We start from the raw sequence: 144,179 nt of genomic DNA, 5'->3' as shown, positions 1-144,179 counted from the left end.
TAAGAATAGTGATCCTCGTTTAGGTTAACCAACATTTGCTCTATCATTCCTAAATTGTCGAGGACGTTTTGCAATTTTTCCATTTTGTCCATTTGGTTAGAAGCCATCTTCTTTTTTTATTCTTTGCAGAATGGTTTGAATGACGAATACTGTGGGTTCTTATACGAAAAGCGCGGACGTGAAGGAAAACATCCCCCTACTTTTTCATTTCATATAATAAAACCCAAACTATACTTTCTCATTTCATATAATAAAAACCCAAACTATACTCTCCACATACGCTAAGAAACAATAAACAAAATCCATAATCTACTATCCACACAATCTTACGTGAGCGCTTACAAAACCCAAACTATACTCTTCACATACGCTAAGAACAATAAACAAATCCATAATCTACTATTCACACAATCGTACGTGAGCGGGTACAAACACAAACACAAACACACAAACACAAACACACAAACACATACGCTAAGAAACAATAAACGAATCCATAATCTACTATCCACACAATCGTACGTGAGCGGTTACAAAACCCAAACTATACTCTCCACATACGCTAAGAACAATAAACTAATCCATAATCTACTATCCACACAATCGTACGTGAGCGCTTACAGAACCCTAACTATACTCTTCACCTACGCTAAGAAACAATAAAGAAACCCATAATCTACTATTCCCACAAACATACCTTAGCTCTTACAAGCACCAACACACAAACACATACCCTCACACTATCTTAAAAAAGAGTTAGTGTTTATAATCACACTACTCTACCTACACACATTGGCAAATCGATCGTTATTTCTTTTCTAGAGTATTGGGTAGCCCTGAAAAGGGCTGTTTTTTTGTTTGGAACTTCATGGACACCTGGTTAATGGTGGCACCTTCCAGGCCTGGCGCCGCATACACATCTTGTCCCCCAGTTACTTTTTACCTTTTTGGGGGAGAGAGCAGAGGCAGGATATGTCGCTTCAGAATCCCAATTTTCGCTCTCTGGGATTCTGAAATTTCTTCTTCTTCTCTCCTTTTCCTCCTCCTCCTCTTCTTTGTATCTTCTCTCTTCCTCTTTGTATCTTCTTTCCTCTTCTTCTTTATATCTTCTCTCCTCCTCTTCTTTGTTTCTTCTTTCCTCCTCCTCTCTTATCCTTCCCTCCTCCACAATGGCTTCCGCGGCCAGTTCATTTAATATGCGCCTGGCATATTCCAGATGCACATGAAGTTCCAACAGTTTCTCCAGTCTCGTGTTCATTTTTGGTGTTGATCAATCAACAAGGGTAGCTGGACTGCCGAACGAGTTTCAATTTATAGTGAAAGCGCGGACGTGAAGGAAAACATCCCCAAAAAACATAAAATTGATCTTACCTACATCATGACCAAAAAACAACAACGCGTGGACCTAAAAGAAACACTCACTCACTTTTTATGCTACCCATCACTATTTTAAAATTTTTTATAAATCACTTCAATAGACTATCCACATACGCAAAGCAATCCAATCTAACCCCAAATTCACACCTCAAACACCAAAAAAAAAAAAAAAAAAAAAAAAAAGACATCATTTTAATCTACTATCCATACCAACTTACTTAACCACTTACAAACACAAACACACAAACACATACCCTCACATTTTTTTTAAAAAAGAGTTAGTGTTTATTTTCACACTACTCTACCTACACACATTGGCAAATCTATTGTTATTTCTTTTCTAGAGTATTGGGTAGCCCTGAAAAGGGCTGTTTTTTTTTTTTGTTTGCTATGGCATTCTTTTTAGTTTCTAAGAATGCGATGTCCTCTGAGGATAGACTTTCTGGCGATAGGTCTGCTTCTTCGGAAAGAGAAGAAGAACTCTTTGGTGTCGATACGACAATCGACAAAGCCTCTGTCAGCTTCAGGTTGCTGCTGCTGCTCTTGTTGTTGTTGTTGCTGCTGTCTCTGAAGTCTGTACTTCTCTGTCCATTCTTCTTTTTCCCTGTTCATTTCTTCTCTGAAGAGCTCTTCTATCAGGTCTTCAGTGATTTTTAACATTCTCACATTCTCTATTTCTTCTGGCTTCGGTATCAGACTGTGTCTGACCCTATGCAAATTCACGTAGGCTTCGTTGAGTTTAGCTAGTTTGGAGCACATCTTCTTAGGAGGATGAGTCGACAATGGATGGTTAGACTGGAAACAACCCGGTTCTTAAAGTCAAAGCGCGGACGTGAAGGAAAACATCCCCCACACGGTTTTTGAGTCGCAACGTTTAGTGAGTGTCATGAGAGGGATAGTAAGAAATGAAAGAGCATCAATCCAACATTCTTATAGCTAAACAAAAGACAAAGGCATTTTTTTTCAAAACACAACATTTTTTATTCAAAAATCACTTAACACTAAACAACAACTCTAAAATTTTTAACAATAATCCAACAATATATCATCAAACAATTTTTTCAAAACACAACATTTTTTATTCAAAAATCACTTAACACTAAACAACAACAACTCTAACATTTTTTAACAACAATGCAACACTAAAAGTTTCTCCACTAGGTAAAGAGGGATAACAGTCTTCCATGGTTTCTAGTAATCTAGGATGACTTCTCTCAAACTGTTGATTTCTATGGTATTATCGAATTCTGCATACAGGATGACGTTCACCGTTTCATCAGGGTCTCGGTCTTTAAACTGAATTTCCACACGAATCTGGCCGGATTTTATAGGGTGGAAATGTCCCTCGTCGCTGCCTTGGTCTGGAGTGAAATCGAAAGCCCACAAAGCGTAGCCTCCTGCATAATCCTCGTACGTAATACCGTGACTGGTATTGGTTCCTAACTGTCCGGTGGCTTCGTACAAGGACAAGTACGATCTCAAGTAATTCTTCTTTTTAAAGTCAGGTTCGAAAGGTCGGGTACACAAGGTCTTGCCATCGCGACTGACTTCGATTTTTGACACGCCAAAGTGTTGAAAGTAGAAAGGATTTTTTTCGGCAGCTCCGTTGAAGGCTGTATTCTCGACGATACCAACGATCAAACGTTTGGGTAACTGTCCTTGGAACAGATGATCTTCGATCATGGATCGCTGTCCCTTGGGAGTGGTGAAGGTTTTCACTTCCACGCGTCGTATGGGATACTTGGCGGTCGTTCTGCTCAACGTCTGACTGATGTCGTTTCCCGCTTTAGGTAACACTTCCACACGGCGTACGTAGAGTCTGGCTTCTAGGATTTTGGTTTTGTAACCGTCACTATCAGCCATCAAATGGAAAGCGGCACTGCTACGATTCAGTCTCAGGCGGACATCCACCCCGTTCAGCAAATACTTTTCTTGCAACCACATGTCCAAATGCAAACGATCCATCAGTTCTAAACTTGTGTCGGCTCCCGTGATTCTCTTTCTTCGTTCTACAAATCCATCATTGTTGTCTTTCTTTTCATCAGTTTCCAATATTTCAAACTTGGTAGGTTCGTCAGCTTCCCATACCACACAGGCATTGAGATGAGTGTTCTTGGCATCTATTCCGTACGTCAAGAGATTTTCCAGGTAGGCACGATAAGGGTAAGTATCCATGCTGCTACTGACCAGTTTGTTATTCAAATACAAGTCCACTCCACTGAACAAGGAATGCATGAAATTGTTGACGGGAGCTACTGCTTCATCGTCTATAGCACCTCCAGTCTTATCTAGAATTTTGACTTTCAGGTACAAGTAACTGCTATTCAGATCGATGTAATCTTCAGGCTGTCCTTTGATTTCAAACTCGATGGGAGCGGAATCGGTCAGTGAGGAGACGGGGTGAAATTCCACCCACTGGGATTCTTGCATCGTCATCATCGTGGGGGGCATGGCAAACAGATCCAGTTCCGTCTTGGAACAAGCGCAAGATTCTCGGTGCATCATTTTTTTGTCTCTTTTCTCAATAATCGAAAACGTCTAAGTCTCGAACGGTTCTTCTTTTCTTGGCCTTTCTCGCTTGAAGTCTGGTGAAAGGGTGTTTTCTTCGTCGTCTCTTTCTGCCTTGTCCTTGCTGAATGCCTGACTCGGTAGCGTGCAGGGCATTTATAGGTGTTTCTCGTTGGCCTAAAATGTCTTTGCCCGTTTGCAGCAAGACATTTTTGCCTGCCCTCATGAAGGCTTCTTTAGGGTTTTGTTTGTCGATGATGACATTTTGGAGAAATTCTTTGCCTTGCGTCAGTGCCGCATCTTTCAAGGCGTGCAATCCGCGTGTCACCATCGGTTTCAACACTGGGGCCACCGAACGAAAGGCCGATTTTAACATATCTCCTAAGCCGTGTCCTCGCTGTTGAGCAACCCCTCGGTACACTGGATACATGACTTAAGAGTCGTGAGAGAACCGTTTTCGAAAATGGAGTTTCACCGTGACTTTTCCTTTGGTGAATGGAATATTTTGTCCCAGATCTCCTTTTATAGCAATGTTGACCGTGTCCAAATACGACTTACTGACAGGCAAATAGTGAGGATGGACAAATTCGCGGTGAACGTGGTAAGTGTTTCCACCTTCCTCGTCAGTGTTCGTGGCAGAATCCACTTTGAAAGGAATGACACGCAGTAACGGTACGGAGGTGTGTCCCACCACGTTGTACTCCACCACATCGGAATACACGAACATCAAATTCAGTCCTTGGTTCAGTTCTACCGGGGCACGAAATAACTTGCTAAAAGACTCGTTGTCGTAAACGATGGGTAATTCGTTTTTCTTGAGCATGGCCTTTCTCATGTCCATGTCTCCGCCCAACATGTCAAACAATTCAGGACAAAATAAAATGGACACGATTTTACTTCGTTCAAATTTCATCAAGAAGCGACGAGCTGCTTTGTGGTACTCCATGGTGACATTTTTGTTGACATGCTCCAAAGCTTTCAGAAACACGACATTAAACCTGGAGGTTATGGTGCTGACCAAATGTTGACCACTAAAATAATAGCCTGGGGGAATGAACAAGTGATAGGTGGTGTACTTTTGTTTACGGGTTTTCTTGTCATATTTGACATTGCTATCCATCCACTGTTGCATTTGCTCGTCATGAACTTCCACATCAAAAAAATTTTGATTGGGAAGGACATTGAGGACTTGGGTCGGGTGAATCATTTCTACTAAAGCCACTTCCCAATGGGCTTCGTGATCTAACTGGATGGCCTGAGGTAATTTGGCCGTGTAACAGCACAACGTGTTCTTGGGAAACACCTCCATGGAACTGTCACTGGGTAAAGTTAAGTAAAATTGGTTTTGGTGACTCATAATTCCAGAGTTCTGTGGCTGTCCGAGGGGTTACTGGACGTCAGAGGCGTGTCTCCGTCTAAAATGGGGTTCTGGTTGTGATTGAAGTGGTGACTGGCACTGGCCTGGACACAAGGTTCCCGGGGTTCCCGTTCGAGGTGAATTTCAGGGAGGGATTAGGAAGCAGGTAACCGATGCAACTGCTCAATAAAATGGTCCACAATTGTTTGTCTCCTTGTTGCAAACTCAAATTGGCGATGGCTGCCCCGATGACACAATACACCACGAAGATTTGGCAGAAAAAGACGATTTGCGTTTTAGGCACACGTTCTCCACACCACACCCACAAGGGTTGTTTTTGTAAATCTTGCACAGAAGAATTAGGGGAAGGAGGAGTGGTCGACGTAGCTGCGTCTGCTGTGTGAAAAGGCATGATGGTCACTTCTTTTTATAGTCGATGACTTGCGAAGCGTCGATCCAAGAATCAAAACTGGGTGGATATCCTTTCCAACGTACTTTGACTTCTTTGACACGTCGTTTGCCCACTTTACGGGTTCTGCGTTCGAGAATGCTTTCGATGTCGTACACGTCGTCTTCTTTTTTGGTCACACGTTGTAACTCGGGCAAATAAAACGTTCCTTTGAGCACTTCTCCGTTCATGTCTTCCAATTTATAGACGGCAGGATGACGGCCATGCACTCGTCCAGTGACGCGAAACAATTCGGTCGTCCAGTTAGGTAAGTAACCTTTGTCGAAAGTGCGTTTGGTTTTGCCAATGCGCACCCAATCTCCTACGGCCAACTCTCCACTTTTCTTGGGGACAGCTCTCGTCGGGGACGTACCAAACAGGCGCTCAAACACCAACACTTCGTTCTCGGGAGTCACGTCTTGCGGGGCACGTCCGATGCTTCGATGGTAAGATTGGTTGTACGCTTGCACCAGGTGCGGTAAGATGTCGATGTACTTCAGAGTGTGGTGATGCGTAAAATATTTCCACATGCGTTCTTTCAAAGTGCGTTGAAAACGTTCCACGATGCTGGCTTTGGTTTCGGGATTCTCGGTGGTAAAAAAATGAATGTCACGTTTCTTTAATTCTTTTTGGAAAACTTGGTTCAGAAATTCGGTACCTTTGTCCGTTTGCCATCGAAGAGGGTGACGACCGCTTTGTTTCAACACTCGTTGCAGGGCTCGCACTAACTCGCTGCTCGATTTGGAAGTCAAGGGCACGACCCAGGCAAATTTGGAAAAGACGTCGATGACACAAAACAAATATTTGTAGCCACGATTGTAGCTGGCCAAATGAGAGACATCGGCTAAATCGGCTTGCCATTGATGATCGATGCCTTCCACTCGGGTGCGACTTCTGGCAAACTTGCGTCGAATGGGTTTGTGTAAAGTGTAGGTAGCTTGTTCTTGTAACCATCGTTGCACTTGAGGTAAACGGAGACTTTTCAGTCGAGTTTTGGCAGCACGATACAATTTCTGAACTCCTGCGTAACCTGCAGGATGGGAGGGATCGTAGTAAATGCTGGCTAAGACTTTTTCCATTTTTTTTTGTGTTGGTTGGTGTGTTAATAAGACACCCACTCTTGGAGGATGCTACTCTTTTTCTCTTGGGGTATTTTCTTGGATTGCAATGCTTTGCGTGTGCGGCCAGCAATAGGTGTCGAAGAGGAGAAGGATGTCTGAGCGGGGGATATCGGTTCTTGTTTCACTTCTGTCTTCACTTCTGTCTTCACTTTCTTTTTCTCTTCTGAGGAAGAAGGGGTGGCCATCATCTTTTTAATCCATCCAATTCTGGAGGTAGGTGGTGTTGTTAACTTGCGTACTTTTTCTGGTGGAGTTTGAAACCCTTCCTCTTCTTCTCCTTTTTCTGTCTTGGTCACGGGTACTGGTGGTACTGGTACTGGTACTGGTACTGGTGATGGTGCTGGACTTTTCATCAAGGTCTTAAAATGTTTCAGAGTGGGTAGAGCTGTTTCGTCTAAAGCTTTCTGGTGAAAGAGTTGCAGTCGTTGCAAGAGTTGACCGTACTTTTGCGATTTTTCTGTTTCGGACAAATCTTGGCGATCCATCAAGGACTGCAATTCGTGTTGTAACTGGGACATCTCGCTCAAATGGGGATTGGGAGGTAAATGCGGGGTGCGTTGTTCTTGCCACCGATGGTATTCCATCCATCGTTTGTAAGGCACTAAAGCTAGTTTTCGTCCTTCCATGGGGTTGTCAGGGGTCGATTCTGAGATCTTGGGACTTCCGAAGGCCTTTTTATCTTGCTCCCACCAGTCCTCCCAACATGGTTCCCAAGACTCCTTTCAGTATGGGGCCTAACAAGAGAGGTAAAATACCTCCACGTTGCACTAACATCTTCTTTTTTTGACGAATGGGAATTTTCTTTCGAACCATTTGGCGAAGAACGTGACGATGTTTGCTTAAGCATTGTTTCTGGTGTTTGGACAAAGGGATCGTGCCTTTCAAAACGTTCAAACAACATTCGCACACGGTATCGATGACCTCTTTGGAGGCCGTTTGAATGAGTTTTTTTCGTAGGGGTGGAGAAGCTTTTGACAGGACAGATAACATGTCCCCATGTTTGGCTAAACGTGGTGGCAGTCCTTTCCTTTTCTTTCCTTGGGGTTTTCTGGAGGGTGACATCTTTGAGTCTTCAGGAGCACCGAAGAAACACTGATACCCGACTTGGTCACAGGCCTTTTTTATACTGGAACGCGTCGCCACTGATTGTCTTTACGTCGTATCAGTTTGAGGACAGGCATGACACGTCGTGCAGGGGTACGCAACGGACTAAATCGAGCCAGTTCTTGCTTGGACAAATCCAGTAAACTTTGTAACATGCCCGATCTTTCTTGAACTTTGATTTTGGGAGAAGGTACTTTGTGAGCAGCAGCCACTGCCACTAAATTGGAAGGTCCTGCCACTGGGGAAGTTCTTTTGGGGGTCATCAACGGAGAAGTTCTTGGTGTGATCAACGTCTCCAAGTACTCTTCAGTTCTGGGTGTCATTAACGGAGAAGTGGACAAACGTGAACCTGCCGGAGACGCAGTCACCGCCGTGGCAGGTCGTGGTTTGCGAGTGTAAGGTTGCGTCCTGGCCGAAGTGCCTCTCTTGCGACTAGTTTTCTGTGGACTTTTCTTTTTCTGGGGGCTTCTTTTCTTTTTCCGGGGTGGTGTCTGGTCAGAGGAGGGTCCTGCCACTGGAGAAGTTCTCCTTGGGGACCTGGTCTTTTTCTTCTTGGGGCTTCGTTGGACTTTTGTCTTGGGGATAACTTTGGGGGGCATTAGGATCCCATCTTAAGAGTGAGCGAATGATGACCCCTCCTAGAGTACCGCTCCCTCCAGGTTTCAAAATGATTTGTTTTTTGGTTTGAGTGTCGATGCGGGGATCGGCCAGTTGGACCAAAGCGACTTTGTTTCGATCGAAAAAGCGTTTGGTTTGATGAGGAATCTGAATGATTCCTTGGAGTAATTGACGTGCCGTCACCGTGAACCATCGTAAGACTTCTTTGAGACTAGCTTCTAAGACACGAGCTCGTGTTTGTGGATCTTTTTCTCGACTGATGCCATACAAGGCACGAATCAATTTGACGGGAAGATGCGACTGAAGGGACGTCATGTTCGCACTGAGAGTGAGACAGACGAAAAAGGGTCTGAGGTTTTTATAGATTTTTTTATGGGGAGTGAAATGAAGTCGAGGACGGAGACGTGTACAGGACAGGCCCTCCGTCTTGGCACCAGTGGTGAAACAAGTGGGTACGAAATCGCAAATCCTCGGGAGTCGTAGGTTTCAAATCGACGAGTAAATAGGCGTGTGGAGTTTGAGTGGCATCGTCGTACGCCTGAGTCAGCCAAGGCGTTCCTAACTGTTTGGCTAAGACTTGCACTTGCGATTTATCTCGAGGGCTTTTAAACAAGACCACGTAATGCGCATTGAGACTGATGGTGCGATGGGCTTTACTTTGTTGAAACAAATTTTGGGTGATGTAAACGACACTGGCATTACGGCGATGCCCTTTGCGCGTGAACCACAGTTTAATTTCTTCTTCGTCTTCTCCTAACATGTCGTCGAAAATGACCAAATGGGTTAGACGGGAGTCAGAGACGATGCCGTCGTCTTCTTTAGGAATGCCTTGCACAAACACGATGGAATCGCCTTGACTTTCTCGCAAGAGGCTGTACGCCGATTGCCACTCTTTGTAACACCACACGATTCGTTGAGGGGGTCGATCGATCAAATGATGTTTATGTTCGATCAAACGTTTGACGAATTCGGTTTTGCCTGAACCGCTAGGTCCAGCAATGAGCATGTTAAAGGGATGGCGAAGATACAAAGCCTCCCAACTGGCACGATCTAAGTGTTCGTCGATGACTTTGACAGTAGAGGAAGAGGGAGCAGAGACAGCAGAGGTAGCCATGGTGTGAGAAATGTCACTTGTGACACGAAAAACAAACAAGACAAGAGTTTATATACTTTTTCAGAACACGTTTATTGAATGTTTCAAACATGAATACGAAAGACAAAAATGCATAAAAGCCAAAGGCTTAAGTACAAGAATAAAAGGCACATGATAACCATGAACGTGGAATAAACACAAGTGTCTGTACAACATGTTTTGGGTAAAGTTCTAACCAGTTCTATAGTAGGGGTAAGGTCACACAAGTGTCCTCCCGAAAGGGTCTTTCAGGCCTGTCCACGACAGTCCTGTCCTGGGTGACGGGTTCTTCTGGCACCGTCACTAACACGGGTTGAAAAGTAACTTTTTTCCTTGAATAACTCTCGTGCATACTGGGCCACCTCTTGTGTCCAAGCCTCAAAACCCTGGTCTCGGTGATGTCCAACATTTGACTCCTAACCAATCTGGTTTCTTCTTCGTCAACGACATGGTAAGTTACTTCAATGAACAATGAACTATCGATCTTGCCTAGGGTTCCTTTTCATATACAGACCAATACTGACGTGACCGTACGGTAAGGTGAAGTGATTGAGAAGTCGCACTCGCTTCTGGTATACAATTTGATAGACTTTTTCCAAGGGTCGACTGACGATGTGGTGAGTGGGTAAACGTACAATCTTGTTCGGTTGATAGGTGGTCACTTTAAAGTTTCCATCCTCTCCCGATTGCAAGGCTTCTTTCAATACCCCAAAGTTGACCACTCGACTGGTACGATGATTCAGAGTCAGTCCTTTCACTTTGCACGTCGTGTGCACTTCTCCTTGTTTGTCCCGGTATTCGTAGCCGTAATTTTTGGGACCACCACTGACGAAACTTAGAATCTTGTCGTCGGGATGTTCGTCTGTCCAGGCTCCTAAACGGTCTCCTTCGATGTCAGGGTGCTGTTGAATCGGGTGATGGATGTAAATGCAACTGTCCGTGTCAAAGTACAGGACGCGTTCTTCTAACAGTTCTAAAGCTTCGTACAATTTTAAGCGAGCATGAGCTGTCACGTAAGCCGCAATGATGACATTTCCAAAAGGGTCGTCTTGTACAAAGTCCAGATCTTCTTCTTGATTGACCAAGATCAAATCCTCTCGAACGACGTCCACGTGTTTCATGTATTTGGTTTTGTCGTGAATCATCTGGAAGTAGCGGGAAGGTTCTGTCAAATATTCCGTCTTGGGTAAACACGGTCGTTGTGCCATTTTACCCCACAAGCAATTTAACATCACTTTGGCAAACGATCGCCTACCTTCGTTTTTTTCGATGTGGTCTAAAGAGATGCCTTCTTGTGCGTAGTATTTCTCTTTGAATTGTATTTGGTCTTCGGGAGTGTGACACCAGGAAGGATAGCCGCTGGCTTCTTGTTTCAGTTTCAAAAAGGCATCCACGTAGTCGGCGAAAATGCCTTTCTGAGTAGGGTCACCCTTGTGGTACTGTTGTGTCTTGGGAAAGTGGCAAATTTCGTACACTTCTAACAGTTGGTATCCCATGTCCAGAGCTTTGAACAATTCCACGCTGACCCAGGTTCCCGTCAAGGCACGTTCTTCCTGGCTGTGATGGCAAGGTTGGTCCTGGTTGCACGTTTCGGCACAAGTACGGCACAAGGGAAACATCAGTTTGCCTTGACAATGGTGAGGTAAGACGGGATGGTATAGGTTCGTGGGAGGCAAAACTTTACACTTGATCAAGCCTTCGTATTGTCGAATGTTTTTCAGGTCGATGTGTTCCGTGAACAATTGCGGGTGCCTTACAGGAAAGCGACAATATTTGCACACGTAGGGATACAGCGAACACACGTCCAAGTATTTGATTTCTTCTCCTTTCTCTTCGTCGGCTTGGTACAGCAAACAGGTGGCATTGGTCCTTCCTCCGTACAAACTGTCCCTCGGGTTCAGCGGGTCCATGAACTGGTAACTTTCCACGAGGCGTTTAAACTCGGGATCGGTTTTCAAACGGTGATCGTACTCGTGTTCCCACATTTCCACCACTTGGTATCCTTGCTGTTCTAACTTTAGGCGTCGCTGACAAGTGTCCTGGTACAAGTCTTCCATGGTTCGTTGCAAAAACTGATTTTTAGTGTCACGGTCAGGGTAACAGACGGGACATCCGTGAAATAAGCAACCGTTAAACTCGTACACGATCTTGGGGTTTTCTAAGTCCCAGCCATCGACCGAATACGTTCCGATGGTCTTTTCGCCTCCTCCGTTGCGGGCATGCTGAATCCATTTGTCTTCCTTGTCGCACAAGTAATGTAACCAACGTAGGGCTTTGACCGAGTATTGACGCTTGACATAGTGGGTCGTTTGAGGACTGATGACAGCCACGGTGTTTTCAGGCATGAATCGTTGGCGGTACACTAAGGAACACGCTTTGGCAATGGTGCAAGCTTCTTTCAAAGGATCGACCCCTCCGTGTTCCATGAACAGTTCTCGAAATTTTCCACAGCAACGTCGTAAAATGTCCACGTCGGAACGACAATACTTTAACATTTCTTCCTGAAAGTCGAAGGGGTCAGAGGCATGAGCCTGGTACCAAGCGTAGAAAGCTTCTCGTTGTTCGGTACGCATGTTGTCGGGGTCGTAATAGTGAGCCTCAGGCAAATGGGGTAGAACGGCGTGTTGATTGGCTTCCGTATTGAAAAAGTGTGGAAAGTACCCTTTAGCCATTTCTGTCATTCCAAACGTTTTAGGCATTCGACTCAAAGGCATGGCCAAGTAACTCATCGAATCTTTAAACTGCACTTGTCCCACTTGCATGAAAATGATTTTGGCTCCGTTCAAAATCACTTTAGGACGTTCGGTGCCATGTTCCGTATAGTACCTCAAAAGAAACTGTCCATCGTATCCGGAGAAATTGTGAGCCATCACCGTGGCATGACGATGACAATCTCCGTAACGTTCGATGTCCTCTTGGCTCCACGTCTTGTCGATGGGGTTTAAGACCCATTGGGCAAAATCGGCTAACGTGTTCGGTCCCCGAAAGATTTTTTCACGCCCTCCAGGAATCTTGCTGCAGTGAGGGCAATGACTGAAGATAGGTTCTTGAATGCACTTCTCGCACGCTCGATGAGCCACGCAGAAATTAGGAATGTGAATGCCAGTCTCTTGCATGCATTCGAAATCGAAAAAGATGAAATTGCCTTTCTTCTTGTGACCGTCCTCTTTCTCTGGTGGGGGTTGGTATTTTTGCACGTAACATTCGTGTTCCAAGTCCACGATGTGGTGACAAATGTGACATTTTTTCTTTCCTCGACATACGTGTGCCTTGGCATTGTTGGTAAGTATGCCTTGTCCACACGTAGGGCACAATCTCAGGAGTTGACAAGCACATTTCTTCTGTGAACCTTGTGTTTTCAAATGTTGCTGGTAACAGGCAGGGCTGACAAACGTGCGCAGACAAGTCGAACAAGGCACTGGTTCTTCGCTCAGACAGGGTGGAGAGGCCAAACATCCTGGGCATTTCAATCCACAATTCTTGTGTTGCTCTCGATTGTTATAACCATAATCACATTTCTCACAATAATAACTGTATCCCAGGAATCCGGTGATACTGGTAATGGTATCGAAATGGTCATCGTGATAATAAAGGTGAATGTATTTTCCGTCCTTAAAATCCTGGCCTCGAAACAACAGTGACCCGCGCATTTCTTGAGGGTGCACTTTCAAGGTGTAGCGTGGAGCTAGGGCATCTTGCAATTTTTGCATCTCAGGAATGCCACAGGGTGTGTCTTTGGACAGGCCAGCTTGTTGCAACAGGAGTTCTGCTTCGTTTCGTTGTTTGGTTCGGTTCGATTTTCGAATGTTCTCCCAGGTTCTTTTCCATTCTACCGTGTCGTTCTTGTTGGCATAGGTTCGTCCCACCACGATGGCACGGGCTAAGCACATCTGGTCTTGAGGGTTGTTAATTCGGACGAGACTCTTTTTGGTGTTGCGAAGGTCGTTCACCAGTAGGACCTTTTTGCGTCCTGTCCCTTGAGGAAGAGAGACGTGAGCCATTTTCAGTGTGGCTTTACCATCGGTGATGTCAAACTGGTCATTAGATTGTTGTACGTGTTGAATCTTGTCCATGACTTTGGAAGGGGTTAGTTCTGCGGGTCTGCTAAACTCGATCCAAACAGGGGATTTCAAACCGTCGTGATCTATGGATAGTGTCAAGCGATCGTCTTCTTTGGGTTGACATTGTCGCTTGAGTGCGGTGAGCAAAGAATCCCACATCTCGGTGATAAACACTTCTGCTTTTTCTAAGGGTACGCTTGCCTTGAAATCTTTAAACTTCACCGTGTAGGTGTAAGCCGTGGTTCTAAATTTTCTAGAGGAGCGCTTTTCCGTCTCTCGAATGGAATAGTACTTTTCAGGGTTGACTAAGGGTGGTGAACTTGGTTTAGAGGGTTCGGATTCTGGTTCACTCATGTCCTCTTCAAAATCACTGGCATGAATTTGTGCCAAGATTTCGGCCCTGGTACGAGGCGATAGATCACGTTTCTGCCTCTTACTTTCTTCTTCTTCTTTCTTCTCGAATGAATGGGATCGTTTCATCTTGAGTGCAAAACGTCAAATGACTCAAGTTCAAACACCACAGACTAATTTATAGTCATGGCAAACCAGCGTATATAAAAAGTTTGTGTCTTGTCCTTTCACTATTCATTTCACTCTCAAACCGAGGAGAACGATGGAAGAGACTACCCAGATGGAACGTTTCGTCAGAGCTTTGCGAGGGGTCATTAGAAAATTCTCTTCAGACCAGCCGACGGACTACTCTCCTTCCTTTCGAGATAAGAGTCAGGATACTTGCTATATCTGTCAGAAGAAAGGGCATTGGTCTTCAGAGTGTCCAGACCGTCAAAAAAGAAAAAAAACAGGGGCTAAAAAAGACAAAAGTCAAGATACCTGTTATTATTGTAAAGAAAAAGGACATTGGTCTCCAGATTGCCCAAAAAAGAAACAAGAGGAGTCAGAAGAAAAGAAGGATTCTTCAGAAGAAGAGAGGGATTCTTCGGAAGAAGAGAGGGATTCTTCGAAAGAAGAGAGGGATTCTTCAGAGGAAGAAGAGGAAGAAAGAAGACAATTCTATTTAAAAGAAGCAAAGAAACAGGAGAAGAAAAGAAGAAGGGAAGAAAATGAGGAAAAAACGGTGAAGAAATTCAAAAAACAGAGAGACTAAACAAGGAGAAAGAAGAAGTCAATGAACTTTTAATTAAAGTGTTCTGTGGTGAATTGTGAATTGGATTGTAAAAAATGGATAAAAGAATACATGAATGATATAAGGTAAGTGTCTTTGAGTTTTGATTTTAAAATAAGAAGCTACACTCACGCACTCATACACAGACACGTACTATAAGGGTAAAATGGGTGGGGTTTATTTTTGAGTTATTGGCAAATTGAAATTGTATTTCTTTTCGAGAAATGTGGGTGGCCCTGAAAAGGGCCTTTTTATTTTGGTGTAGGGGTGAGTTTAACCAATCAACTTTAACTGCCTTAAGCCTTTGCCACGGCCAAGGCCTACTTCTGATGATTGGGTTGAAATCACTAAGGGTGGTAGGACAGGCTTAGTCACAGGGTTGGCGTGTTTAGCTCGGGAAGGTCGTATTCTCTTCGGTCGTGATAAAGAAGTCTGATACATTTGTTTCAGACTTCTTAACTCCGCTAAAATGTCCAACAGTACCGTAGCCGTTTGATTTTCACCCTCTTGTTTCTTTGCTGCTACTTCTTCTTGCTGTTGTTGCTGTTGTTTTTTTCTTACCTCTTCTTGTTGCTGTTGCTGTTGCTGTAGGAGAAAAGCTTGTTCCGCTTCCTTTTGTCGTTGCATAAATTTCTCCAATTCTTCTTTCTGTCTCTGTCTAAAATTCTCCACTTGCGGTAATGAAGAAGGTAACGAAGGTTCCGGAACAAATTCTTGCGAGGTAAGAAAATCCACAAAATCCCAATGTACCTCTTCTGAAAGTAAGTCCGGGTTCCCTTGGGCAGTCTCCCCTGCTGGTGCACCCCAATGGATCGTTTTCTGAGTTTCCGTCATGTTGAATCACTGTCGCATAGATTGACTGCGCACAAGCGCTAGCGAATCTATATAGACCAACTGACGTCACAGACTACTCTCTTCGGATTGGATGCGGGCTGACTGAATTTTGTAACGCGTGTTTGGATTGGTGAATGAACTCAATCCGTTTCAATCCTGCCTCTACCTATAACTAAGCGCAGTTCAGTGTATTGATTCACTTGTTCTCGTTGCTTCAAGATGTGGACCGATGTGCAATCTTCTACGCTTGTGTCTTCCATGATGTTCCGGACGGACATACCCATGTATGTCCGATCCAAGTGGACCGTTGTCCACAGGACAAACACCAGCCTGTGGATACGTAGGATCTACGTAGAAAGACAAGGATGCCTGAAAAGAGTGCTGATTTACGGACCAACAGTGAGACGTAGCCTAAGGACAAGAAGAAGACCAATGCGGTACCCTTTATGTTAATGAATACATTAACATAAACCCAAAGGCCCTTTTCAGGGCCAGCCATATTTCTCGAAAAGAGATAGCCTTTCCATTGCCTACCCCTTTTTTTAAAATTTAAATTTAAATTTAAAAAAATTTAAAAAAAAAAAAAAAAAATCCCAAAAGCCCAAACTCTATTCCCCATGTTAATTTCCCTTGTCCCTAGACAGACCCAAACTCTATGTTAAATTCCCATTGTCCCTAAAGTGACCCACGATTTCTCTCCATGTTAAATTTCCATTGTCCCTAATCTGACCCAGGGGTCTTTTTAATGCTAAGTCCCATTGTCCCTAATGTGCCCCACTTAACTACTCATGCTGTTCTCCATTGTTTTTGACTTGTTTATTTTCCTCTTCTTTACTCTTTCGTAAATTGTTCAGTTTTTCATTTTGCTTCAGAAGTATATCATTTTTCGTTGATTCTGTTTATTGATATACTTCTTGGTCGAAACTGAAAAGGTTTTGCCCATCTATTTTCTTCCTCAGTTCATCCCTAACATTTTCCATCTGTTTTCCGACGTTTTGTGATATTTTTTGTTGTTCTTCTGCTAATCTCTCACATATGTTTAGCGAGACTTTTATGTAACAGACTGTCGATAGAATCTTGGAAATCTTCATTTCCGCTTCCTATGTATATCTTCAGTTTCAGTCGTAAACCTGATGGAACGATCCCCTCCTCAACACATTTGTTCAAGAAACTGCTGTGAAGGCTGCTTTTCATTTGTTTTTAAGATAGTTTCAATATTTGATATTTCAAAGACGTCATTACCCTCAGTGGACCATAATTTGATGCCATTATGTTGTTGAAAAATTTCAGAATTGTGATATAAAAAAAAAACAACACAAACGCCGAAACTTCTGTGCAACTAGTTTCGCATTTAATTTATGCTTCTTCAGGCACTAAATGTTTTGAAAGTCAAAAGTCAAAAGACTTTCAAAACATTTCGTGCCTGAAGAAGCATAAATTAAATGCGAAACTAGTTGTACAGAATTTTCGGCGTTTGTGTTGTTTTTTATCACAATAACACAATCAGTACGAAACCTAGGTGTTACTCTGGACAATACTCTCACATTGCACCAACATGTCATGAACATATGCAAGGCTGCATATCTTGAGCTGAGACGCATCAGCTTAATTCGCAAATATCTTTCAGTTGATGCCACTAAAACACTTGTGTGTTCATTAGTACTTTCAAGACTGGACTATTGTAACTCAATTCTGTCTGGTTCATCTCCAGAAACTTCAAAAAGTTCAAAACACAGCTGATCGGATCATACTTGAGTACCACGATCAGAGCACACCTCCCCGCTGCTCTGTACCCTATAATGGCTATCCATTCGATCCAGAATCAAACACAAAATTTGTTCTCTGTCCTACGTTTCACTGTCGGACTCATAGTCCAACATACCTATCTGACCTCGCCCATGTGTACACACCAGCAAGATACTTACGCTCCTCTTCTGACAATCGTATACTCATTATTCCCACTATGAAAACAAAGTCATATGGACAACGTTCTTTTGCATACCAGGGTCCAGCAACGTGGAATGAATTGCCCACTGAACTTAGACACAAAGATACAGTGATTACATTCAAGAGGGCTCTCAAAACTCACTTATTTCGACAGCAAGAACAAACGCAAAGACCTAATAATGTTTCCTACCTGAAATATTCTCAGCATGTTTTTTATTTTTTAATGTTTTTTTAATTTCATGTTGTTTGTTTTTGTAATAATATTATTATGTTTCTTATCTTATCGGTGTTGTCTAATGTTGTAAAGCGCTTAGAGCTTCTAACGATTAGGTGCTATACAAAGTCCTCATTATTATTATTATTATTATTATTATTATTATTAGGCTTATAACTCGAAGTAAATAGATACTTTGGACTGGAACGGAATTATGTTTGTAAAGCTGTCCACTTTCAGCCTGTATTGCAGATGATGCACGTTCCACCATATCAGTCTTCTGGGTTAACACGTATTTGTATAGGTCTTCATAAGCCTGTTTGTTGGAATGTTTGCTCAAGCTGGACAGTTTTCAGAAAGATGAATCTCAGTATCATCAACATAACAAAACAAATAAAAAACAAAACGTGATATAATCTAAGCATACAAACTGTCTGCATAAGAATGACTGTCATGATGTCGTTTAATACAAAATATTCCCATCTCCAGGCCCGGTAATAATCACAAAAGCTTCAGCATCATGTACAGCAGCTGTTAAATAGTGACTGTATATTTTTTGACCAATCATATATGGTTGCTCCAGTCACTTCTGACACAATCCCAGTTTTTAGGACTGCCCAACCCCAGGTCGACCTAAGCCTAAGTGGCAAATATGGTTGTCACTTCATTGGTTATTTTGTGAAGTATGGATTGATATTAAAAATACGGTGCAATTATACTTTTTGCACAGACAGGCTGTTCAGATGTAAAATTATAGGCAGGTAGCTAAAGGTGGGAAGAATGTGGGATAAATCCCGTTGGCGAGTATTATTGCATACATATAGCAGGCTTTAATAGAACATGCAGAGTTGACGCAGATCCGTATTGTGTTAAGATTTCTGTCAATTGTGGAGGTTTGGTGATTATTACATAGCAAGAGATATGAAACAAATATAAAACAATGCAATGAAACAGTTTAATAATGTTTTTGCGAACTTCCAAGGCAGAAAACAATCAATTGAACATTTTTCGGGCATACGGATAAACTTAATGAGAGCATTAAAGCAGCGTGTAGTGTTCATGTAGGAGACCCATAATTCTATCATAACATGCCTTGATATGTCCATAGTAAGAGTTGTATAGAAGCTTGCATACATCAAGAATAATTTGCCCTATAAAGACTGGTCAGTATAATTTCAGTTTGGCCTTTGTGGAATGAATGGCCAAAAGGTTGCTGCTATATATTTTCAGCATAAGAAACTCCAGGACGGCAATCGGGTGGTGCATTTTGTCTTTGTGACGTGACGGGTTGTTATGCCGCCACTGTGGTAGGTGTGTTTTTATTGGGATGGGGTGCTCCCAATATTTTCTTTAAATTAGTATAGAAGTCCTACCCAGACTCGATGGTGGTTGGAAGTTAAATTAGTAAAATATATATGTAAGGCTCCGAGCCCCCAGTCAGAAATGCCGACGGTTAAATGACTGAATATAAAAAAGTGAAATTCAACGAGTAACAATTTAATGACAATTCAATAATCAAATGATCACAATTTCCCAAGTACTCCTCTTCCGCTCGACCCTGTGATAGCCTATTGCATCATTTGATTAGTAGTGAGATAGCTTTCCACCTGTCCTTGTATTCTACTCATCTGTGTATTCTTCTCTCCTATTCCTTCTCCTCTTCCTCCCGACTCTCTCCAAATTCCTTTACATCCACATCTCTATACTCCTTCTTCTCTGCTTTCTTCTCCTTTTCCTCATCCTCCTCCTCGACTCTCTCCACCGACTAGACTTCCGTCGATTCCGACTGCTCTGCTCGTCTCACTTCCCTCGCCCCTCCTAGAGACTCGGGACTTAATTGAACCGGAAGTTGTTTTCCCAAAAGCTTCCTGTGAAAACACAACGACGGTACAATATCTTCCTTAGCCCTTTCATCTCATACTACACCCAGCCTATCATCAGATAACGGCTATTAAATTTCTTCGGTCACGCATTCATTCACATCGAAATACTCATCCGTTCTAGTATGTTAAAACAACGTCGTCATAAAAGCACGGTTTCAATTGCTTCTCATACGTACATCAATAGATGCGGCACATCAGTCAATATTCCTAATCCCATTATACTAAATAATATCACAACAATCAGACACATTTCTTTACATTTCAACTCATACAAAGTACACAAATATTCAAATATCCATGCTCTGATAAATCCGCACATCCATAATAACTAATCTTACACACTTCAACCATTTTTCAAATTCACAATTCAAACACGTGTAAAATCAAACATATCACATGAATAAATTCACTAATTTACTATGAAGTAACCTAACAGCGAATTACAAAATTAATTCTGACCTCAAGCTAACAATCTACATAATTCTCTACATAATACTCAAACTCATTTCTCAAATATGCATGTAAATTAAACACTACAAACATATTTCTACATACTAACGATCCTAGTAATGAAGTATACATACTACACATAATTACAATTACAATGCCGTAATATTCTGCACAAATCGAGCAAATAACTTACTGACCTTTACGAAGCTTCTTCTTTTCTTAGAATCTCCTAAGTTTTACCGCGAAATTACAAGTGGCTTCCTCGGAGTAAACCCTATATTGCTCAGGAATCTTCCTAGGCGAGACTAAATTTTCGCTTGCTAGTTAGAAGTTATAATTTGAATCGAAATTGTTATCATACCCTCCGTCTCAATTCCGATTGGGTGTCGCTTTGACCCGATCCAATCAAATGTAGCGGACAATGTCCTTCTCGCTGTCTGTCCACGTAAGGACGATTCAGAACACGCCCAGTTTAATCGCGGGTTCCTCTGATCTTTGGACAAAGCAATAACACATACGTGGGAAGTCGCACTATCTAACGCCTGTGCTGATTCAAGATGCCGGATCTTCTCTCTGGTCACAGTACCCTTGCGTAAGAGATTAACTCTAGCCTACGTCAAAGTTCAGACATCAAATCATGGCTTGTAATAATATATTAGTTTCTACACGACTTACGAACTGGGGCTGAGCAAATGTTACAGTCTTCCTCGTGCTTTTGTCTGACCTGATCGACAAGAATCCACTTTCTGAGATTTTTCATAGGTCCTTCCAAATACAGAGCTGTTCATCAGCTTGAAGAAATCTTCTCAAACTAATGTCACGTTGGTCCGAAGATCAGTGTTGAACTGTATGAGACCATCCATGGTCTTTGGTCAAACTTCAGCATTCTGCTTCCCTTGGTTACATGCATTCTACACTTTGCGTGCAGTTGGTGGTTTCGGTAGTTAACCTACTATTGCCATTTTTGAAAGCTTGGAACACATTCAATGTTTTTAGAAACTTATCCTCCACCTCCCAGATAATTGCTGTGTGTATGATAATGCTCCTCCGGATATTCTAGGTCTGCTTAAAGAAATGTAACCTCTGACGAATCAGCCAATACTGTGAAAATTTGCATACAATGTGGCCGTTTGACTCACCTAGAGCAACTAACTGAAAAACTCTGCATCATGGCCCAGTCATACAGATTCTTAAGTCAAACTAAGGTAACTTACAACTTAATCGCAGCTCACCATAAAAAATGCCAAGGACTCTCTTCATAAAAAAGTGCATACCGATGTCTGTCAGCAGCCTGAGCTAAACACTAGTCTTCTTTAGGAGGGTATTCCAGCTCATACCAGGTGATCTATCTAGTGAACTTTTTCAATGCCATAGTGTATGAGTGAGGTGTAGCGGAAAGCTTCAAACATGTCTGCAAGTAAAATCATAGCGGTCTTCAGATAGAGGTCATGATAGTTGCCATGTTTTTGCACCCAAAGATCTTCCACACTGATCATACTGGTAATCAGTTGGGTTGGGTTGGGTTTTTTTTGCATATACACAGTTGGCCTGGCTGTAAAGAAATATCAGTAAAAGCTGTGTCTCTTCGAACTGCTCCCAGCTGTTCATGTATTTACACGGGTAGCCGTCCTTAAGAAGCAAAACGGTCAATGATGTGCTTGATATGATTCACTGAAGCACATTGGCAGCCAGCTTTTCTAAGCTGAAGTTTATAAACTGGTGGCTGTCAACGAACTGCAGTCATCCATGTGAGTATGTGAGTACGTCCTGTATTCTGGAATGGCACAGATGGCTTCCATGATCAGATGACCATCACTGCACAGATGGCAAATCTCAACATGCACCTTTATCTTTTTCTGAGTAAATGCACAATGAAAGGAGACTGCATGCTTGATGGGCAGTTCAAAAAGCATTTTCTGATAAGATGGCAGTGGCCACGCATGCGGTCGTGGTAAAGTTTCATCGGAATCTACCGCTTCCTGAAAATTGTCATTACTCAACACCATCCCTGTTAAATTTTTGAACACTTATTTGATCTGTAACTCATGCTTCAGGGTTCTCACAAAAGTGGTGACAGCCTCATTGCCTCAATATACCACTGACTCCTTGGAAACTCCATCACGGTAGAACCTGGTCAGCAATTTTCTGTGTACTGCTTTTATCAAGGCTCAAGCTGGACCCTAAACTCTTTTATCTGCAAGAAGAGGCAGTCTGGGCCAGGAAATGCGAGGGCATTAGCCATTGCTCCAAACAGCAATAGAGACCATTATTACCTTTAGACAGCTGTGATGATATTAGCAGGAATGTTGCCCTGTTAAAATATAATGTCATGTTCAAAGGGAGAACGCTGTGTTGGTAACTGCCACTGCTGCATCATCGAAAACAAGATGTCAGAAATTATCCCATTTCATTCTTAAGAATTAGTGTATACCCAACCAAAGCTGCCAAGTACAACACCATGGTAAATGAAATTTCCAAAGTATTTGGCAGATGGTTGTGAAAACATAGTTTGTTTCTTGCTGCGAGGAAGCACATGAGCAAACAATAAGCATCGTTCCATATTTGAGGCATCCGGCTGCTGTTTGATACAAGGTGCTTGCACAGATATTTGGTTAATGGGGTGTCATCTCTTCGATCTAGAGTATGCACACAAGAGGCATGCAAGTAACCAGAACAATGATGCCAATAACATAAGGTATTTCCTGATTTGCAGTTCTCAGTTCGGCAACAGTGACACAATTCACTTCATGCTCTACGTACAATTTTCATGGTGCCGAAGCTCTGAGCTATAATGGTGATGCCTCTGATGCTGTGTATCATTCTTTCCTTAAGGCAGCTTGCGCTTTATCAGAAGACAACCTATCAGGATTCTTCCTCTTAGTAACTTGTGATGTTGCAGTCACCGGTTCCTGTGGCAATACCTGTGACAATTCCTTTTTCTGTTCTTGAGGTGGATCCTTTGTTGGTATCATCATAAATTTCGCATGTGAACCTTGTAGGTTCTCATCAAATTCCTGCAGAGTTTGACCAACAGGCTACACGTGGTTGTATGCTATCGTGCCTGCAGCAAGGGGTCCAGTATCATTTCGTCCTTGAAATACAGGTGGGTACAGACGGTTGCTAAATAATTTGAATGATCGGGTCACTGATATCATTCAAGTGTTGATCTGTATTTTCAATTGGCAAAAAATAATTGACTGTCACTGTACGTAGACCAAGCTGTCATTCTATCCCCAATTTAACTTCGTATAGGGTACACGTCTTGATGAGCACCTCATCGCCATGATGCCATCAAAGGTGAAATGGCAGCATATGTATTATTTTTGCTGCACCGGAAGCAACCAACTCTGAAAGATGGTCATACAGGTGCGATATACTTTGTCTTGACAGACCTTTTGCCTGCGCAGTGTTAGTGTTTGTTTTTGCTACGCACTTGTGCTTGAACATGTTCGCGAGCTGCTAAATGCTTCTGGCAAGTCTACAAATCCACTCAACTCTTCAACATCCATGTTGTAACTGCCATGGAGCTCACAAGGTTTTACAAAATATGGCTGGTTGAGTGATAAGCTCCAAGTTACTGGCATATAAGATAGACCATGGTCAAATAATTAAAATGAGGCTAGAAATGTATGTTAGATGAAGCCACATCATAGCATGGCATCAGTCGAGCGTGAACAGAAACCTATTTATATAAAACTGGCAGCTATATTTGCTTCAATATCTTTCCAGACTTTTTTATATATAAAAGAAGTCAAATGCCTCTGCCCTATGCTCAGACTCAACAACATTTTCTTTCAGCATATCTCCGAGGTGCCACCTGGGTGAAATCAATCTATCAACTTACAGACTATGATATTGCCTGGGTGAGTTCGATGTGTAACATAAAAGACTTGTATTTGTAAAGTGCAAAATCAATCTAGAGTTTAGGGTTAAGCAGGACAGCATCCTCATAGCAAAATGGGGTTCAAAATGGTTTTTGCTAACAATGCAAAACAGACTTCTTAGACCCAGTCCCAATGCAAAAATGAGGTGGTGTTAATTTTGTTCAATGGTTATGCCTCAGAGCTCTTGGCTGAATCAAGAAAAAAAGCTCACCACAGAATGAGTAGAGATCCCAACTGGAACTGCCAAACATGCATTTGCAGATCTTAAGATAACTGATGCAGTGAAATCAGAGTACAAAGTGCTCAACTAGCTGCTAATAACGCTGGTACAACAAACTCGCACTGCACAAGATCCTTGAGCTCAATGTGACTCTTGAAAGGACGTGTGGTGAACATATAAATAACCTCCCAAACTTTGCTGTGCTCAATAGCCACAACATCATAAAATAAAACGAGTCCAACCAAAAAAATGAAAAAGAAAAGCCAAATGAAACAAGATCACAAGAATAATGTGAGCCATTGGTAAAGACTGCCAGCATAAGAAAATCAGGACTTTGTGCCCATTTTAGCTGGATAATGGAGACCATCAATAGAATTCCCCATGAGGATACAACCCACATCAAGCAGCTGCAAACACTTTCTGCAAATAGCATTACAACTGCTCTTGTTTTGATCGTGTTGGGTTCATCATAAACATGATTGTATTTGCAGTCACAGGCAAGTTGATACTACCTGTAGCACCAGCATCTAAGCATGAATCCAGTGACACAAATGATTGGGTAAAAAAGCATACATATCAGGTGGCTGGGATGTTCAAAATGCTGGCATAAAATGCAGTGGGGGCTCTGCCTGGAATTTATTGGGTCAATGGTTACATTCTTGATGAGGACTGCTGGCTTGCCAAAATCCTCGTGGTGCTTGTGACTGCAAGAGTGTTGCATTGTTTGCTGCTCTACATAATCACTTCACCAAGTGCAAGTATTCAGCAGACAAAACAGATGGCATAAAATGCAGTGGGGGCTCTGCCTGGAATTTATTGGGTCAATGGTTACATTCTTGATGAGGACTGCTGGCTTGCCAAAATCCTCGTGGTGCTTGTGACTGCAACAGTCTAGCATTGTTTGCTGCTCTACAAAATCACTTCACCAAGTGCAAGTATTCAGCAGACAAAAGAGATGGCTAAAATACCCATCATGATGATGCCTACATTTTATATCACATTTATTGCCTTCTGGGTTTTCAGCTTCTTTTCAAATTATGTACTTGTACATGCATTGTCTGGTTATTGCCAAAACTTGGATAGTTTAAAGCTGTCATCTTCAAACTTAGCAGGGTGTGGTGGTTGTTGGGGTGCAAACTGCTCCCGAGTGGCTGGCAGTTGTGTGGACATCCTTAATAAGTTTTATCAACATTTGGTACCTAATACCAAGTTGCTGCCTACACTAAGATTGTTCTTAGGTGTCTATCTTTACAATCCATATTAATTTGGACTCAGGCTGCTCTATGGACCAAGGATATAATTTACCTTAGTTATGGTATGACGAAGCAATAACTGGCACTTATTTTAGATTGGGGGCATCCTCTGCTTGGTCCATCATTTTGTCCACATTTGCAAGAAAATAATGTTCTGTGTGCGTGTGATTTGGATTTTTACATAGCTTTAACAATTTTTCAGTCATATCACTACGATGTCTGCAGTGTGGCAGTTTATAGTGATGTCTAGCACTGGGGCATCATGCCGCAAGCATGTAGCATGATATCCCCAACCTAGTCACATTATCCTGACACCAGGCCGACCAGTCCTAACACTATTGAGCTCCAAGTGAGGCAGCTGTAAGTACCACTTTTGTAAGCTTTTGGTATAAATCGGCCAGGGATCAAATCCTACGACCTTCCGCATCCAAGGTGGATGTTCTAACCAATAGACCACCGGAAGTGGTCACCAAAATGTTAAACTATATGAACCTAATGCATGTCTGAATATATACCAGATTGATTTTGCAAATACGACCTTTTCCACAAAAAACTAATATGACAAACATTTCAGCTTGTGAGCTCAGGATTGCCAAAACAAACACTAGAACAACTGTACTGGGTCACTCTACACTGGACTGACTAAAGCCTTGTGACTCGTCCAGCATAAATGCCACCCTGCTATTTTCTCAACCAACCCTGCTGCTGTATCTTTTGAGTGTGAAACCAACTGTTTTGGGAACATTCTTATGAACATTAGAAAACGTATTTCATCCTTGGCTTGTTGTGGATCTGCTGTTTACATAAGTCATGTCTTTATCCACCTTAAATTCACTGCCAAAATTCTCGTGACAATGCCACTGTAATGTGTATTCCATCCTGTTTGACCTGGAGAGGCAATCAGAGTGGAGTGAGATCCCTTTTAATATGGCAGTAAACAAAATGAAAAAATGGTAAAAGCTTTGCATCACGACTATGCATGATCAAATGGTTGGAGTATAATGGATGGATGGTGGTGGTTCCACTAACAGAGAGGGCTGGCGTTGTGCTGGTACAGATGAGATGCAGGGCATTAGCTGTGGTGCAGAGGTTTGACGTCGGACCTGTCAACAAATGGTACATATCTCAGGGTTGTGTGCCATACTTTTACCCTCCTCTCAGCTGGCGCTGGTGTTCTTAAATGCCAACACCACAATCAGTCATGAAATACAACTCATAAAATGCACCCGATTTTGGCAGAACACCATTTCAGCTTCTGTTTTTGTTTGTTTATAGTACAACTCAGCTTCAGCTGCAGAGATGCTGCCAGGAATTTATCAAAAAGGTGAGCTCTGTGCTACCTATTCACACTGCTTTTTGAAGGGCATGAGCATAGCTAGCTTAGCCAGCTTGAAGAAACTGGTTAACTTTTTTATGGTTCTTTACAATTCTCCCCAGCTTATAAGCATTGTCTCTGTCCAAAAAACCAACATGAGCTCTGCCAAAGTTTAATTTTTGAATCTGTGCTTTCATGACTATTATGCCCGACTGTTTTTCTTCTGCTTTGCATCATCATCATGATCTGCTTGTTCAGACTGAGGCATTGTGATCAAATAAATATCCTAACTTTTTAATTTCCCTTCAGATTCTTATTTATTTTTCTGTTTTTGTCTATCCCACACGTACATCAGACTTGCATTCAACATCATTTTCAGGTTCAAAATCACAGACTGGTATTTCCAGTAACACTTTTACAGCTCCAATAATATTTTATTTTTTCATTGTCAACATAGCCATCACTTGCTGAATGAAATTGTCATCTGCAAATGAACCATGTTGGGATTCTTTATTTTGGGGGTGGGTTGGGGTAACCTGTATTTTAAACAAGCCTTTGTAAAATGAATGTGAGGTTAAAAACTATGACAGAATGCTTGTTCCTTGGCCTAATGTGCCAACTAAATTTGGTTCAAACACCATTTATGTCAAGTCCAACTACCAAGATGTGTAAACAGTTGCCTCCCTGAACAAAGACATTGCAATAAGCTCTACAAGCCCTCTGCCTGCAGAATGACTTATGCTGCAACAAGCACTTTAGTTAAATAAAACTTAAATGCTGCACATTTTTATACACGACTTTAAATTTGCAGGAATCCTTGTGCATCATCGTTTTCCAAATGTGTGAATTCATATAAATTTTGATGTGATTTGTGCATGCTGGTGGCATTTTTGAAGTCCTGGAAGTATGCTTATCAGTGAAATCAATAAGTGTGGCTCAAAATGATTAATTGATGTTTACTGACCAAGGTTCACCAACAATTTGTGGATCTACGCTCTGTGTTGCTAAAGTTAAAATATGCCTCCTATGCCATATTTCACGTCACTATTAAAGCACAGTACTTGTTGTAATACCACTACTGTTCACTACTCCCACTTGTTCTTGTTTATGCTCACACAATTGCTGACAATGTTGTATCTATTAATCCTGATTTGGGCCTGTGGCTCTAGAACTGGAGATATATGTAGTGCTTTCATACAGACTAAGTTGGTTCAACATTTTTGCTGCCCTGTACACCATGCTTAAATGTACGGAAAATACCAATTCTAAAACCAGATATGAGGCAGGCATTATACCACATATACAATACCCAATGGATATGATAACCTGGAAATGTTTGAAAAAAAGAATTTGCAAATCAACTGCACTGGGCTAATCCTTGACAACAATATATGTACTACAATTGCCATCATTATCATGAATGTGAATGTTGCCTCACACCTCATGGTTATCTTCACCACTGTTGGCAACATACTTGGATTCAAACCTGGAGAATTCTTCAGTGCTGGCATTTACCCCATAGGCATGCCACCTGCATTTGTCAATATCCAGTGACTATGTCCATCTCACTCAAATTAACTGAAAATATTCTAATGGAACAAACCTGGCCCAGCTGCAAGTTAGTCCTGTTGTGGTGAGGTCTATGGGCATCTGCATACTGTCTCCTCTGAATACACATTTTAGATTAAAAACACCTAATTAATATGCTGGAGTGATCTATTACTTGAGATCATTACTTGAAGCTGTGGGAAGCCTGCAAATGATTTCACTTAAGCCTGCAAATGATTTCACTTCCATGCAGGATCAAACTAAACACTACCATCGATCAGTTATCGAAGGCGCTTCAAGTCAATGCAATAAAAGAAGTGTTTAAACCACTGATAAATAAAAAAGTACAGGCAAGAGTTGCTCAAATGAGTAGTTGCTCCACTGGGCTAAAAAGGTTTCCAGGAAATCAAGACAGAGCCAATTCTTCCCTTGCACTGTTGTGCTGAAACTATCTTTGACATTCTTCTGTGATAATTTTCAAACTGAGTGCTGTGATACACATATTGGACATCAGCTGGCACCATCTCATGTAGCAAAAAGCAGACATCGTTAGAAGTCTTTTGGTGAAATGCAGTATTAAAATGATCATCCATAAGAGGAAGTAGTGACAGTAAGATTTGTAAGACGTGCAATTGGGACTATTGTCATTTAGGACTTGGTGAAATCATCCATTCAGGAAGAACAGTGACAAAATGATTTTTAAGACAGCTTTCATGGCAACTATATTGGTTGTCCAACTGGCACCATTTCATTTAGGACCAGCAAGATATTGTAAGAGCTAAATTAGTGAAAACTCCATGTTAAAGAGTTGAGATATCAATATTTTAAAGATCTGAGTTTCCATTTAGGAGTAGTAGCAATCCCAAGCTTTTCAAGATGGCTGCTGTGACAGCCATTTTAGATGTCAGATCAGCCCCATTTTCATTTAAATAGAACTGAACATCAATAAGTCTTCTGGTGAAAACCCATATATGACTTTCTTTTTAAGCAGTACTGTCATAAGATTTTTAAGATTGCTGCCATGGTGACCATATTGGATGTCGGATCATCACAAATTGTATCTGGATTATCATAAGAAGTCTTTTAGTGAAAACCTCATGTTGGTATGAACATACATTCAGGAGGAGCAGCAATAACAAGATTTTAAGGGGTTCACTGTGGTCATATTGGATGTGCAAGCCATAATCATTCTCATACTGGGGACTGGGGCTACCCATTCAGAAGGCATAGTGACAAGTTTTGCAAGATAGCTGCCATATTGGACACCAGAATGGCACCATTTTCATTTAAAACTAACTAGACATCATAAGAAGTCGTTTAGTCAAAAACTGATGTTGAGATTAGCATCCAATCTTTTGGAGTAGTAATAACAAGATTTTCATGATGGCCCAGATCTCAGCCATACTGAATGTCAGATCAGCGCCATTTTCATTTAGCTGCAGTGGCCATATTGGATACACAAGCAGCACCATTTTCACACTTTGGTGATGGGGACTGAGGCTACCTATTTATGATTGGGCAATAAAATGTAAAACTCCCATTTCACATGTACATGTACTTGTATTCTTGCAACTGCAAAAAGACTATTTTGTAAACTAATTCCATGTTGGCTAAAAATGAATGTAAACATCAATCTGAAGTTCTAAAATGTATTACATCAAAGTCACAACTTTTCTTAGCTATCTGCAATAATTATTCCATTTCAGAGCATCATAACCTGTATTGTCCTTTCAGAAACATAATCATCTTAACAGAGCAATCTGTGAAGTACCACATCCAGGGTACATACAGATCTGGAGAACCGAGATTTGATGACTTTTCAATGACCAGATTTCGGTTTTAAATTACTACTCTTTTTATCAAGTGTTCAACTTCAGTTACTAATTCACATATTGTATAAGAAACAAACATAATAATAATACAGAAATAAATAAATTTAATGACATAATTAGAAAAGGAAATATTAATAATAAACTCATCATTACTGGACCCAGAATGTTAAACACTGTTCTTTATTTTTGGTACTTTCTGGAACAGCTCTAACTCAAGCGCTTTGACTTTGTCTTCAACATTTTTTCCCATTTTTTCTGAGCCCTTCTGATTGCGATAAGTGTTAATATTCCTATCTCTTTAGCTTCATCTGCCATTTTGTCAGCTGCCTGGAAAAGGCAGCTTACATCTTCCTCCAGTCTACATTTCTTGGACTTTAAATTATCAATTTCCTCCATTATTGCTTTTCACTTCATTTTTTTTTGGTTAATTATGCTTCCACTTTCTTTTTGATCTAAATATTGCTGATACATTTGCCACGCCCTACCTGCTGACAAAAGAAGGTCCTTTGTGATTGGAATGTTTTCCACTCCTTCAGCTCTTCTTGGGTGGTAAAGAATGTGCTACAAGTGCCTCTTTGTAAATATTCTCTACTGTAACCTGCATGATTATGGAGAACCCTTTATATAGTGGCATATCCATGCTAAAGAAACAAATGCTCAATGACAATCCACATTTAAGAAAGATTCTTAACCAGGCCAACTTTCTGTACAGAAAAGGGTTTCTAATTGGTCTTTGGCAGAGTCCAAGTCTCTAAAACAGCTAAGAGTCACCAGAGATAACATATCACACAGTTTTCCAAACTGGTTAAGCACCTGGTCACATATATCTTCCTGCATCTCCCTGCTTCAGACAGTATGTACAGGGTTCTTGTTAGTTTTGTGATGCACTGAAGTTTTCCTTTAGAGGTTGCCATTTGCTGTGGATCTCAGCATGACAAACATTGCACAAGGGAGTAATTTACAATGCTGCGTTTTCTCTGCAAATAAAATAGCATCCCCATTCACAGCAAAGACATGCCTCCTCAACACATGGTATTACACTTTACCATGTACATATGTATGAATATAAATTTACCATCATTAACCTAATCAAAAGAAATAAAAAAATATATCAAGCTGTGCTAAAAGCCTTAAGATTTGGTCATATGGAATAGATTTGGACTCTAAAGAAAATCGAAACAGATTTTGCTGACTTTCAGAGAGGCAGTACTTTTAAAAAGATAAATACAGCAGTAAAGATTAACTATGAATTAGTCGCACTGGCTTCATGCCTGTTTAATAGCTTTTAGCTGTTCCGCAGATTTGACATGTGGGGAGCATCCCAGGGAAAATTGAGGAGCATCAAAATGTAAATGAAAAACAAGAATATTCAACTTACCAATGCTTACAAAATTTCAAGGGAAAGGTAGCAGACCTCATAATGTGAGTAAAGCCTTCTCATCATGCAGATGCATAACAAAAGAGGTTAAAGAGACTGCTGAGAAAACCTTCCCATTCAGCAGCAGCACATACTGTGCAAAAATGCATTGTGTAGCACATGAGGCCCACAACTGCAAGTTCGAAGTAAATGTCTGGTTTTCAATCTCTGATTGCATGATTTGATACACACACCAGTTTACATTTAGGCAATCCATGGAAAGATGAGCAAGGTTTCTTTGTCCCAGGTCTGTAAATACTGAACTAAACTGGTTCTAGATGTCATCTGCTGTAGCATGCCCCAAAAACTTGGTCACAGAAGTGTGGGGAGATTGGTGTCTTCATCCCTGATTCATATGTATAAATCCATCTGTTTCTCCTGCAGATCTTTGCTCAAGCTCTCGTTAAAGAGCAATACATAATTACTGCCTTCTCTTTCTTTTTTGAGCTGGGCTTTCAGGTGAGGGCAATATCAAAAATTGTAAAATAGGCATCTTCCACAACTGTACAGCTGAGAAATCTTGCTGCATAGAAACATTGGCCAAACCTCCACTGTCACTGCATGAGTTGAAGAAATAATTACTGTTTACTACTTTTAAAGTCCATAATATTTCTGCCTTCAGCACATCAGAGCTTTGCATCAAACCTGTCACCAAAACTGCACCCCTTTCAACAGCCACTGAAGTTGCAAAACCCACTGAAGATGAAACCGGCTTTTCTGCTGCAGATGACATTGAAGACAATTACATTTTTTTTATTCTCACAATATGAATGCTGACATCGAAACATAAGGCTTGTGTTTTTTCTAAGTTCCAAATGTTTCTTTCCTTTTGCCTGGCTACTTAGAGCAGCAATGTCCATTCCAGCAATATCTATAGCTTTCTTGCACACTATGCAAAACACTCAGTGCTGTGAGGCTGCATCTATCCTCAGCCATGTAATAGTCTTTGTCTTGTAACCAACTATCACTACTATCACTGAAAGTACATTTTCCCAGCAGTTTCCTACGATTATTTGTTCAAAAAAAGGTCACACATGAACTGTCCTTGTTTGGCAGAAAATTTACAACTAAGTGCAGTGAAATAGTGTGAATGTGTTAATGATAGCATGGGAAAGGAGCACTATGCATGATATCCAATTACTGCCTCTGGATTCTCATAATGGAGGAAAAGCTAGCATATGACAGAAAATCAAACTGTACTTTCATTCCAACACAACATACAATTAATGACTCAAAAGTAAAATTTTCCATCATATTCTATTTTTATGAAAATTCTCTCAAATTCAATAATTTTCCATGACTTAAGTGAAAATTCAATGACTATCAATGCCTTAAAATGCAATATTCATTTCTCAATGACTTTCATTGACCTTCAAAAACCATGTGAACCCTACATAGCCAATAACATATGATGCCTAGTTTAAGCATACATGCTAAAATATGCCACCACAACTAACATTAGGTTATTGTGATTTGTATATTAACTGGAATATGCAAAGTTGTACTCTGAGACTCATAAACTAAGCAACAATCAAAGCTCATTTATACCCCTTATTCTGATCCAACAATTGGCTTGGGTCTATTCTATGTTCTGCAGATCCAGGAATCATGCTAATTTCTAAACAAAATCACTCCAAACAATCCACCAAATGAACAGAAATCATGCACAAATTTAAAGTACATTAATTCCCTCCCTTTTTTCAGAAAATTCCCCACCTTCCACTTTATGTTTTTAAATGGAGGATGCAATTTCCACCAATAAATTTTCTGTTCAAGAACAGACATTGAATAACCTACCTCACTGTTGCCACCATATATTTACTTTTGTTTCTGTTAAAACACATCAACGATTTATATAAAATATCACAAATAGCTGAAATAAATGGATAAACATGCATTCAGGTAAATACTTTGCAGTGGCTGAAATAAAACTGTAAGCATCAATTAAAAAAACCAACACTATCTTAGTTTTTTATTTGAACACATGATCATTTGAACTATAATTCAATACTGGACACAATATTATTGAACCCAATGTATCAGTAACGCAATATTGAGTAAAGCAATGCTATTTGTTGATTAATAGACAGTTTTCCATATAAATGCTAACTTTGTGAACATATTTATTAGGTAGAAGACAAGAAAAAGCTGAAAAATAAGTATCATCAAGATATACAATTTCATTTACCTTAAAATAAGGGTAGTAAGGAAACAAATAAACTTGCACAATTGATCAACAGACATGTAACATAACCACAATTATAGTATAATGACACCTGTATTGTTTCCTCATTCCAATTTTTCCATTTGGTTAGTAACCCTGTAAAATGAATTTCCAGGAAAACTTTTCAAACCATAAATTCTCTCAAATCAAGAATTTAAGTTTTACACCACAGAAGTTTGAACCTAAATATACAAATTACTGACCTTCATCACATATACAGTGTCTTGACATTGCTACATTTTACTTGTGTAAAGTTGAATGTCACAAGCCTGTAAAACTCCTACTCTAATTATACTTTAAAAAAGAAAAATGGCCATTGCATTTATTAGAATTAAAAAAGAAAACTGGCCTCTGCATTTATTAGAATTATATGGCACACTTGTGAGATCACCCTGTAGTTATTTTAAAACTAACTTTTCCCCACTGGGAATATTGGAAGCAGGCATCTCATCCAAATTTATACATGGTGCTAAAACAAACTTTATAGCATGAATAGGTTCTTGATATGTACCAACATATCCTGCTGAGTGCAGAACAGTGGCAACCCTGCAGGCATGATCCAGACAAGATGTTTATTGCATTGTCCCACAGACACACAGTTGGTTCATTAAATTTGTAACACATAATGAACAGGTAGCATCATACAATAATTGTCAGTTTAATTTGAAAGTTAATATTTCATCTATCACATCACCAGCAACACTGTTCTTGTATTCAAGGGCGTGGGAACACATTAAGGCTGAAATCAATACCAAATTTTCCCATTCGAATTTCATTATTTGTCCATCTTAATAAAGAGAGCAAAATATTGTTTTTATTTTCTTCTTTATACGGTTTACCCTGGTATTTATTGCTAACTTCACATCACATCAACCCAATGATTTTACATTGCACTAAGACACTATTCACCTTAACATTTTAATCTAATTAAAACACATCTTGGGGATCTTTAGAAAGATTGATATTTAATTCAGATTAATAATCAAATGAATGTTGGAGCTATATTCCGTTTATCTTCCAATGAAGAATTATCAAAATGTTACAGTGCTGAAGACCGACTATAGGTAAAGAAAAGGCATTAACTCGCTATTATTTGCTAAGTTCTATGTGGAGACTGTCTAAAAACAGATTCAATAAGTAATTTGTTCACAACTAAAATTGCATAAAGTGACTTTCGCTGCAACCTGACTGGAGTGCAAACAAAGACAATTCATGAAAAGTCTACGATTCAGTTATTTCCTTAATTTTAATGTGTAAAAATTCCGTTTTAGACCGAATGCATTGTAAGTATTTACTCCTATAGTGCTTAAATTCCCAATCAAATGATTTGCAGTAAGGATTTTCAACTTTTTACATGACCCTTGTACAATACCATATTTTTCATGTTCTGCAGTGATTAATTGATTTCAATCACAGTAATCACCAATCAGAACTGGAAGTAGCCTATTTACTGTGTAACACATCAGAAGTGCATACCCTCAAAACTTGATTTGAGAAGACAAGACAGAAGTAAAGGAGAAACTTCTCATGAAAATGGCCAATAAATGATCAATCAAGTATTTTCAATTGTACATGGGGAAAAGTCTGGAACATCATGATGCTGATACAAGTTATGAATGGCTGAACAGGCTGACAACAAATAAATATTCACAAAATGGAATTAATGAGGGGCAAGAGTTTGAACTGTGCGAGTTAATCACCTTTGATTAAGAACATTGGAATGGGTGTTGTCAATAGTTTTCCCTTCCTATTTTTTTTACTTTGATAAAGTAGAGCCTATGGTCAGCATGGTTGACTGTCGAATCTTGTTTTACTCACTAGGTAAACAATTATATATTCAATTTCTATTTTTCTGTTTGAATATTTATGAAGAAATTTTTATATGACTGTCTGGTCATTCTTTTCAGCTCCAAAATTATTTATAAATGTAAACAACACAAAAATTCAAACTTTATTGCACTACATCCTGAGAATATTTAGCCCTGTTGATCATTAGTAATATATATATATATATATATATATATATATATATATATATATATATATATATATATATATATATATATATATATATATATCTTTCAGTGCACTAAACACTAGTGTAACAAAAATATCTGTGGGTGTGATTTGGATTTTTAACATAGCTTTAATAAGTTTTCAGTCATATCACTATCTGCAGAGTGGCAGTTTATAGGATGCCTAGCACTGGAACGTCATGCCACAGACATTTAGCATGATGTCCCACCCAGTCACATTATCCTGACACCAGGCCAACCAGTCCTAACACTAACCTCTTAATGCTGAGCGCCAAGCCAGGCAGCTGTTAGTACCATTTTTGTAAGTCTTTGGTATGACTCAGCCAGGGATCGAACCCATGACCTCCCGCATCAGAGGTGGATGCTCTAACCACTAAGCCACTAGAGCAGTCACCAAAAATATCCCCCTAATTAATCCAACAAGTACCTAGCTTGCAAGGTCACAGCCTGTAAGCCATCACCTGTCTAAAAAGCAACAACATATGGATTCCTAAAGCTATGGAAAAAACATTAATGGGCAGCCATCTCTTCACTGGATCAGTTTTGCCTTTTCCAATGCTGCAATATTTTACTTCAAAGTTGAGTGTTTAACATGGTGTAAAACAAAGCTGCACAGTATATTATCATGTTTTCTATGTTATTTGTGTTCATCAATGCTTAAGCATTTTTACCAATTTTAAACTATTGAATGAAGTGAGACATTTTTGAGTACCTTGTACATGATATAAACAATTTACATATATAGTAGCAGTAACAAAGTATAACAAAATAAACTTCTATGTTTGTGTTCCAGCTTTTGTGTAGACTGATGTAGAATACATGAAATCTTAAATAAACATATGAAAACAGAAAAAAATATAAAATGTCTTACCTCAAATGACTTATTTTGTTGTTGATTTTTAAGAAATAAGTAAAAATGATCTCTATCATTTACTCATACTCAGTCCTAGCAAATCTGCCAAGTGACTGTGTTATGCATTAGTAGCGTCTAAAATTTTATCACAATCATTGCAAGAAAGACAAATAAAATTAATCTCATTTCAACACAAATATATACACAAATAAATGACATGAAAGGGAGTTTACTAGCTAAACTGATTTATTCCTAAGTATTTTATTGTTCATAAAAATGTTCAATACAAAACATATATCTTCAGAATCTCCCTCATTACTGGATGACCCCCCACCACATTGGACAAAGCAGTTATTGATTAGCTACCTCATGCACCACAATATCGAAGAAATTCTAACTTGTAAGTTTCTCAAAATAATATTATGAAAATCTTATAGTTTCATATACAGTCACATAAGGTTAAAGCTGAGCTTTCACTTAAAGTCCTGAGATAAACAAAATGATGAATCATAAAGTTGGCTGGATATACAATGTTCCCTGAAGTTTATCTCCGAAAAACAAAACAGGCAATGAGAAGAATGGATGATGAGCCCCACAGCTTTTACAATATTACCTAGTTACCATGATCTTTGATTCATTGATTACCAACTCCGGAGCTGCCCTTCCTTCATGAAATTATGATGATGATAAAAGCTGAATGCTGGAAACTTCAGGAAAGTAGACTTGTCATGTGGAACCCAACATGACAAATTTAGATCCTGTAACTCTGACACATGACATCTGGCCCCAAGTTACAAACTGAAAGTGCCTCTGCTCAAGTGAAAACTAAACATGAAGTTTGATGAAAACTGATTCAAAAGACTGGATTTATCGAGCAGAAACCATAAGGTCAGACCAGCATGTTGAGCCTGCCATAAAAACACTGCTGTACAATGTGACCTTGACCTCATGGTGGCATGGTTGAGAGATAGCAAGTTGCAAAATGAATTGTCTTGGTTTGCTATAATTCATCCAAAGGATAAAGAAAATTCATCTAGTGTTTGATGAAATAAAAGCAAATAAAAACATCCAATTATTTGTATGAATGCTATGTGACCTTGACCTTGAGATCAAAAAGCTGAGTGAAAGTATCAGGGAAAGTCATGATTTATACCATGGAGTTTAGGAAATACTAAGAATTGAAAATGATAAGAAACATTTTCCACTGTCAACAATGCAATAAGCTGTCACAGGTTTCATAATGATTCATTCCAAGTGAGATGAGAAACAATCAAGGGTTTTTTGAGAAAAAAAGTGCAAATGAAAAACTTCAACCAGACCATAAACTGCTCATGTGGCAGAAAAAGCTGATAACTGAACTTAGTCAAGATCTGACCATATCAAGATACAGAGAAAATTTGGTTGAAATCCAGCAATAACTGAGGGAGTTGATGTGCAGTAATGAACATAGGTGAGTTGGATAATCAATCTCAGACAAGATCCTATCAGTATCAAGCAACATAATCTGGCTGAAATCCGTGTGTGTGTGTGTGTGTGTGTGTGTATTTTTGCATGCATGCATACATATATATATGTATGCAACAGCACATCAGCACAATCCTGGATATACTGTGCTGATTATGTTTAATACCAAAATGCATAGAAAGCAAAGATAGAGGCAAAAATGGGTAAAAGTTTTAAAATAAAAAAGCTACATTTTTACACAAACTACACTTTTTTAAAAAGTCCAAGACTTTCTCACCTGGACAGTCATTACAGGAAGCATACCTAGGCAAAGGTTGCCTCCAGTAGCCGCCTCTAACAACATGCAGGAGTATGCATCATCAGACCTATACCACATCCCCGAACCCACGTGGGGGGGGGGAATTCTAATAAAGGGAGTTATTATGCAGAAAAGACAGTTGGACGGATGCAGTAGTACAATTTAACATACAGAAACATCACTCTTTGGAACATTCAAAGAATGACAAACCATGAACTGAAATTCCAAAAATTAATTTCACAACTGGTTTGAAATGATACAACAGTCATAGTAAAAGCTTATCAAAAGATGCATTAGGATCAAGCTGGTAAGGTTAAGTTTTGCTTTGGCATCCCAACTGTTACACTTTATTCTACTGTTTCTGATAATCTGAACCCTATCAACCTCAAACTTCTATACAAAATGCATCCACTGAATCAATATGATAATCAAAGTAACCTGCACTTCCTGTTAATGCAAATATCATTAATTCCAACATTTTTTCTACACACCTCATTTCCTGCATACTTCAAGATTAAAAAAGTTTCCCAAATGAATAATAACTGTGGGATTATGAAACACAGACTGGCTACAACCAAGTGTTAGAAAATATTCTTAAATTGACTTGTAAGTAGACAATCTTGAGATGAAAGCATAATTCACTGAAAATTTCTAGCATTACTAATTCCAACTAAACCTGATCTATTTTTTCTTCTTCTTGGAAATGTACTAAAATTACACTTGACACAATTTTGATACATAATAGCCATTGTTGTTCAGTTCACATCTTCAATGCATCATCCAATACATAATGGCATCTATATTAAATACTGAAGATAAAACTCAAAGTTTATGTTGTCTTTTCTTCTTCTTTCATCATACACTCAACTGAAGATTTCAAAGATATGAACTCATGACATCAATGAAACTGAGACATCCCAAAAATGCTTCCATTCATTAACTTGCAGAACTGAAACCTTCGGAACAGCACAAGTGATCTGAAAGTAAAGTAAATAAAAATAATCTGAAACTTATTTACATATGTATTTTAATGATGAAAATTCAAAGTTCATTAACCTACTGAAATGTGTCTTTATTGCACTTAACTTGAGTTGTATGGTAACTTAATACAAAATTTTGTACTTTTATTAATGGTGGCAATACCTGACAACAGTTCGACAACAAATGTATAGAATCAGAAGAACAAGTTGCAAAGATGTTCACATCAAATATGGTGCAGACCAGTTCCAATTTAGAGAGATGGGAAAATCCACTATCTGGTAATCTGGCACAAGCTGAAAAGTTTATAGGCAATTATATTTTGTTAAAACTTGTCAGGAAATTGCATACATTATGGAGGAAATATCCAGATTTCTGTGCAGTTTCATGAAAACCTCAATTCTAGGCATCAGACCATTGTAAGATTCATCCAACCCTGATTAAGTATAAACTTGTGAACATGGCATGCCATTGCAAGAGACTTACTTTCTGGAACTTTTCAGATGACGTCATTTTGTAAAATTAGATTATTTACGAAAGTTTTTTTTTAAAAGGTCTAATTTCATCTTGATCATAAGTATGTTCATTAAGCAGACTCCCAGGAGTGCTAGCTAATGATTTTAATAAAATCATAACATATGCAATTTGCATTGCTAGTAAAGATCTGGTGAAAAACATGTTCCAATCAAATCAGTAGAAGCTGATAATGCAGCCCGACATGATACATTCACTTACAAACCATCTAATGACGTGTACATATTTATTAAACTCCTTTGTGCCAGACTGGACAACTGGACAGATGTACAGACATGAATATACATGTACCAGCTTTATCCCAAATCCAGATATGAAATACAATTAGATGCCTCCCCATGGTTTAACAATATCATCCATTACATTTTTAACATTCAATCATTACACTGGGGTACAATGATTTGTAAATAAAAATCCAGTTAATGATTACACACATTAAACTTCAACATGATGTCCATTGGAAAATGGTTTATTGACATCCTTTGTAAGGTACCTTTGACCCCTATCAAACCCAGGGTCAGTTAGAAGAGAAAAATCAAGCTCATGATAAAAATAGGCTCAAATACCATTATCCCACATCTATGACGGTATGCTCTAATAAGGTTCTACTTTATGACTACTTAGACCCAACCAGGTGCCCCCCCCCCCAAACCCTTGGTCACATTTAAAGTCAAAGACCTTACAGCAGATTTTAAACCTATATAGAAACTATATACCAATTTTACATGGTGTATCTTGGACTGTAAGTTTATGAACTAGCACATACCACACTGGTTTCACAACTTCCTGGGCTTTGTTACATTTGACCACTGTACTTCAGAGAATTAAAATCTAGTTGATGGTGATATATTCTCAAAGATCATACATTTTATGCCCATGAAGACAAGGTTTAGTGATGTCCTAATGATGCCTCTGACCCTCTTGTCCACAGGGTCTCTGGGTTCACAGTGGAATTTTGAGACCTTTCTGCAAACTGACACTCCTCACTAAGTCTGACCAATTTATCAGAAAGGAAAAAGGTTTCTACATTTACAAAATACACGATGGATGTAAAAAAGAAACATGTTCAAATGCACATAATTACAGTCAAGGAGATACCAAACTACAGGAAGGTATTTTCTTTGTTTAAAAATGGCAAACATATCTGATGGCCAAATGTCATTATTTGTTCAAATTTAAAAGGTGTTTGTGTTACATAATTCTCCATCAAATTACTGATTTCGTTGTCAGAGTTTGGACTGTAATTTAGAACAACACTGCATTTGATGGCAAATCCAAATCATTTGTTCTTGGTGCTGAATTCTGTCAAAGCATGAAAAGTAAAGGACAATACGTGAGAAACAAATGAAGGTGCACAGCTGACATAGCTCACATAACCTAATTTTAGAAAGGATAAGACCAAACAATAGTATAGAGAATGGCACATTATATGTATATCTTATGTTAAATAGTTCTTTGGGGGAGAAGGAGGGGAAGAGAAGAGGCAAGGTGGCTGAGTGGTCAAGAGCACTCGCCTTTACAAATCACTGGCATCTCACCCCATTTTGTCCACATATTTGGTGAAGGTACAGGCGGCAAAACTTAAGTCTTTGTGCAGAAAATGAAATGTTAATAAACACAGGGACATAGCACTCTGCCCCAATGGCAGGCATATCATATAGAATTTCATTAATAAGGGTTCAGAAATGGTAACAAGAGTCCCTTATTGAGACTGATGCTCTACTAGCAAAAAAGAATTTCCAAGAATTCAGCATAAGACCATTTTCTCCTTTTAAATGATTGGTGTGTTACGACTCATTGGTCTTAAACTATGTAACAGAAAAGAGAAAACCAATAAATTTGTAAAATTCAGCAAATAAATTATTTCCTCTAGACTACAAAGTAAAAATTTAAAAATAACTTATGGTATTTTGAATTAAATCCCAAAGATTCAAAAAAAATTCTGTCACAAGTCCAAAAGTATAGAATACCAAATGAATTCCAGTGGGGTTGTGAATGAATTCCAATGCTGAATCTTTCTGATATGCCATTAGCCTTGATGTGCCAATGCACCAACAGTATTGATATATGACAATGATATAATTCAAAGTCTCCTTGAATGAATTTACAATAATTTCCACAATTAATCCTCTCAAATATTAACCGAGACAGAACTTAATTTCATTTCACTAAGACTGATGCATAGATGTCAACCCTCCAGGCTCGCAATTAGTGAAAATAGGGATACAAAATAGTGAATTTTGACATGAATTTGTGAAGCGATCTTCGAGCCCGGGAATATTTGTTAGAACAAATGTTTAGCATGGTCTCTAGCTGACAATTGTGTTCAACAAGAAAACTCACAAATAATGCTTCAGCATTGGTAGCTTGAAGGTCTTCCAAATTTGCTCCAATGATGGACATAATGGATGTCAACTTGGCATCATTTTCACTGATGCCAAATCATGCTTACTAAAAAGTCTTCTGGTGGAAACCCCATGTTGATATGACTTTCAGCTTTGAAGAAGCAATTATAACAAGATTTTCAACCTGGGTGCCATGGTGCCATATTTTATATCAGACTGCCACCATTTCTATGCATTGTGAAAAGTCTCTTTGGTAAAGAACAATATCAATATGAACAACCATCTACAAGAAGAAATGATAACAAGATTTTCAAAATAGCAATTATGGCAGTCATATTAGAAACCGGATTGGTACCTTTCCATTTATGACCAACTAGACATTTTAAGAAATCTTTCAGTGAAAACTCCATGTTGATATGACCATTCATTCAGATTTAATAGTGACAATAAGATCTTCAAGATCATCACTTTGGCAACCAGACTAAATGTCTGAATGGCACCATTAAGATCAACTAGACATCACAAGAAGATATTTAGTGAAAAACCCATGTTGATGTGAAAATCCAATCAGAAGGAAAAGTGATAGTTTCGAAATGGTCACTGTTGTGGTCATACTGGAAAAAATTTCATTTTAGACAAGCTATATATTAGAAGTCTGCTTATGAAAATGCTATGGCAATATTACTTTTCATTCAAGAGGATTAGTGACGACATAAGATCAGCACCAATTTCAGTCAGGATTAATTAGACATCACAAGTCAATAACTGAATATCCTATCAGTATGACATCCCATTTCTGAGGTGCAGCAATAACAAGTTTTAAATATGGCCACAATGGCAGATATACTGCACATCAGATCAGCCCCATTTTCATTTAAGAAATCACATGAAGTCTTTTAGCGAAAAACCCATATGTTGATATGACCATCTATTCAAGAAGAGAAGCAATAAGATTTTCAAGATGGTCACAGTGGGACCATACTTTTTGACCTACTGGCCTTATTTTTATTCAGGACCATGTAGATCAAGGGATAAATGCGTGTGAACTTTCATGGCAATCCTCCAGTTAGTTTAGGAGATGTAGCCATAACATCTGTGCTGAAGGACAGAGAGATAGCAAATGATGGATGGGGAATGACAGACCATCCATAAGCTCTTCATGTCTATGACCAGTAGAGCTAATAAAATGAAGCATTAAAGCAATCAAGATGCAGGGAAAAGGTACATTCTTACTTCCTGATGCCTGTTCCATCTTGTCTTCAGAGGAAAACAACCCAAGTAATGCTGACTTGCAACATCATATTTAGTTCCCCCAAGTCACCATAGCTTTCACAAAATAATTTTTCAAGCCAATGTACATAACTTCTCTCTGCAACTACTACTAGCACCAAGTTTTCAAGCACCACAAAGGTGACAATATTCTCTCCTGCCCATATAACTGGAACAACTGCCACATAATAAATACATCTATCTATTCTTACTGGCTTATTCATCTCAGTGATCATGTTTTCCCATTATCATTTGTATGCTGCAGGCTTTGCACTGTGGACTTCAACTCTGCAACTAAAGCTGAAAAGATAGTATCAAGTAAAATTTTAATTATGAAACCAACTTTATTTCTCCAATGTGCTATGTAGATGAAAAATGTAAATTCTCTGCATAGTCCACAGAACCTAACTACCATCTATACTTGCGATAAGTTCAATTGCAAACTATACAGACCCTGATCTACTGTCATATAATGCACTAGTAGACCAGGACCTATGTTGTTCATTGTACTAATTATTCCTAACAAATTGTATAGATCTAGATCTGCTGATGCATTGAGTGATGGCAGATCCAAGTCAGTGCAGTTGGCAGCTACTTATAAGCAAGTCTATATAATACATAATTGGACATCATTCAATTAACTCAGACACCTATAATATTCGTTTGTTTTTCGATGCACGTCATGCTATGAAAATTGTTTGATTTACAAGGCAAAAGAATTAGTCCCTCAAAGGAACTCATTCTCTACTGGCTGAAAAGAAATTCAAGATAATACCATTTGTTTCATAAATTCTGGAGTGTTAAAACCATCTCTGATATTTCTCAGCTTTAAAAATATTTTCAAATCAGCTGCTGTGGTGGACAGATTGACACCATTTTCATCTAGCACCAACAGGACATCATAAGAAGTTTCCAAGTGGAAACCCCATGCTGATATGACTTGCCATTTTTGAAGAGTAACAATAAAAAGAATTTCAAAACGGATGCCATGGTGGCCATATTACATATCAGATTAGTGCTATTTTCATGTAGTACAAACTAGACATCACAATAAGTCTTTTGGTGAAAGCACAATGTCAATATGGCCAACCATATAGGAGAGGAAGTGGTAGATTTTTGTGGCAGCCATAGTTAAGTCAAATTGGCACCATTTTTATTTATGACCAACTTGACATCATAAGAAATCTTTAGTGAAAACCCATGCTGATATGGCTATTCATTCAACATAAATAGTGATAACAAAGCAGGCATACTGAATGTCAAATGGCACCATTTTCTATTAGGACCAACTAGACATTGTAACAAGTTTAGTAAAACCTATGCTGATATGACCATCCATTGAGGATTAGTAGTGATAGCAAGATTTTCACAATTTTTACTGTTGATATTGTCATTTACAAACAACCAGACATAGTAAGAATACTTCTGCTGAAAATCCCAAGGCAACTGGGGAGATGAGTAATGACGGCCATACTGGCCAATAGATTTGCACCATTTTCATCTAATGTTTCAATGAAAGCCCATGCTGATATAACCATCCATTCAGGATGCGTAGCAATAAAAAGATTTTCAAGATGGTTTCTGTGTCAGCCACATTGGACATCATATTGGCATCATTTTCATTTACGGTCAACTAGACATCATAAGAAGCCTTCTCATAGCTGCCAACCTTCCAGGCTCACAATTAGTGAAAATAGGGATAAAAAGTCGTGAATTTGGACACGAATTCGTGAATAATACTATGACAATAACTCCATCCACTCTGACTACTCCGACCGTCAATACCACACTATATCAAGTTCGCAAAATAAAAATAAAACACTATATATATGCAGAAATATTTATTTATCAAGACATGATACTGTGGCAGACTTGAACTTCCTCAACTGCTTGAACGTAAATTTGTTTTCTAAACAGTTCCGACTTCTTGCCTGCTGGTTGATCTTGGGGACTAAAATTGCTGACAAATTTTCTGCATCTAAGAAGGCCTTAAAGTCTGTCTTATTTTTCCTCACTAAAGAAAATACTCTTTCGCTGTCACTGTTGCTGTGAGGAATGCACAGGAGCCGCAGCATTTTTGGTTCTTCCACAGGAAAATTTGGAAGCGATTTTCGAGTCCGGGAACATATGTCAGAACAAATGTTTAGCATGGTCTCCAGCTGATAAAGGTACATTGTGTTCGACACAAGAAAACTCACAAATAATGCTTAAGCGTTGGTAGCCTGCGGGTCTTCCACCAATGGTTTAAAATATTCCAGAGCTGAAATCTGCGAATTCTTAATTTTCCCAACTTCTACGTGTTTTTGCAACCGACATTCTTCCTCACATCGTCTCTGCGGTAGCACACTGAGTGCAAAAAGCATGAATGAATATCAATGTTTAATGGCAGAATGCACCGCCAATTTTTGATATATTCCAAATTAAACTTCACTTTTTGAGTAATACATTTCTTTTTCCTTGGCGGTGAAGACATTTTCAAAATCATACATGCGATGCTGAACGGTAACTCCAATCAGTGTTTTGACGCATGCGTGGAGCAAATTTCCGGTTAGGCCCCAGTTTCTCTCAAAAGCATTTGTAAAACTACTCTTATACATATAGATTAAAATAGGCTAAAATGCTTGCGACCGGGCCAACTGTACTAATCGGCTATAGATCTACTAATATCGTGACCAGCGGTACCGGACCGTTTCGGCAACTGCGAATATCATGAATAGCGCTTAACGGGAAATCGGTTATTTTATTAAAGATTTAAAATAACTGAGGATCGGAAAATTCGTGAATTTTTGTCTTACGGCGTGAATTCGTGAATCGCTGAAAAAGTCGTGAAATTCACACCAAATTCGTGAGGGTTGGCAGCCTTGCCTTCTGGTGAAAACCTCAAATAATATGACCATCTATTCAGGATCTTTGATAACAAGATTTTCAAAATGACCACTGTGGCAGCCAAACTGGACATCAGATAAGTGTCAGTGTCATTTAGGACCAGCTAAACCTAAAATGAAGTTGTTTAGTGAAAAACCCCATTTACATGACCATCAATTCAGGAGAAGTAGTGACAAGATTTTCAAGATGGCCATTATGGTGATCATAATGGACATCAGGTTGGCAACCATTTTCATTAGGGACCAACTAGAGAATATAATTAGTCTTTTAGTGAAAAACACCATGATGAAATGACCATCCATTCAGAAAGAGTGACAAGATTTTCAAGATGACCACTATGGCATGCATGATGGATGTCAACAAAGCACCATTTTCATTGCAATCCTCCAAGTAGCAATAACAAGCATTTGATGATGGATGGATGGAGGACAGATATCAGACAACAGACCATCCCATAAGCTCTTTTGGTTTATGACCAGTATAGCTAAATCAAAGAATACAAATTATCTGAAATGAAATAATCCTCTGAGATCAAATCTACATATAGCATACATGTTTTTCAATACTGACAACAGAATATATTAATAGATGGCATCCAAAGACTAATGAAATAAACTTCAAAGATTGTACGAGTACATCCTCCTAGATTTCTAGAAGAATTCTTTTTTTTTAAACTAACATAAACATAAGATCTACAACTGGAGTTCCCAATTATTTTGGGCAGGTAAATAGATTCTGATCTTGGATAAAGTACTTCCTGTGCAGATTAATGCAATTTTTTAAGCCCTTGTGAAGTTTCTGCAAGGTGTTCAGGATATGAATAGTATCAAGTTCCCCTTTGAACAAATGATTTTAGGGTGATGCAATCAAAGTTAAATATGGTACCAGTTTTACTTTTCTTTATTGTTGGTGCCATTTTTGGTTATCAACTGAATTTCTAATGAAACCAAATTTCTATAAATGCAGAAAATAATTGGGAACTTCTTGTAAAGTCCAAAAGTAACTAATTTCCTTTTTTCTTTGGAAAATTGGAAGAATGTATCTTACTTAGACCTTTTAAAATGTAATATTCATTTATGATTTTCTCTGATATTTTAATGCAAGGCACCCACCACCAGTTTAAATTATGTATTCAAAATAGCTTAAGACATTGGAAACCATTAAACTGGGGTGGAAACATGTAGTTAATAGTTAGTTTCTAAAGCTAAAATTCCAATTTCCGTCCAACATAGAAACTTGTAAAGCAAATATTCAATACCTGTACATGTGCCTTGCCCACCTCCTCTCAGTTAAATCCATCTCCATGGAATTCTCTTTTAATTGCCAGATTTCTGTTGCAGTGTTAATTCACTGAATCTAATGATAGATGTAGGTCAATGCATTAATGATGTATTTGATGGTACTGCATGCAGCGAAAATGGTTGCAAACAAAATTTACCCTGATTTTGCCTTGACCTGGCCAACATCTCATGCATGCATTTTATTTCAAGCTTCTTTGCCAACATCAAAAATGGTTCCAGATCTGTTTTAAAAAGAAAACAAACTTGTTGGATGAAGATTCATAGCATTCAACATAAAATCTGCTCTATAATCTAACGAAAATTGAGATCATGTGCGTGTGTATGTGTGTGTGCATTGTGTATGATTTGGATTTTTAACGTAGCTTTTTTTAAAAATTAGTCACATCGCTATGATGTCTGCAGTGTTGCAGTTTTTAGTGATGTTCTTATGTCACTTGTTTAGGCTTGAATAAACAGTAACACAAAGAAAGAGTAAAAACAACAAGCGTTGAAAAAAATACAATAATTTAATTCCCTGGAAAAATTCTGTAAAAATGAAAAAATATGAACTTACGGTTTTACAGAATCAAATCGAAATAATAATCCAAGAATAACATTTTACTAGTCCTAATGTTCCAAAGGAACTTGTTTTTCTTACTCAAATGTTCTACTGATTTTGTGTTTGAATCCTGACGAAGAATCCAAGATGGAAGACGATGATGTATGCTGCAATCTGTAGTGTTGAAGTCTACAGTTCCTTTTAGAAACAAGAATTATCACTCTGGTTTATGATAGCTGAATAAATTTTTATAAAGATCTGTTCTTGTTCCAAAAAATTGTTCACATCTTAAAGAAAAAGTCCCATCATGACCTCAAAACAACCACTCATTTTAAAATAAAATAGATCTTATTTATGATGGTTGCTACAAATTTTGAAACAAGGTCAGGATTTAGATCAACACCTGGTGTTTGAAAATAACAGTCAAGGTCAAACTATTTTCTGAAAAAAGTATCATCTCTAGTGAATACATTTACATTACAATATCATGTAATGAAAAATAAAAATTTTTAAAACCGACAATTAAGTTGAAATAAATATATATTAAATCATATAATTAAATCAAATATACATAACACTTCCCCCATAAAGAAAAAGAGATTTATACATAAAGCTTTCTTTTACCACAGCCTAATTATACATGAGGTTAAAAGAACCCATAAATTACACAGTGCACATAATACATTGATATATATGGGAAGGGGGTCTGCTATTAAATTATCTTTTCCCTTGATGTGCCTGATGTCAAGATTATATTCCTGTAACAACAAACTCGACCTTAGTAGTCTTTGATTTTTATTTTTCATCTTGCCGATGAAAGTAAGGGGGTTGTGGTCACTAAATACAATAATCAAGGAAGAAGCTGAACTAAGGTAAACTTCAAAATGTTCAAATGCCTATATCAAAGCGAAACATTCCTTCTTGACTGTTAAATAATTCTTTTGGTGCTTATTTAATTTCTTGGAAAAATAGCACACTGGATGATCAATACCACTTTCATCTTCTTGAATCAAAACTGCTCCAAACCCAACATCACTTGCATCAACAGACAGTTTAAAAGATTGGCTGAAATTTGGAGCTGTAAAAACTGGCGCACTTTTAAGTATGGCTTTCAACTTGTCAAAAGCCTCCCAACATTTTTCAGTCCAAATGAACTTGTTTTTCTTACTCAATAAATTTGTCAGGGGTTCAGCAATTATAGAAAAATTGGAACAAATTTTTCGATAGTATCCTGCCATACCCAAAAATCACATCAGTTGCTTTTTATTAACAGACACGGGAAATTCAGAGATACCCTTGACCTTAGCATCTATAGGTTTAAGTTGTCCATGCCCCACGATGTGTCCTAGAAAAGTTACACTAGCAAGACAGAACTCACTTTTAGATAAATTAATTGTCAAACACGCATCTGTAAGTCTGTCAAAGAATTTCCAAATTGGTGCTAAATGATCTTTCCAGGTGTCATTGTAGATGATGACATCATCGATGTAAGCATCAGAATTGTCTAGACCAGTGGTAATCATATTCATGAGATGCTGAAATGTACTTGGCGATCCTTTCATCCCAAACGGCATTACTTGGTATTGGTAAAGTCCATCTGGAGTCACGAATGCTGAAATTTCCTTTGCTCTTTCTGTTAGTGGAATCAGCCAAAGTCCTTTCAGAAGGTCAAATCTGGTGACATACTTGGCATTCCCAATCTTATCAATACAGTCATCGATTCTTGGTAATGGGAATGAATCTGTTTTTGTCACACTATTCACCTTCCTATAATCAGTACACATATAAATGTTTTATCTGGTTTTGGAACAAGTATGCATGGTGAACTCCAGTAACTTTTACTGGGCTCTATAAAATCGTTCTCCAGCAAATATTGAATTTCTTTTTTCAAGTATTCCTGTTTGAGAGGGTTCATCCTGTACAGGTGATGTTTGACAGGCTTGGAATTTACAATTTTAACATCATGGAAAATTTTGTTTGTCCTTGTAGGAACATCTGGAAATAAGTGCTCATATTCAAATAATAACTGTTTAAGTTCATTTCTTTCTTGCTCTTGCAGATGTGAAAGTTTCTGGTCCAGAGCTTTCATAATTTCTGACTTCCTCAGATTTGTCACTCCAATGTCAGTAGAATCTGATGATATACGTTCATTTAAATCTTCACCGAGTGAGACAGGAACAACTAAATTAACTGCATGTTTAACGTGGCAATTTCTTTAATATAATGGTACTCCTATAATTTATTTAGATCCCAGGAACATTAATATTATTTAACTCTTCATTTTCTTCTTAACTTTGTAAGGGCCATAATATCTAAACTGAAGAAAAATCTGAAGAATGAGCAAGAAAGCCTGAATTCCATTATTACCAAACTCAAAAGTTCTCTCCATTGTAGTTCTGTCAAATAGCAATTTCACTTTTGACTTGAACTGCTGAATGCCAAATTCAAGCAATATAGGCTGGAAAGTTCCAGACGTAAAATTTGACCCTTGACCCGATTGGTTAGAGTTAGAAAGGCCATATTGAGTAAAAGACTTTATCAAAGCTTCTCCTATTACTTTAGATTTTAAATTCCTCAAGGGAATTGCCTCTGGAAACCTTGTTGGTGCACACATAATGGTCAACAGGTATTGGTTACCTGACTTGGTCTTAGGTAAGGGACCAACACAATCTACAATAATTCTACTGAATGGTTCGTCAACGGCAGGAATAGGTTGTAGATGAACCTTGGGAATTCTCTGATTTGATTTTCCTACCATTTGACAGGTATGACAAGATCTACAGTATTTACCAACATCACTTTTGAATTTTGGCCAATAGAAGTGAATTAAGATCTTGTGATAAGTTTTACTGATCCCTACATGACCAGCCAATTGAGTTTCATGGGCCAGATTAAGTAGCAGCAGGTACCTAATGAGGTCTCCATTTTTTCCTTAGAATTCCATTTTTAATGAAATAGCAGACAGGAACTTCAGTAGCTTCAGTTTCACTAATGGCCTTCTGAAACAAACAGGAGATCTCAAGATCTTTTTCCTGTTCAATGACAAGTGATTGTCGTTTATCACTCTGATTAGAATAAAGAGAATGAGTCGTTAAAAGAGGATCACTGTGATCAATACCTTCTGATTGATCCAAACAAGGAGTGAATGTGACCTCATCAAAAGCCTGACCAATACATGTGTCAGCTAAAGGAATACTTTCCTTATCAGCATCATTCTCAAGAGCTTTCTTTGCCATAGCTCTGGTAACTGCACAAGCAGGAAATACATTAGGGAATTCTTTTTCAATTGGATCGACTTTCTGATCTAAACAAGGCTTGTCAGTGACAAGTGGATTAACCACAACCTTGTCTCCAGCTAGGTCACTGCCTAGTAATAAATGAATGCCCTCAGCGGGTAAAACAGAGACTGTTCCGACTGTCACGGGTCCTGAGACTAAGTCTGATGATAAATTTACACCATGGAGAGGAACATTAACAAAGCTGCACTTTACTCCCTGAATAAGAACACTCTCATTAAAAGAAGACTTCTCAGAAAAAGGCAAAGTACCTGACAATAGCTCCTGTTTGAGGGGGCAAATTTTTCTGTTGATCTCTGAAGAACAATTAGTTTGAGACCAGAGAACAATTAATTAGATTTATGGAGACAGGCGCTTGTTAAACTGCTATCCTGCAAGGATTTCTAAATGTCTGGTTGGGGATGGTAGGAGGCTAATTACACTTTTGTTTATATAGCAGCCAGACGGACTATTAGGGTCACGGTTAAACTTCTATTTCATAGTGAAACTGTCAAAATTGAAATTTTCCATAAACCATTGGTCACAACGTAGAAGGTCAAATTGACACCAGATTTGGAGCCTAGTTATAAAAGGTGGTAAATATATTTAATTCTGATTGGTTACGCTAAATAAGGGGTGTGTCTCCCACACCAAATTTCCTAGTTTAAATATCGCCACATCGAAAAAATCTAATTAGTCAAAGCTTTGCTGCAAGAGTATACATACGTGGACTCAGGAATTTAAAAGATATTCTCTCTCGTAAAACACTTGTCCAAGGGACCAGATGATTGAAAGTTCAACGGTCACAATTTGACTGTAGGCACAAGAAAAAGACAAGGGGAAAATAGCTCTTCCAATGTATCATCAGATGTACCTATGCAATGACACAATCAATTAGCTGTGTATCTACATGCTTACATATCCACCTACTCACACAAAGAGGACCGAAGAGGGGGGTGAAGCAGTAGGAAGGTTGGAGAGAGGAAAGAAAAAGGAAGAAAAGAAAGGGCAAAAGGACAGAATAGCTACAGTGAAACTGGAGGGAACCAGAGCTACACAGGTTATGCAATTGTATAAGGCAATGACTTCGATTGTTCACTCGATCATATGATGACTAATTCTATCAGTAAAACAGATCGGCTATTTTTATAAATATAAATTCGGTGAAAGATTTATTCCAAAGAAGTGTATCTTCCTAATGTAATGTATTATCTCCAGTGTTTATGTAATTGATTAAATTTTGATTCTTTTCGCACAGGGGCTCGTGTCATTCTGTTCTTTATATCTGCTCAGATCTCTATTTATTCCACCTATAAGTTTACTCGTTCCGAGCAATAACACTGAAGGCGATCATCTATTAGATAACAAGAACTGAATAAAGTGGACACTGTGAAAGAAGGTATAATCAGACAGTCAACCCACACCCGTTGCAAGTGAGGGGTGTACCTTTACATCCTGTGTCCCTTAAAATTTTAATAGGGCTAGGATTGGTCGAATCACCCAAGAGTGATATAGAACCCTTCGATATGAATGGTTCATAATTCTCCATAATCAAATCAGACTGGGGTTTATTAGACCCCACAAATGTATTGCTTTCAATACAAGACTGTGACCTTGACCTCTTAGAAATAAGAGCATTTGGAATTGGTCTGTCTTGATTCTGATGCCCATTTTTTAATCTGCAGCAATCAGAAATAACATGTCCTTTTTTTCTTGCAACAGGTACACGTAGGGAGAGACAAGGATCTTGAACCAAGCTTCTCTGAAGTTTGATTTTTAGACGTGCCAGTTTGAGTTTTAGAAGGGCTTATATGAGGCTGAAATACTTTTCTGACAGAAGACTGTTGAGTAGAAGTCTTATTTACAAAGGAACTTTATTAGTTAAAGAATACTTGTCAGCAGCTCAAGCAGCATTTTCCAGTGTCTCAATCTGACGTTCGTCAATATAAGACTTAATGTCACTATGGACATAGTTTTTTGCTCTTTTTCTCTAGCAAATTCAAAATGAGTTCGTCCAGCTTCTTTTCTATAGTTTCTGAAATTTTGACGATAAGCTTCAGGGACTAACTCATAACCCTTAGGATGCATTCTTTAACCACATCATAGTTACCACTTTGGTGAACTGACAGTGAACTGTAAATATCACAAGCCTTGCCAGTGAGTACACATTGTAATAATTGAATCCAATGCTCCCTTGGCCATTTCAAAATTTCAGCAACTTTTGCAAAACGAGTAAAATATTTGTCTACGTCTTTTTCTCTGAAAGGGGCCACTAATCTAATATTCTTTGCAAGATCAAAACTTAAATTTGGATTTGAAGTATGAATGTGCTTTTCACTTGCCAGTTCCATTTCTTTCATTTTACATTGATATTCCCTCTCTTTCTTCCATATCTATTTGTTTTTCTTGTAACTGTATTTACATGTTTTTCTTGTAACTGCATTTGCATCTGTTTTTCTTTCTCTCTTTCTTCCGCTTGTAGCTGTATTCGTCTTTCTTTCTCTTTTTCTTCTGCTTGTAAATGTATGTTTTTCTTCTTCTTTCCTCTCTCCCTCTCCTCTTTCTCAAATTGTAACTTTATTTGTTCTTTTTGTAATAACATTTGTTCTTTTTCTTTCTCCAATTTCATTTGTTCTTTTTCTTTTTCCAATTGGAACTGCATTTGCATTTGTTTTTCTTCTTTATCTTTCTGAAGTTCCAGCTTCCTCAACTCCAATTCCATCTTGTATTTTAATTCTAATTCCTTCATTTCTGTGTCAGAGTCTGATACAGACTTACTGACTGAAACCAAAGCAGTTTTATCCAAAATATTCTTTTCTACCAAATACTGAACCAAAATATTTCTTATTTCCTGTTTCATTAAGGAAGCCTTTACTTCAAAAAGATTGTATGTTCTGGCAAGTTGAATCAAATCATCTTTTTTGAAAAGATCTAATTGTTCCTTGGTACTAGCGAGGCAGCTAGTAACACCATTTTTATTAGACTTTGGTATGACTTGGCTTACGTTCGCACCCACAATCTCCCGCATCCAAAGCAGATGCTCTAACCACTATGCCACCAGAGCGGTGAATTCAGATCATGATATAAAAGATCAGAAGTTCACCAATATCAGGCCAAGCTGTCTATCTTTCTCTTCACCAATTAAAGTATTACTTATACATTTATGAGAATGGAAAACATCCTTTGCAGCAAAATGTTTCTAACAATAACTTTCCCTAACATGAAATGCACCACTTTATCTGATAGGTTACTGGAAGAGGACTGGGAATTTCAAGTTGCCTGAACATCAATCTTCATCAGTGCCTGTCAGATCTGCTTACTACATGCTGATTTAGAATTTAATCAGATTAATACCTTCACACTCCTAAACCAATCTGTATATTTTTTTCACCAGTGAAAGTCTACATCTAAAATAATAAAATTAGTCTGCAGTTATATGTCATGGCAAAGGGTCAGTACTCTTTCACAACTGATGTTCTATTTCAAGGCAAAGCTCTCAACTGTCTGATTATGGTATTGTTTCTGCTGCAGTCCCTTGAGATTACACTAAGAACCCATTTAACTTCCAACACTTCAACTGAAATTACATGAGATTTTACATGAATGGAAAGTCAACCTCTTGTACTCCAATTGCATGACCATCAACTGTGACCAAAGAGTGCAAGGATATGAGACCTGAAGTTGAGGACAGTTTTGTTGATTTATGCATTTGGTTGTTGTTACGAGAAGCATTATCAAAGTATTCAGTTCAAGGAACTATTCTTTTAAATTCAAAGTGATGCATTTTGTAAATATTTGTGGAGTTACTTTTTTTTATGTAGGTTAGTAAGCCTTAAGTTTTATTTAATTAACTCGTATTAATCTAGTATGGACAACAACTGCTTCCTTCCTTTTATTTGGTGTCATCACACTCAAGGTGTTTTTGTTTGATAGGCTGCAGCCCTTCTAACATATCAAATTTTTGTATATTTATTTCAACTGCATGTACAAGGTCCCTTTGTTCCCTCAGTATTAAGTGAAGGAGAATGTACCAACCAACTGAACCAAAGATAAGGGTCCCCTAACCAATTAAATTAAAAACAGGTAATATTTCATCATTTTAAAATCAGTTTAATGGAGACTACCACCATCAAGCATTTTTAATTTTTAACTGGCTTCTGCTTTTTGTTGTCCATCTAGGATTTTTGCTTTTTCTACATCAATTGGAAGCTCTACACATTCTTTAGATCAACCTTGGAGACTATTTCATTGACTATATTAAAACTGATCAACTTTGGATTCTGGAAATTAAAGGCAAACCCCATCATTTTGCATATTTGTTTTTGGTCACTAATTCAATATGCATTGTTTTGGAACCCCCGCTATTGAATTAACAGTGTTATCTCCCCTAGTTCATCAGTTACTTCTCCTAGAATATCACCAATACATACATTGTACAATATATAAATCACATTACATGAAACAAACATAATCTGTGTCCTAATATAAAACAATTTCTATCAGTTGTTCCATGACTTTATATATTTTCAAATGCCTGGTTGTTGTTGTTGTTGTTATTGTTGTTGTTGTTGTTCAAGGGTTGAACGCCATTTTTCAGCACAAGATAGGCTATACATGGCGGCCAGCATAACTGGTGGAGGAAGAACCCTGGAAAACCCAGAGAAGAACCACCGACCCATGAGAAGCTACTGGCAGGCTTTCCCATGTACCCACGCTAGCGAGCCTTGGACTTGAACCCACGCAGACAGAGGTGAGATGGCAGTGATCCAGAACGGTGAGCGCTTTAGACCACTCGGCCACTCGGGGCCCCTCAAATGCCTGGTAAGTGGTGAAACAACAGATGAAAATATTTGTTTCTGTATCACTGGGGATGATTTCCTCATCACAAGTCCACTCCAGCTGAATGAAGTAATCTGACCTGATAAAAATACTTCACCTGTTTTGGGGGATCTGTCAGGTTGATGAAAAACCACTCAACTTCTGTGAACTTGGACTGTTTCAAGTTCAATTAATGACTAGCTTTCCAGTGGAAGGAACTGAGTCACAACTTTGCAAGACATGTCAGTACCTATTTCGTTTTCTAGATCACTCACACACACACACTTTCTCTCCGTCTCTGATCACTTCAGTGGCCTGGTGGTTAGAGCATCTGCTCCGGATGCGGGAGGACATCGGTTCAAACCTCGGCCGAGTCACACCATAGACTAATAAAAATGGTAATAACAGTTGCCTCACTAGGCACTAAGCATTAAGAGGTTAGTGTTAGGACTGGTTGGCATGATGTCGGTATAATGTGCCTGGGTGGGACATCATGCTACATGTCTGTGGCATGATGCCCCAGTGCTAGACATCACTTTAAACTGCTACACTGCAGACATCATAGCCATATGACTAAAAAAGTGTTAAAGCTACATTACAAATCTGAATCATACACACACACACACACACACACACACACGCACACTCTCTGTCTCCCTCTCTCTCTTGCCATTTTTAAATGTAATAATCTAGAACTGTCTACATCCGGTCATGAATGCACTACCAGTATTCTTGTGTTATTCTCTTTTGGTTTTATTTTGGGGGTTTTCTCTATGATTTGCTATTCTTCAGTCCATTTTGCTTTAAACACATGATTCCCAAATTTATAGCCAACTTTCTAGTGTTTGACAATGTTACAAAATGAAGTCTGTGGGCAACATGTATAAAAATGCTATGTACACAATTCACAATATCAGATCAAGGGAAATGTACCAAATTTGAACTTTAAGCAACTTTTGGGGGGCATGGCTAATGGTTTAATTTGTGCCAAGGTAATGAAAAATGTAGTGGGGGGGGGTAAACTAATATTAAATATTGTAATACATGCATGTTGCTGATGCAAAACTGATACATTTTCAAGCTGAAAATACCCTGACCATATGAAAAGAATTTCTCCTCCCATTAAGGCAGCCCAGAAGATTCCAGATCATTGAATACCCCTGGGAAACTACTTTTGATGCTTGTTAGTACTCCCCTCATTCTTTTCAAGGGAGCAGCCTAATTTAGAGGGACATCAGTGTGGAGTGGGAGGGAATCTGGCAATAGCAACAGTTATGTTTTACATCATTAAAATTAGTTTTACCCCCAATCTACATTTTAACTGGACAAATAAATGATATTTATCAAGATGAAGTTAGAGGATAATTTCACTGAACCTGAAATACCCAATGGGATCACACTAGATAATGCATAGGTCACTTGACTGGCTAGTCTTTATAAAGGTCACAGGATACCTAAGGGTACAACAGGTTCAATGAAATCATCATCAAACTTCAATTTGGTATCATTTAATTTTCCACTTTCATTTATCTTTTGTACCCTAAGGGACTCCATGTTTTGTTTAGAGTTTATCCTGTGACAGAAGTATTGTAGGGTAGAAAAGGTACATCATAATTTATGAGAACTTTATATGCCAATTCAACCATACATGCATGTACAAAATGTAATAACAGTGATTGGAGCCCATTTAAATGGGTTTACACTGAATGACAAGTCTGATAAGGTTTCTGACAGTATTTCAGGAAGATACAGTTTCTGCTCCAACCAGCTGTTTTAATGCTGTAGCCACAGACACCTTGTTTAAGCTATTCATGAACCAGAGTGTGTAAATTATCAGTATTGATGGCAGCAGGCTTGTATAGTGGATTTCAGTCATCATAAAATAGTGTCCCTGTTATCTGTCTAAAAAAGGGGCTGGAAACTAACTAACAGTTTGGTTTCATTATTCTTAATACTATCTGTCCTATCAAAATAACTACATGTACCAAACAGATGTCTTAGCACAGTCACTCATGTAGCTATGCAAATTTCACCCAAATGATTACTTGCACAAGATTACTTAAAATCACCTATGATAAAGATAATTGTTCTTATATATATGTAAATTGCTAAGATCTTAGAAATTAAAGGATTTGCTCTCTTTAGCTAGAAGCAATGCCAGAAGCAAAACCAATGTGTATTAGGAAATTTCATGGTAAGTTTACAAACTCGTGAAAGCAACTGTATGTCTTAATTTGCGTAATATAAACATGAATGACTATATTTATGGGTAAATTTGATCTCCTTAAACACTCATCTCCTGAAACATGAAGGCAATGGGTGTTGCAAATAATTTGAACCATTGTCATTTGAACCATCTGACAAAACAAGAAATGTGCTAACAGCAGATAAGGCTGTATTGACAGCACTCTATCCTCATTACGTTTTAAATGAGTACAAGTAAGGATTCAAAAACAAAATGTGCAAATGAGCAAAATAGATCAAGTTTTGTTCAAAAAAGCAGAACTATCACTTGAGATGTCTGATATTGTAACTGTGTTGACTGTCTCCAAGTGTGGAATAAAATATCAGAAACTGACAGTGGTAAGTTTGTTTTCCATAGCTTGCCTGTTAATGGAAACACTTCCAAGTGGAGCTTTTTCAATGGATACATTTACGGTGAGGTCCTGTGGAAGAGACAGAATCTTAGATATTCTCAGCAGCATGAAAGTATGATCAAAGGGATTTTTAGTATGGGGAGAAGTAACAGAATTGCAGTGCCAACGTCAGGTTTCTAACTAATATAAGTTGGGTATGAGAGTTGGAAAGCATATAAATATCAGGTCAAGGTTTTGGGGTTTCATGAAGGCTTTGGGAAATCTAGGTAAACAGGACAAATCTGGATAACTGGATCATACGTAATGCTGTTGCAGCACCATTTTGTTATGGTATGATCTGGAGGGAAGGGGCTGTCCTTCATTTAGTAATGGTTAGCCAATCATATTCTGTATGTGGGGAAAGGGGGTGTGGGAATATGATATAAATATATTAATAGATACAAGAGAATAGTCAGAGGAGAAGAGTGAATGAGAACAAGATAGAAATTTGACATACGAATTGGGAACTTCACAGAGAAACTTCGTAAAAGGAAGTTATAGTCAGAAAATAAATCTGACAGAATAAATAATGTATATAATGGAGTGATTTATATTATGAGCGGTCAACTAAATCCAGAGACCATGAAGCTAATGTAGTGTAGAACTTGGAGTGTATAGATTAGATATAAACTTTAGTTTGCAAAATCACACAGGGTTTATAATAAAATACCACCAATTTCATGTCACGCCAAAGTCAACAAGAAGATCTAACAGTTCAGACATGGTAAAGAACCCTGTGGGACAGACAGCTAGACCCAACAGGTTATTTAAGACTGATTTGACAAAAATGACAATAGTCTGGGGAACCATCGCTGAGTACTCAAGAATGATGCTACCATCACGACCTCCCTTACCCCCTCTTCCGATTTAAGAAGAATTACACTGAAAAAGAGGTAGCACATATGGCAGAGTGAAAATACTCCAAGATACAACAAAGGCATCAACAAGTGAAGCTTGAGGGTCTGGCTTATATGAAATACATCTTGGCAGCTGACAAATTAGTCTTGAGTCAAAAAAAAGGGTAAATGTCACATTTACCAATTATGTTCAATTTCCTGGAAATTTTCGGGTCTCAAACTGCATTTGGAATCATGGTTTAATTTGAACGAATGAACACTGGCCTCCATGTTCAACTGGTCAGGCAGATGACAAGCACTGAGCCAAATATCTGTTGCTCTACATCATTTCATTATTTAAAAAAGACAAGATTGTCAAGCTCCTGAAACCAATTGACCCCCGTTTTATTAATCAGGGTTCATACATAAGACTTTTCCCAAACTTTCAAAGACCACAAAGGCACAAACATAGATTTCCAAGACCATTTTTGCTAACATTTTCTATACAAGTTATGTTATATGAGAAAACAACAAATGCAAAATACTACAATATTGTTTAATGATAAAATGAAACTGAACAGGTCATCAAAAGAAAGAAACCAGGAAAACTTTACATCAATATCTAACAACCATGGATAATTTTATTTGTGATTATGGAAAGAAATTAAAATGTCTGGGTTTATTTTAAGTTTCAAAGATATTTAAAGACTTCAGGGCGATCTGCTCAAATTTCCCAAACTTTCAAGGCCTTAAAAATTCTACCTCATATTTCCCAAATCTGTTGAATACCTTCAAAGACAGTATGAACCCTGTTAATGCACAAGAGAGCACAATATCAGCCATATGCAGTATTACTTGCTAAATAAATAAATATAAAGCTTGTACATAAAGTGTTGGCAAGAAGGCCAAATATGCCACTTGCCAAAGTACCACATTAGGATGCCTCTCGAGACCCATCCTTCTCTTTGTGAGATAAAGGACCATAATTGGGAATATGAGGAGAATGGTGGTATTCATCATGCTCCCCTAAACTTTTTGCATTTGGATGTCAGAAAACATATAATGGTCTGAAATGTGTAACCCAATTTTTAGATTTACCTTTGGCACTGTTAAATTCTTGTATTTATTCAGCCAATGGACTAAACCTGGAAAATCCATAACAGTATCCAATTTGTCAGAAATGGCAGGCCCTGCATGATCCCAGAGTTGATAGAACATTTACAACTATGCCACAAAATGTACTATGAACTTCCAGTACGTTCATTTGCTATGCTTTAAGCAAAGAGGACTTCTAATTCATCCCCCCCAGTGCTGCCCACACGAGTCATCATCACTGTTTAGGGTGGGGAATCCCCAGTCACATTGGGGTGGGGGATCTCCAGTCAATAAGGCCAACATTTGGCTTTGAAGTGAAGTCACAATTTTTTTTTTGTAGCATCAGTAGGATGATTTTTCAAACATGAACACATCTTTATGACATCATCTGAAACAAATTCAGATGAAGCATTCATACGCTTACAATGTACACCATCATAATAATGGTGTTTCGTAACTGTTTGCTAATTCTTGACTCCATGTTATTTCAACTGAGATTGCCTTATTTCCCACATGTGATCATGGAGAAAATGTCCTGCAAACATGCAGCCCCAAAAACAGTTTGGCTTCGTCTATGTTCAAGGTACTTCTGAAGCAATTTAGCAACATCCAACCCTTAACGTGTTTCCAAAAATACCATATGCTTCATAAAATACAATATTCTTCAGTCATACACAATTTGAAATTAGATGTTCCTCTTTTGGACATACTGCTATATACTTTGATGTGAAAGTACAAATTAGTAAACTGCCTATTTTAAAATTAAGTTATGACTTTGATATGAAAGTACAAATTAGTAAACTGCCTATTTTAAAATGAAGTTATGACAAGATATTTTTGGTCCATGTTCACATTGTGAAAATAAAATTAAAATAAATAAGAATTTTGACCATTATTTGGAGCAACATAACACAATTCTTGTTAAAATGTGGAACCAGGGAGAGAAGGAACTAGCAGAGTTGGTTCTCAATAAATATGTATGATTATGTTTTTAAAATGAGAAACGCAATAGATCGACTTTTGGTTTTTCATTATGAAAATATTTATAGTGATATTTGCAAAGAAGATAAAATTAATTGAATTTCTTTTCTTCCAAGTTCTGTAAAATGTTTTAACTTTAGCCTCTTAGTCACCTATACCAAATATGAAATTTTTTAATTTGTGTACCAGTGTTTCTAGATGAGAATCCCAAACTTGGATATGATCTTAGTAATTCTCAGTCATATATGTCAGGTCTGGTCTTGAAAATATATTACACATAATAAAAATTAAAAAAGTAACAAATAAAGTTTTGTAATGAATTTGCTACAATGACTAACATTACATTTATAAAATCTGGTTTCTTGGTATAAACGTCTGCATTTTCATAAAATGAAAAGTCTCTTTTTTTGACCCAAGAGATCTATTACTATTTTCATTGTTTACATTTTTTACCTACCCATGTGCTGGGAAGAGAGTTCATGCTATCATGGGTGACATTTGTAAAAGACAAATGTCAAGGGTTCTGAACTAATATTCCCACACATTCTGATATTAGTTGCATAAAAAGTAGCTAATAACCATACATAGGTGAGTGTATATGTTGGTTTTATGAATTTCCAGGGAACAGGTTGTGAAACAATTGGCGGTCCAAATAGACAGTTAACCTTTTGACTAAGAATACATTTCAATGTAAAAATGTCAGGAGTAATGAGGTTGCCATTTTAAGAAGATGCTGATCTGTATTGCCAGCATATGTTGCAATTTCTAGGAGATCAGCCTGTTGCTGTCACAACTGTTCATATGTAGTGCACTGGTTATTTATTTACTCAGTACGAGACCAGGCTTGTGTCATATGACTCTCGTGACATTGCTCTAAACAAAGAGGACAAACTCTGAAGCCCTAGGATATGAACTCCAATAACATGATTGATCTCAGGATCATGAACCATATGGACACTAGATGTAGTTGCAATGAAGACAGTGTAGCTAGTTCTGCTAATCAAATGATTTCTCTGCAATCCATGACACAAGCTCCAATAACATGCCTGATATTGGGGTCATGAACCAAATCGACACTTGATATATTTGCAATTTTGAGGGCTAAATTAGCCCTGCTAATCGAAAAGACCAGTCTTCAGCCATTATGATACAAGCTCCAAAAACATGCCTGATCTTGGGGTCGTGAACTAAAACATTACTAGATATAGTTGCAATGAAGAAGGCTAAATTAGCCCTGTTAATCAAAAAGACTGCTATGTAGCCACATGACATGAGATCCAATAACATGATCCTTCTCAGCATCATGAACCTTATCGACATTACAGTTGCAGCGTTTCATACAAGAATGAAACACCTTTGTTCATCTGAATCCCTGCACGGTCTGTTATTGTTTGTTGCAAAAAGAATCCATTTGCAATGGGAGTCTGGTTTCCAGTTCTGCATGCAGTGCATTATCCACCACTAATAATGGCATTATGGTAGCGCAATGACTAGGGCACCAAATCTTTGCTATTATGAAGGAATCGCTCTACACTTAGTTCAAAATAAGGAAAACAGTGCTAATCTGAGTCAGATTATCCTGTACAGGAGTCTTGAAACATGCGGTGATGCCCTGATCTACCATTACTATTACCACTATTATGACCAAATAAGCTAAATAATGTCCTGCTGAGCAGTAAGACAACGATTCATGTTATTAATGTATTGAAATCTTGTATCTATACATATTTTCAATTAAAGTAGTACACTTGATGCTTGGACACTAGTAGCTCACCTAATCCAAACAAAAGAAAAAAAAATAATTTATTGAACACCTTCACATGAAATTTTAAATATAGTGCCTTATCATCCTAAACTTGCTAAAAAGAAATCAATAACGGCATGAAAAAATAATTTTTGATAATTGTCATTTTCATTTCTGTGGGACTATGATTACTAATAAACAGAACAATTACTGACTCAATAAAAGAGACACGATGCAAGATGAAACTCTATTTATGTCAAATACAGAACTGAATGTTTTTTTTAAAAAAGCAAAGTTTAGCTAACACAATATTTAACCCAAAATTAATTCATTGACACCAAAACAAAAATGAAATGCATCTTGTGTGATATCAAAGGATGTACAATTATATTTACTACTATATTCATATGCAGTGCACTGGTTACTGGTTATATTCAAGATATGTACCTCAAATATAGTAGTGAATATAACTGTACATCCTTAGATATTACACAACATGCATTTTGATTCAGAACAAAGCTGACATCATTAGAAATCTTTTCATAAAAACCACATGTCATAATGCATATACAATCTTCCTGACAGTTTGGGCACCTCAGATGAAAATATACAAGATAGGTACCTCAAACTCACGTACCACCTAACAGATAATGTCACTAAATAGTATCTATCACTAATGTAACACATTTACCATGTGTATAATACCAATCTAATGTTCATAATGCATTTGTTGGATATATTATTCTAGAACATAACTAGAAATTCAAATTAGCACTTCTGTCATGTACAAATTAATTTTGGAGCATTATTCTTCCTGACAGTTGGGCACCTCAAATGAAAATACACAAGATAGCTACCTCAAAATGGCTATATACACTGTACCTGACATTCAGGTGCCTCAAAATACCAAACAGTTATGTATCTAGCTATGGCACATCTTTTCAGCAATATGGTTCTGTATCCAGTTTTGGATAGGCCTCAACATTCTAACCATCACTGTAATTTAATATTGCAATGCTCATCTATAATCAGATAACCAAATTTAGCATCTGGTAGATGACAAGCACTGAGCCAAATATTTGTTGCTCTACATCTGGTACTTCATTTTGAGCAAGAACAATAACACAGAAACGGTCTCTGGATGCCATTATAGTGGTGCCTCTTGTCTGAAAATTTAGTTGCTGGTTATTTTTAGGATCTGAAGCCACTGCATGTAACATATCACTGAGGTAAAAAGTACAAGTGCTAAGATAATGAACCAGAAGTTGTTAAATGGTATGGCCACAGTAACTTCAAAGAGTAGATAAAAAATTTGGGGCAGACCCTTGTCAAGTTAAGATGTCAGCCAACCAAAACTCCTGGAGCTCCAGTGGCTGAGTGGTCTAAGGCACTTGCCTTTTACAGATCAATGACAGCTCAATCTCACTTCTGTCTGTGTGGGATTTGAGTCTTGGTTGGCCACAATGGATATCGAGAAAGCTTGACAGTAGCATCCTGTGTGCCTGTGGTTCTTCCCGGAGGCTTATCCAAGACTAAAATGTACCAAATAAACATGTCATTGGAGTGCAAAACAGCAATATTAAACAAGAGTCCCTTGAAAAACTGATGCTCTATTCAGTGAAAAGAAATCCCAGGAAATCAAAATAAGATCATAACTCTCAAATGCTGAAATCATCTCAAATTCTTCAGCCATGACATAATTTTCAAATCAGCTGCTATGGTGCACGTACTGAATATCAGCTGGGCATCATTCTGATTTAGAACAAAGCTGACATCATTAGAAGCCTCTTGATAAAAACCATGTGTCATAATGATCATCCATTCAGTGGGAGTAGAGACAAGATTTTAAGGCAGTCATTGTGGCAGCCATATCTGATGTATGACTGGCATCACTTTCATTTAGAACCAACTAGATATCTTAAAAGTCTATTTGTGAAAACTACATATCAATATAGTTGTCCATTGGACAGGACTAGAGATAAACAATATTTTCAAGTTATGACTTTCCATTCAGGAGGAGAAGCAATACAACATTTTCATGCTGATACACATTCAGTAATTCGATGTAGCAGGAAAAGACTGCACTATATAGTTTTTTATTCCCATTCTTGCTGTCGTCACCCATTTACCATTAGTGTTTGTTAAAAAAATTTCCTCAAACCGATTTGTTTGAACACTAAAAAGAATTCCTCCATTATATTTTCTACAGAAATGGAGTCCCTGCTCACAACTATAAAACATAAAAAATAGCTATATTTCATCACTTATACAACTGTATAGCTGTCTATAACAATGCCTAATGGATATTAGCTTCTAATAAGAAAAACTGGCTTCTTATAAGATAAATATATTGTCAAAGATCTGCATTAATAAAATGATAGTAGTCATTCTAAGCAAGATGTATTAACTGTTGTACAAGAAAATATAAATATTTCCTGAAAAGTAATACAAATTCCTACCTGCAAGAGTCCGGAAGTCAATTTCATCAATCAATTTATCCAAAGCACTAATGGTCTTCTCGGAAGCTGTAACTGGGAGATTGGAAGGTCCTGCTTTTGACTTTGGCTTTTTATTTGTCACATTTCCACTGCTAGCTTCTTCTGAAGAACTTTGACTTGTAGAAGATTTACTGACAGCTGGAGTCCCCTGTGGTTCAAAGCTGGCTATCTGATTTCTGGAAATATTATTAGACATTGAATGCAGTTTTGACTTTTCATCATCAAGTGATGATAAAGTATTTTTTATTGGAACAGACTGGTTACCAACTACTATATGACTTGCAGAAGAAATGTCCCACTGGTTGTTATTCACTGGAGGATTGTACAGAAGGTTACTAGAATGAATTGGAGTTTCAGCTTGCTGACTACCAAAATTTGTCCTGCAAGCAACTGCAGTATCAGTTATTGGAATTTCAGGGTCATTCATGGTGTTATTTGATGCTAGCTCATTTTGAGTGTGCATAAAGCATGTAGAAATATTGCTTCTAGTATCTAAAGAGCTTGCTGATGGTATACTGTATGTTTCAAATGAGCTTAATGGTTGACTACTGACTTTCAATGGACCTTGGCATGAAGGAACAGCTCCTCCATTTTGATCTCTAGATCTGCCATCAAGCAAAACAGATGAAGCATTATAAACCCTCATTTCAACTGGTGATGGTGCACAATAAATGGTTGTTTCTATTGGTGATGGAATGGATCTATGATGACAGCTATAGGATGAAACAGCAACTCTCTTTATTTGGTCATCTGCAACATGGCTGCAATTTAGTGCCTGACTCACCACCAGGTCACGTCCTACTGCATACTGACCATAAGTCTGTGTGTCTGAAATGTCTTTTTGGACATACGCATCTCCATGGAATTGTTGTTTTTCTGCACAAGCTGCAACAGCATCCTCACCGAGCTGTCTTGTTAAGCTATTTCTTAATTCTCCTCTTCCATCTGACACTGAAGTGGCTGAATTAAAACTCTTGTTTGTAGGTGTCCCTAATAAAGCTAAGATATTTGCCTGCAAAGTTTTTATTTTCAATTGATTTTGCACTTGCTCATGTCTGATGGATGTTAATGATGATTCACGTTTCATTTGTTTTTCACTTCCAGAAGATTTTAAGTAAATATTCCCCTGCAAATTGCAATTATGTGCATCCTGAACAATACCTATTGATGCATCTGGTCTGCTGGTAAAACTGAAATTATTATCACTTACATGATGCACAGTGTAACCAGATTTATTGGCCAATGGGTTCTTCTCCAGGTTTTTAAGTGACTGCTGAGATTTTACTGATTTGCAAAGGTGACTGTTTTCAGACCTGTCTCTTAATCTATTCTCCTGAGCCCGTTCAGACACGATCTGATAGCTATTTGCAGGCCCTGAACTGTACATCAATGCTGCTGCTGGTACTGCAATAAAACCTAGGGCATAAGAGGAAGAAATCTGATGATTAGCAACTGCATTTCCCTTACTAACTAGTCTCTGATCATCAACAGAGGGCAGATGTACATTCTCACCAACCATTATGGTATTTGTTGAACTTCCTGAACACAGTCCAGCAGCTTGAAGGCTTTCCTTATCCCAACTCTTTCCTGCAGTACGCCTATCCTTTCCAAACTGGTCCACAATAGAAATCTCTTTCAAAAAATATTCCCAGATATCACCAGCTCCTGAATTCCAGATAATTATATCCTCAGGATCTGGCTTTGGTGGATTACTTACACTTCTCTTGATATCAATCTGCTTTATTATATTAGAATTATCATGATGATACATGAAGGACCTAGGTGTCATATATTTTTCACATACCTGACATCTGATCATGTTTTTCTCTTTCACATTCATAAGTTTTGGTTCAATATGACCTTTAGTTGTTATTTTTCTGCCATCCATTAATATTAAATCATGAATAAACTCAAATCCATTTTGCCATATTTGGTGATGAGCTAATGCATCTGACCTTTCAGCTGCTGTGATTGACTTGGATACATCAGTGCTGTTATCTGAATAATTCTGTGTAGCTTTCAGATCTGAAACAGCTGCTTTTTCTGGACTCTGTCTTGGCTGTGAGGATTCAACTCCTATCTCACTGTTGTCAACATTTTCCATGTCACTGACAACTTTCTCTGAGGTGTTAATACAATGAGGCAATACAAAATTATTCAGATTCTTGGAAGAACCTTCTTTATACGTTGACTCTAAGGAACCTTCATCTTTTCTCTCCTGCATCTGACCTGCTTCCTGATTGGTAAGGCTGTTAGCCACCACCAATTCTGTGGCACTCTTCTCATCTTCAGATCTGTTTACAGATTGAGAGCTCATTAAGGAATCTTTAGTCTCATCCTTCGTTTTAGCTAGTTCACCATTCCTTAAACACTTACTTTTATCTACTGACAGTGTTTTGCTTTTGGATTTTGGGGATTTTCTTTTGTCTGGTGTTTCATCTAAACTGGTACTGACCCCTGACTTAGACTTCTGTTTAATTTTATGATGCTGTTCTTTATCCTTTCTTTTCTTCTTGCTCACTGATCTGTCATTTTCCTTACTGTTTGTTGCATCGATAGTTAGCTGCATGTATGCTTCTTCAAGACGTTTCCTTCTCATTCTCCTTTCCTCTTTGTTTGGCTGCTGCCTCTTAAATTTTGTCTGTATGGCATCTTCCTGAGGTTCCTCTTTGTCTTCATCTTTGTAGGAGTGTTGAGCTGATGAATTAGAATCACCTATATTCATGTAAGACTCCTCCTTAAACAAACGTTGTTCTTGAATATCATCATCTGATATATCAGATGTATTAGGATTATATAGGAACTGTAATAAGTGTGCTGCATTACCTTTAACTTCTGTGGCTGGTGTTTGCATATTGCAAACAGAGTTGGAGGTTAATCCACTGGCTTTCTCTTTGTCCAATCCACAGTCTTCATACTCCTGCATGGGAGCTACAACGTCTGTCAATAACCCTGGTGTCATGGGATAGGGGGTGGCTGGAGCAACATTCAAATCAATTATTGTGTAATCTTCCTCCTCATCATCATTTTCAATATCATCAACTTTTAAGTTCCTGTTCTGTCTCAACTCCTTTGTTTGAACAGCTTCTAAAACTTGACTTCCTTGCAGCAAGTTAATTTCCTTATTAAGGGTTACATTTTCTTCATCCAGGTTTACTTTCTTAACTGGCTGAATCTGCAAACATTCCTCAATAAGCTTATCTTGTCCAACTGACTGAACATTGTCGGCTCTCCTGACATCAACATTTTCCTTATCAGAGCCAGAAATGTCACTGGGTCTGATCTTCTTGGTAGGATTATTTCTTTTTTTATTTTCCTCCTGGGATTTTTTTAATTTGTATGATTCTCTTTTTTTTTCATTAGTCACTTCCATTTCAGATGGTGTATTTACTTTTTTAAAGTTTTTTGATGAAATCATTAGACCTTGTTTTGTACTTTTAAGTTTCTTTGATTTTAAGGTATGTTTTAAATGTTTATGGTTCACTTTTAATTTTGTATGCTTAATGTGCCTCTGCTTGTCTAAATCTAAAGCTCTTACGTTATTAATTGATCTATCTGAAGTTGTATTGCTTTCTGAACCTTTCTTATGTTTTGAGTGTTGTTCATTATCTTCAACTTGATTATTCTCATCTGTTCCTGTCTTTGTTGAACTGGAGTCCATATCTGTCTTATCAATAGTGTTCTCAATACAATTTTTTGTTTTCTCTCCACTATACATCAGATTTGTCTTATTTCCATCCATCTTTGCACATGATGATTTTTCTTGTGAATGTCCAATGGTTGTTGATCTTGCAACATTAAAACTAACTGCTTCACATTTACTGTGATTATCGTTATGTTCATTTAGAGTTTTTTTTCTTTCTTTCTTTGAAAGATCAAATTGTCTCCTCTCTGAAGACATGAATGGCAATGTAAAGTAGTCAAAAGAATCAAATAAATTACCTTGGTTCTTGTTAACAATGGTGTCAGTAGTTTTTGATTCCTTAGAACTGACATTACTTATAAAGGCCTTTTTGTTCAACAAATTGTGTTTGCTTCTATTAAATGTTTCATCACTCTTTCTCCTCTTTTCTTGTTTTGCTGCACTGGATTCAATGCAGCTTTCTTGATCTTCTTTCTCAAATGAATTTTGCTCAATTATCTTATCTTTTTCACCAAGCTCTGACTGACCCATCTTTACGATGCTCACCTTATTCTTCTCTGAATTTTCCTTGGTACATCTGCATTTCTCACTACTGGGTGAAATAACAACGACCTTGTCCAGAGATTCATTGCTATTCTTCAGATGCGAATCCCTATCCATCCTTATATGATCTGAAACAGTGTTTGATTTCTCAGGAAATATTATAGCATCCAAATCAGCAATTCTATCATCTTCTGCAGTCAGTTTTTTCATATTGCTAGTATGGAAAAAATTAAGTTTGTCTTTGGACAGCTGTACTTTCTCCTTCCCTTTTACTACACAAAATGAAGATCGTTCTTCTATATGACTACAAGATTCTATCTCTATGTTTTTCTGTACACTGCCTGCCATTGTTTTCTGTATCCCAGAAGTTGAGTCCAGTGAACTTGTACTGCTCATTTCCTTTTTGGAATCTGGAGTTCCTGTAAAAGTTTTTGTATTTTCTTCTGAAACTGTATTATTTTCGAACTTCTCACAAATACTGACACTTTCATCTTTGGCTCTAAAACGATCATGTGGTTTCAATTCCACTATTTCAGCTGTTGAATTCTTTATTTGATCTTCCTGCTGTGAATTTGAATTAGAGGCCTCTTTACCATCTGCCCTCTTTACCACAACATTCTTCTTTGCCAAGCCTTCAAATTCTATTACAACTCTGCAGTTTTTCCCAATTTCTTTATCATGGTTATGATGCTGAGCATTTTTCGTCACTTTCTGCTCTGGTTTTGATAAAGCTCTGTATCTTCTTGAATAGTAAAAATGAGTTTGGTCTTTGGGATCTTTGTCTAATTTTCTTCTTTTAATTTCTGAAAGCTGATCTAAACCCGAGGCCCCTACAAGTCTCTGACTTTGAGAAATTTTTTCCCATTTCCTTCTCTCTCTATCAGTCGATCTGTCACATTCATGTTCTTTGGACATCTCTTTAATCTTTCTTGTTGATAAACCATTGCCCTCCCATGGTGAGATATAATGTCCTTGTCCAGGGAGTTTTGAGGAATCTGCATCCACATCTCTTTCTGCAGACTGAATGTATTCAAATACATTTGAATTTTCATTGTGTCTCATAACTGGCGACCTTCTATACCATCTCGGGTAAGAGGGACTAGCATGCCTTTTTCTGTCTTCATTCAATTGGACTTTATTTGCATTGCATTGTAAATTATTAGTGTTATACACACTATCTTCTGAATAAGGAACAGGTTTGTGATTGTAGGTGTACCTCTCCATCTTGAAAAAATTCTCTCCACCTCTATCTATCCATCTGGAATGATGGGCTGGACGTCTTCTATCCCATGTTACATTCCCAAAGCCTTGAACTCTCGAGAATTCACCAGCTCCCATGTACTTCTGTCTCTGCTTGAAAAAGTTGTCTTGAAGACTTTCAACATCATCATCTGCATTGCATGCCATTCCTATGAAAGAGAAAATAGCAGATATAAGCTGTCAAAATATAAAAATCCTTACTAGCAATACAAACTATATGGGTTGTACTGTGACAGTACTCTGACCAGAAACAGATTGTACTCTGATCACTGGCTGGTCTTGATGGTGACACTGTTGATGACCTTGTCATCTGACATCATCAGCCCCACTCGGCAATTACTAAGATTTATACTTGATTGAACAGAAGCCAAGATGGTCAACTGATACAATTTTATTTCTAATGTTTATGCATGTGAAAAAAAAAACATTTTTCTGGTTCACTGATTTTGTCACAACAGACGTCTTGGGTCAGGGTGCCAAAAGAAAACAAGAACATAAAACATCTAACTCTGCCTTTCTGAAAGAAAAGATCCTATATCATTAAAAAGCCATAAATCAATATTTTACTGATTTATTTCAAAAGTTGTAACAATAGATTTTAAACTATACAACAGAAAAGAGTAAAACCAATGTTTAGTAAAATCAACTAATTTCTCTAAGTTACAATGTGAAAATTTATGAGACAGTATTGTATGTATGTGTGATTTAGATCTTTAACATAGCTTTTAACAATTTTCCAGTCATATCACTATGATGTCTGCAGTGTGGCAGTTTAAAGTGATGTCTAGCACTGGGGCATCATGCCACAGACATGTAGCATGATGTCCCACCCAGTCACATTATTCTGACACCAGACCGACCAGTCCTAAAACTAAACTCTTAATGCTGAGTGCCTAGCAAGGCAGCTGTTAGTACCATTTTTATAAGTCTTTGGTATGACTCAGTCGGGCTTTAAACCCACAACCTCCTGCATCTGGGGCAAATGCTGTAACCACTAGACTACCGAAGCAGTTGACAGTACTGTAAATTAAATTCCAAATAATCCTAAATGTCCAATCACAAGTTCAAAAGTAAAGAATGTTCCTACTGAATTTATACAGTATTAAATGTCCTAATGGGGGCCCCCGAGTGGATGAGTGGTCTAAAGCAATCTCCGTTATGGATAACTGCCATCTCACCTCTGTCTGCATCGGTCTGAGTCTTGGATTCAGCCAATGTGGGTATGTGAGAAAGCTTACCAGTAGCTTCTTGTGGGTTGGTAGTTCTTCTTGGGGTTTCCCCGGGTTGTTCTTTGCACCACTGACATATAACTCTTGTTTGTCCATTAGAGTAAGAGTGAATTATGTCAGGCCAAGGAAAGGTCTTACTCCACGCACTAAGCTAAGCATCACACATAGTGTTCCATGTGAAATATCATTATAGCAACTTCTAGCATTCTGCTGAATCTCATTACAATCTTTGCAAATTTGTCCCAAAATACTTCTCCAAATTTGCAAACAGCATTTTGTCTAACTCTCAACATGTCTTGATTTCAAAGTCACATGCACTGCTTATTTGGCTACACTTGGAAATGAAAACAATAATGAAAGGTAAAGTTGTTCATTTGATGTACTCTTACACAAAAGTACATCACAGGGTCTTTCTGCTTCTGAATTCAGTCATTGTAAATATGTACATTTTCCCACCACTCTGCAGCTAGTCAAATCTTTGAACTTGCCACCAAGCTTCTGGGTCATGTTCTCCAGATGTACTCTTACAATTGACTACATGTACATCTGGGGTCTTTCAGCCACTGAATTTTCTCATTGTAAATATCGGCACAGCTAAAATGATCGTTTGATCAACACATTTTCCCACTCAGCAGATGGTTGAAGCAGGACTGGCAAGCCCATGAATTTGGCGTCTGGCAGATACATGCATACAGAGGACTCCAGTATAAGTACAAAAACTGCATCCAAATATGCGTGATGAAGCGTTTCCGAGACCTCTGATTATGGGATATTGTAAAAAGGATATTTCTGAACTATGTATATCCTGACTTGTGACTATAACTGAATTCATGAATTTATCACAAATGGATTTAAAATGTCAAGCATTATGGATTTTAATGGTTTTAATCAGGGCTAAGTGAAAGTTGTTACTTTATTTGTGATACGTTCCACTCAGTAATATTGTATTTTTCATTCTGTCATCATTTTTTATATCTATTTATCTGTCCAGTGATGTGAAGTTGGTGTTGGGCTAGCCAGCAAGCACACAAATCTCCCAAAGGGTGTGAATGAGACTAATGCAAATGAGAATCCCACTGTCTGGAAAAATACGTGCAACTATCACAAGTGCATATGCACCCACCATGACCCACCCAACTGAGCTCAGACAAATTTTATGAAGACATGGAGTCTCTTATTGCATTAAGTACCAGAGGCAGAAATCTCATCATCCTGGGTGACATCAATACAAGAGTTGACATAGATCAGAGGTATCACTGCAAAAATCGATTTGGCAAACGCAACAGCAATGGTCTCTTCTTACTGAGAAAATGAACTGAACATGACCTCCTAATCACCAACACTGCTTAACTGCAAAAGGACATCTTGACTTCATCCATGCTCCACGCACTGGCATTTTAGCATGTCACCAGCAGCAGAAGAAACTGATAGGAGTGACAAAGGCCATGAGAAGTGCAGAATGCTGGCCTGACCACAGGCTCGTAAGTCTACTAGCTCAATATCGGAATTCAGCCCAAAAGACAACCATGCAGCCAAAAAATGCCCCAAAAGCATGTCGTCAAGTGAAACAGGAGAATGTGAAACAGGTATTTGTTGAAGAACTGTGCAGCTAACTGGGTACATTCAATACAAACTCTGAGACTATGGAAGAAAACTAGGCATCCTTCACAGACTGTACTTAACTGCATCCAAAAGCCTAGGTCTCACCACAAGTAAACATTAAGATTGGTTTGATGAGAATGATGCTTCCATACAGAGCCTTCTGAATAAAAACATCAGCTAAAGAAAGCCTATATAAAAGACAGCACTTCACCATCTAAGAAGGCAGCCTTTAACAAAATCAAGAGGACTGTCCAATGCAAGCACAGGAGTTGCAAGACTCATGGCTGAACAATATGGCAGATAAGATTCAGTCTGATGCAGACAGGAATATTATGAAGAAATTCTATAATGCTCTGAAGACAATCTATGTGCCACAGTCATTAGGAACATTTCCAATATTGTTGCCATTTTCATAATTGACGAAGAAAAGATACTTCAAAGATGGGGGGGCAGAACACTTCAGCAAGATCCTCAATAAACAGTTATCTATATCAGTGAGGAGGCAATTTATAGACTGCCCCAAAGTGGAATCAACATAACACTTGCTGATCCTCTAGAGCTGACAGAAACTGAAAGCAATCCACTTGTCAAATGGTAAAGCATCTGAAGCAGATGCTACACCATTTGAAGTCTACAAAGCCAGAGGATCACACATGGAACAGAAACTGACCACTTCCAATCAATATAGACTCGGGGGAAACTATACCCCAGGAACACAAGGATGCATCCATCATCCACTTGTAAAAGTGGAAAGGCAACAGAATATCCTGCAACAAACATCATAGCATCGCCTTGCTGTCAAAAGCTTACAAAATCCTCACCAGAATTCTACTGAATTGTCTTGTGTATCACATCAATCAAGGGCTCAGGCCAGAGAGTCAGTGTGGCTTCTGGAAAGGACAAGCAACCACAGACAGTGTTTGCAGTTCATCAACTCCAGAAAAAATGCCAGGAACAGAATCCCACCTCTACATGACATTCATCGACAATGCAAAAGCCTATGATACGGTGAGCCATGTGGGCTTTTGAAAGATCATGGCAAAATTTGGCTGCTCAGAGAAATTCATGGTGATAGTTTGGCAATTCTATAATGGCATGCTTGTTATGTTTTGGATGGCAGCAAGTCATCTAAACCAATCACAGTCACCAATGGAATCAAACAAGACTGTGTGTTGGCCCCAACACTTCAAGTCAGTGTTCTCTGCCATGCATACCAATGCCTGGGATCAGCATCACAAACAGGACTGATGGCAAAGCCAATCATTCTTAAAAGACTACAATTGAAGACAAAGTCACAGGAAGTGACTGTTTGAGAGCTCCTATTTGCTTACATGTCTTACCTGAACGCCATATCTGAGTCTACATGAAGTACAGTATGGACAATTCTCTGCAGCCTGTGACAATTTCAGTCTCATAATCAGTATTAAGATAGAGGTAATGCACAAATCTGCACTAGAAAAACCTTACATAGAACCTACTATCACAATAAATGGTCAAACCCTCCTGGCAAAAAACAACTTCACATACCTCAGAAGCACGATGTCATGTGCAGTCCACATCGCTGATGAAACCGATGCTAGAACTGCTAAAGCAAGTGTGACCTTTAGCAAATTAAGTGCAAATGTGTGGAAGCAAAGAGGGATCAGCCTATAAAGAAAATTTAAGGTCTGAAAAGCCACTAAGTTGCTGACATCACAGTATGCTTGTAGATGCCATGCCAAGAAGCTAAACCTTATCATATGAGCTATGTGAGGAAACTGATGAGAATAAGATGACTGGACAGGGTCCCAGACATGGAGTTTCTTACACAAGCAGGCATTCCAAGCATCCACACTCTGCTCAGGAGTTGAGATGGGCAGGACATGTCACCAGGATGTCAAAAGAGCATATACCAAAGAAGATCAATGATGAAAGGAAGGAGAGAAGGTGATCTCTGGTTGGTAAGAAGAAACACTTCAATGATTCCCTCAAGCCATCCTTGAAATACTTCAACAAGAGTCTTGGAAAATCACACACTGGATTGCTTCACCTGATGGAGTCTTATCTATACTGGAGCTACTCATTTGGAACAGGAGAACCACAGAGGCAGTGAAAAGCATGAACAGCATAAATTTCAGACATATAGCACTTCCTAAACTGAGCCAATTGTGAATTTGTTACAGGAAGCCTGCAGAGAAATTTCCATATCATGCCTTGAGCACCTTTTGAGTGTTTGACATCTGTAATCAGTATCATCTGTTTCTTAAATAGTAAGGGGGGCTAAACATCACTAAATGTTACTTACCTTCAGCCGATGCATCAATTTGACCCATTTTGGATGTCATAACTGTTATAATGCAGGAGAACTGTATGCTTTTAACTTGATCAATATGGTGTAAGACAAATAAAATATTTTAATCTCAGAAAATATTATAAAATTTGCTTTTAGTATATACTGACATAATGCCACAGAATGTACACAGAAATTGATAACTATATGTCCTCACCTTTCCCGCATCCCAACACTACCCACATGATGGAAAATGTTCTATAGTAAAACAAAAGTACAAAACTCTTAAAAGTAGTATCAGTAATTATAATAAATATTATAAGAGCACAAAGAGTTGTCGATATGTACAGATTTAGATGATGATGTGTACCAAACTTCATGTCAATCCAAAAACAAAAGTCCCTCAAAGGGGACCCCTCCAGTGGTCTAGTGGTTAGAGCATCTGCCTCGGATGCAAGAGGTCATGTGTACAATCCCACATTAAGTCATATCAAAGACTTACAAAAATGGTACTAACAGCTGCCTTGCTTGGCACTCAGCATTAACAGGTTACTGTTAGGACTGGTTGGCCTGGTGTCACAATAATGCCCCATTGCTAGGCATCACTATACACTGCCACATTGCAGACATCATAGCGATATGACTAAAAAATTGTTAAAGGTATGTTAAAAATCCAAATCACACACACACACTCAAAAGGACTGACTGATATTCTACTGGCTGAATATAATTTCCAGAAATCCAAGATGAGACCATTTAATTTTTCAACTTCTGAGAATTTAAACCATCTCCAATCTTCAAGAAACTCCAACACAATATGCTTGGTAAATAAAAAAACTTCTGTTATGTCCAAGTTATCTTGTTCATATGGGAGCCAAGGTAGCTCAGATGGTAGAACATCAGACTTGTAATGTAAGGGTTGCACGTGCAATACTCATCTCAGCCAGTCCCATTTTGGGGAACATGCGCAGTACAATATTCATATCATGCCCTTACAGCCCGTACCTGATATCATGGATAGAACATCACTGAACTGCTCTCAGAAAATGTCAAGATACAGTACAGTAAGTTTATTTAAATCTATTATATTAATTGGATTAAATCTACAAGTAATATTTGGTGGGAAGAAAATTAAAAAGTTATTAATGTGTTATTATTCCAGTTATTCTTCTGATACATCTGTAAACTGTGTGTGTAAATGATAAAAGTTGTTGTTGTAAGGTTTAGCGCCATTTTTCAGCACACAATAGGCTATACATGGTGGCCAGTATTAATGGTGGAGCAAGAACCCGGGAAATCCCCGGAAAGAGACACGACCCTCGAGAAGCTACTGGCAAGCTTTCTCATATACCCACATTAGCCGAATCCGAGACTCGAACCTACACAGACAGAGGTGAGATGGTAGTGATCCGTAATGGAAAGCGCTTTAGACCACTCAGCCAACATGATAAAAGTCTATTCATACTTGTTTGCATTAACACGCTCACAAAATAGCATACGCTGAAGACCAACGTTTAGACAAGTGACTTTAAAATCAATGTTATATATCATCATGTTCATTGGGCTGCAGCTAAATACAAAGTCTTGTCAAAATTTACTTGTATATGTACAATTCACTGTGTTCATATGACCAATGAAGTATAAAAAAAATGCAAGCAATGACCGAGCAATTTACCCCAAGGTCAATAAGCTCTGGTTTAAAATGTTACATCATTTTATTTTTTATTTTTTACAAATTTCACAAAAATGTACATGGTTGCTGCATTAATTTTGCAGCAAATGACTGTCCTGCAAGAACCACTAGAAATTCAGGATATCCAGTGATGATTTATACAGGGTTCAACAAACCTAAAGCTAAATGCAAAAATCTTCACAAAGAATATACAATGTACATGTAAAACTGAATAGTGTCATTGGCAAACTCCCCACTGTGGTAGGTGTGATGAAACCCACTTCAAACTGTTACCAAGCTACTGAAAAGAAAGAATGGTTGGTAAAGATGTAGTGAGACTGCACATATGTACATGCTTTGTATGTGCCACACTTACAACTAATGCATAGATCTAAATTTACAACAATAACTTTAAATGAAATAGATTAATCCTGTAGAGATTGCACTGCTCACCAGCAAGGTCTCTCTAGATTTAAATCTTTTGAAGCTTACCTGCTCACAATAATAATCTGTTAAGAATGTAGAAGAGAAGTCTATTTTCTTTCACATATTTTGGAATGCAGCTTGCAAACAAATTATTAATGCTAAACACCTCAGAACTCTTGTCTTTTTTGTATCTTCAAAATGCTATTTAATCACTCTGAATTATGTTAATGTCAGTACTTACCTACAGTAACAGGGTTTAGCAGTTCTATCATAACATATCATCATTATCTACTGGCACCAAAACATCAAAAGAATACTAGCCAACCGATTCCACATGTATGCTTGTACATGACCCAAGAACTATTACCCCAAGAGCTGGAAACTCCATCCTAACATTTTTGTGTATTTCAGCCTCGCTTGCAATAAAATGAGGAGAGTCCACTGGATTTATAGGCAAACTAGCTGCTCCCAGTTATGTTATAAAAGAAAGCAACAGACCCTTACAAGGCTAGAGAAAATTACAAAACACTGGATCAAGTGGGCCTTTTGATAGTTCTGCTCAAACTTTAGAAAACATGTACAGTAGTATAATTCAATGCAATCTGAAGTACAATGTGCGTGTGTGCATGCATGCACGGATGAATGCATGCATGTATGTATGTATGTATACATGTACATGCATATGTATGTATGTATGTAAGCATGTATGTTTGTGGAACAGTTAAAAACAATTACTACGACACCACCATTAAATTCCATAAATCCGTAAATCACAACAAAACTATTTTGGAACAGCAGGGATCATCCTGGGCTTCGCCAATGCCGCAAACTGCGAATTTTTTTCCCATATTGGTGAAAAAATATCTGCCAATCTTTTTGGCGACAACCTTTTTGGCTGTTGTACATACAATCATAGATCTGGAGTGGAGACATTCAAAGGGACCAAGAAAGGAAGCCACAAACTTGGATACACCATGCATTGGAATCTACCTGTTACATAAACAAATCCTTTGTTCGTATTGACAAATCCATCTTTACAGTGCATCATTACATCATAATCCACTTATGTTGACATCTGGCCTGAGTATCGTATGCTTTGATACACATCATGCTACCGGACTATACCTACAATCGACCGACCTCTGAAAACGTGAACAGAACAAGCTAATATTAATTGAACGATGGCTAATCCTTCTGTTTTTGTAAAATAAATATACAAAAAAAAAGCAGTTTTGCTGAAACTTCAGAGAAAACTGATTATCTTTGAAGTAACGATTGCTGTGCATAAATACAAAGCAAATGGAAAAAATTTCAATCAGAATTATGAACTGTCAACAGTGCAACTTTATCATGGGTAAACATAAGTTAAACATTGCGTGTTCATCGTCTCACCCTAAGAGTAAGTTAACAAAATTAACAGCATTTGGATTTAGTGCAAATTCATCAGACAACACAGTCACTGAACCTGATGTCATGCCCGACAGTCCAACATCATCTACACGTAGTGATGGTAGTTGTAAGGATGCAAATTTCTGTCTATCTATGAAGAGCACATTAAATTGGGCCAGAGAACAATTAATTAGAGTTATGGGAAAAGGTGCATGATAAATTGCTATACTGCAATGATTTCTAATGTCTATGTCAGGAGAGGAAGTGATTCTTAATTAAGCCTTCGTTTATTTAACTGTCAGACAAACTGGAATGAAGAGGTTAACTTCAATCTTTGTATCGAAAATGTCAGAATTTGAAATTGACCACAATCAGTTATTTGGAAATCTATTAGTCAGGCTGACCGCAATTTTGGTGCCTAGTTATAAAAGGCAGTAGATATATTTAATCATGACTGGTTACACTAAAAAAGGGGCATGGCTCCCACACAAAACTTCTTAGGTTTTACGTGCCCCCATCACCAAGAATTGTAGTCAGTCTACATTTTCCTGCAAGAGGAAAAAAATATAGGAGACTCTGGAATTGAATTTGGAAGAAATTCTCTTGTAAAACATTTGTCAAAGGTACTGAATGTCAACAGACACAATGCTGGTGATAGAAGCGAACAAAGCTTGAAAGCACAAGAAAGGGGAAGTACATCCACCAAGGTATCCACGTACCTACTTTTCCAAGCACCTATGTATCTACGTACTTACATATCCACATACCCACACAAAGTTTTAGGGCTGAAAAAAAGGCGAGACAGTAAAGAGGTTGGAGAAGGAAAAAAAAGAAAAAGGACCGAGAAGAACAGCCACAGTGAAGCTGGAGTGAACCAGAATAAGCAGGTTATTTATACCATATATACTCGTGCATAAGCCAAAAAATTTAGGAAAAAAATAAGGCATGGAAGAAGGAGGGTTGGCTTATCTGCGGGCCAAGGTCCAAGTCTGAAATTTTTAATGCTTTTTTCCCTCAATATCCAGTATTTATTGTTTCTGTCAATCGCCGAAGATGAGATCACATGCCTAATGATGCCACATGACTCATAAGATTTGTGCTGTCGTGAAGTGAAACAAATATTTTTTTCTAAGTTAAGTGGTAGGATAATGAATGAAAAACATGTTTTAATGTACTTGACATCTATTTGACAGATGTCCATCCACCAGAAAATGCAGCCATACATGTCATTTGAGCCACGGTGGTATGTGTATTTTCCAAAAGACCCGCCATATTAGTAATCTCCAGTCAAGTGTTTAATTCTCAGCTAATCAGTAATCATTAAACTCTACAGTATCGTACAAATGCACGCTAGCTTATTTCAGTGTAAACATGAAAAGAATCTACGTAAAAAAATAAAAGAATTACGATACTGAAAGTATATACGACAAACATTTTGATCGAGAGTAGAAATACATGTACAATAGTCTTAAAGGAACAATAGCGAGAGGCTCCATAGGGGTTTGTTGCGCGCACGCTTAGGAAGGGTAAATAACAGGGCAATATATGAGTCAGCGTGAATAATTGTAAAACAATATAATCTGTGGGATTTCTTTGACAGGTGTTTTAGAAGTAATCGGCAGCCACAGTTTATATACAACTGTTGTTTAGTTGTTTGTAAAGCAAAATGGTTTGTTAGCAGTAGAGTGTTGTACAATAGCTACCATATGCTTAATCTGTGGTAAATGCCTCGGGGATAATAGGTTTGTTTTGTTGCACAATGCCAATGACTTTACTAATACATGCCGACTCTCAGATGTATTGTTTAATGAGATATGGTAGTGGACATGGTTTCTGCTCAAAGTTATAAACTGTCACAATACTTGAAAGATGTGGGCAGAATGGGTTTGTTCAGGGACTGTGAAAATGACAAAAGGCGGGAATTTAATGAGGCCGGACATCGATTTGGTCGCCAAAGGGGTAAAAGAAGGAAATGATTGCAAAATCATTCAGGAAGTGCTGTATCAGCAATGCCATGGATGGAACAGAGGATGATGCTATATTTCAATCCGACAATGACGAGGAGAGCGAGAAGGAGAATGACACACTATCGAATGACCATGATGACAATGACGACATATATGATGAAAGCATGCCCATAACAGAAGCCAAGTTTTGTGAACTGTTTGGCGAGTCTGATACAGAGAAAGATTTTGAAGGATTCTAAAGGTGATAGAACTTTTATAATTCATGATTTTAGAATGAGGATTAATTAAATTTCCATTAAGACTTAACACTTTAGAATTGTTTTATTTCAACATATAAATTAGCTTTCTTACTTTCATTTTATTTAATAATGTGATTTGCCTACATAAACGTATTCAGAACTCACTTTGTGCATCTTGTGATGTACCGGTAGTCTAGAAATTATGGGTTGGCTTATATGCAGGTCATGCACTTTATAACAGTTTTACCAATTCAGTTGGGGGGGTCAGCTTATACGCGAACAGGCTTATATGCGAGTAAATACGGTAGTCACATGAATTTGTTCTCCAATACTATTGATGTTGAAGTTATTTCATGTGCATGTCAGTGTTCACATTGTAATTAAATCACAATAATTTCTCAATTTTTGCAGAAAATATATTTTATATCTCTCTTTTCATAACAAATCTGTAAAATAAACACCCAAATATATCAACTATATAATAATAATCCCATACATTCACTTGTCTTTTTCTCCAGTGGACACAACCTGTTGAAATGCCAGTTGAGCTCTTTTTGCAGCTTTGGCAAAGATTTCTTTAGCCTTCCTTTTTGTCACCACTGACTTTTTGGGCTCAATGTGCAATTGTTTCTTTTACTTCTCGATGAGAGCCTTTTTCCATTCAAGCTGGTGCTTGTATTGGCAACATGCTGTGCGCATATTCCGACAGAGGACTACATAAGTTCTCTCATGCAAGAAATCTTTCTTCTTATAGTAATTAATTGCACTTTTTCCAGATGCCTTCTGAGCTTTAATTTTTCTGTATGCAGCTTCTTTTGTAGATGCCATTCCAAACTCTTTCAGCCGCGGTTACCGCTGAGCAGAGGTCAGAAAATGCCAGTCCTCTAGCGTTCAGTTTACTTATAAACTGAGCAACTAAATTTCCGTCAACTTTTCGCTCCAGCCATTCCCATTTCCATATGTTTTTTAAAACTTTTTCTAAACTTTTTGTGTCATGGTCTCTCTTAACAACTCGGGACGCCGTGTTTTGCAAGCATGCTTCTTCTTTCCATTGCCATCAGTTTCCATTACATGAAGATTCATTGGATGAATGTAAACCTTCGACCAATCAGAATACTCTTTATGAGAGCTGTGTGCTAACTAATATAAAGAACAAATAATTTACAAAGGGCGAAATAGGAGCAGACAGATTGTTTAAAAAACCCAGATTGGAGATGATATAAAAATGGACTATATCAAGAAAAATATGATTCCAGTCAAGGGAAAAGCTCAATTCCACTTTAAAATGGAGAAAAATCATATGTCTCATCACTGTCAGTTAGTGCTTCTATGGTTTTCTGGCATTACTGCATGAAAACATACACAACAAATCCAACACCAGCAATGTCACCACTGACATTCTCAGCCTGACCCATATCCATCAATTAAAGCAGTACTGCCAAGTGGTGGTAATTCATTATAAAGATCTCTTGCTCAGGTAGACACAAACTACACAGTGCCTGAACAGCACCCTCTCCCCTAGCCCTGGTAGTCTCAAATACACTTGTCAAAGTGTAGAAGACATGCCACTAATCAAGAACATGAAAATCCCTGTAAGGGGGGCTAAACATCACTAAACGTTCCTTACCTTTTACTTGTGCATGTACTAGTGCCCTGGCTACTCAGCCTGGGAAGCAGTCTGTCTCAAAGCAGCTGTTGCTTGGCTTTATCCCAGATCAACATAATGGCTGCCAGAGTGAGACCTACGGAATGAGTGCACATGCTGTCTACATTTTCTACATCAAACTTGTCCAATGGAAACTATCTAATTAATGAAAACTAAAATTTAAAACAATCAAGGCTTTCTGTGCCACTCATTTGCACCAACAAATACATATAATCCACTGGAATTAATGTTTATATTCACATTGTTCATACTGGAATCAGGACTGTCACAAATTTGTTTTTCTGTAAAAAGATATCTATCTCTTTTGCGTTTTCATCTCAATGAAATGTTGGCCATGAATCTGCTGTAAAGTCATCCACTTGTACTGGCCCCACGTGTTCTGACCAAACAAGATTGTCATGTGTTTCATCAACAGATTTAGATAAATTTGAAATGTCATTGTAGAGGTTGCTACTGGTGGTGGTGTTGTGAGGTTGTACTTCCTTACAATGTGTCCGCTTTATTTGGCTATCGTTATCTAGATGGTGATCATCCTCTGTATTGTTGCCCGGATCGAGTAAATATTAAAATAAGGTGTGAAACTTATAGATGGAATAAACAGAGATCTGAGCAGATATATAGAACAGAATGACACAAGCCCCCATACATGGAAAAACAATTTTTTTAAATCAATTATATAAACAACTGTGATAATACATTACATTAGGAAGATGAACTTCTTTTTTGGAATAAATCTTTCACTGAATTTCACACACAAATATATTTATATAAACAGTCAATCTGTTTTAAATGGAAGAATTAGTTCATCATTTAATCGAGTGAACGATCAAAGTCATTGCCTTGTAAAACTTCATAACCTGCTTATTCCAGTCCTCTCTGACTTCACTATGGTGGTTCTTCTAGGTCCTTTCGCTTTTTCCCTTTTCTAACCTCCCTACTGTCTTGCCTCTTATCGGCCCTCAAACTTTGTGTGGGTAGGTGGATACGCAAGTACGTAGATACTTGAATAAGTACGTGGATACATCAGTTGATACTTCAGTGGATATGTCTGTGGATACATCCGTGGAGCTATTTCCCTTGTGCTTTCAAGCTTTATTTGCTTCTACTGCCAAACTTGTGTCAGTTGAATTTTCAGACATCCAATCCCTTTGACCAATATTTTATGAGAGAATTTCTTCCAAATTTACTCTCGGAGTCCCTTATATTTTCACTCTTGCAGGAAAGATGCATACTGACTAGATTTGTTCGATGAGTGCAATTTAACCCCAAGAATTTTTGTGTGGAAACCAAACCCCTTATTTAGTGTAACCAATCTGGATTAAATATATTTACCGCCTTTTATAACTAGGCATCAAAATTGCTGTCAACATGACTTACAGAATTCCAAACAACAGATCTGGAAAAACTTTGACAGTTCCAATGTAAAATCAAAGTCAACCTTCCCTTTTCTAGCTGTCTAACGGTTAAGTAAATGAAGGCTTAATTAAGAATCACTTTCTCTCCCAACACAGACATTAGAAATCATTGCAGCATAGCGATTTAACAAGCACCTGTCCCCATAAATCTAATTAATTGTTCTCTGGCCCAAATTAATGTGTACTTCATAGATCGACAGAAATTTGCATCCTTACAGTCATGTGTAGAAATAGGAGTTGTACTAATGTCCAACTGTTTATATTGAATATGATCATTAAAGTCAATAGCATTTACACACCATCACTTTTCAAATCGTTCAAAAATCTGCATCAGAATCACTAGAATATACATGAAGATTGCCATTTTGTTTACTTTCTACAAAGGACATTGTTTTCAGTGGTAATTCCCACTTACAGGATGTAAAACTATTAATAGAACATGTTCATAATTTTATGTAGCAACTACTTTCATTGGCTAAATATTTTTAAAGAGTGTGTGTGCTTGTGTGTGTGAATGTGATTTTTATTTTTAATGTAGCTATTAACAACTTTTCAGTCATATCCCTGATATCTGCAGTGCGGCAGTTTATAGTGATATCTAGCACTGGGGCATCATGCCACAGACATACAGCATGATGTCCCACCCAGTCACATTACTGTGACACCAGGCTGACCAGTCCTAACACTAACCTCTTAATGCAGTGCATCTAGCAAGGAAGCTGTTAGTACCTTTTTATAAGTCTTTGCCGGATGCTTGCAATATCATCCAATTCTAAGCTTGAATATGAAATGTATAAATGATTCTCTGGGGTTTCCCAACCCTTGGCTTGAAATGCATGAACAAGTCAACAAGGACAGAGAAACAAACATTGGGGGTGGGCCTTAGAAGAAATTCTACTGGCAATGAAGGAGCAAACTCACTCTGCCCCTTCTTAATTAATATAATTTCTCACAATACGAACCAACTGTCATGTAGAAGACAGTGACATTAATCAAGATAATGAAACTTCTTTCAAACATAATGCAAGTCACATTGCCATGGAAAGTTTTGTTCAAAGTGACCTGATCATTATTACCATGGATCTTAATCAATACATCCATCTGTATGTGTATGCATGGCCATCCATTCAGGAGTAGTGAAAATAAGATTTTGTGGTGGCCATATTAACTTCATGTCAACATGACTTTCTGTTCAGGAGGAGCTGCGATAAGATTTTCAAGACAACAGGTTCTGCCCCATTTTTATTCTGGACCAACTATGCATCATAAGTCATGTTGTTAAAACATCATGTCAGTATGACCATCCATTCCAGACTGGACATGACAAGATTTTCAAAATGGCTAACATGGCAGCCACAATGGATAAAACATAGGCATCATTCTGATTTAGGACCAACTAGACATCATAAGAAGTCTTTCAATGAAAACACCATGCTGATATGACCATCCATCCAGAAGGAGTAGCCATGCCAAGATTTTCGAGAAGGCTGCTTAGGGGCCATAATGGACATCAGATCATCAACATTTTAATTTAGGACCAACTCAAATCTTAAGAAGTCTTTTCATGAAAACACCATATTGATTTGACCATCCATTCAGAAGGAGTAGTGATAACAAAATTTTCAAAATGGCCCTTGTGGCAGCTATATTGAATGTACACAAAGCATTATTTTCATCTAGGATCAACTAGACCATGAGATGAATGAGTAGAAAGTTTCATGGCAATCCTCCAAGTAGTTTCTTTGGAGTAGTGATAACAAGCTTGTGCTAACAGACAACAGACCATCCCATAAAATCTTCTGGTCTATGACCAGTAGAGCTAATAAAAATACACTTTGATTCATTTCAGTAGTACTGTTACAATTCAGTGGTATAATAAATATGCCTTGAATTCAAAATAAATGTCTTCGTAACCAGAAAGACTTTTACAATGATAAATTAACTAGTCCTGCAGAATCTTCATACCTTTCTTTGCTAGGTGACTGGTGACAACTAAACAGCCTTTGGACTTCTTAAATTATGAAAACTACTTGTGTGTGTGAATTAGATTTTTAACATAGCTTTAACAATTTTTCAGTCATATCGCTACGATGTCTGCAGTGTGGCAGTTTACGGTGATGCCTAGCACTGGGGCATCATGTCGCAGACATGTAGCATGATGTCCCACCCAGTGACATTATACTGACACCAGGCCGACCAGTCCTAACACTAACCTCTTAATGATGAGCGATAAACAAGGCAGCTGTTAGTACCATTTTTGTAAGTCTCTGGTATGACTTGGCTAGGGATCGAACCCATGACCTTCTGCATCCAAGGCGGACACTCTAACCACAAAGCTACTGGAGCGGTCGTGAAAACTACTTATCTGACAGGATATGTACCAACCTCTGACTAGTATACTACTGCTAGTTTGGAACCTTGTATAACGTGAAATGCAATTAGGACATTTTCTTTCAAGCCACAAAATGTCTGTCAAATTGATTCATGTAGGCTGTAATTGCATAACCATATATAAAAGATAGTGAGATTGCATTGATACAAATTTCAAATAAGATCCAATTAGTATTTTCTTCACACAACTATAACCAATTAAATTATTCTGTATAATAATTAACATTTTATCTTCATAGTATGGACAGGCCAACTACATTCTGTTATTTGAAGAATGATTGCCGTTTTTACTGGTACAAAAGATTCTTAACATATACCTGTTATAGCCTATATCTTGATGTAAATGTGCTTCGGCCTTCAGCTGGGAGAACAATTCATTCAACATAAACCCTGGGTTAACATGCAGACAGACTGCACTATGGATGACCCTACTACTAGTGGACCTCAAAGAAAAGGTATTCCCTGAAGACCTTTCCAGACTTGAAACTTGTGGTTAAATTGTCCCAACTGCAGATGTTTATCCCTAGTACTCACCCAAAAGTAAAAGGCCTAAATTCTGTAACCAAGCCGTATATCCTCTCTCTACACATACAAAAACACCTTTGTAACATTGAATGTGTAACAATATTTTCTAAAATGTTATATTTTGGTGGGAAATTGCTTGTAAAATATTTCCGAATGAACTAATTAATTCCAAATTACATTCTAAGTACTTACCTCTATTTTAAGTCCTTTTTGCTTACTAAAATAGGTACAGCTTTTCAAAACAAATGGTCAACAAAGCAATGTTTGGCTATACTAAGAAACTTTCTCTGTTTTTAAAGTCTACAAAGACCACCATTCCCACCAATACATGTAACAGGTTTCTTTACTGAAGTGGACGACAGCCCGAGTATAACAGGACTAATCTATTATGCCCAATACAATATAGAAATCCCATATTTAAAGCTAGCTTTCAAACACAGGGAACTGAAACAGGGGCATTATAACTGGACAGTTAGCTGGGAGTCTAAAAGCAATTATATTTGACAAGAGTGAAATTCACACTTGCTGATAACAAGGTGATGACATATAAAGCAAACACTGGCAGGCAAGCATCAGAATCTAGAGATATTCAGACCTGGGGCCTGTCCTAGGAGTATAAAGGGATTTTTAGTGTGAGAAAAAGTTTGAATGGACAGGAAAAACACAAACAGCAGTTGCCAGTATCAGGTTTCTATTTAGACAGACCTTGGGTATGAGAATTTGGAAAACATAATAACTGGGATGAATGTGAGTGAAGCAATGACAAATCTGGGTAAATGGGTCAGCATCATGACAAATCTGGGCAAATGCATCGTATTCCTGCTTTTCCAGCACAATTTAGTTATGATATGATCTTGGGGTAAGGGGGGCTCAGGGATGGTCCTGGCTTTCAAAAAGCTGTCGCCAAAATAATCGCCAACCTCAATATTTTGTCGCCAATTTTCAAAAAGTGTCGCCAAAAAAAGTAGTGTACATTTTTCCAAGTGTTAATTTAGTCTATTAATGTAACAGGCAATGAAAATTACAAAAGATGGATTAGTTAATACTTTAATTACAACAAGCATTAACAAAATGTTACAAAGTGTTACATGAAGATCCGTCGCGATTTTAGGGCTGCCCACTTGTTGAATGCAGTTTCAAAGTCTAATTTTTCACATCTGTACATGCTGATTCTCATTAAATTCTCGAGAGATGAGATGCAGAGCTTATTTCTGATGTCAGTTTTTATGAGGTTCATCTTACTGAATCCACGTTCACAGTCCTCAGTGCTGACAGGTGACACCAGTAGTCTCTCAGCAGCCCCCCCCCCCCCCTTATGGCTAGCTTCACAAAGCTTGTAGCGAATTGCTTCCTAAATCCCAAGAATGATCACTGAATGCTGTATAAATTTTCTCGACAAGAAAAATAGGATCTCCATTCCCACGAATGAAACTTACACGAGTCAACACCTGGCAATATTGGACCGTATATATAAGCGTAAATTCACACCCAATTTAGGGATTCTTTCACTCCTGTATTTTGAGAAATAAATAATTATTATTAATTATGCAAAACTGGTTTGTTTTTTTGCTATTTCTTGTTGCGGAGTTTAAGTCTCTGCAGCCGTAACACGGGACTGATGACAAAAGAAAAAGATCAATGAGTAAAATGCTGCACTGGCGACAGATGTAATTGTGATTGAGATTTTTTCCATTTGCTTTGTATTTATACACAGTAGTCGGTACTTCAAAGGTTATCAGTTTTCTATGAAGGTTCAGCAAAACTATTGTATTGGTATATGTATAAAAAAAAAAACAATGATTAGCCATACAATTAATTATATCTGTTCTATTCGCGTCTTCAGAAGTCGGTCAGTTGTAGGTATAGTGCGGTAGCATGATTGACTGTATCGCAACATACAGTACTCAGCCCAGATGTCAGCATAGGCAGATTATGATGTAACAATGCACTGTAAAGATAGGGTTGTCAATAAGAATAAAGGATCGTTTGTGTAACAGATTGATTCCAATGCATTGCTTAGTCCAGTTTATGGCTTCCTTTCGTTCTGGCTTTAAATTTATTCAGTCCAAATCCATGATTGTACGTACAAATTAAATAACCAAAAAGTATGTCGCCAAAAAAATCGCCAGATGGGATATTTTTGTCGCCAATAAGGAAAAAAATCGCAATTTGCGACATTGGCGAAGCCCAGGACGATCCCTGGGGGCTGTCCTTCATTTAAAGTGTGCGTGTGTGTTGGATTTTTAACATAGCTTTAAAAAAATTCAGTCATATTGCTACGATGTCTGTAGTGTAGCAGTTTATAGTGATGTCTTGCACTAGGACATCATGCTATAGACATGCCGCATGATGTCCCACCCAGTCACATTAACTTGACACCAGGCCAACCAGTCCTCTTAATGCCAAGTGCCTAACAAGGCAGCTTTCAGTACCATTTTTATGTCTTTGATATGACTTAGTCGGGGTTCGAATCTGCAACCTCCCACATCCGAGTTGGATGCTCTAACCACTGAGGCACTGCAGCGGTCCTTCATTTGGTAATGGTTAGTCAATCATATTCTGCATGTAAGGAAAGTGAGTGTGGGATTATATATATATATATATATATATATATATATATATATATATATATATATATAATACAGAGAATAGTCAGAACAGGGGCCCCGAGTGGCCAAGTGGTCTAAAGCGCTCACCGTTCCGGATCACTGCCATCTCACCTCTGTCTGCGTGGGTTCGAGTCCAAGGCTCGGCTAGCGTGGGCACATGGGAAAGCCTGCCAGTAGCTTCTCGTGGGACGGTGGTTCTTGCCTGGGTTTCCCAGGGTTCTTCCTCCACCAGTTATACTTGAAGCCATATATAGCCTATCTTGTGCTGAAAAATGGCATTAAACCCTAGAACAACGACAACAACAATAGTCAGAACAAGGTACAAGTTTGAGATACGAAATGGTAACGTAACAGAGAAACTTCATAAAAGGATTTACATATACTGCTAAATAACACAAAACATGGTTTGGTCTAACTACTTGAACAGCAAGATTACAACTGACTGAAACAGTGAGAACACACCCATGCTAGTTTCTCTCCCTAATGTTATCATAAGGTATATAAGGTTATAACTGAGAGCCTGGAACTGATCTTAGGTGACCTGTAACTGTCAGACCATTTGTAGCAACAGAATGTTAATACAGTATATTATCATAATTTCCCTAAAAATGAGTTTTGTACTTTTCTTTTAAATTCACATATTCATTTCTCCTTTTTTTAATAATTTGTAAACATATTCAAACTTAACAATGTTCTATTTTGCACACGAATATATATTTCAAATAGTTTCTTGTGAGTTGTAAACGTTCAACTAATTGTAGTTAAAATTAAGTTCCAGCCCAAAGCATTCACAATCATTCTTATAATCATGAAAACAAGTACAATGTGATATATTGGCATAGACACTAAAATCCATAGTCCTGATAACTTGTTTTTCAATCCGCTTTAATTCATTCATGTTTTCATTTTTCGATGAACAGCCTCATCCCCTTGGTAGACTCGGCATCATGGTAGTTGTCTCTGGCTGACCAAAATCTAGGCCAATTTAACTACATGTAGCATATAAACAACTATACAGCCATGTGCTATTAGGATATTAAATATCTGAGAGAATCGTTTCTAAATGTATTTGTTGACACTAGGATGTAGATTAAACGAAGACTACCTTTTTTGTATACATTTTAGTTGCGTTCTCAAACGGGATTTGATACATGACTTTTCTAACATATGATCCAATACTCAAATTTATGGATTTTTTTATGTGCATGTATATTATTTGACACAATGTGGAGTGTACTACACAAAATGTAAGCTGTCAATATACAAGCGTAGTTCAGTCTAGTTGTCTTCAGTTGTCTTCATTTAATCAAAATTTCCATTTTTTTCTCTCTGAGTCAATCTTAGTCATCTCTAAAAAATTTCACTTGTCTGCGAAATTTCAAATTATTTTCAGCCAGCCCACCCCCACCCCCTTGACTTTCTTATCTAATTATCCGCTTATATTGACAATATTACATTGGTCTCGAGGATGTTTAAATAAACAGATAGTACTGTATTACAAAAATAGCCCCATGTTTCGAAAATTGGCAACAAAATATTGAGGTTGGTGATATTTTGGTGACAACATCTATTAAAGTCAGCACAATCCCTGCTAAACTCTAATGCAGAACTCGGAGGTGGACAGAACTTTAGAGTGTGTATATTAGATGTAAAAAGCAGTCTACAAAATGACTTAGTGTTTTTAAATATACCATTGAACTCCCCTTACCCTTAGCCAGTAGAAAAGAACCATCTAGTCAGAAGTGGTAGAGAACCCAGCTGGTTAGAAAACAAGACCCAACTGGTCAGAGAAACGTCACTTACTACAAGGATTTGGTAGGCTACAGATAACATAACAATTAACAAGGAATCGGTTACTAAAATTAACAGATGTACCCATCTATTATAAACAACAACTCGACAAGAAATAATTAAAATGGTTATATGGTTCTTGGCTAACTTCTATGGATGGTCTCCAAAAAAACACATTCATTGGTACCATGAACTTGACTAATCCAGAAACTCCTTGTATTTTTAATCAAAGTCTCAAGTTCCACCTCCGATACTACAAGTATCAAAGGCTCCGTGTCCTCTTCCATTAGAACTTTTCTTCTTTGGTTTGCATGGCAACCACATGAGACCTCAGCAAATTTCCCCATTTAATACCCACCCCCACCCCCATCACTGTTAAAGGTTACCAAGCACTCCTGTGCTTATCTAATGATAAATTTACATGAATTTTTTTTGTGGTATTAAGCAACTAAAATTCGTGCCAAGTAAATAGCAAGTACTCAAATCTGCAAAAATGGATTTCTGTAACAAACTATTCATGGGATTACCACATTGTAAATGTTAAGCTTATATGAAGGATCAGCCATCCAAATTTGAAGATGGTTAGGAGACAACATAACTATAGCCACTTCCCCTTCAAAGCAGCAAATGACAAACTGGATTTATGAAGCCTATGAAGAGTCTAAGAAGAGAAAGGACATGACCATTCTAGCTTCACAGTGATGGGACCTTTAATGCAGTTCATGGCAAGGTGCACCACCTAATAACATGAAACAAGTATGCAGTGCTGCTGGTAATGCTTTCTGATAATGAATAGTTTGAGGGCTTTGACCTCAATGATTTATTACAGCCATTATCCAATTCTTAGACCAGGAGTTTTAATGTTTATTATTCACTGAATTCTTTACATGGGGGTCACTTTTTAATTTTTTAACTAGTGCAGAATTCTAAGGAACAGGGATTTATAATGCAAACTTAAAATGGGTTATCATTTAAATTAAAAATACAAAATGAGTAGGACTGTTGTTGGACTGGTTCTGTTTAATTTTTTCAAAGTTATTTTACTACATTTTATTGCAGCCAACACCTAAAAGTCTTTCTCATCTGAGACAACTAAACTGCCGCTGAAATGGACCAATTAGAATCTCTTTATTACATAGAATCCTCTTGTTTTTAAATCATCATTAAGAAATAATCTATTTTAAATATGAATATTTCTCATGTGATCAAATAATTTTCTTCCACACAAAACAATGAAACAATATTCATCACATTAGATGACACTGTGAATGCTTGCTGGTTTCACTAAAGATTTCTCAAATGTGTGAAAATAAAACCTTTACCAGGAACAATGGAAAATTTTTAAAGCAGTCAATTTAAATTTTAAAGACAATTTGTAATATCTCTGAAATGTTTCAAAGAAATTCAGATCCTGGATTAGTCCACAATTTATGTTATGTCTCTAGGTTATAAACCATGTAACTGAAACAAACAAAACCAGTAAGTTTAGTAAAATCAACAAGTCTTTTGTTTCTCTTAGACTTAGTTACAAAATTAAAATTCCAGAAATACTTACTGTAATGAGAATTAAATCCCAAATAATCCTATATGTCCTATCACAAGTCCAAAAGTATCTATAGCATATTCCGAATAAATTCCAGGTCGTTAATGTCCTGGTGTACCAATATCCTTGAAGGAGTTCACTATAATCCCAAATTAATGTTAGTCAAATCCGTCAATGTGCACTTTGCAATTCGAATGAATTTTATATATATATATATATAAATTCCTCTTAAATTGTATCTGAACACCCTTGTAAACGAATGAATCTGACTGATCGTAAAACGGAAATTAATTATTTGGTTACCAATTCTCACATTTATACTCATGCCCGCTTGATCTATGAAATTTTCTGGAAACGTCCCTAACTCACAATGTTAGGCCTTTAACTCAAATTCTAACACGTTATGCACGTAAAAATTATATCCATCGTCCTCAAACACGGACATGTATATTACACACGGCAAGATACTCCACGCTTTTACTGGTTTCCCAAATAAAACTGCAAAACACGGCTGCTTAAACGAACATAGATAACCAATCAACACTAATGATGTTGCTACTGTAAGCAACAGAGATGGTGTTATGCAGCCAAGTCTATTGCGGTAGCTGTACTCGATGTAATTCTGGTTCATGTAGCATATTAAACCATAATACAGTGAGGCAGCCTGTGCATTACCTCTAACAACATTAACTGTCAAAACGTGTAGATTGCTTTGTATTTTCAATTATCACAGTTGCCTATCTTATCATTGAACAAGAGGTCATAAATGCAGCATGAACCAAATGGGCTCAAGTTCGTGTTAACAAAAGCTCAGCTGTACATGTCAGTTAACTGTGTCAGCAGCCACATGGTTAAATAGGGAGGATATACACAAGGAGTGTAACGCGGGATCTAAATAAATTAATCTGGATTAAAGTGTTCTCTGAAAAGAGTCGAAGTAATCATATATAAACCTCGACATTTGATTCCAAGCTTGAAGAAGAAAACAAAACTTCATTGTCATGTACAGCGTGATTCAGTTCATTTAACAAATGCTGTTTACGTGAAAGGACAATCTGTTAACAGTATATGCTACTGTGTTCCAGCTACGATTTAAAAAAGAGCTTGACACCATCTGCATCAAATTGAGTGCTTTATGCATGCACGTACTATTTAAAGGGCAACCCTGGAAAAGAAGTATGTGCAAAATTAGGGGTGAAACGATCCAGCTATAGCTTCCACGTATCGATATATATCATAATACACAACTTATAATATGACACACTCTACAATACAAATGAATACACGTAAGAGGCAAACAACTAATCATTATTCATGGACACGGAATATAAAAAAAAATAACTCAATACAGTAAATACTGCTTTGAATTAAGTCCACCTTTAGCACTGATGTGTGTATCAAAACGGTAAATTTGACTATTTCACCCCTTTGCATACATTTTTTTCGTTTTCTATTTTTAAAATGTATTTTTTGTGTGGTAATTTGTATTATTTTATGGTCAGGGCCGGGTCAAGTGTTTGGGGGCGGGGTTTTCAAAAGGACCATGACTTTCCTGGAAAGTGCACCAAAGCAAAAGTCAATCTATTTACACACAGCGTGCATAATACCAAATAAACGTGCGCAAGAGGAAAACAAGCGACCGTCAAATTTCAAGCGACCACTGACTACGTTTGTGTGTGTACTTGGGGGCTGGAAGCCCCCTCACCCTCGATACCACCCTGTTCGTGGTTGGTTTCCTATTTTAGTATGGTACACATACTGTCAGCTGTTGTTTGGGGTGCGGTCTTGTGGGTTTGACGTGATTTTTCAAGCACCTAATAGGGACTTCACATGGCGGCCAGTATATTTGGCGGAGAACGAATCTGGGACAACCCAGAAAGAACCAGCCAAGCCAAGACTCGAACACACGCGGACATGGGCAGAGTGTGGTTTTAAAGAGTTGCAAATAGAACATACTTTGCCATACAATTTCATAAAACATTTTCCCCAAAGAATTTCAACACCTATATTCTTTTCATATAGAATTAAGTGAGTGAAAGGAAGAAATCTGAAATAACTTGAATATTACGTTCGAAGATTCACAAAAGGGTAAACAAACTCTGGTCAAAAGAAAGAAAATAATAAAAGGAAGATAGAAAAAAATCAGTAACAGATTGCATACATTCTCGTCTTGTTCATCGCCATCGTATATAATATCACAGGTGCTCGACGCGAGCTTGATGATGAAAAAAAAAATAATCTGAAGGGGAAAAAATCATACAGTGACAAAAATACCTTAGATTGCCCCATGACCCGTTGTGACTTTTTGTTACTGATTTTTTTTCCTTCAGATAATTTTTATTTCAACATCAAGCTCGCGTTGAGCACCTGTGGATAATATGTATTCGTGTTGCTCAAAACACTGTCAACGGAAGATTTAAGTGTTTATGATTCTGGAGATGCCCGATGAGAATTTCTTTTGCGGAACCGTGCTTTGCGTAGGGACTGGCAATGTCGGTATCCGAAAATCAAATGGTCCGTCCCTTACGATTTAAAGAGAAGCGTAATAGGACAGCTAAGAGTTAGATGTCACGAGTAACTTTAGCGACGAAGACTAAGTTTAGGTTTGGAGAAAATCTGATGACAAAGTAGAATGTTTAGGTTTGTACATTGCACACTTGATTATCATTCGCGAATATTTCGGTCATGCTTTAAAATGTGCAATATATGTAGTGGTAAACTCGGCATCATCGCGGCTACATATGTGCTACTGCTATCTGGTGTTTTCCTATACAACGTTGAACAATCTGATAAAAACAAGAAATCCACTGGCCTACGTGATTTTAATCAGATTGCGAATGTTACATATTTCCCCAACGCTGACCAGCTTGGCGGACAAGTACGACTGCTCAGCGTTAAGAAAAATAGTTCAAATTGATTGGTCCCTTTACACTGCATCTTGGCGACACAAATGTAATTTAAGATTCATACACCGTCACTTCGCTTGGCGGACACGTATATCTTAAGGATCCAAGAAAATAGTTCCATGCATTTGGTTCCTTTACTGTGTATGCTATGATGACTAGCTAATGTCAATATAATAAGTCTCGACTGTAATTTAAGTAAATTTATGCGTGTGTGTGTGTGTGTTTATATGCATTTTCCTAAAACGTAAAACTGCTCACGCTCACTGTATCACTTCCTTTCTCAAATCTTCCGATCTGGAGTAGTGCAATAATGTTTGCAAGCTTTCAAGCTCAACAATTTCCGCGCTAAATAACTCCTGCATGTAGACAGCAATCACAGACGCCTGTGTCCCAGAATGCCTGGACTGGTTGGCCTGGTGTCAGGATAATTTGACTGGTTAGGACATAATGCTACATGTCTGCGGCATGATGCGACAGTGCTAGAGATCACTTTAAACTTCCACACTGCAGACACCATAGCGATATGACTAAAAAATTGTTAAAGGTACGTTAAAAATCCAAAGCGCACGCACACACATACACATAGAACCGTCATTAATCGTGTTTGTCTTTTTTATTACTTTCGTCTCATATCTCTTATTACAATTCTGTTATGGGCTGACACTGGTTTTACTATGCATGTATCCATATCAGATTATTTACTGTGTTTAGCAGGCAATTCCTGGACTCCAACCCAAAGAGTGAGAATAAAGGAAGTTACACTTCCAATTCAGGTTGAAAATGAGATGCGTGTGGCGTTCTGTCGTATTGGGGTGGGGTTCTCCCAATATAATTTAATTAAATTAAATTGAAAGTTCCACCCTGGCTCGTTAGGTTAGAAAGTTAAATTAGTGATGATGTAGATTTACAGCTCTGAACCCCCAGTCAGCAATGCCGACGGTTAAATTATAGAGAACACGAAGATGAAATTCAATCAATAACAATTTAATAAATGTGATAATTTAAAAACGATAACTTCCAATCACTCGTCTTTCCCTCGACCAAGTGACAGCCTAATTCATCCCGTGATTTACAGTGTGAGTTCGATTTTCTCCCTGTCCTTGCATCTACTCATCTATTTCTTCCCGCTGATTCTTCCTTCTTTCCGTTCCTCTAACTCCTTCTTTGTCTCTGTTTCCTCTCTACTATCTCCTCCTCCAACTTCGCTCCCAGACTTCAACTTCTCCTGACTTCTTCTTTCCCTCTCTATCATCTCCTCCTCCAATTCGCTCCTAGACTTCAACTTGTCCTGAGTTCTCTCCTTTCTTCTCTTTTCCTCCGTCTCTCTATCTGAGACTACGGGACCAAACTGAAACTGGTCTGTCCCTCAAAGCTTCCTGTGAAAAACCACAAGGCGTTAACAAATGTTTTATCGAACCGAACCTCACACTATAATGACAATTAACCATCAGATAGCTGTCACTGTTTCGGCCACGCATGCATACACATCGAAATTCCCACACACTTCTTGCAGGGTAAACAATGGCGTAATAACACAGTATCAGCGAATTGTTATACAGACATCAATACATTGCGTCACGTCAGTATATACACATATATATTTAATCTCATCGTACTACAATCTGACAAAATCAGATGCATGTCTGTACATTACAAATATTCAACAATGGCAAAATCTATAATCATATGAACATATGTGTTAGTCTACTATAAAATACCCACATAGTAAATTACAATATTAACTCTTACGACGGCTGGCAAGCTATATAATTCTTTACAAATATCAACTCATTTCTTCAAAATATGCAAACATATTAACAAAACAAAGTAATTCTTCGTACTACGATTCTAGTACTAATAAAGTATACATACGACCTACAATTAAAATGCAGTCGCATTCCACAAAGACCGAACAAATATCTACTGACCTTTTGAAGCTTTCTGTACTTAGAATTTCCCGCTCTAAGATTTTCCCGCCAATAACGAATGGCTATTCGGAGTTACGCTAACCTCTTCTCTGGGTAATTTCTCTCAGCGAACTAACTTTTGCCGGAAAACGCAGGGATATCATTCTACCCAAATCAAGGTCTCCCCCCATCTCGATTCTGATTGGGTGGCGCTGTGCCCCTGTCCAATCGTCCTAGCGGCCAGTTCAACCTGTCTGTCTGTTTGCAGGGGAAAGAAGTTAGGACACTCCCACTTCTTCAGGCAATTTCTTTTGATCTTGGAAACATTTCGACACCTAGGTGATAACTGGCTATCGGGCGCCTCGCAACTCCGATGTCCGGTTTTTCGATTCTAGCCACAACAGTCTTACGTAACGGATTAGTGCTAGCCTTCGGCAATGTTCGACATCAAACAATGACCCGTCAGAATTACCTTGATTATACATGTTTCAAACTGGGCTACTCTGGGTCGGGGTAAACATGACATCCCCCCACGCTTGAGAATAAAATCGGGACTTTATTCCCTCAAAATTACTTCAAATGCAATGGCATTAATACACGAAATAAAGAACATCATCGCGACAGTACACACTGAGTATGAACATGACTATATATATATATATATATATATATATATATATATATATATATATATATATATATATATATATATATATATATACACACACACACATAACGATCTATACCATTTCAGTGCTCCTGCTCATGAAATCGGCGCCTACGTTCTCAGTTCCTTTCACGTATCTGATCTGCATCTGGTATTGCTGTAAGAACAGCGACCATCGCATCAATCGTCCATTCGACAATTTCGCCTGCGCGAGATACGCGAGTGGTTGGTGGTCGGTCTCCAAGATGAACTTCCGCCCGTATAAGTACCGCTCGAACCGTGATATACCGAACACGATTCCGAGGCATTCTCTCTCCGATACGGAGTAGTTCTTCTCGGCAGCTGACAACTTCCGACTGCCGTACGCGACAGGAAAAAGCGTCTCATCGTATTCCTGTAGTAGTACTGCTCCCAGTCCCGTGTCACATGCATCGGTGCGAAGAACGAAGTCTTTTGCCAGATCCGGTAGACGCACAACTGCGTCGGATGTCAGTCTATCCTTCAGCGTTTGGAAAGCATGCTCACACGCATCTGTCCAAATAACCTTAGTCGGGGCACGTTTCTTGGTTAGGTCAGACAACGGTCCTGCAATCGCGCTGAAATTGGCCACATACCTCCGGTAATACCCGGCCAATCCCAGAAATGACCTCACCTCAGTCTTCGTGGTGGGCCGTGCGGCGTTTCTCACCTGCTCCACCTTCGACTTCTCTGGGGACAGCGTACCTTGGCTCAGGGTATGTCCCAAATAGTCCAATGTCCGGAACCCTAGGTGACATTTGGAAGGGCGACCTGTCAATCCCGCCTGACTCAGCCGCTCCAAAACGTCAGCTGAGTGAGGTGTTCACCCCACGTCGCTGTGGCTAACAAGAGGTCATCCATGAAGTTGTGGACACCCCTATCGCGCAAGGGTTCCAACAACTTCCGCATCATCCTAGTAAAGACGCTGAGCGCGTTCTGTAACCCGAACGGCATGGCCAACCATTGGTAGGTCCCGTCGGGAGTAGCAAAAGCGAGCTTTGCCCTATCCTCCTCCCTTACCGGAATTTGCCAATAGCCCTTGGACAAATCCAGCTTGGAAAAATATTTCGCTTTCGAGACAGAAGCGAAAATATGTTCCGGGTCAGGTAGCATTTCGACTTGAAATTCTGTCACCTGATTTAGCTTCCGGTAGTCGACACAAAACCGATGGGTGCCGTCCTTCTTCTGCACCAGGACTACCGGAGAGCTGTACGGAGAGTCGGCGGGTTCGATCACTCCCAGAGCAATCATCTGCTCGATCTCCTCCCTTACGACTTGTCGTTTTGCGTGGGGCAAGGGGTAGGGTTTCCGCTGGACTGGCCGGTTATCCACCAGCTTTAACCCGAACTCGACAAGCGACGTTCTCCCGGGTATTTCCGTAAGCACATCGGAATACCCGGCCAGCAACGTATCAATCTCTTCCCGCTGTACCGCAGTCAACATGGGGTCGCACTCCACGTCCGAGGGTGTCTCAGCCCTCGTTAACGGACAGCTCGGAACAGTGTTGGCACCTTTCGTATCGCCTTCGGCGTCCTCGGTGACTATCGTGGCGATAACAAAATCGCTGGCGGTCTGTCTTTCCCGGTATCTCTTAAGGAGATTGGCATGGTACAATTTCTCCTTCGTTGGTAGCCGTATCGATATGTTTGACCTCCGAACTTCTCGGTGACAACGTATGGACCCCTCCAGGAAACTTGCAACTTGTTGTGTTCTTTGGGCAGCAGTAACAACACCTTGTCCCCTACTTCAAACTGGCGTGGTTTTGCGCTCTTGTTGTAATTCTTCGCCTGACGCGCCTTCGCTCGCTTGAGGTTCTCCTGTGCGAGGGAACAAACTTCCTCGAGTTTGTTGCGCAAGTCCGCAACGTATTGGTAGGTGGTGCGTACCTCCTCCACAGCGTGATCGTCCGTCCACAGTTGTCTCAGTATGGCGATTGGGCCGCGTACGGTCCTCCCGTACAGGAGTTCAAAGGGAGAGAACCCTAAACTCGCTTGAGGTACTTCCCGGTAGGCGAAAAGCATGGCAGGAATACACCGATCCCAATCGTTGGGGCGGCCTTCGCACAGCTTCTTGAGCGTGTTCTTTAGGGTCCCGTTAAACCGTTCGACCAGTCCGTTACATTGAGGGTGATACGGTGTAGTCGTGAGGTGCTTAATTGACATCAGTCGGTTTACCTCTGCCATCACGCGACTCATGAATTGTGTCCCTTGGTCGGTCAGGATCTCGTCGGGCACTCCAACTCTTGACCAAATCCCAAACAGCGCTTTCGCGACGGTTTCCGAATCAATATTACGCAGCGCAACGGCCTCCGGATAGCGTGTAGCGTAATCTACGACCGTTAAGATATACCGATTTCCGTGCGACGACGCGGGTTTTATCGGTCCGATCAAGTCCATCGCGACGCGTCTAAACGGTTCATCGATAAGGGGTGTACTCCCCAAGGGGACGGGTCGATGATCCGTTTTCGGTGCCATTCTCTGACACTTGTCACAGGAGAGACAGAACCGTCTGACGTCTCCCTGGACCCCTGGCCAGTAGAATCCTTTGACAGGACGGTCACGCGTCTTGGCAATTCCCATGTGTCCACCCATGAGACTCTCGTGCGCGAGTTTCAACACTTCCCCTCGCTTCTCTTTTGGTACGACGACTTGCTTAAAGTGTTCGTTATCATTCCTGGCGTGGCGATACAAGATCCCCTTCTTGTACTCAAACTTCACCGCGCCATTCGGAGTCTCTTTCTCCGTTCCTGCCGCAGCGTATTTGTCCAAATGCGCCAGAGTTGCGTCTTCCTGTTGCAGCTTTCTCAGCTCGGCCGGAAGAACGTTACTCACCGGTGTCGATGTAACTTCCATCGGCTTCGCTTCCGTCTGTCGACTCTTGGACCTGGTTTCCACAGCACTCACCGGCATCGGTGTGCAGGTTTCGGGGTTCGGTTGTGGCAACACATAACGACATCCCAGTATGACGTCATGCGACAAACCATCCAAGCATGCAGCTTCAATTTTCCCCTTCACGTACGGTGAATCGAGGTCAATGACAGCCACTGGCAATGAGTCACGCGCGCTGTTCGCGTACTGAACTTCGATTACCTCCCCTGTGTAATCCTCGGGCTTAACGTACTTCTTGTCGACAAGGGCTGGGACGCTACACCCAGTGTCATACAAGATGGTGGCACCTTCTCCGTTGACAGTAGCAGACGCGAGGTTGACTGGGTTACAGCTTGCCTCCGGCTCGCGCTCCTTCCTAGCGACGGCATTCACCTGGGTCTGCCTGCCCTTGGGACAGTCCTTGGCAATATGCCCCGGGCGCTTGCAGTTGTAACACGTCGGCGGCCCTCGCCGACCTGCAAGTCCCGCTTTCGTGGGTGAGGCCTGTCCAGGTCTATGGTTGGCATCCCTACCTGTAGATCCCCCTCCGACCCTCCCGTCGCCCTGACGGTTACGGACAGCCGGCTCTACCTCAACCACACGGCGCGACTCAGTGGGTCGGGGTCGGTCCGCACCCCCGGAACCTCCACTTTTCGAGTGTGCCTGCCCGTATCGCTCCGCCATGCTAGCGATCTCTTCGAGCGTCCGGTGCTCTCTCTCTGCTAGAAAGACTGTCAACTCGCGACGGTAAGTACTCAGGACATGTTCCTTGAGTATAACCTCGCGTAGCCCGTCGTACGATCGTTCGACTTCGGCCATCTTCATCCACTTCTCAAATAACCCTCGAACACGGGTGTGGAATTGAGAGTGGGTCTCCGTTGCCTTTTTCGCCAAGTCCCGAAAAAGTTTACGATATGTTTCGGCGGTCAGCCGATAATGGCAGAGAAGGGCTTTTTGAGCGCATTATAGTCGTCAGCATCGTCTGCAGCTAAGCCGTGGTAGACTTCACGAGCTGCACCTTGCAAAAAAGCTGAGACATTAATCGCCCAATGTTGTTCAGGAATTTTATGAGCGTGAGCGAGTTTCTCAAACTGAACAAGAAAATCGTCGATAGATTCCTCCTTATCGCTGAACCGCGGCATACTTATCTGGACCATTCGGTGGTCGATGAAAGGTCGTCCGGTCCCTCCAGAACTTGTGCTGGCGTCGTCCCTATCATTGTCCCTAGCCGCTAACCTGACCTTCTCCATTTCGAGAGCGTGAGCAAGTCTGGCCAGCTCAAGCTCTTTCTGTGTTTCTCTTTCGGCGGCTATCCTGGCCAGCTCTAGCTCTTTCTGGGTTTCTCTGTCCGCGGATATCTTGGCCAACTCCAGCTCTCGGTCCGCTGCTATCTTGGCCAGCTCCTTCTCCGCTGCTTTTTCTGCCTTCCATTCCTTGATTCTTTCTTTAATAAATGCTGCCAATCGATCACCCTCGTATCCGAGATCTACCAAACCCATGGCACGGTACTCCTTGATCATTTGCCTTTCTGTAGCCATATTGTTATACTAATAGGAAGTGATACCTTGTCTCGACCTTACTAACAATGGACAGATATTACAAGTTCCCAGCCAAATACTTACCTGTCGACAACAACTAATTTCGTTCAGGTAAGATATTTGCTCGATATTTGCTTCACAATTACTGCAAGTAATTAAAGATCTACCAAACATGCAAATATCAAATATAACAAACACAAGATGAGAAAATCATAAAAATTCAAAATACATCCGATGGAAAATATCTCACACTGTCCACTAATACTTCTTAACAACTAAACTTTTAGGTCGTAAAATAATATTTATGTCTAATTCAAATCCCGGACGAAGCGCCCACTGTGGCGTTCCGTCGTAGTGGGGTGGGGTTCTCCCAATATAATTTAATTAAATTAAATTGAAAGTTCCACCCTGGCTCGTTAGGTTAGAAAGTTAAATTAGTGATGATGTCGATTTACAGCTCTGAACCCCCAGTCAGCAATGCCGACGGTTAAATTATAGAGAACACGAAGATGAAATTCAATCAATAACAATTTAATAAATGTGATAATTTAAAAAAGATAACTTCCAATCACTCGTCTTTCCCTCGACCAAGTGACAGCCTAATTCATCCCGTGATTTACAGTGTGAGTTCGATTTTCCCCCTGTCCTTGCATCTACTCATCTATTTCTTCCCGCTGATTCTTCCTTCTTTCCGTTCCTCAAACTCCCCCTTTGTCTCTGTTTCCCTCTCTACTATCTCCTCCTCCAACTTCGCTCCCAGACTTCAACTTCTCCTGACTTCTCCTTTCCCTCTCTATTATCTCCTCCTCCAATTCGCTCCTAGACTTCAACTTGTCCTGAGTTCTCTCCTTTCTTCTCTTTTCCTCCGTCTCTCTATCTGAGACTACGGGACCAAACTGAAACTGGTCTGTCCCTCAAAGCTTCCCGTGAAAAACCACAATGCGTTAGCAAATGTTTTATCGAACCTCACCTCACACTATAACGACAATTAACCATCAGATAGCTGTCACTGTTTCGGCCACGCATGCATACACATCGAAATTCCCACACACTTCTTGCAGGGTAAACAATGGCGTAATAACACAGTATCAGCGAATTGTTATACAGACATCAATACATTGCGTCACGTCAGTATATACACATATATATTTAATCTCATCGTACTACAATCTGACAAAATCAGACGCATGTCTGTACATTACAAATATTCAACAATGGCAAAATCTATAATCATATGAACATATGTGTTAGTCTACTATAAAATACCCACATAGTAAATTACAATATTAACTCTTACGACGGCTGGCAAGCTATATAATTCTTTACAAATATCAACTCATTTCTTCAAAATATGCAAACATATTAACAAAACAAAGTAATTCTTCGTACTACGATTCTAGTACTAATAAAGTATACATACGACCTACAATTAAAATGCAGTCGCATTCCACAAAGACCGAACAAATATCTACTGACTTTTTGAAGCTTTCTGTACTTAGAATTTCCCGCTCTAAGATTTTCCCGCCAATAACGAATGGCTATTCGGAGTTACGCTAACCTCTTCTCTGGGTAATTTCTCTCAGCGAACTAACTTTTGCCGGAAAACGCAGGGATATCATTCTACCCAAATCAAGGTCTCCCCCCATCTCGATTCTGATTGGGTGTCGCTGTGCCCCTGTCCAATCGTCTTAGCGGCCAGTTCAACCTGTCTGTCTGTTTGCAGGGGAAAGAAGTTAGGACACTCCCACTTCTTCAGGCAATTTCTTTTGATCTTGGAAACATTTCGACACCTAGGTGATAACTGGCTATCGGGCGCCTCGCAACTCCGATGTCCGGTTTTTCGATTCTAGCCACAACAGTCTTACGTAACGGATTAGTGCTAGCCTTCGGCAATGTTCGACATCAAACAATGACCCGTCAGAATTACCTTGATTATACATGTTTCAAACTGGGCTACTCTGGGTCGGGGTAAACATGACAATGCGACTGAAATCAACATTTTCAGTCGTACAACCAATTTCATCCTGGTGCGTCATGAAATTCAACCCACTCAATCGCCTGAGCTAAAATGAGCTTTTTCAGACGCCCCCCCCCCCATAACTCGTGTGATTGGTATTATCAAGAGCGACTCCGTATTGTCTTAAAACCTGCGGTGATCTGAATATAATCGATATTGGTCTCTTTATAATTTTGTTTCATTAACAGTTTTACATCAAAAGATGGGATATTTTTTATTCCAATAATTTATAACTTTGTGATTTTTTTTTTAATGTCATGAACAGTTACACCATCTACACAGCAAGTGATTCGTTGCTGTCCCACGCACTAAATGAGCAGAATACAGTGAAAACTAATGAAAAAATGAATTTCCTGCCCAGGTCATCCGAAACCTTCGACCATAATGCTACTGAGAATACGGCAAACAAATGAATATAATTTTTAAAAAAAACAACTGCATGAAATAAAATATAGGCCTGATTACATTCGGTTTGTTCTTGAAATTTTTTTATTCTCACTCAGTCTTAAGCGGTTACAAGTTATGATTAGAGCCATGAGGTCAGTTATCAACTATTAATTATGTAAGTACTATTTTTTTTTCACGTCTTGTGACAGGAGACGCTTTAAAATAGCAATGACACTAGTTTCCCGTCTATGACATATAGCAAGCAAGTGTCTACTCTCTTCTGATCGGACACTAGCTACTTGTGTTGACGCCATAGGAGGAAAACTAAGGTATGGAAGATATCTTGCAAGTAGATCCCGTGGATCGATGGTTCTTCGCGAGGTTTTTCGGTTTCTTCCTCAACCAGATACACTGACCGCCATATATAACCTAACACGTACTACAAAAGAGCGTTAAACCCACAAAATAAACGAACACAATGAAAGGAAACAACCCGCGATAATAATACAAAACAAACAAAAAGAAACACGGGCGAGGTGCAAATTTTCACACTTGGGTGTAAATCAATCCAATTACAATCATAGCTCCGATATTCTCTGATTTTAATCAGATTAGGGTGTAAATGCAAGGAAGGGCAGACTAGCAAACATGTACTATGTACAAATCTGTGGTGAAAAAATACTGCATTAACTTAAAAATGGAGTAAAATAAACACCATTCGTCAATTAGAATAAAATATTATATCCATTATTTCATCTTTTTTTTAAAAGAAAAGAAAATATCCCGGCTTGAAAGAAAATCCCAGGACCCCCACCCGATGAATTAAATGGTCAGTCCCTGAAGACTATATTATACTGTCTGTTGGATTTTAAATAAATAAAACTGGCATATTTTTAGATTTAAAGTTTGTATGGTAGTGATTATGCGAGTGTGTTTTGTGTGGTGATATTTGACGATGCTAACGAACCAACCGCTTAATGTTCGGAGTGCAGTTGGGGTGGATGGGGGTTCTTTGACGAAAAAAATAACTGGATCTTATATATAATACAAAAAAATCAGTATGCATGGTCTTTCAGTCAACTTCTTTCAAATTACCATCTCCTCCCCCGGTACATCTTAACGGCAATGCTCTTACATATGTCAACAGTTATACGTATTTGGGTAATATTTTGAAATCCAATCGGTCAGATAATGAAGATATGATGAGACATTACCGATTTTTGTGTACTCAAACAAACATGCTTCTACGTAAATTTAAGAATTGTTCATTGAATATCAAAATTAAATTCTTCAAATCTTATTGCTGCACTATGTACTGTGCTCCTCTGTGGACAAACTTTAGTGAATGTATGAAAAGAAAACTAGTTATTGGTTATAATAATAGTCTTCGTTTTCTATTAGGTCTTCCTAGGTGGAACAGTGCCTCCAACATGTTTGTAAATTAAAATGTATTCAGTTTTGATGAAGTAATGAGAAAGCATGTTTTCTCAATGATGACAAGAATATATAATAGTAAAAACTGTATATTGAAATCTCTTTGGAACTATGACATTCATTTAAATTCTCATATTATTAGTAGATGGAACAAATTACTCTTTAAATGTGCCATTTAATGTCACGCTTAATAATGCATGGCACAATTAATTGTTGTAGATGGATATGTATACTTGTATGTATGATATATATGTTCTTTTATGTTTACAATGTTTTTACTTTATAATTATATTTTAATTTAGAGGTATGGACTTTGTAGTCTGAAATAAAAATTCTTATCTTATAACTATTTTTCATATATAAAAAACGGAACTATTATTCCTCTTATCTGCATATAAAAAAGAACGAATTGAGCGCAAAACAACTGGAACGTTTCAGAGAGTGGATTTTTCTTACGCTGAGATAGTTACAATTATGTCCTGTAAACACGTATATGCAGCAATTTCCCACTGCTTTCCGTCGCACATATCCTTCGCCTGCCTCGGCTGTTCCCAACCAATCTGGCCGCGACCCTAAAAATATATTTTTCTGAGCCTCACGTATCAGTTTCCACATTTTGACAAGTTGGACATTGCATAAGTGCTGCTCTTGTATTATGTTTAATGTATGCCAGTAGTTCTAACTGACACGGTTTAATAATACCAAGTTGTATTGGATCCTCTGATGCTGGCACCTGTTAATCATTAATGACAGTTCTTGTCTGGTGTGGGGAGTTGACTGGAGTCATGCGGAGCCGACCTAGATGTGGGCCATTCTCCAGCTAATTTTTAAAAGCAAACATTTGGGGAAATCTCTGAGTGAACTACATTGCCTACACCATATTACATTCTCTCCATAATTTAGTTTTGTGTATCGTTATAAAACACTGATGATCAAAATCTCGTAGCCCGACATCCCAAACCATTAATTTTCGAATCTGGACAAGTGTAATTTCCCAAGGCTTTATTCTCGGATAAGTGGGGTTGTTTTTTTTTCCCAGCATAAATAAAGTTGGACAAAAGCTAAAATTCAAGTTCGTATGGATCCCGTCCCACTTCCTAATCCCGGAAGAAAAATAAAGCACGCAGAGGCGAAAATCAACAAAGTCGTGTTCAAAAACATCGCCTACAACGTCATATAAATAAATAGCACCATCCGGAAAGAACTCAACACAAAATGGCAGTAGTTCTGGGACAAGCCAACCAATGGCAGAAACCTACGCAAAAGAGAGAGTGTGTGTGTGTGTGTGATTAGGATTTTTAACGTAGCTTTTAACAATTTTTCAGTCATATCGCTACGATGTCTGCAGTGTAGCAGTTTACAGTGATGTCTAGCACTGGGGCATCATGCCGCAGACACGTAGCATGATGTCCCAACCAGTCACATTATCCTGACACCAGGCCAACCAGTCCTAACACTAACCTCTTAATGCTGAGTTACAAGCGAGGCAGCTGTTAGTACCATTTTTGTAAGTCTTTGGTATGACTCGGCCGGGGATCGAACCCACGACCTCCCACTTCCGAGGCTGACGCTCTAACCACTAGGCCACCGGAGCGGTATCCTACACAAAAGATAATACAATATACATAAGAATAATATGAAAACATTGTTTCGCCAAGGAATTATGACCTACTTTTTCCACCAGTTATTATGATTTTTCCTGTCCATTTCTCATTTATTCACGTGCATTCTCAGACAGAGAGACAGACAGACAGACAGGTAGGTATTATTCTGGTCTCCTTTTACGGAGGTGTCACTCCTGGTGATAGTGGTTTGTTTGATTTTTACATCACTGGTGTGGGAAAAGGTACAGGGTTCTATAGCTCCGTGACGTAGGAACTTTTTAAAATTAAAAATCAAAGAACACCCAATGCCAAAAAATTACACTTGAAATTACACATTCCAGATACAGAAATACACATACAATTATTATACTTATACAAAACTTACCAACTTTATACGATTCTGAAATTTGTCGTTTTGAACAATGACGTAAATAGCTGAATATCAAATGAGCCTAAGATTAGTCAAAATATACTTAAAACAAAGTAAGAATTCAATATTGTTAGCTAATACGGAAATGCTGGACCTTAAATACCTAAACATCATGTTTTGTAGGTATTTAATTTCTAACTTCATTATCATAGAACATGAAGTTGGCAGCAAGTCGTTTTAAAAGTAGTCCAAGACTACTATTACAACACATATAAATTCATAGTAAAGTTCAAAAAACCCATAAACATAATACTTAATGTTATAATTGTTTTAAATTCTTCTTTTCATATGGAATACTTTCCAGCCATGTCTTCCAACAACAATTAAATGCACTGATGCACTAAGACTGTTTTTAAACTCTAATAAGATAAATTTTCCTAATCTGCAAGAAAAAGTCAAAATCCTGAAGTTGTATGGCGTTGCAACATTTTACTAAGCTCTTGGGCGCTGTATAGGTAACAGTTTGGCGGTATGCTCCATAAAAGGCTAAGGCACTGAGTCTCAACCATTTGCTTTTGAATTACGAAAGCTTACAAGATCACTGCATAACGCATTCTTTTGTCAGAAATGGTTTGCCCATTAGAAGCTGACGCATACTGGCTTGTAATTCATGAGTATATGTTTTCAACTTACCTAAGGTGCGGAGGAATTTGCTAACATAAGCAATTTTCCTGAACTCGAACGTTGCTTACCTAGCACAGAATATAGGAACAGTCACTAATATTATTCATGCAATGTGAAGTACTGTAGCGTTCAAGTACTATAAATTCTGACTTTAATGAAAATTATAAAAATTAAGTTATAACAATAAAAATTGCACTATGAAAAATCATACAATAAAAATAAATAAATATTCAACAAGTGTTTTTCAAATGAGCAATCAGGCGGGGAGTAACACAGAAAGCAGGGAAAAACTACGTAGAAAAAGAACAAACACCGAGCGCGAAGAGCATTGTTAACGAAGAAAAGCAAGGAAGAAGCAGAAGACGGGAAACCACCAAGGCAACCATATACTGAAGATAATGAAAAGAAGAAGGAAGAAAAAACATCAAGAAAGATGAGAAAAGGAAGAAAAAAAGAAGAAATATAACACGAGATGAGAGAGAACAGGAGAGAGAGAGAAAAAAAAAACGAAAAGTAAATGCCGTTTCCTCACCCCACCACAATAAATAAATTGTAAAGACCCCAACAGCTAAAAGTATTACCTTCTAGCTGTATCACCTAGTGAAAAGGTTAATATCCCACCCACCCAAAATGCAAGAAGTGTAACATACACCTAGCAAAAACAGAACCCACAGAAAACATGCAAATATAGCATAGTGTAGGCGCTGTTCCTGCTTCTTGCGAGGGAGGCACTGGACGAAACTAATAATAATAAAATTAATTATTGCGAATAAACGCACATAAAGAGTCGCAAATGTCTTCGGGCGATAAGAGATGATAATACAGCATGAGCTAATTTTGATTACTTTATCTACTATCATCTGACCATTCATGCTATCCCGTTATACTGAAAACCTCACTCCATGTATTTCATTCATATCCTGTGATCACTGATAACTGTCGCATTTGAAGAGTTCTATTACTTTCTTGGGTGCATAGTGGGCGAAGTTACGAAATTATTAGTCAAGCAAACTTTAAACAAACTCCTGTATTAATAATTAGCAGTTTTAAAATACTTTTTATCTTGTGTTTGGTCAACCCGAATAGTCACAAGCGGATCACCCTTCGATTTCAATTCACCATTTCAATGCAATGAAATTACTTACGGGCTCTTGAGCAACATAAGTGTTTGTTTCCGTTATAAATTGATCAAAAGACATGTCTTTGTTCGTTTAACTCCAATTTTCATTGCATGACAGGCTGGTTGGCAAAGCTGAGTACATGACTTGATTCCGATCAAACTTCACAAGTTCCCACTTTTTTTAATTTTTTTTTAAAGCGGATCACTTCTATTTAAGGATTATGGGATTGCGAACTACAAGCAAGCCTAATCTCCGAAACTGAAGAGCTTTGCAAAACCACCTATCTCTAAAACTGAAATTTATCAACGGAAGTGTGTCAATAAACATCGGCAATTTTACGCTTTGCAAAAACACATTAACACACTTTTGTTGAAAGAATTGTGCTTAGTTTAAGATTACTTCCAAAAGATGTATTAGACGACTGACTTCAGGAAAGTCATGAAAATTAACAAGGTAATGGGGTCACATTTGGAACTAAATTGTTGCTCTCAACATACAGACGTGACCTCGGTTGATCGGAGAATTAGACAGAAAATAGCCATATTGCAGAGTCGCTTATTTAGCGACTATGGCGCAGAGTGGATGGACTACGATACCACATTTAAGGGAAGGTCGAGGACCCAGGTAACACATAACACGAGCAAGTGGGACTGACATTATTCGTGTTGCTGGTTTAACCACAGGAGTCTGACGTTTTATCAATACAGTACGAAGAAATCTCTTACAACACGAAATCACCTTATCGGTACTATAAATTAGCACAAGGAGTGCAAGTGTGACACCAAGCATCCGCTCGATTCGACTTTTGCCACGTTTATCGCTTCAGAATCGCAAGAAGACTGAAAACGCTACATATATCCATTCAAAAGACAGTAACGTACCAACGCATAACTCTCGGACAACATCAATCTAAACAGGCCAGTTATTCTTTATTTTCACCATTTATGTCACAACGTCTTTCTACAGGACTCCATCAGGCGGAAGTGCATTACTGAGTGGAATATGTCACAAATAAATTAACTTACAATTTGTTCTAATCAAATCCACTAAAACCCACAATATTTGTCATTTTAAATCCATTTACATGATAAATCCATGAATTCAATTAGAAGTCAAACAACGGTATGAAAAAAGTTCAGAATGATCTGATTTCATAATATCACGTAATATGTCAATTCCACGCTCTTACAAAATAAAGAAAATTAAGTCCATATAATTTAAGTTCAAAGTATTCTATAAATGTCACTATATGATGCCTTTTTTTTAATTTTCATTTCTTCCATAACCTGACTGGTCGTACTGGTGCCACTGATGACTTTGCTACAATCTCTTTCCATTTTGCCCTGTTCTCCAATGCTCTTTGGGACTTGGCGAAGTCCATGCCTATCCACTCTATGATGTTGTCTTCCAATTTCTTTTTCTGTCTCGTTTTCTCTCTCAGTGTGTACTATATAGATCTGTCTTTGACAAGGCAGATGAGCGTGAAACGTTACCATACCATTGTAGTTTGCGTTTCTTTACAGTAGTGTCAGGTGAGCTTATCTTCATATGATCCAACTGTACTTTGGATTATAATTCGCACCTCATCAGAAATGTGATCTAAGTATGAGACGTTCAGGATCCTTCGGTAATATCTCATCTCTAAGGCATGGATTCTTTTCTCTACTTCCGCTGTCAGGGTCCATGTCTCACATGCATACTTGAATATGTACAGCATGATCATGGACACAAGCATGATGTTGATGTCCTTTCAACTAGGCTTCAGCTTACCCAGTGCTACCGTTGTCTTCGTAATCCTGGAAAGAACCTCACGTTTGGAACCATCAAAAGCAATAGCACCAAGATACTTGAAGCTTGTCGCTGTTCATTGCTTCTGCCCATGCACTTTTATTTCCTTATGGATGCCACTCGGGTTGTTTGTCATTAGCTAGGTCTTTCCAGTGCTGATCTGCATCTCATACCTTACTGATACTTGGTTGAGCTGGTTCATTAAGGTTTCCAATTTACGTTTATCCCTGCTAAGCCATTGATATCTAACACTGACACTGCCATTATCGTCCTCCAAGGTTATTGGACGGGATCTTTTCCAGGTAGATGTTGAAGAGAGCAGGTGAGACGAGTCACCTTTGTTTGACTCCGACTATAATAATGAACCAGTCTTCCATATTGTCATTGACGAGAACTGCGCTAGTCGCCTTGTCATACGGTTTTTATATGGTACAGTTTCGCGTTTATATTGTATATCCTTATGGTAGTCCACAATGCTGCATGCAATATCTTGTCAAAAGCCTTCCTAAAGTCAATAAAGACATTATAGAGGTCATGTTGTTGCTGCAGTTACCTTTCACAGAGGATTCTAAGGTTGAAGATCTGTTCTATAGTGATACATCCTGCTCTTAAGCCAGAATGTTCTTCGACAATGATGTGCTACGCATAGGGTTTCAGTCTGTTAAGAATGATCTTAAGTATAACCATGCTTAGGTGACTGATGAAGCTGATCGTTCTGTTCTAGCACAGCTGCAAATTACCATTCTTATGGAGTGGTGATCAGAGACTGGGTCCATGGGGCGTGTAGTTCTCCTGATTGCAAGATTTTGTTGCGAAGACATTTATCACAGAGGTTGCTCTTGCTTGAAGAAGTTCTGCTGGTGGCATATTATCTACGCCCAGGTGACTTCCCATTATTTAGTGCCTTTATTATAGCCTCCATTTCTGAGTATCGGCTGGTCAACATCTGCTGTGATCAGTGGGAAGTTTAGTACAGCTTTGTCTTCAGACGTCTCTTGGCTGTAAAACTCAGAACAGTATTACGTCCATCTGTAAAGAATCTCTTGAACCTCTGTGGGACTCTTGCCAGTCTTGTCCTGGATCACGGTAAATCTAGCCGGTTTCTCTGTTGTCATGTCTTTCAAAAACAGGTATGCCTTTCTATTGATATTCTGGTTCAAGCTTTTCTCGATCTCCTTACATTGATCCTGTAACCAGCTCTCATTGTATTTTCAACCCCTTCACAGTCTCCTCGCTTCCTCCTCACATCACAGAGGTCCAGGACAGCTGCTGTAACCCAGTGCTTCTTTATGCTACGATGTTTGCCTAGGATCTCGCTGAACTACCTGTTACTGCCGTATTGAAGGCGGTGATCAAGGAGTCTAGATTTATTTTTGCAGCAACCAAAATTGTGAGTGGTGCTTATTTGCCACCTAGTGATGCCCCAGGTCCTCCTACCACGCATGGATCTTTAAGTTTTTCAAGTTCAAACCTGAAACGATTCTTACCTGTCTAGGTAAGACGACGTTCGATAGTCATGGTAGCTTCCTATATTTTTAGCGCCTGGGAAGCTACGTGTTCTGGCAATGTTGATGCTAGATCAGAAAAGCTTCATCATCAAGATGGAGTCAATCTGGTTGTGGTTTTGTCCGTCTGGACTGTGCCAAATACATCTTCCAGAAGGTTTGTAATCCGATACAATACCCAAGAATTCAACCTAATTTTCTGATAAAGTTCTGAAATCATCTATCATCGTCTACTAAATCGTCGAGGTCCAGTCATCGTCTGACTCCTTTTCCTCGGCCTCACTGCAATATGCAGGTGCTTATGTAGTGACTGAGCTTGGGCTCTATAGGTAACACTTTGATTATACAGTTTGTGAAATATATTAAAAGCTGCAACTGAACACGTGTCAATCGTGCGGCAAGATTAAATAACTACCCTATGTTACTTGCCGTTAATCCAGTATCACTCACGGTTCAGTCAAATGGATGTCGCATGGGAAATAGCTAAGAGATTAAAGTAAAACATTTACTTGAAGAGGAAGAACTCTGATTGCCACAGAAAAAGTACATCAACTATACTGGCAGCTCTATCAAAAGGATTGTCAGCTTCAAAACAAAGCGAGTGCTGCCTTTACAAGCCAAGACCTTATGTGGCAACGTGTACTGTTAGAAAACTTATATACCGTAAACATGTTGTTGTTGTTGTTGATGGTTTAACGCCATTTCTCAGCACAAGATAGGCTATACATGGCAGCCAGTATAAATGGTGATGGAAGAAACCAGGAAAACTCCGGAAAGAACCACCGACCCACGAGAAGCTACTGGCAAGCTTTCTCACATACCCATATTGGCCGAATCCGAGACTCGAACCCACGCAGAGGTGAGATGGCAGTGATCCGTAACAGTGAGCGCTTTGGACCACTCGGCCACTCCGGTCCCCCCCGTAAACAGGTACCGAAGTACCCGTTCACGGCTCTACCAAACAGATGGAAAGAAAAAATATATATGAATTTAATTCTGCATGGACATTTCAGTGTAGGCATATACCGAAAAGCAACAAGGGAGACCAATATGCATTATGTGTAGTATGCAATTCCGACTTTGGAATATTTCTTGAAAGGAAAAACGATGTTTAAAAGCGTCACGAAAATTCAACTCATATAACTAAACATAAAATGGCAGGGTCTATGCCAAAACTCGCCACCTTATTTTCAGCGAGAGACGATTACACACACACACACACACACACACACACACACACACACACGGCTAATGTTTTCTGAAAAAGATAAAACTTTAAAAAATGATGTCATTAAGGGAATATAATAGTTGGGGGGGGGGCAAATGTCAGCTAATCCCAATTTACAAACCCAGACTCAAACTTTAAATGACCAACAGTCCCACTTTCTTCACCATAAAAGTATAAAAGTTGTCATGTCTGCTTAGAACACTCAGTCACCTTAGACCCCTAAGTTAAAAAGACAGTAATCAGTCTTTCTTTTTCATAATTTTTTATTCATTATACATCAGGTCAACTTCAATGTGTAATGCTGCATATGAAGCAAAACAATCACGCTAATAAATGAGCGATCTGTGTTTACATTTAATTGACAATATATTATATCCACATTAGCATAACTAGTTGTCAAATGAGATCTTTTTTTATATCTGGATAAAATAAGTTCACTACATTAATTTGCAATGTGGGTCATAAGGAAGATTATGAGAAGGTAAATTCATATCATAGAGGAAGAATAAAATAAGGCTGCAACCGAGTTCAAGGTAAATATTTCCCCAAAAGATCACATGCCAGACTCGGTGGCAGCAAAAGGTGTGAATATAATACAACTAAGAGACAGAAATTTTCAGCCACATTGGGATGATAATTATTCCTGGCTTGACTTCACTGGCTCTGAAGGTACAACGAATTTTGCAGATATTGCAACCAATGTACTAATTTTGCTTACTTTCCTTATTATTTTATCACCCTCTAAAAGTGGGGATTTTGCAGATGTCATTGTGAAAAAAAAGAAGCACAATGTTATATTGATTTGTTTCTGCACCGGGTTAAACCCACGGCATGTTTAACAATTCTAGTCTTGAATGCATCTGATTTGGGCTTGATTGATTATCAAGGATGCTCTGTTTAATAACTATGTCAGCCAAAACTGGACTTGAGTAAAGAACGCCTTTTTAAACCAAAATGTCCCGGGTTTGAAATGTTGCAGAAACAGCATTGTACTTGTTCAAATATTTGTCACAAGTTGAAACTTTGTTGAGATCTGTATATGGAGGGGAGCGGAAAATGTTGAATTTTCCAAACACTAGAGAAGCGCTTATTAATACTGGTGGTTAGATAAACGGAGATACGATTGGGTGGTTAATGGTTCGGAGTTTCTTTTCAAGCTGATGTCTCGTGTTTTAAAAATTAATTGCACAGCAAATCAGGCAGTCTAGTTTTTGCACCAGGCAAAAATGTCTTGACTCTGGGGATGGACAAGACCCTTGTAATGGATGACAATAATGTGCATCATCATAAGACCATAATGTGTATCTGCTTCCCAGCAATCTATACAAACTGCAGAATTAGTTATCCTAACAAGATTACATCATACACAGCATTAAGCTGCAAAACTGAAAGGGCAATAACTCTAATAAAAACTGTGAAAAATGATATGCTGATACACATATCTTGGGTGATATCCTCAACATTAACCAAGTCTGATCGCAAACCATCAAAAAGTGGGGGACTAACTGCAACGACAAATTTGCGTCATATAGTCTTGCACTTTGGCTGACCTGTCAGGGGATCATTTTATGTACTTTTGACCCCATATAATGACCAAGAGATGTGGATTTTTAAAATTTTGGGACACTGGCAGCTGTGAAAAGGGACATCCCTTGGGGTTGCTCACGATGCAGCGCTGCATTAAGCTTCAATACAAAAAAGCAATAACGAACAAATATTGCAGAAGCAAAGTGATACACTATGCGCATCTGCAGGAGATGACCATAATATTTACAAAGTTACATGGTAGTCCAGCAAAAAAACAACAACCTGCAATATCATTTTTGCTAATGAGTGACAAGATTAAAAGGAAAATTTTGGAACAAATAGATAGTTATAATGAAACTAATTTATAATATTATGTAGTGAAAACAACCCTCACGTCAGTTTTGTTCCTCAGAACACAGATCAAAAACTAGGAAAGAGCTGACAATGTGATTCGTCACCCCTAGATCACCGTATAATTGGCCAGAAGCTTACTGTGATCACTGACAGCATTGGTTTGGATTGGACTTTATATCTTTAATGCCATTTTTAGCACAGGTTAGGTTATTCATGGCTGCCAGTATATCCTGTTGTCGATCATTAACCCACACGAAGCTACTGGTAAGCTTTCTACCATATCCATGATGGTCAAGCAGAGACTCAAACCCAGGTGGACCGAGATGAAATGTCAGTGATCTGTAAAGGCGTGAGCCTTATATCACTCAGCCATCTGGGGCCCCTCACTGATAGGTAATCTGATTAAAACCCAATATTCAATCACCAACAATAAGTGAAGATCTCACAGATAACACTCAGGGTGATGTTTTGGTCAACTATCAGTCAATGAAGTGACAGCTTTTAGGATTTTGAATGTCAAAATGTCAAATGACAAATGAGCAATTATACGTCTATTGCAAACAAAGATTTATGTCCAAATATTATCAAATATCATCAAGTTTATTAGTCGAACTGACTGGCTGGTAAATTTATCAATTGTGAAAATCAGTAAGGTCATCAGAACATAACTCCTCTTGGACAACATAAAATATCTAAAATTTTCATAAAATCTCAGCTATAATAAATTAACTGCATTAAACCTACGATATATATAAAACAAGCTGATTTTGGAGCTTGACATATATGACCTTACATGGAACTGTGTAACAAATGTAACAATGTAGCAAAAATTATATGCTCTCAATGGGAAATTTTATTAAAGCAATGTCGGATAACCTTGTAAGATAGGCCTGTGATTCCACCATGTCCAGTCTGAATACATTTCTCAAAATTTCTCACTGAATTGAGATTCTGACAATATTGGGATTTTCATCATATACTGAGATACTACAAAGATGAAAAAGGATAATAAAGTGTACAAATTGTAAACCATAAATCTTTTTTCTTTAAAAAAAATAGCACAGTTATTGGAAAAGTTTTCCTCAGAAATGAAATCTTTATTTCAGGTGAATTCAAGCGCTTATGATGTTATATTAATTCCTGATAATATATGAATCCATATTGACTGCTGAATGTTCAAATAAAAATTCCATTTTGACAATCATCATCAAGCAATAATAAAGATGATCAAAACTCTAATGTTCACTGAAACTTGGCCCTGATTTTATGGAGAAGGATTTAAAAAGAGCAACCAAGTGACATTTATCAAGATATCATAGTAATATGAAATCTGAGACTATGCAAATACAAAATTTTCCTATATGAATATTCATTCACTGTGTTTGGATAGGATTCAAATATGTTAAGAAAGGTATCAAATCAATCCTCTTTTTCTTTGTTTACTTTGGTATTTACTGCCCATCCACCCCATGGCCAGATGCAAGTTATATACTTGTTAAATGTAATTAAACTCAGCCACTGCCGGCCCCAATCCCGGATGTAAAAGGAGGAGGGGTGAGAATGGGGCTAGCAACCCAACCCTGTAAAACCCAACTTGCTAAAAACAACGCCAACTGAAGAAAAACCAGAAACTGAAAGCCTGAGGGAGGAAGGGTCTTCTTCTGGGAAACTTATCACGCTATGTGGTGAAAGCCGCGAGCCCGCGGAAGCCATAAAGCAAACAACCCTTCTATCAAACTAGAGAATCAACATTGCAACATCGAACGTGAGGACAATGCATGAGGCAGGAAAAACAGCAAAGGTATCAGCAGAGATGAGGAACTACAACCTATCCCTACTGGGCACTAACGAGACAAGATGGATTCAATCTGGACAAAGAAGACTGGTGACAGGAGAGATGCTACTGTATTCAGGACATGAGGAAGATAACGCGACTTATACACAGGGGGTGGGGGTCATGCTGTCGAAGCAAGCATATAATGCACTGATAAGATGGGAACCACACGGACCCAGAATCCTCACAGCAACATTTAGGACCAAGAAGAAGAAAATAAAGATGAACGTCATACAGTGCTACGCTCCAACAAATGACCGAGAAGAAAAAGATAAGAACCAGTTTTACAACAGACTACAGAACATAGTACAGAACTTCCCAGACAAAGACATCAATATCCTCATGGGTGACATCAATGCCAAAGTTGGGCCAGACAACACAGGATGTGAAGAAGCCATGGGGATCCACGGCCTGGGCGAGATGAACGAAACTGCAGAGAGATTTGCAGACCTTTGTGCACTGAACAACCTGGTCATCGGGGGTACCATCTTTCCCCACAAGAGAATCCACAAGAACACATGGATATCACCAGACCATGTGACAGAAAATCAGATAGACCACAACTGCATAGCCAAGAAGTTCAGAAGATCCCTGCAAGACGTGAGGATGAAGTGAGGAGCAGATATGGCATCTGACCACCACCTATTTGTCGCAAGGCTGAAACTTAAGATGAAGAAGAAATGGATGGGGACAAAAGAGAAGAAAACAAAGTAGAACATCAGCCTGTTGAAAGACGCAAAAACTACAGAAGAATACAAACTGACGATTAACAACAAGTATCAAGTGCTACAAGAGCTTCTTGAAGATGAGGAAGACAATGCGAACAACAGATGGCATAAAGTTAAGGAGGCGGTAAAATCAACATGCCAAAAAATACTAGGCCCCATGAAGCACCAGCAGCAAGAACGGATTTCAGCCGAAACATTGAGCAAAATTCAGGAGCGGAAACAGAAGAAATCAGCAGTAAATAGCAGTAGGAAAAGAAGTAAAAAAGCAAAGGTACAAAAAGAGTACACTGACGCCCATAGAGAAGTGAAAAGAAGCATCAAGATAGACAAGAGAACAATGTCCAATGACTGGCAGCAGAGGCAGAAGAAGCGACCGGAAGTGGAAACCTGAAGCTGTACGACACCACCAAGAAGCTGTCCGACAAGTATAACAGAATAGAGAGACCCGTAAAGGACAAGCAGGTAAAGACTATAGCAAGTACAGAACACCAAATGAATAGAAGGGCAGAACATTTTGATGAACTGTTGAACAGGCCAGCACCACTAAATACCCCAGAAATCCACCCAGCCAACGCAGATCTAAGCTGTAACAATCCAACCAGAGACTTTATCAGGAAAGCCACCACCCAGCTGAAGAACGGCAAGGCAGCTTGACCTGATGACCTCCCAGAAGAAACCCTCAGAGCAGATCTAGATGCTTCAGTGGAAATGCAATATCACCTCTTTGAGAAGCTCTGGGAGGAAGAAGAAATACCGACTGTCTGGAAGGAGGGGCACCTCATCAAGATCCCAAAGAAAGGCGACCTCAGTAACTGATCCAACTACAGAGGAATCACACTCTTGTCAGTACCAGGGAAAGACTTCAACCGGGTCCTCTTGGAGACGATGAAGGAGGCCATTGACCCACAGTTACGAGATGAGCAAGCAAGCAGGCTTCTGGCAGAACAGATCGTGTACGGACCAATAGCTACTCTTCCCATCATAGTCGAGCTATTGTTGGAGTGGAATTCTTCGCTCTACATCAACTTTGTCGATTATGAGAAGGCATTCAATAGTGTGGACTGAAAGACACTCTGGAAACATCTTCGCCACTATGGCATCCCAACCAAGCTGGTGAACCTGATCAAGAACACTTGTAACGGAATGTCCTGCAGAGCCATTCATGCAGGATAGCACACGTACATCTTCCTAATGTGAACTGGCATGAGGCAAGGCTGCTTGCTGTCACCGTTTCTCTTCCTTCTCGCCATCAATTGGATTATGAAGACATCCACCTATGGGTGGAGAAATGGGATCCAATGGACATTGTGGAGTCAACTTGAGGACCTGGACTTTGCCGATGACTCTTGTCCCATAGTCAGCAAAAAATGCGGGACAAGACCAACGTACTGGCAGCCACATCAGCACAGGTTGGCCTCAACATCCACAAAGACAAGACCAAGATCCTCAAGATCAGTTATGTCAGTAACAACCTAGACACACTGCAGAGAAGTCCCCTGGAAGAGGTGAGTCCTTCACGTACCTGGGCAGCATTATCAACCAGCAGGGTACCACAGATGCAGACATCAAGGCAAGGATCGGAAAGGCGAAAGCAGCTTTCATACATCTCAAGAACATCTGCAGCTCCAAAGAAATTTCCTTGGCTATCCAAGATCAGACTCCAATGTCAAGTCAGTCCTACTCTATGGAGTAGAGACCTGGAGAACCACCAAGTCAACTGTAAAGAGAGTTCAGACCTTCATCAACAGCTGCCAAAGAAGAATTCTCCCGATCCACTGGCCAGACACCATCAGCAACACCAACCTGTGGCTGAGAACCTCCCAGCTTCTGGCAGAGGATGAGATCAAGAAGAGACGGTGGGGTTGGATCAGACACACTCTACATCAGCCGCCAACCAACATTACCAGACAGGCATTGAGGTGGATCACTCAAGGCAAGCGGAGAAGGTTACCGACCAAGAAACACCTGGCGATGCAACCTCAACGAAGACATCACTAAGATGGGTCACACCTGGAGTCAGCTCGAGAAGATGGCACAGGACAGAAGCCTCTGGCGATCTTTTGTGGGCAGCCTATAACCCAGCAGGGGTGACGGGCAAAACTGACTGACTGACTGAATGTAATTAAATTATATTTTCGGGGTCTTGGGTATGTTTTTAGAGGATTGTAAGTAAAAATCTAATGAATTTATTTATTTCCCTGTTTATATTCAAGCACAGTATAACCATAAACATTTCTTTAATCCTGAAAACAGGCTTTAAAGATTGTGGGTGGAAGCTTTTAAGATGTTGAAGACACCATAAAATTAAAAAGTCTTAAATGTGACTTCTCTAATTCTACAACCCAGAATGCCTAATGGAGCATAGGGCACTTGTTTTCACAGCCTTCAAATTAACAAGATATTAATAACTTAACTGACATGAACTCCAGAATTTCCCTGAGAGTATGGTGTTAATGAGAATAGCTGCACCATTAAAATTAACATTAAACCAGACAGCTCTGGCCTGGCTGCAATCAAGCTGAATCTGGGTCACACATATCTAACATCTATGCTAGAAATATGTATTATTATAACACTCATAATAAATCTTGACAGTTCATCTCAAAATTGAATCTGGGAAGTGATAGGTTCACAAATAAAATCTCAGACATGTGACCAATTTAATTCAATCAAATTTCACATGTCCACTGCATATCTGGGTTTGATTCCCAGCCAAGTCTTGCCAAAGACTTACAAAAATGATACTAACATCTGCCTCGCTTGGCGCTCAGCATTAAGAAGTTAGCATTAGGACTGGTCAGCCTGGTGTCAGGACGTGACTGGGTGGGACATCATGCTACATGTCTGCGGCATGATACCCTAGTGCTATACATCAATATAAACTGCCAAACTGCAGACATCATAGCTATACGACTGAAAAATTGTTAAACCTACGTTAAAAATCAAAATCATATATATATATATATACATTGCATATCTCTAGAATTTGTCATATCAGTATATGTTTGACATATCAAACACGACTTTTAGAGAACAAAATGCCAAAATTGAGATCACTAGTTTCTGCTGAGCCATAAAACCCATACTCTGACTTGATCAAAACTTGTTTTAACTGAAACCCATACTGGGGTATTGACCTAAATATGGTATTAGCATGTACACTGCAACAGGTGTGAAATGGTAATGTGAAGGGGAGGATGTTTAAATAATTTCAAGCACAGGTACTCCATGAGATACATAAACTGTGACATATGTAAACTTGCAGATAAGTAAAATGAACTGTAAATATGCATATTTTTTTTTTTAATATTTGAAATACACTCGCAGTAAATAGTTCTGCTTCTCTCATGTACAAGTGTAAATAATTCTGTTACATTTTTTCATAATCTTGGGGATTTTTATTGGTTTGTTAAAGTTCAATGTAAAATTGTACAAGCTCACTGAAACAACTATCAAATTCTTTGCATGTTGTCAAGCTCTTCAATTTCTGAGGTAAGTAGTTGTTCCATGTCCATGTACTCTTGCAATTCCATGAAGCAATAGAAGCAACTATTGGTAATGTTGAAAAACAACAAAACTTTTGAAGTTTCTACACATTTTAGTGATGCAAAACTAATACATTAATTACAAAGGATAGTATCCAGTTTTAAGCATAATTGTTACTCCATAACCTTGTAATGACTTCAAGACTTGAATAAAGGACCGAATGCTTAATCTACTTAAGAATCTAACAGTTTCAAGTAGAAATTTGAAAGAAATTCAAGTGAACTTTTGTCTGTAGGAAGTTGTCTTAACTGCTTTCTAAACGCTATGCTTGTTTGATTAAGAAATCAAGCACAAAATTTCACTAAAGTTCATTATATGTAACTGTATCGGAACCTGTGAACCTGGATTCTCTTATTTAGAATCCTTCTAGTGTTAATGACAGTCTGTAGGAAAAGAAACGATAAATGTCATCATGGCTACGATACTCCATGTACAACTGGTACCATTTTCATTTAGGATCAACTATGTATCATAAGTAGTCTACTTGTCAAAACCCCAAGTTGAGATTGCCATTTATTTTGACAAGAGTGGATAAAACAATATTTTCAAGATCAAAACTGTGGCACTCATACTGAACATCAGATCTGCCGATTACTGTCTAAAGTAAACCTAGACATCAAAGTCTTCTACTGAAAACTCCAAGACATTCTGTATAAGAAAAGTTTGTGATAGCAAGATTTTTAAGATGGCTGCCATGGTGGCCATTTTGGTAATCAGATTGGCAACATTTTTACTATGACCAGCTAGATATCATAAGAGGTCAATTAGTGATAGCCCCATGATGATACGACAATCCTTTCTAGAAAAGTTGCAATAAGAAGAATTGTAAGATGGCCACTTTGCATGAGCAACACCATTTTCTTTACGGACCAGCTTGATAATGAGGTGTGCATGTTAAGTTTGAAAGCAATCCTCCTTGGAGTTTAGGTGAAGTTGTGATAACAAATTTGTGTTAACAAATGAACAGGCACAAAGAATACTGAAGTAAGGCAAAGTCAGCCACAGATTACCAGTAGCACAGAGATTAACGGAAAATTTACATGGTCACTTGTTCCAATACCATATATTAAGATGGGTGTACACATTTTTTCTTAGGAAAAGCTTTTCTGATACAAACAGTTTTCGCTTCTATATTGCATATGTACTTTACTGGGGGCAGATATAGAAATATCATTTAGTATCATGTGAGTGGGGGCATGAACAAGTAGATGTGATGTCTGTCAGTGCTCAACCCCATGATTTTTATGCATAATTTCTTTGGCTGAATCTTACCAGTAAACACCAAACCAGAAAGAAACGTTCTGTGTGGGGGGGGGGGGTACCACTGGGGGGGGGGGGCAGGTGCACTGCACACACTGGCTTTATCATCCCCCATCCACCCAGTTACATCATATGTATAAAGAATAAATATCTGATGGTTTAGATATTATACTAAAGTATTTGTATTCATGAACCACATAAACTGTCGTATTTAAATAGAATTTTAACCCTCAAAAGCAATATAATAGATTTATTAAAAGTAATAACTTTTATTTCCTATATATTTACATTTAAATTTAATTTATAACAAAATGCATCAATTGTTCAAGAGAGCTTGTAATCCGATGCATCACCACACAGGTCTACAACATTAGCATATAATCAACATCATAAATTAAAACAAAAATAAATTAAAACTTCTGCAAAACTGACAGGGTATTTATTCCCCCACAAGAGTAAACAACTCTTAATTCTGCATCATCCTTGGCTAACCTTAAAAGAACTAATTATTACTCGTTAACAAATTTGGCTAACCAACCTATTCCAGGACCGCTCCGGTGGCCTAATGGTTAGAGCAGGGGTGGGCAAACTACGGCCCGCCAAGGGTTTTCATGCAGCCTGCCAAGGGTTTTCATGCGGCCTAGGAACAAGTCATCATTCGCACTGTCTCTGTTTATGTTACTCTGTTTATCAAATAAATGTGTTTCTTTTGAAGTTTAAGTTTTCAAATATTAACAACATATTAACAATTGAAAATTAATTAGATGTTATTTAGAAAAACCTTTTGATTTTGCTATTTTAAATATTAATTATTTTACTTAATGAACTATGCGGCCCGCGACAAGGTGTAAATTTGTGTATGCGGCACTTGCACTGGAAAGTTTGCCCACCTCTGGGTTAGAGCATCTGCCTCGGATACAGTTGGTCGTTGGTTCGATCCCCGGTCGAGTCATACCAAAGACTTCTAAAAATGGTACTAACAGCTGCCTCGCTAGGCGCTCAGCATTAAAGAGGTTAGTGTTAGGATTGGTTGGCCTGGTGTCAGGATAATGTGACTGGGTGGGACATTATGCTACATGTCTGCGGCATGATGCCCCAGTACTAGACATCACTTTAAACTGACACACTGCATACCTCGTAGCGATATGACTGGAAAATTGTTAAAGCTATGTAAAAAATCTAAATCACACTCACACACACACCTATTCCAGGTCCAGGCTACGATCGCTGTTCAGGCAGATGGATAGACAGTAGGTCTAACCTGTCTGTGATTCGCAAAATAATGATCACCGCTGCAACTGACGCTGGATCTCCAAGTCTGAAAACAATACAGAACTGTTCAAACTGTATGTTAGCGAATATATTACAATATCGTGTTATTCAAATCAAGATGCATGACCAGCCGTAATCTCAGGTGGTCAAATCAGATTGTGCGCTCAGAAACCACGGTCAGCGCAGCAGGAACTGCCAATTAAATTCCAACATGATTAAGCGGGCAAGTAAAACCTGGGCGAATTACCTTTGCTATCAATGCCGTTGCAAGACTTCTGGTCCGTCCCCTGCATAACTTATTATGGATCCCTTGCCAAGAAATGAAAGTAGTTTTATGGGAATTTGCCACCACCCATCTACTTTGCGGGTTGAATCTATAATACAGATAAGAAACGTCTGCTATCTGAAAGTAAGACTGGTTCCTGAAGTTGCTATAAATAAATATTGACTGGTTGCATAATGTAATCTCACACGGTAAGCTGACACTGAGACTTGTGGAATTCAAATGCTAGTCAAATGACTCTCATGTGGACACTTCAAGTCTCTCTTGTCCCATAAATGGATGTGTGAAAACTACATTACAAATTTAGCGAAATGCACTCCAGACGTTGAGCAGCTTTAGTTGATGTTTAGTAAAAGCCATGTGAATTTCTGACGCTTACAATAAACGTGTTCTGTTGCAAAACTTATCGCATGGAAATTACATGATCAGCATGTAAAGGGTTCCGCGACGTGTACAACAGACATGCACATTTACTTTGCGCTGCCCGTGCAAAGCATGTGGATATAATTGTTGGTTCTCACCTTATTCTGTACGTGCGAGCAGTAAGGGGTTTATTAAGTTTTGCATAGCGCAAATATCATTAGACCGCCTTAGCCTGTGAACAGTGTACAAGCGCACGGTCATGCAACACGGAAGCTGGTATGTTGTACTGCAGTGTATCTTCTAATTGGTTCGCAGTTTTCCACTTAACCGATTCTGAAAATAATCCATATTCTCTTTTTCTACCGTTCTTTTTTGGCCTTTTTCATTGTTTTAAGGTGAGTCTGATTAGATCATAGTATTCTGAATTAAGCATAAATGATAATGTATCCATTTAAATTAATGGAATTATTTAATAAAATGCTGATTAAAAAAAAAATTCCCGTCACATGGATGCCCCTGTTGTACGCAATATCATGTATATGCCAGAAATAAAGTCATTTTTCTGAAGTAATGTTATCGTTGGAAATGTACTCCTAATTGCATGCTTGTAGTTTGTGGACCGCTTCGGTTGCCCAGTGGTTAAAGTGTTCACATCGGACGCGTGAGGTGGCGGGTTGAACCCTGGCCGAGTCACACCAAAGACTTGAAAAAATGGTATCAGCAGCTGCCTCGATTGGTGCTCAGCATTTAGAGGGTAGTGCTAGAACTGGTCGGCCTGGTGTCAGGATAATGTGACCGGGTGGGACCACAGGGGCTCGTATCGTTGCTTACAATTGACATGTCGTACATGTACTATATTACTACCAGGGAGGACACTTCTCTCCTTTCTCTACCACCCATTTAATAAACGATGTTATTTCAAGCTACATTTCGCGTAGCGTACAAAATTTGGTACAGATGTTTAGCTCAGGCATTCGACTTTGTATGAATATCCAAAGTTTGGCTTACTATCATACCTTTAAGGAATGCCACACCTTTTTCCCACGCTACTGCTAGACAAGGCCGTGATTCCGCCCGCTTAATGTGCAAGTGAGATACCTCTCTACGGCATACGGTTCTCTCACTGGTTAAAAGAAAATGACGTCCTGTATTTATTTATAACTTATTTTCAGTTGGCCAATGAGAGGGTAGTATTCCATTCAGCGCGTTGTTCTTGCATATTAAGCGACCGCGAGAAATGTATTTTATGGATGTTTGCACTTGCTCGTAAAGCGTGATCATGGTAATAATGGAAATTTGCACAAAATATATGTATAACAAAAATAACATTTTATTCATAGATGTAGACTACGAAAACAAAATCGTTCTAAAAATTATAGACCATATAGTAACTACGATGATATCCTGTGGACAGGTGATAAAGATTTTTAAATAAGATACGTGGTACAAATAAGAATTTTAAACACAATACAAACTCAGTACGTCTTACGACGAACAGATACTTACCGTCAGGCTGATATAACGCAATTTATGTTGGAATTGGGGGAGGGAGGAATCGGTATTACAGACCGAAGGGTCGAGTAGCGCAATTGCGAGCCGATGCCATACCTCTCACCCCACAACAGCCACATTTCAAAGAAAATTTTAAATTTCAATAATTTTAACAACAAAAAAATATATAATCTTTTTTAAAAATAAAAAAAAACAAGAAGAAAGAAAAAAATTATAATTCAATGTTTTCTCTCTCTCTCTCTCTCTGAAAGAAAGTTCTAAAGACATATATAGTAAGGGATATAGGGAAATTATATGGGGGGAAGTGAAAGGCGATGACATCATGGGGCTAAGTCACAGTGGACAGGCCCATGAAAGAGTCTTTGAAAACACCCCATGTAGAACATAAACAGACAAAACAGAGACACAAATACATACTGGATAACACTTAGTTTCAAACCCTACTAATTTCTTCTATATCTTAAAAATCATACAGCTCCCGCACTGTATGGTTGACCACTACACAATAATGTGGTCTCATAAACAATTTTGGATCTTTCAGTAAAGAATACTCAGATAAACTAAATAAAGGAGGCCTAACTCAACCCAGGAGAAAAACAGAGAATAAAGAAGTGTGGACCTTGGATCGAGCGTAACCTACCTATCAACATTTTTAAAAACTATTACAAGGAACGACACATATTATCACTCGAATAATACAATAAGAAATTTTTTTTAACAAAATCTAAATAGTACACCGTTCCATCGTCAAAATTCGAAAACCATAAAACAAATTAGAATATAAAATATAACATATAACGGATCTTAAATCCAAATTAGGAAGAAATACAACTGGGAAAAATATTTGATCTATACTTGCTGTCCCAAACATACAGAAAATATAGCATACACACAATATAGCAACACTACATATAGCAAACACTGAGACCTAGGCGACCTCTAGCAAAGGTCACAAAAATTTCAAGGGAAGGAACTTCGAGCAAGGTGAGGGAAACCAGGCTCAGACGAACAACCCTTCAGATAACACTAAGGAAACATAAATACCCCATCAAAAATTCTAAAAACTAAATTTTTCATATAAAATGTTGTTTTAAATAAAACATAGAACACATCTGAGGGGGAAACACACAAACATAAAATACTTTTTATTTTATTTGGAAATGGGGGAGGGCATCTTTCTGGTGCCCCCCCCCCCAAAAAAAAGTAAAGCGTGATCTTTATGAAAATAGTATACAGTTGTAGTACAGAAATAGATAAAAATTAATCTCAATACATTTAGTGGAAAATTACTTTCAATATAATTTAATGATAAATTACTTTCAATACAATTTAGAGAAAATTTAAATCTTTAATACTTTTACTCAAAAAAAAAAAACTGTCCTAATACTACGTTGAAAATCCAAAACACATACACACTGTAGTTTGTGACTGCCAACCTTCTTATAATTCTGTACGGCGTATTGCCGACGACGGGTTATTGTGCGTTTGTATTTGGTGTAAACCGAGGACATTCATGAGATTACACACCAACGTACAGAGGACACACCTCCAACTGAGGACGTCATCGGTTGGAAATAAATGGTAAAATCTTGCTTCTCCCAACTATTTTAGCTTAGAATAACGTACAATCATGATTTGTAGGAAGGTCACCTTGATTGTCACACAGTGGAAAGGTCAGTACTGAGAAACAAATGTAGAGAACATATAGTAAGAATTAATTGTGTTATATGGCCTATCAGTGCAGTATTTCAGTAAAGTTTAAATTGGTATGAATTCTTTATTATTAATGATAGACACATGAAATTTGATTACGTTATGTGTATTGACGTTGAAAACATAAGAATGAAATTCAAAATTAAACATTAATTTTTATTTTAAAAATTTAAATGATATTTTAAAAATATAATTTTTTTTTAAATTTTGTCCCCAAAATGCACATATATAATATTTTTGGGGAATGATATTAAATGATATCAGCATGTATTCTTACACCATATACAAGCTCCAATGTTGGATATTTGTCCAATTTCGTCAGAGAAAATATCTTTTTAAGTCAAACTGAGACCTTCCTTTAAAATACACGAAGACACAATTGTAATTTGTATTGGTCATTCAAACTATTTATTAGGGATCCAAGCAGTTAATTTATGTGTTTATGATGGGGTTACTTCCTGAGTAACACATATCTGCTTGTATAGCCTTCAGTAATTGTTTATAAACATAGTTATAAGGTATTTAGTGAGAGGAGAGTGATAAAAACTTCATACTAGAACCTACTCAAGTTGTCTACAAAATCATTTTAAACTGTCTGAGAATGAAATACAGGTCAAAGGGATAAAATATACTTTTCCCAGGTATATTTACCCTTGGATGTAAGATAACAGCAAAATGATGTCAGTTGAACACAAAATGCATTCTATTTTATTGTTCAGTTTGGTTAAGATACTGATTGGTGTAGTGCAGCATTGTGGCCTGTATGATGTTATGGGAATTCTAATGATCCATCTTGCTTTATGCATTATTAATTACTAATAATATTTGTTAACTGACACTCTAAAGATTACATAAGAAATATTCAAATAGATTATTTGAATTTAACTTTGTACAACTGATCTTAAAATGGTTACATATCCCACATGAACAAATATCCATATATTTTAGAATGTTTGGGATCAAAAGTTCACATTCAGTACATCATATAGGCTGACATTGTACATATAATTAATCTGAAAGGCACATTTTTTGCTGTGTACACTGAAAATATCCCAAAATGTTATTTTCATCATGAATATGTCTATGTATGATAACATATTTCAATTTAGTACTTTGACAGAGTGCGGTATTGTAGTATCAGATGATACCTGATTCCACTGAATCAATGAGCTTAATAATTGGTAACCAACACTCTTAAAAATACACTATAAACGTTCAAACAGATCATTTGAATTATGTTTGCACATTTGATCTTAACAAGTACATTGTATACATCCCACATATGCAAATTTCCTTCCTTGTTTACAAGTTTTGGGGATCAGAATTTCATATTTAGTTGATGATATAGGATTTATTGGTACCTATTGTTGATCTGTGTTGCCACATTTGATTGTATTCACTTGCAATATCCAAAATTTTTATTTCCCTCATGAATAAGATTGTTTATAGTAATATATTTTAAATTTAGTACATTGTCACTTGACTTTCCTGTATACTGGTATGTACTAATGTTTGCACCAATGATCAAACCTCACCGCCCCAACATTGCCTTAAACTTTATGATACATAGTATACCTGATTAGTTATTTAACCTGTAAATGGCTAAATATGCTTTTAGAAACTTCATATATTTTTAGGATGAATTTATCACTTTAATACATGGCCATTGCTTCACATTTCTGAATGTTTTTCTCTGTCAAGTTTTATATTTTTTCTCATGCTTGCAACCTTAATGTTATTTTGAAATCACCATATCTAACACAGTTTAACTTCATTTGCCTAGACTGTGAAGGGCAAAATTTCTGGCGATCTAACAAGAATACATTAGTTGAGACCAGAGAACCATTAATTAGATTTATTGAGACAGGCGCGTATCATATCGCCATACTACCGTGTACGGTAATGTCCTTTAGAGGGAGAATTTTGTTCCTAATTAAGCATTTCTTTATACAGCAGCCAGACGGACTATTAGGGACACGGAAAACTTCATTTTCATGGTAAAGTTGTCACAATTGAGAAATCGCAGAAACTCTGTTACTCAAACTACCAGGTCAAGCTGACCCCGACTTTGGCGCCTCTGAAAAAAGGCGGCAGAGATATTTGATTCTGATTGGTTACGTTAAATAAGGGGCGTGTTGGTCTTTGTGCCGAATGTTGTGGTCAGTTTATTTGAGTAAAGTTATTTTCATAATGCCCGATTCATCCATGAGACGACTCTGAGAGAGAGAGAGAGAGAGAGAGAGAGGGAGATCATTCTGGCCTCCTTTTAGTGGGCGGTATCACTCCCCCGATGTGGGTGTTACATCACTAGTGCGCCGAGAGGAACAGGGTTCGAACTGTAAAAAAAAAAAGGATGTCAGAACCTGAAGTCTACAAAGTAGCAGTTCTTTATTTAAAAAAGTCAAACATCACTCGATTTAGAAAAATTACACACAGATCAAATTATACATTTAAGACTTGTTATATATGTTTAAAGGTAATCAGCTATACACTGTGGTTTCTGTATTTTGAAATTTTAAATGCTGAATAAGTTACCAATGATCCAAAAATGCTAAAGAATTAAATGTTACAAACTAATACCAAAATGATTTGCAATTAAAATACTTTAATGAATGTTTGCTCTAAAAAAAATGAAATATTATGCTCTATAATTTAAAAGATATTTTGTTTCAAAATTAATTATTGCGGATCATTAAGTTGGTAACAAACCATTTCTTCAAAAGTCAATCCTATAATTACAAACTCAAACGAATTCTAAATAAAATTTAAAAAATCCATGACACTGTATTTAAAAATTAATATTACATGCTAATAAATTAGTACATTTCTTATAACTCTCAGTTATCGGGTTATATTAACTGGAAGCAGACCATTGTTGCAGCCTCCATTACACTTCATCGTGATGATTGCCATACGCTGTGTAAGAATGGTCCATGTATGTCACGTTTTCTAAGCCCTAGCTATAAAGTGAGAGGGACATTGTCCGCTATGTTTGATTGGATCGGTCCACAGAGATATCCAATCAAAAAATGAGCTATAGGTCGTGATTACAACTCAGACCCGAATGATACCTTCCTAAAACATATGAGTAATTTAGTATTCTCCCGGAAGGATTGCAGATCAATAGGGCCAGGTCGTCGAGGAGAGCGGGCGTGCTTTTTGTGCGCTCTAAAGCAGAATTGGAATATCAACTGATGATAACTCACCTACAGAAAGGTATTACATGTTTTATCTAGAGCAATTGCACTAGATCCAACATTCGTTTTCATTTGTTTTCATTACTGGTAATGGCATGTACAAAGCAAACCGGATAGCAGAAAACAGGAAGAGTATATAAGCATTGCACCTTACACCTATATATGTTTCAATTTTCATTTTTCTTTCATTTATATTGTGTTTTTTGCCTTTGTGTCCTTTTTTATTTTTGTATATTTTGATATCTGTGACTTTATCCTTGTAGGGGACAAAGTCATTTTTGATCTGGGGTCTAAAAACCATTCATTATATGTCCAAATGTTGAGGAGTTAACCGCCTATTTATCTAGAAAAAATTAAATCAAACCTCCGCAAAAAAGTAAATAGTGGTGTGTAACCTTAGTGAGGAAAGCTCAGAGATTAGAGAAAGATGGAGCAAGATTTAGAATTAATTAGTGAAAGACCGAGAGGTACTAAGCTGAGCACCTACTTCAAAACAATGATGGAAAATAGTCCTATTAGTATACCACCCCTCTGGATGCCACTTATTGGATTTTGGAAATGTAACCACAGACAGGGGGAAATACTAACCGTGCTAAACATAATGGGTATAGACATCAGAAAGACAGAGGGACTCCAAAATGCGGGATACAACAAATACATATATCCCAAACAGTACGACACACCCTTGCTGTCAATGGAGTCATCTGAGGTTAAGGGAGCGATAACTCAAATAAGGGCTCCCCCCCCCCCCTTCACAAGGGAGATTGAACCGAAGTAAACTGAAGTACATGTTTCGGGTCTCCCGCTCGAAATAGAAACACAAGATCTCATAAGCAAAGTTGAATCTAAGTTTAAAGCCATGGTGAAGACAAGCAAAATGGCCACAATTTGGGGTTTTGGACCCATAAAATCGGGGGTTAGAATCCTGATCATGCCCAGAGAAGAGGCAAGAAAATTACCGACTTTCTTTTTCGTAATGGGGTTTCGCGTAAAAAGTTGGTACAAGGGATGTGATGACGATAGGAAGTGTCCCAAATGCAATCAAACGGGCCACCCCCATAAAGACTGTACATACCAGCTGGTAATACCACAAACAACCACAACAACTACAAACACATACGCTAGTAAAGATGCAGCTAGCAACATACCTACAAATGAAATAGAGATGAATGCACAAATAGGAAATCTCCATAAAGATTGTACATACCAGCTGGTAACACCACAAACAACCACAACAACTACAAACACATACGCTAGTAAAGTTGCAACTAGCAACATACCTACAAATGAAATAGAGATGAAAGCACAAATAGGAAATCTCATTTCGTTGATGAGACAGGTGGGAAAGTACGCAAACAATGCGCAAGAAAACTCCCAACAAATGCAAACTCACCAGGTACAACAGGATATGAATGTTGTAAACTTAGAAGAATCCCAGGCAAATCCTGTGTGGGCTACTATTCTGAGCCCAAACAAAACAGGAAAATTCCAGACTCCCCGTAAAGAAACGGTGGAAACTAGCAATAGATTTGCCCCCACCCCCGCCCCGCCCCCTTTACAGGAGAAGGAAACCTCCACTCAGGAGGGGGATGACGTGCGAGAGGAGGGGAGTGAGGGAGAGACGACAGACTTGTCTGGGTTATCTCCCCTAACCCACTCTACACCCTTACCAAAAAAAAAGACTGAAAAAAAGGAAAGCTACAACAGTGTCACCCTCATCACAAGAGTGTTCTCCTAATGAAATTGAAAATGACACCCCTGAAACAGCGCATGGGAAAAATGAGGCCAATATGCTGAAATTCAAACTAAAAAAGAAACAACTAGAGCAAATAAATGAGTCAGACAGACAAAAGGAAGACGAAATTACAACGGATGAAAGCGACAATGACGACAACGACAGCAGCGATGAATTTGAGACAGGACCTGAATATGACAGTATGACAGATGACACAAAACAGACCGGAGACACTATGGAAACTGAAATGGAAACGGATACGGAAAACACGACAGACAAAACAAACAGAAATTAAGAAGAATCCCTAGACACGCCAAATGACAGTACAACAGGGGGAGACCCAGTGCCCCCACCCCCAACAAATATAACTAACTCATCTAAATTACTTACATAATTTCAGCTTCAATAATTTAAAATTAAAATGCTGCAATGAATATAACCATAAAAGCGGCAACCTGGAGAGAAGACAAAAATGGAAGGAAAAAATTTTTCGTTTATTGTCGATAAATGTAAATGGTATTAATAGAAAATTGTAAAATTAAGGGATATAAGAAACTATGATGTAATGTTTCTGCAGGAAACACATAATGGCTTTACTAAAGAGCTAATCACACTTTGTGAAAACAAAATGAATGGAATTGTAATACTAAATGATTTTAAAGGGAAAGATGTAAGAGGGGGAGTCGCCACATTAATAAGAAATAAAAAAAGGGGTTAAATTGGAAAGGAAGGAGGAAGAGAAATTTTTTAAAGGGAGGTTGATACATATATTTTTAGAAGGTGTAAATTTTGTTAATACCTATATTTCGGCCAATAAATACCACAAACAAAAATTCATTGAAAAATTATCAAAATATATGGAGAAATATACTATGGAAGATCTAATTTTAGGGGTGACTTAAATTGGGTAGGGGACAACATTGACAGAATAGGACCTTTAACTACTAATGATTTAAGATTTAAACCAGAAATGGAAAAATTTATATCATACCATAACCTGGTAGATATTTACAGACGTTTAAATATGCCTAGAACGGAATTCACTTTTGAATATAAAACAGTAAATGGGAGTAGACTTGATAAATTTCATGGAACAAATTTTGAGAAACACATATATAAAGAAACAGGAATAATATACTTTAAAATATCCGACCATAAACTCATTTTTCTGGAATTAGGAATAAAAAAATAAAATTAGATGTGGAAGAGGGAGCTGGAAATTTAATAATAAATTTTTTAGAGGAATCTGATTTTGTTGAAGAAATAAAAAAAGTTATTCAAAATTGTATAGATAAAGGGAATAGTGATATTATAGAGGAATGGGACATACTTAAGAAATTTTTTAAACAAAAGGCAATTAAATTCTCGAAAATAAGGAGCGAAAAAATTAAATTAGAAAAAGAAGCGATAGAAAACTTATTAAACAAGGACATTACACCTGATTTTAAAAATAATCTAAAAGGTAAACTGGAAAAAACAATAAAAGATGAGCAAAAAGGGAAAGAAATCAGAGAAGGGAAATTTACGAAAATATATAGAAGGACTGAGGGGTTATACAAAAGAGAAGAACTAAGGAGAGGGGGAGAGAAATGCCTAGAGAGTTCAAAACTAGATAATAATGAGAAGACAACAGATAAAGATAAAATCCTAAAACACGTGTGGGTCAAAAGGGAGGGACATACAGAACTATATTCTAAGTATTAAAACAATAATAGACTATATCAACGATTCTGGTCAAAAAGGTGCTTTTTGACCAGGAAAAAGCCTTGAGAAGTACAGCCTGTTATTATATCGTCGGCAATGGCACGTACAAAGCAAACTAAACAGCGGTTTGGAATCCCCCGCCAGACTGTGGTTTAGTCCAAAATATGTGTGACCGTTTAAGACTGCCAGTCTCAGAAGGGATTTAAATACAGAAATCTAAAGGGAAAAAAGGAAGAAAAAAGAAAGGTACAAATATACTATGGAAAAAGGAAATATAGACTGTCAACCATGTGGCGTTCTGTCGTATTGGGGTGGGGTTCTCCCAATATAATTTAATTAAATTAAATTGAAAGTTCCACCCTGGCTCGTTAGGTTAGAAAGTTAAATTAGTGATAATGTAGATTTACAGCTCTGAGCCCCCAGTCAGCAATGCCGACGGTTAAATTACAGAGAACACGAAGATGAAATTCAATCAATAACAATTTAATAAATGTGATAATTTAAAAACGATAACTTCCAATCACTCGTCTTTCCCTCGACCAAGTGACAGCCTAATTCATCCCGTGATTTACAGTGTGAGTTCGATTTTCCCCCTGTCCTTGCATCTACTCATCTATTTCTTCCCGCTGATTCTTCCTTCTTTCCGTTCCTCTAACTCCTTCTTTGTCTCTGTTTCCTCTCTACTATCTCCTCCAGCTTCGCTCCAGACTTCAACTTCTCCTTTCTTCTCCTTTCCTTCTCTATTATCTCCTCCTCCAATTCGCTCCTAGACTTCAACTTGTCCTGAGTTCTCTCCTTCCTTCCTTTCCTCCGTCTCTCTATGCGAGACAACGGGACCAAACTTTAACTGGTCTGTCCCTCAAAGCTTCCTGTGAAAAACCACAAGGCGTTAACAAATGTTTAATCGAACCTCACCTTACACTATAACGACAATTAACCATCAGACAGCTGTCACTGTTTCGGCCACGCATGCATACACATCGAAATTCCCACACACTTCTTGCAGGGTAAACAATGGCGTAATAACACAGTATCAGCGAATTGTCATACAGACATCAATACATTGCGTCACGTCAGTATATACGCATATATATTTAATCTCATCGTACTACAATCTGACAAAATCAGACGCATGTCTGTACATTACAAATATTCAACAATGGCAAAATCTATAATCATATGTGTTAGTCTTCGGCAATGTTCGACAACAAACAATGACCCGTCAGAATTGCCTTGATTATACATGTTTCAAACTGGGCTACTCTGGGTCGGGGTAAACATGACACCCCCCCCCACGCTTGAGAATAACATCGGGATTTTATTCCCTCAAAATTACTTCAAATGCAATGGCATTAATACACGAAATAAAGAACAAAATTATCGCGACACTACACACTGAGTATGAACATGAATATATATGTGTATATATATATATATATATATATATATATATATATATATATATATATATATATATATATATATATATATATACACACACACACACACAGCGATCTATACCTTTCCAGCGCTCCTGCTCATGAAATCGGCGCCTACGTTCTCAGTTCCTTTCACGTACCTGATCTGCATCTGGTATTGCTGTAAGAACAGCGACCATCGCATCAATCGTCCATTCGATAATTTCGCCTGCGCGAGATACGCGAGTGGTTGGTGGTCGGTCTCCAAGATGAACTTCCGCCCGTATAAGTACCGCTCGAACCGTGATATACCGAACACGATTCCGAGGCATTCTCTCTCTGATACGGAGTAGTTCTTCTCGGCAGCTGACAACTTCGGACTGCCGTACGCGACAGGAAAAAGCGTCCCATCGTATTCCTGTAGTAGTACTGCTCCCAGTCCCGTGTCACATGCGTCGGTGCGAAGAACGAAGTCTTTTGCCAGATCCGGTAGACGGACAACTGCGTCGGATGTAAGTCTATCCTTCAGCGTTTGGAAAGCATGCTCACACGCATCTGTCCAAATAACCTTAGTCGGGGCACGTTTCTTGGTTAGGTCAGACAACGGTCCCGCAATCGCGCTGAAATTGGCCACATACCTCCGGTAATATCCGGCCAATCCCAGAAATGACCTCACCTCGGTTTTCGTGGTGGGCCGTGCGGAGTTTCTCAGCTGCTCCACCTTCGACTTCTCTGGGGACAGCGTACCTTGGCTCAGGGTATGTCCCAAATAGTCCAATGTCCGGAACCCTAGGTGACATTTGGAAGGGCGACCTGTCAATCCCGCCTGACGCAGCCGCTCCAAAACGTCAGCTAACAGAGTGAGGTGTTCACCCCACGTCGCTGTGGCTAACAAGAGGTCATCCATGAAGTTGTGGACACCCCTATCGCGCAAGGGTTTCAACAGCTTCCGCATCATCCTAGTAAAGACGCTGGGCGCGTTCTGTACCCCGAACGGCATGACCAACCATTGGTAGGTCCCGTCGGGAGTAGCAAAAGCTAGCCTTGCCCTACCCTCCTCCCTTACCGGAATTTGCCAATAGCCCTTGGACAAATCCAGCTTGGAAAAATATTTCGCTTTCGAGACAGAAGCGAAAATATGTTCCGGGTCAGGTAGCATTTCGACTTGAAATTCTGTCACCTGATTTAGCTTCCGGTAGTCGACACAAAACCGATGGGTGCCGTCCTTCTTCTGCACTAGGACTACCGGAGAGCTGTACGGAGAGTCGGCGGGCTCGATCACTCCCAGAGCAATCATCTGCTCGATCTCCTCCGTTACGACTTGTCGTTTTGCGTGGGGAAAGGGGTAGGGTTTCCGCTGGACTGGCCGGTTATCCACCAGCTTTAACCCGAACTCGACAAGCGACGTTCTCCCGGGTATTTCCGTAAGCACATCGGAATACCCGGCCAGCAACCTTATCAATCTCTTCCCGCTGTACCGCAGTCAACATGGGGTCGCACTCCACGTCCGAGGGTGTCTCAGCCCTCGTTAACGGACAGCTCGGAACAGTGTTGGCACCTTCCGTATCGCCTTCGGCGTCCTCGGTGACTATCGTGGCGATAACAAAATCGCTAGCGGTCTCTCTTTCCCGGTATCTCTTAAGGAGATTGGCATGGTACAATTTCTCCTTCGTTGGTAGCCGTATCCGATATGTTTGACCTCCGACCTTCTCGGTGACAACGTATGGACCCCTCCAGGAAACTTGCAACTTGTTGTGTTCTTTGGGCAGCAGTAACAACACCTTGTCCCCTACTTCAAACTGGCGTGGTTTTGCGCGCTTGTTGTAATTCTTCGCCTGACGCGCCTTCGCTCGCTTGAGGTTCTCCTGTGCGAGGGAACAAATTTCCTCCAGTTTGTTGCGCAAGTCCGCAACGTATTGGTAGGTGGTGCGTACCTCCTCCACAGCGTGATCGTCCGTCCACAGTTGTCTCAGTATGGCGATTGGGCTGTGTACGGTCCTCTCGTACAGGAGTTCAAAGGGAGAGAACCCTAAACTCGCTTGAGGTACTTCCCGGTAGGCGAAAAGCATGGCAGGAATATACCGATCCCAATCCTTGGGGCGGCCTTCGCACAGCTTCTTGAGCGTGTTCTTTAGGGTCCCGTTAAACCGTTCGACCAGTCCGTTACATTGAGGGTGATACGGTGTAGTCGTGAGGTGCTTAATTGACATCAGTCGGTTTACCTCTGCCATCACGCGACTCATGAATTGTGTCCCTTGATCGGTCAGGATCTCGTCGGGCACTCCAACTCTTGACCAAATCCCAAACAGCGCTTTCGCGACGGTTTCCGAATCAATATTACGCAGCGCAACGGCCTCCGGATAGCGTGTAGCGTAATCTACGACCGTTAAGATATACCGATTTCCGTGTGACGACGCGGGTTTTATCGGTCCGATCAAGTCCATCGCGACGCGTCTAAACGGTTCATCGATAAGGGGTGTACTCCCCAAGGGGACGGGTCGATGATCCGTTTTCGGTGCCATTCTCTGACACTTGTCACAGGAGAGACAGAACCGTTTGACGTCTCCCTGGACCCCTGGCCAGTAGAATCCTTTGACAAGACGGTCCCGCGTCTTGGCAATTCCCATGTGTCCACCCATGAGACTCTCGTGCGCGAGTTTCAACACTTCCCTTCGCTTCTCTTTTGGTACGACGACTTCCTTAAAGTGTTCGTTACCATTCCTGGCGTAGCGATACAAGATCCCCTTCTTGTATGCGAACTTCACCCCGCCATTCGGAGTTTCTCTCTCCGTCCATGCTGCAGCGTGTTGGTGCAACTGCGCCAGAGTTGCGTCTTCCTGTTGCAGCTTCCTCAGCTCGGCCGGAAGAACGTTACTCACCGGTGTCGATGTAACTTCCATCGGCTTCGCTTCCGTCTGTCGACTCTTGGACCTGGTTTCCACAGCACTCACCGGCATCGGTGTGCAGGTTTCGGGGTTCGGTTGTGGCAACACATAACGACATCCTAGTATGACGTCATGCGACAAACCATCCAAGCATGCAGCTTCAATTTTCCCCTTCACGTACGGTGAATCGAAGTCAATGACAGCCACTGGCAATGAGTCACGCGCGCTGTTCGCGTACTGAACTTCGATTACCTCCCCTGTGTAATCCTCGGGCTTAACGTACTTCTTGTCGACAAGGGCTGGGACGCTACACCCAGTGTCATACAAGATGGTGGCACCTTCTCCGTTGACAGTAGCAGACGCGAGGTTGGCTGGGTTACAGCTTGCCTCCGGCTCGCGCTCCTTCCTTGCGACGGCATTCACCTGGGTCTGCCTGCCCTTGGGACAGTCCCTGGCAATATGCCCCGGGCGCTTGCAGTTGTAACACGTCGGCGGCCCTCGCCGACCTGCAAGTCCCGCTTTCGTGGGTGAGGCCTGTCCAGGTCTATGGTTCGCATCCTTACCTGTAGATCCCCCTCCGACCCTCCCGTCGCCCTGACGGTTACGGACAGCCGGCTCTACCTCAACCACACGGCGCGACTCAGTGGGTCGGGGTCGATCCGCACCCCCGGAACCTCCACTTTTCGAGTGTGCCTGCTCGTATCGCTCCGCCATGTTAGCGATCTCTTCGAGCGTCCGGTGCTCTCTCTCTGCTAGAAAGACTGTCAACTCGCGACGGTAAGTACTCAGGACATGTTCCTTGAGTATAACCTCGCGTAGCCCGTCGTACGATCGTTCGACTTCGGCCATCTTCATCCACTTCTCAAATAACCCTCGAACACGGGTGTGGAATTGAGAGTGGGTCTCCGTTGCCTTTTTCGCCAAGTCCCGAAAAAGTTTACGATATGTTTCGGCGGTCAGCCGATAATGGCAGAGAAGGGCCTTTTTGAGCGCATTATAGTCGTCAGCATCGTCTGCAGCTAAGCCGTGGTAGACTTCACGAGCTGCACCTTGCAAAAAAGCTGAGACATTAATCGCCCAATGTTGTTCAGGAATTTTATGAGCGTGAGCGAGTTTCTCAAACTGAACAAGAAAATCGTCGATAGATTCCTCCTTATCGCTGAACCGCGGCATACTTATCTGGACCATTCGGTGGTCGATGAAAGGTCGTCCGGTCCCTCCAGAACTTGTGCTGGCGTCGTCCCTATCATTGTCCCTAGCCGCTAACCTGACCTTCTCCATTTCGAGAGCGTGAGCAAGTCTGGCCAGCTCAAGCTCTTTCTGTGTTTCTCTTTCGGCGGCTATCCTGGCCAGCTCTAGCTCTTTCTGGGTTTCTCTGTCCGCGGATATCTTGGCCAACTCCAGCTCTCGGTCCGCTGCTATCTTGGCCAGCTCCTTCTCCGCTGCTTTTTCTGCCTTCCATTCCTTGATTCTTTCTTCCATAAATGCTGCCAATCGATCTCCCTCGTATCCGAGATCTTCCAAACACATGGCACGGTACTCCTTGATCATTTGCCTTTCTGTAGCCATATTGTTATACTAATAGGAAGTGATACCTTGTCTCGACTTTACTAACAATGGACAGATATTACAAGTTCCCAGCCAAATACTTACCTGTCGACAACAACTAATTTCGTTCAGGTAAGATATTTGCTCGATATTTGCTTCACAATTACTGCAAGTAATTAAAGATCTACCAAACATGCAAATATCAAATATAACAAACACAAGATGAGAAAATCATAAAAATTCAAAATACATAGGATGGAAAATATCTCACACTGTTCACTAATACTTCTTAACAACTAAACTTTTAGGTCGTAAAATAATATTTATGTCTAATTCAAATCCCGGACGGAGCGCCCACTGTGGCGTTCTGTCGTATTGGGGTGGGGTTCTCCCAATATAATTTAATTAAATTAAATTGAAAGTTCCACCCTGGCTCGTTAGGTTAGAAAGTTAAATTAGTGATGATGTAGATTTACAGCTCTGAGCCCCCAGTCAGCAATGCCGACGGTTAAATTATAGAGAACACGAAGATGAAATTCAATCAATAACAATTTAATAAATGTGATAATTTAAAAACGATAACTTCCAATCACTCGTCTTTCCCTCGACCAAGTGACAGCCTAATTCATCCCGTGATTTACAGTGTGAGTTCGATTTTCTCCCTGTCCTTGCATCTACTCATCTATTTCTTCCCGCTGATTCTTCCTTCTTTCCGTTCCTCTAACTCCTTCTTTGTCTCTGTTTCCTCTCTACTATCTCCTCCAGCTTCGCTCCAGACTTCAACTTCTCCTTTCTTCTCCTTTCCTTCTCTATTATCTCCTCCTC

General features: G+C 38.8%; 1 protein-coding gene across 4 annotated transcripts; it reads right to left on the bottom strand.

Annotated features, from left to right (window-relative positions):
* Positions 1–33,605: 33,605 nt before the first annotated feature.
* Positions 33,606–128,533, bottom strand: LOC149772643 (uncharacterized). Of its 4 annotated transcripts, XM_089947536.1 has the most exons (6): positions 127,244–128,532; positions 126,919–127,042; positions 66,217–71,850; positions 47,972–48,055; positions 43,860–43,947; positions 33,606–39,498 (listed from the first exon to the last, which is right to left on the bottom strand). In XM_089947536.1, exons 3-5 carry the CDS (start codon positions 71,846–71,848, stop codon positions 43,880–43,882), a joined length of 5,784 nt encoding a protein of 1,927 aa, XP_089803662.1. In that variant the 5' UTR covers positions 71,849–71,850; positions 126,919–127,042; positions 127,244–128,532; the 3' UTR covers positions 33,606–39,498; positions 43,860–43,879. The 4 variants fall into 4 exon arrangements, 3 of the variants coding, with proteins under 3 accessions (XP_089803662.1, XP_089803660.1, XP_089803663.1); XM_089947534.1 differs by lacking the exon at positions 126,919–127,042 and having other exon boundaries at positions 127,244–128,533; XM_089947537.1 differs by lacking the exons at positions 126,919–127,042; positions 127,244–128,532 and adding an exon at positions 94,447–95,085.
* Between the last annotated feature and the right edge of the window lie 15,646 nt (positions 128,534–144,179).

This window comes from Sinohyriopsis cumingii, unplaced genomic scaffold (assembly GCF_028554795.1).
Source record: "Sinohyriopsis cumingii isolate HCF-2022 unplaced genomic scaffold, ASM2855479v2 utg001324l, whole genome shotgun sequence".
Classification (NCBI taxonomy): Eukaryota; Metazoa; Mollusca; class Bivalvia; order Unionida; family Unionidae; genus Sinohyriopsis; species Sinohyriopsis cumingii.
This window is presented reverse-complemented; position numbering and strand designations above follow the sequence as displayed.

Coding starts and splice junctions, on each gene's coding strand:
- LOC149772643 (XM_089947534.1), bottom strand. CDS start 127,289: ATGCAGGGGACGGACCAGAAGTCTTGCAACGGCATTGATAGCAAAG. Junction 71,851..127,243: donor CAACGGCATTGATAGCAAAG/GTAATTCGCCCA, acceptor TCTCTTTCATAG/GAATGGCATGCAATGCAGAT. Junction 48,056..66,216: donor TGACTTCCGGACTCTTGCAG/GTAGGAATTTGT, acceptor TTTTTAAAACAG/ATCTGGAACCATTTTTGATG.